This window comes from Pteronotus mesoamericanus, unplaced genomic scaffold (genome assembly GCF_021234165.1).
Source record: "Pteronotus mesoamericanus isolate MK-2021 breed Mesoamerican mustached bat unplaced genomic scaffold, CSHL_Meso_final contig_171, whole genome shotgun sequence".
Lineage (NCBI taxonomy): Eukaryota > Metazoa > Chordata > Mammalia > Chiroptera > Mormoopidae > Pteronotus > Pteronotus mesoamericanus.
Window position 1 is genome coordinate 1365949 of NW_026555070.1, and position 129877 is coordinate 1495825.

At 44.1% G+C, this 129877-nt stretch overlaps 2 protein-coding genes across 7 annotated transcripts; one reads left to right on the top strand and one right to left on the bottom strand.

Annotated features, from left to right (window-relative positions):
* The first annotated feature begins 51127 nt into the window (after positions 1-51127).
* On the top strand, positions 51128-106988 carry CNOT6 (CCR4-NOT transcription complex subunit 6). 6 transcript variants are annotated; one of them, XM_054566292.1, is made up of 13 exons: positions 52787-53157; positions 64704-64896; positions 71512-71625; positions 86753-86939; positions 88837-88922; positions 96950-97054; positions 97136-97204; positions 98207-98364; positions 99619-99773; positions 100611-100765; positions 101684-101914; positions 103740-103942; positions 105941-106988. In XM_054566292.1, exons 3-13 carry the CDS (start codon positions 71514-71516, stop codon positions 106151-106153), a joined length of 1674 nt encoding a protein of 557 aa, XP_054422267.1. In that variant the 5' UTR covers positions 52787-53157; positions 64704-64896; positions 71512-71513; the 3' UTR covers positions 106154-106988. The 6 variants fall into 6 exon arrangements, with proteins under 6 accessions (XP_054422265.1, XP_054422269.1, XP_054422270.1 ...); XM_054566290.1 differs by lacking the exons at positions 52787-53157; positions 64704-64896 and adding an exon at positions 51128-51301; XM_054566294.1 differs by lacking the exons at positions 52787-53157; positions 64704-64896 and adding an exon at positions 51128-51301 and having other exon boundaries at positions 96950-97039.
* A 15182-nt stretch (positions 106989-122170) lies between these two features.
* Positions 122171-123522, bottom strand: SCGB3A1 (secretoglobin family 3A member 1). The gene is made up of 3 exons (XM_054566239.1): positions 123410-123522; positions 122662-122915; positions 122171-122301 (listed from the first exon to the last, which is right to left on the bottom strand). Exons 1-3 carry the CDS (start codon positions 123462-123464, stop codon positions 122278-122280), a joined length of 333 nt encoding a protein of 110 aa, XP_054422214.1. The 5' UTR covers positions 123465-123522; the 3' UTR covers positions 122171-122277.
* Between the last annotated feature and the right edge of the window lie 6355 nt (positions 123523-129877).

Here is a 129877-nt window from a genome sequence, read left to right on the forward strand (position 1 = left end):
ACTGGGCAGTGACCACTGACAAATCAGTGAGCCATGGGGCCTCTGGATTCACAGAAAGGGTGCTAGTTGTCAATGCTGTCTACTCGATACTCTTAGCTCTCCACCTTCTGGGCACATAATAGTCGCACTCCCTGGCCTCCTTGTTTGGGTGGATTTGAATGACTAATGAGTCAGACCAATGAGTTGGAATATTTAATTGCTTATGTGGGACCTGCCCAATTTCTCTTTTCCTCTGCCATTGTGCAATTGTGCCTACTAATGCTTCATATGGTGGCTGCTGGGTCACAGGGACAGAAAATATGGATTGAGCCCATACACAACCCACTACACACACGTACATGGGAAGAAACAAACCTTTGTTGTTATAATTCACTATCAGTTTTGTTATTGCAGAACTCTTTGTTATTGCAGCCTGTCCTCCCCTATCCTGACTCATGTATACTTTTGCCAGAGGGTATAACATTAAGCTGAGTAACATTCACCACTGAGACACTTCCGTAGAGGAGCTCCACAGGTCTCCCAAGCAACCCTCCTCAGAGGACACCGAGGTCCTTCCTGGTTGTAAGTCTTGTCTCCAGCGAGGCCCCTTGTTGCTCTCTCCTGCTCTTCCCTCATCAGATTGCAACGGACTTTTCATCGGTCTGACTGCTGGATGGAGCTCGCTTGGGCCGGATTACCTGCCAATAGCCTGGCTCATCTGAAGCTCTCTTGGTTTCCTAGGACTGCTGCAATTGCCACAAGCTTGGTAGTTTACAGCAGCAGCAATTTATTCTTTCACAGTTCTGGAGGTCAGAAGTCCCAAATCAAAGTATCGGCAGGGCCACACTCCCTCCTGAGTCCTAGAGGAGAGTCTAGCCTTTGCCTCCTCTGATTTGTGGTGGTTGCCACCTTCCCTGGCCTGCGGCCCCCTCACGTCAGCATCTGCCTCCCTGTTCACGTCATCCTCTCTTTTGTGCCTGACCTTTTCTGTGTGTCTCTTAGGTCATTTGTCATTGGATTTAGGGCTTACCCAGATGATCCATAAAGATCTCTTTATCTCATGATCCTTAATCACATCAGCAAAACCCCTTTTTCCCAATAAGGTCGCATTCATGGGTCTGGGGATTAGGGCACAGAAATACCTTTTCGGGGGCACCAATGCAGCACCCTGTGTGTCCCCAAGCCCAAGGAGCTGGGTGAGGGGATGAGATCCCTTGTGAGAGCCCATGACAATGAATCTTTTGTTTGGTTTTTACATTTTTTATCCTAATGGAATGTTTAGGCAAAATAGATAATGAAAAGTAAAAGAAACAAAACCCCAGAGCCCTGTTGCTTGGGCCGCCTTCCGCTCTGGGCCTCTTCCTGCCACCCAAGCAGAGCTGACGTTCCTGGTGGAATGAGGGTGTTCACGTCACCTGCATGCGTTGTGTGAACTTCCCCAGGTCCAAATAGTCCACAACTGTGCCTTAGAAATGATTCTTGCCACTGAGTGTGATTTCACCATGACTGAGTTCATTTCAGAGTGCTTAATGATTTTTTTCTCATTACAGAAGGAACAATCTCATTAGAGAAAAGTTGGAAATGACTGAAAAGTGAACAAGAAACTTCCCCAAATCCTGCCTCTCATAACTGTTAAGATTCTCTTAAATACCTTCTCAGTATTTTCTCCAGCCATATACATATTAATTGCATTTAAACAAATTAAAACAAATTGAGGACATAGGCTCTGCTGAAGGCGGAATATGCCCACTGCCCTCTCTCTCTCTCTCTCTCTCCAAATGCAATCGAACCCCTTGGACAGAGTGTGGAGCAGCTACGCGAGGACTCGAAAACACAGACGAGACGGCCCGACCTGTCAGGGGCTTGGAAGTCATCCCTCCATTGGTTAGAGTCTAAACAAACAGGAAAATCAACAACTCTTCTTAGATCTGTCAGAGAACTGAGGTCATAGGGCAAACTGCTGTCTCCAAAATTGGACAGACAGGTGGATACAGAGGATCACAACTTACCAGAGTAGAAGCCCAGGGTCAGAAACCTCCATGGGAACGAACCAGTGTTGGGGCAGGGACACCCGAGCTGCAGCTGATGAAATGGAAGCTCAGGCTGGACAAGTCCATGAGTTAAAAACTCCAGAAGGACTCAGTCTTAGGGCTGTGCATGCACTTTTGAGAGTTTTACCTCTGGAGCTCTACCAGGTTCTCCCAGCGACTCTCTGGGGGAAATATGTGTCCCCTTATGTGTCTGTTACCAGTGGATGGTCGGTTGGTTGGAACCAGGGGAGGCTCCCCTACCAGCCAGGATGGAGGCAGGGAAGGCTCTTACACTGAGTGCCCAAAACGCTAGCAAGATAACTGGATAGAGGAAAAGCCCCGCCCTCTTCCAGGACAAGATTGGGGGTGGGGCCAGGGAAAGTCAGGTACCTGCACCGTAGAAGTCAGAATGGTGCAGGGGAGGTGCTGGCCCAGAGAAGCCTGTCAGTGCAGGGAAAGGAGGGGCTGGGTGGGAGGTGGGCCCACCGAAAGCGCATGACAGTTTGGGAAGTTGATTGGTCATTTTGAGAAAGTACCTGATCTGTCCCACACCAAGAAAAATATAGTCCCAGGGAAGCAAAGAAAGGTCTCTGGCTCTGTCTGGCCTGGGACCTGCCTGTGCACGGCGCCTTCACCTGTTTTCTCCTCAGGCCACGTGGCCTTCGTGGCCCTGTGGCCTGAGGCCTCCAGGCGGAAGTCTCTCCCTTTCCCTTGCCCACCCGGTGATGCGCTGCCTGGTGTGCTCAGGCGCTCTCGCATCTGGGAATACGCGCAACCTTGCGGCCCTAGCAGCCACATGCCCACGGCTGTGCGGGCTCCGCACGCATGCTCCAGGGGCGGGCAGTGCCTGAAATGAACAGCAGCTGGGAACAAGCTATGCTGCCTGGATGGCGACTAATGACCACTTAACAGCCACCTGCTGGCTCCAAAAGACACTCCTTTAAAGTGGAGCAGGAACTCTGGACACTGGGTTTTGTCTTGGCCTTGCTGCGAAGATGGGCTCTGAGACAGGAGTCGGCCATTCTCCCAGATTGCACGGCACCTGAATAAGACCTCTTCCCTTTTTCACCAGCATCTGCCTCATGAGTTTGGCTTTTATGGCAGCAGGTGGACGAACCTCTGCTTTTTGTTCGGCAGCACTTCCTGCAGGAACAGGGAGAACTAACCATTTGGAAATATGCCAGAGCACCTTGTTCTTCTTAACAAAGGCCTGTCCTTGGAGAAGCTGTTTTCCAGAGCCTGACCTAGTGGCATTTTAGCAGTTTGACTGACCTGGGCCTTTTACACGGGGAAGGGAAATACTCACTCACATTTCCCTCTATCCACCCTCTCCCACCTAAGGAGGTGAAAAATGAGAAGCACTTGGGAAATTCTCCGCTGAAGGGCTGAGGCTCACAGAGGGGATGTGACCATAGGACTGTAGAAAGTTGCCCCCCACCCCGCCTCACCACCATATCAATAAACACCGACTTACTGGAGTTCTTTTTACACAACACACCATGTTGGCTTTCAACAAAAACTTAAATGGCACACTAAAAAGCAAAAAGAACCCACCACAGTTTAAAGAGACAGAGCAAACATCAGACCCATATTCAGACGTGACAGAGATGTTGAAATTATCAAACTGGGAATTTAAAACTCTGATGCTAAGGGCTCTAGTGGAAAAAGTAGACAGTGTGTGAGAACAGATGGGCCATGTAAGCAGAAAGATGGAAATTGTAAGAAAAAAAATCAAAAGGTGTGTTTGAAAATCTCTGTAACATAGATAGGTGAAGAACGCATTTGATGAGCTCTTTGGTAGACTGGACCTGGCTGAGGAAAGAATTTCTAAGCTTGAACATATGTCGCTAGAAACGTCCAAAACAGAAAAACTGTGTGAGAGAAAAAAAAAAAAGACTGAAACAAAGTAACATAAAACCCAAGACAACTACAAAAGTTGAAACATACATGTAATAAGAATGCCAGAAGAAGAGAGAAAAGAAGAGAAGAAATATTTGAAGCAATAATAACTGAGAATTTCCCCCAGATTAATGTCAGAACCAACCACAGAGCCAAGGAGTTCAGATACACCAAGCAGGAAAAATGCCAAACAAAAGAATTATACCTCGGCATATGATATTCACACTGCAGAAAATTAAAGGTAAAGAAAAAATGTTGAAAGAAACCAGAGGGGAAAAACACCTCACCTATAGAAGGGCAAAGATAAGAATTATAATTGACTTCTCAGAAGACATGAAGACAAGAAGATTGGAGTAAAATATATAAAATGTTGAGAGGAAAAAAACCCCCACCAACCTAGAATTCTATATTCTGCAAAACTATCCCTAAAAAGTGCCCTTAAAAAATATAACGACTTTCTTAAACAAACAAAAACTGAGAGAATTTGTTGCCAGTAGACCTTCCTTATAAAAAGTGTTAAAGGAAGTTTTTCAAAGAGTAGAAAAATGATATAGGTCAGAAATTAGGACCAACATAAAGAAAAGAAGAGCATTAGAGAAGAAATAAGTAAAGGTAAAATAGAAACTTTTATTTTCTTTACTCTTAATTGATCTAACATTGTTAATAATAGCAATAATGTATTCAATGATGATAGGTTATGTATAAGAGAAATGAATGACAGCAATAATATAAGGGATGGGAGGGTAGAACTAGAATATTTTAATTTTTTAGAAAGATTTTTATTTATTTATTTTTAGACAGAGGGGAAGGGAGGGAGAAAGAGAAGGAGAAAAACATCAATGTGTGGTTGCATCTTGTGCACCCCCCACTGGGGACCTGGCCTGCAACCCAGGCATGTGCCCTGTCTGGGAATATGAACTGGCGACCCTTTGGTTCGCAGGCTGGTGCTCAATCCACTGAGCCACACCAGCCAGGGCTAGAATATTTCATTTTCATAAGGTACTGTACTACTCATGGAGAAGTACAGTGTTACTTGGAAGGAAACTGGGATAGTTGTAAATGTATACTGCACACTCTAGGATGACCACTAAAATATTTTTGAAAGAAGTATAACTGATAATGCTAAGAATGGAGAAAAATGGAATCATATAAAACACACAATTAAAATGACAAATGAAAGGAAAAGAATGAAGTCCCAAAATAGAAAAAAACAAAACAAGGACAATGAATACAAAACAATAATAAATATGGTAAATGTTAATCTAACTACATGATCACCTTAGGTGTCAGTGGTATAAATACACCAAATAAAGGGCAGAGACAGTCAGAGTGTATAAAAATATGTTGTCTGTAAGAAACTCACTTTAAATATAAAGGCACAAGTAGATAGAGGGATGGAGAAAGATATACCATGCTAATTCTAACCAAAAGAAAGCCAGAGTAGCCATATTAATTTCAGACAGAGAAGATTGCCAAGCAAGGAAAATTATCGTGGATAAGAAGAAGCATTACATGATGGTAAAAGAGTCCATTCTCCAAGAAGATAAAGCCGTCCTTAATACGTATGTGCCTAACAACAGCACAGCAACACATGAGAGGGGAAACAACAGCACAGCAACATATGAGAGGGGAAATCGGACAAAACTGCAAGGAGAAATCGATGAACCCACCAGTGTATTTGGAGACTTCAATCTCCCTAACAGAATTGAACAGACTCAACAGGCAAAAAATCATTAAGGACTTCTTTCAACTGAATAGAACCATCAAACAACTGTGTATAATTGACATCTATAGACTACTTAATCAAACAACAGCAGAATAAACATTCTTCTCAAGTGCACATGGAACACTCCCCAAGGTAGACCATATTTTGGGCAATAAAACACACTTTAACAAATTTAAACAATAAAAGTTGTGCAATGTTTGCTCTCAGATCACAATAGAATTAAACCAGAAATTAATATCAGAAAGATAGGTGGATAATTCCAAAATATTTGTAGAAAATCCTAAAATATTGGTGATAACACATGGATCAAAAAAGAAATCTCAAGAAAAATTTAAATCTATATTGAACTAAATGAAAATGAAAACACAATTTATCAGACTTTGTGGGATGTAGCAAAAGTGGTGCATAGAGTAAAATTTATAGCATTGAGTGCATATATTAGGAAAGGAGAAAGATATAAAATCAAAAATATAAGTTTCAATATTAGAAAACTAGAAAAGGAATAGCAATCATATCCAAAGTAAGCAGAAAAAAAGAAATAATAAAAATTATAGCAAAAAAAAAGTGAAATTGAAAAGAAGATGACAATAAAGAAAATCAACAAAATCAAAAGCTGGTTCTTTGTAAAGATCATTAAGATTGATAAGCCTCCAGTCAGGCTAACTAAGAAAAAAAAGAGAGCAAATATACTAATTACTAATATCAGAAATGAAGGAGGGGACATCGCATTGCCATAGGTCACAGGACATAAAAAGAATAACAGAACATAAGGCACAACTCTATGCAGCAAACTTGATAGCCTAGATGAAGGGGTCCAATTTATGGAAAAGACATAATCTGCCAAAACTCACACAGGGAGAAATAGACAATGTGAATGGGCCTATATCTATTGAAGAAATTGAATCAATAATTAATAACTTTCCAAAACAGAAAGGACCAGACCCAGAAAAGTTCACTGATGAATTCTATCAAACTTTTAACGGAGAAATTATACGAATCCTCTTCAACCCCTTCCAGAAGATAGAAGCAGAGGGAATACTTCCAAACTCATTCTCTGAGGTCAGCATTATGCTATTGGCAAAACCAAAAACATTGCAACAAATAAAAACTACACACCAGTATCTCTCATGAACATAGAGGCGAAAACGCTCAAAAGTGTTAACAAACAGAATCCAACAATTGTAAAAAGAATTATACCATGATCAAGTGGGATTTATCTTAGGAATGAAAAACTAGTTCAGCCCTGGCTGGTGCGGCTCAATGGATTGAGCATCGGTCTGCGAACCAAAAGGTCACCAGTTCAATTACCAGTTAGGACACATGCCTGGGTTGTGGGCCAGGTTCCCAGTAGGGGGTTGCCCAGCAGAGGCAACTGTTTTTCTCTCACACAATGATGTTTCTCTCTCTTTTTCCTTCCCTTCCCCTCTCTCTAAAAATAAGTAAATAAAATATTTTTTAAAAAACTAGTTCAACAAACCAGTTAGTATAATCCATCACATCATAGGTTAAAGAAGAAAAATCACATGGTTGTATCAATGCAATCAAATACCCATTCATGACAAAACCTCTCAGAAAATTATCACTAAAGAGGAACTTTCTCAACTTGCTAAAGAACATATTAAAAATCCCTACAACTAACATCATACTTCATAATGAGAAACCCAAGCCCCAGCTGGGTGGCTCAGTTGATTGGAGCATCATCCCCTACACCAGAGGTTGAGGGTTTCATCCCTAGTTGGGGTGCATATGGGAGGCAACCAAATTGATGTTTCTCTCTCATCGATGTCTCTCTTTCTCTCTCTCTCTCAAAAAACAAAAAACAAAAGAAACAATCAACATATCCTCAGGTGAGGATAATAATAACAAACAACTCTAAGTTTTCCCATTAAGAATAGGAGTAAGTCAAGGATGTGCTGTCTCACCACTGCTTTTCATCATCATACTGGGAGTCCTAGCTAATGCAATATGATAAGAAAAATAAATAAAATGTACAAAGATTGGGAAAGAAGAAATAAAATTGTTTTCCTAAGTGACATGATTATCTATGTAAAAAATCCAAAAGAATTGACCAAAAAAAACCCCACTCCTGGAACTAATAAGCATTATAGCTAGGTGCAGGATAAAATGTTGGTACACAAATTCAGTCACTTTTCTGTATACTACCAATGAACAAGTAAGTAGAATTTGAAATTAAAAACCATAAATTAACAAATAAAATTTGAAACTTTTAATTTAAAACAATCACAAAATGATTTTAATACTATTTACATTAACACCTCCCTGATTTTGTATAATCTAACAAAGTATGTATAAGACATATATGAGGAAAACTACAAAACTCTGGTGAAAGAAATAATAATAAATGGAGAGATAGTTTGTGTTCATGGATATAAAAACAATACTTTTATAAGAATAATTCTTCCCAACTTGAACTATATATTTAATGCAATCCCAATCAAAATCTCAGAAAGTTGTTTGTTTATATCAACAAATTGATTCTATAGTTCATATGAAGAAGCAAAAAGGCCTAGTATAGACAAGACAACATTGGAAGAGACAAACAAAGTTGTAGGACTGACAGTATACAATTTCAAGACTTAAATGAAGCTATAGCGATCAAGACAATGTGGTACTGATTAATGAATTGAGAAATAAATCACTGGAACAGAATAGAGCCCTAAAAGAAACCCACACAAATATAGCCAAATGATCTTTGACAAATGAGAAAAAGCAAAACAATGGAGAAAATACAGTCTGTCTTTTTTTTTTTAATCCTCACCAAAGGATATATTTGTTGATTTTTGAGAGAGAGGAAGGGAGGGAAAGAGAAAGTAAGAGAAACGTTGGTCAGGTGCCTCCTATTTGTGCCCTGACTGGGCATCAAACCTGCAACCTAGGTATGTGCCCTGACCAAGGATTAATGGACATCCACATGCAGGGAGAAAAAAAAAGAAATCTTACACCCTTCACAACAATTAACTCAAAATAAATCACAGACCTAATGTAAACCATAAGACTTTCCCAGAAATTCTTGGAAGATAACATATAAAAAATCTAGATGACTTTGGGTACGGTGATAAATTTTTAGATAGAACATCAGAGACATGATACATGAAAGACATAATCGATCACCTGGACTTCATTAAAATAAAAAACTTTTGATTTGTGAAGGACACCGTCAAGAGAATGAGAAAACAAGACCCAGACTGGGAGAAAATATTTGCAAAAGATATATCTGATCAAGGACTGTTATCCAATATAGCGCAAGAAAAAAAAAACAAAACCTTTTAAGACTCAACAGTAAGAAAATGGACAACTCAATTTAAAAAGTGGCCAAGCCCGTGTGGTTCAGTTAGCAGGTCGTCTTTAATTTCTATGTAATGTTCCCTAGTCTCAGTATACGTTTTATATCTTTTTTTCAAATATCATATTTTAATGCTATTTGTTTTAATTTCAGCATCTTATTTTTCAGTCCTCGTATACAGAACTATAATCAATGTTTGGTGGTTGACTCAGAGTTCTGCATCTTTGCTAAACTCAGACGTGCCAGCAGCTGCTCCGCAGCCTCCTCGGGTTCTCTCCACAGGGAGCCATGCCGGCTGCGGTAAAGTCAGCTTCCTTCTTCTTTCCAGTGTGGATGACTTTTATTTCCTTTTACTGGAACCTCCAGTACAATCTTGAATGGAAGTGAAAGTGAACATTCGTTTCTTTTTTTAATTTTTAAATCATGTTTATTCTACTACAATTGTCTCAATTTTCCCCTTTCCCCCCCTCCACCCATCACACCCCCACCCCCCGCTCCCACAACAAATTCCCACTCTGTTGTCCATGTCCACGGGTCATTCATACATGTCCTTTGTCTAGTCCCTTCCCCTTCTTTCCACCATTGTCCTCCTTCCCCATGCCCTCTGGTCACTTTCAGTCTGCTCCATGTTTCCATGCCTGTGGTTTATTTTGTTCGTTAGTTTATTTTGTTGCATAGATTCCACTTATATGTGAGATCATATGGTATTTGTCTTTCACCAACTGGCTTATTTCACTTTGCATAATATTCTCCACTTCCATCCACGTTGTCGCAAAAGGTAGGAGTTCTTTTTTCCTTCCTTCCTTCCTTCCTTCCTTCCTTCCTTCCTTCCTTCCTTCCTTCCTTCCTTCCTTCCTTCCTTCCTTTCCTTCTTCCTCCCTCCCTCCCTCCCTTCCTTCCTTCCTATTTTAATTTCAGATTGATTTTATTTATTTTTTTACATGTCAAAGTAAATTATAAAAAAATTATTAAAAAATTTAAAACCATTATAAAGTCTCAGCAATTAAAACATGACACCAGCACATAAATAATCAAGTAGACCAATGATATATAATGAGCATTCTAGAAACAAATGTATATATATGTCTAACAATGTAATATATGATTAAATTGATATTTCAAATCAATAGGCAAAACAAGGTTTATTCAACAAATAAGGTGCATGGATCACAATTACTTGAAATAAAACAAATTAGAGCCCTGTTTCACACATTACATAAGAAATATTCAGATGAGTTAAAAATCAATATGTAGAATCTAAGGAGTTTTAGGAGAAAATACAAACTAATATTTTTCTTACCCTGCAGTAAAATGTTCAAACCCAGAAGCTATAATGTAAAATATTGAAATATGACTATATTAAACATTTAAGGCTATATAGTAATATACATATAAAAAAGTTAAAGGACATGTAATAAAATGGAAAAGTATTTGTCATACATCTAAAAAAAGGGTAATAGTTTTGGTTTTTTTAAGGAAAAAATTCTACAAACCTTTAATCAATAAATGGATAAAGAACACCAAAAAGTCATTTAAAGCTTTTAAAAGTAATAGAAATAGGCAAGAAATATACAAAACAGGTTTAGTTTCAACAAATAATAAAGGAACAATTAAACAATAACAATAACACATCATTGTCACGATCAGATTAATACATATTAAAAATATTGGTAATATCAAGTATTGGTGACTGTGAAAGGAACTGGGTATTCATAGACTCTTTTTCTTCATCTTCTTAAAACAGTCCCTTTAGCATATTTTGCAGTGTTGGTTTGGTGGAGGTGTATTCTTTTAGCTTTCTTTTGTCTGGGAAACTCCTTATTTTGCCTTCCATTTGAATTGAGAACCTTGCTGCGTAGAGCAGCCTTAGTTGCAGACCTTTGTTTTTCATTACTTGGACTATTTCCTGCCATTCCCTTCTGGCTTGCAGTGTTTCTGCTGAGAAGTCAGCTGCTAGTCATATCAGGGCCTCTTATGTGTTACTACCTCTTTCTCCCTTGCTGCCTTTAGGAGTCTCTGTTTGTCTTTGATATTTGCCATTTTAATGATGATGTGTCTTGGAGTGGGCCTCATTGGGCTCCTCTTGAATGGGCCCTTGTGTGCTTCCTGGACTTGTGTGACTTTTTCTCTCCTCCAATTAGGGAAGTTTTCCATCATTACTTTTTCCAAACAGGATCTCTATCCCTTCCTCCTCTTCTTCTCCTACTGGTATCCCTGTTATATGGATATTAGTACACTTCAGGTTGTCCTACATTTCCCTCCATGCTTTTTGAGTCTTTTTTCATTTTCTTGCTCTTTCTGAGAGCTTTTTTAGTCTTTTTTCATTTTCTTGCTCTTTCTGAGAGCTTTTTTCTACCTTGTCCTCCAGCTCCCTGATTCGATCCTCTGCTGCATCTAGCCTGCTTTAGATTCCTTCTACTGTGTTCTTCAATTCAGAAATTGTATTCTTCATTTCCTCTTGCCTCTTTTTGGTACTTTCTATGTCCTTTTTCATGCTGATATAGTTTGCAATAAGTTCCTCATAGTTTCCCTGTAGTTTTTTTTTTTTGTAATTCTCTCTGAGCTCACTGAGCTCATTTAGCTTCCTTAGAACCATTGTTTTGAACTCAATATCTGATAGTTTGCTTGCCTCTATTTCATCTAGCTCTCTTTGTGGGGATTCCTCCTTTCCCTTTGACTGGGGTGTATTTCTTTGTCTTCCCATTATTTGTGAGACTCTTCTTTTTTGCTCCTGCTTCTTAAATTGATCTGTCTTGATTTCCTGACTTTGTGGTGTGAACTTCTATAGTAGGAGACCACTGCTTTTACTTTCTGGATCTGCCTCTGATGGTGTCAGATGTTGTCCCTGTCTGACCTTAGGCAGTCTGTTCGAGACTTTCAGGAATCTACTGTCTGTGGCTGTCTCCTTCAGCTGTTAATCTAGTCACTCTGCACTCAGCAGGCCACCTTAGACAGCTCAGGGTGGGACGGAGTCCCTCCTGGGGGTGGGGTTATTGGGTCCTCTCACACTGCTGCCACTCAGGCGAGTGGTCTGCCTGAGAAAGATGGCTGCTGCCATATTAGGGAGGAGCACTGGGATCCCGCCAGCTACTCTCTTTGTTCTCTCCCCAAAGCCTCTGTCCCCAGTCTCTCCTCAAGTGTCTCTAGATCACTCTGCACCTCCTTTAGCCAGGGATCTACTATCTGTGGCTGCCACTCTGCACTCAGCAGGGGGTTTAGACAGCACAGGGAGGGGTGGAATCCCACCTGGGGCAGGGCTATTGGGTACTCTGACCCTGTTGCCGCTCAGGGAAAGTGGTCTCTGCCTGAACAAGATGGCTGCTGCCACATGAGGAAGGAGTCAGCACCAAGATCCTTCCGGCTACTCTCTCAGTTCTCTTCCCAATGCCTCCTTCCCCAGTCTCTCCTCAGGCGTCTCTAGCCCACTCTGCCCCTGTCTTTGCTGGAGATCATGGTAAGTGGCTGCAAATAAAAAATTTATGTGACGGCCCTTTAAAAGACTCTTTGCATCTCAAGCTGCCTGCCTCTGGCAGAGAACAACCCTGCTGCTTTTCACAGCAGGCTGTTAACTGTGTACATTTTGGGCTCTGGTACTGTAGGCTGGAGATCCACCCCCAGTTTTGGTTTAGACCCTGCTCTTCTCAGGGAGATCCACCTGGCCTTTTCAATATCCTTCTGGTGCTGCCTCCCATGGGAACCCTGCCCGCCTTCTTGAGTCTCTACCACACTCCTTACCAGTTAGGTTGCACTAAAGCCGATTCTTCTGTCTCCGAGGTTACAAGGCTCCTCAATCGCTATTGTTCAGTTGTTTGTTCCAGGTGATTTCTCCACAGTTTAGTTGTAATTCCAAACTGGTCCTGGGAGGAGGTCAGTGTGACTTCCACTCATTCCTCCTCCATCTTGACCCTCTGAAAGTGAACATTCTTGTCATGCTCCCGCTCAGGGGCACGCTCAGTCTTTCACTACAGGTGTGATGTCAGCTAGAGCTTCTTCGCCTACACTGTTCGTGGGGTTGAGGAAACTCCCCTCGGTCCCTAGTTTGCAGGGACAGTTCTTATTAGGAATAGATGCTGGATTTTGTCAAATCCTTTTTCTGCATATATTTGGATGATCATATGGGCTTATTTTTTTTTTTCAGTTTTTTAATATAGGGTGCTGGTTCCCCAGGGTTTCTGTAACAAATTACCACAACCTCGGTGGCTTAAAAACGTGGCAAGTATGCGCTCACAGCTGCAGAGTCCCATAGTCTGATGTCAGGGTGGCAGCGTGGCCATGCTCTCTCCACAGGCTACAGGGGAGAATCCTTTCTCATCGCTTCTGGGGGCCCCAGGCCTTCCTCAGGGGATGGCTGCTCACTCCAGTCTCTGCCTCCCTCCCTCTTCACATCACCTTCTTCTCTGTGTGTGTCTCTGTGACGTCTCCTCCTCTCCTTCCAAGGACACCACTCATTGGACTACGGGCCCCCCAACACCAAGGTGCCTTCATCTCTCCCAGTGCCCAGGCAGCCGGGTGGCTACCCACACATCTCACGAGAGGCCTCGCTTGGCCCCGCCCCTGGTCTGCAGAGCTGGGCCTGGCCTTCTCGAAGGACTCCCAGCTCGCAGGCTAGCCTGGCAAGTGAGGCCAGTGCCCTCTGCTCTGAACCCCTTGAACCTCTCTGGGCTCTGTCCTGGTTGCCCTGGGTATCCCCCTGGGGGGCGAGGGGAGTTGAAAGCAGGGTCCCTTCTTAGAGGATTATACCAGCTGGCCGCAGCGATGCCTGCCTGCAGCCCCAAGAAGGTTTTATACATGCCTGGGGGGCGGGGCTCTCTCAGCATCATCGCAACCAAGGGCTCGCTCACACCCTCTGCCTTGTAATTCAACATCTTTTATACCTAAAGCACTTGTTCTGAGAGCCATGGATGATCCAAGACATTGATTTTTAAAAGTCCCCCAGAAAACACCTTGCCAGCCCTGTGCCTTCCTCTGGGCATTTCTCCAGAGCCATCCTCCTGGCTGCGGTGCCGCCTGCACAAGGGAGAGGCTGGGAGCAGGAAGGACAGAGCAGGAATAACCCAGTTGTTCTGCTACAGTGGCCCTGGCGATAATCAGCGTGAAATGGGCTTGAGTAGCACCTTACCTACTTCTTAACCAGGGGACCCTGGCAACGTCCTAACCCTCAGCCACAGCTCGGACAGCCAAGAGCTGAATGCAGCTTGCTGTGAGGAGCCAGAGAGGGTGTGAGTGACACAGCACAGCGTGGCACAGCAGGGGCTCAGCCACAGTGGTGGCACGGTGGCCGGTCAACAGGGGACACACAGCAGGGTCTCAGACACTTAGCAAGTACCAGGGAAGTGAGGCCCATCGCCCGTGCCCCCGAGCCCCGAGCCCAAGCCCAAGCCTGTTTCCTGTCCTAACCTAGGAGCGGGCCATGGGGCCGGACCCCTGGCTGCTGCTGCCACCCCTGGAGGAGGGCATCGCTTGCCACGGTGCAGCCAGCAGAAGCGGCCGGAGCGGGACAGTGCATGCGTCTCCTTGCTCCAGCCTTCTGCTCCTGTCTTGTGTTCCTAGACAGCCAGCATACGAGCAGTTAGACACCACTGGGACCTGCCGGTGGTGAGAGCCGTGCCATTCAGGCCGCAGCAGAGAAGTGCTCCGCACCGAGGGACCGCCCAGGCCAACAGGCTGCCGGGCAGAGCTTCTGCCGCGAGGCCACGAGATCTTGGAGAAGGCCTCCTCCTGCCGTGGGCCTTGGTTCCCTCACTTGTGAACCAGGACGACAACACATAGTTCATGGGCTCGTGCAGATCAAAGGAGGCCAGCGGAGCAGAACACCTGGTGGTGGCGGCAGCATCTCCCTTTCCCTGAGGATGGTGACATCGATAACAATGACCGTGGCGGCGGCGATGACAGTGATGACGGTGGCGATGATGATGGTGATGATGATCATGAGAAGAAGACAATGACTGGCAATGATGAGATGGTGACAATGAGGATGTTGATATGATGATGACAATGATGAAGACGATGACAATGACAATGGTGATGATGATGGTGTTGATGACAATGCCCGTGATGATGTGAGGATGACAAGGGTGATGATGATGACAAGGATTTGATGGGCCAGGGCGAGGGGGTCCTGAGATCTAAGAGGCTGAGCCAGCGGGACCCTGCCTGTCCCGATGTGAGAGCCCCAGGTGGCACAGCCTTGGAAGTCTCTGGGGAAAGGAGGCAAGTAGTCCCGTTGCTTCTCAAAGCCGAGATCTGTGGCTGCCTGGGGCCCCATGGCCAGGCTGGCCGGGGCTCCCCCCTTGGATTTGTCCAGGACACCGTATGTGCCCAGAGGGCGCAGCCTGCCGAGCCCTGGTGTCAGGAGGAGGGACCGGCAGGCCCCAGGGCCAGAGTGGGGCCTGTCACTCTAGGCTGGTGAGTCTGGATCAGACCCCAGGGTGAAGGGGACTACTGTGAACGCTTTTGTATGATGTGTTTGTTATGCATTATAGAAAACATTTTAAACTAAGAGTTCTCTGTAGGCGTTCTGTACTACATGCATGTGCAGCAGATAGAACGGACACACGCGTGTCCTGGGTTTGTCTGCCTGCCCTGTACATCCCCGGAGAGGATCAGAAGCAGCCCCTCACCTGCCCCACGGGCCACAGGGGGCCCTCAGCATGTGGCAGGACCTCCCTGCACTGCTCCAGGTACTTGCTATCAGCACCCTCTGAGGCCACGTTCCCAGTGTCCCTTCTTCCTTCTCCCTCCTCCTCCCCCGCCAGCTTCCACATCTAACCACATGATGGATACCCTCCTTACCTTTCTCTCTGCAGTCATACATCAGGCACACGCCCAGGAGGATGTGTGGTTTGTTTTGTTTTGTTCACTTTACAAACATGGAATGTTGCATTTAGTTCTCTACGTCCTGCTTTTCTCACTGAACAGATAGTTCATTGTAGAAATCCCTCCAAGTGAATTGTCTGGAATTTAATTTTTTTCTAGGCTGCTTAAACTTCCACAAAATAGTTATGCCACAAATTACTCTCTTTCCTACTGAGAGGCAGTCTCTTTTTTTCTGTTTGTGTTACACTCATCGGTGGGGGATGGGAGGGCCCCCAAGATGGTGGAAGGTGCTGGAGGGAGAAGGTGTGTTCGGTGGAGATGGGCGCTGATGCTGACTCTCTCTCTGTGCGCCAGGCGCCGGACTGGGTCAGTTGCACATCCCGTGAGTCATCCAGGATGAGCCCAAACTAGGGTACAGAGCACGCTGTCTGCCGAGTTGCTGGCTAACGGACATGTGCACTTACTTGCATGAATTGCTGTTTTGTATTCATTTGCCCAAGTTGCTGGGGTTACAGAGACCTGGAGCTGGAGCAGGTGGAGAGGAAGGGAGTGGAGGAGGCAGGGCACCCCACTGGGGACTGGTCTCTGGGACTTTGTGGGGAGACGCAGAGGGTGAGTTTTCGAGGGGCATTTTGTGAGTACTAAAGTGCGTTCTTTTCAGGTGACAGATGCCCTGTGAGGCAGGATAGGGGTTGAGATAGCAGACACAAACACCGCGGTCACAGGAGACGGGGGCCCACCGCACCTGCAGGGACTGTGAGCCAGAACTCGGGGAGCAGCGCCACTCAGAGGGCAGAGTCCAGCTCGAGCGGGTGAGGAGCTCCTGCAGACACACAGGAGTGCGGGGCGCCGGGCCGGCTGTCCGGCGCATGGAGGGGTGCTGGGCGGCCGGGGGCGGCCCCCGGAGCGTTGCCAGGCCGAAACGTCAGTTATTCTGTGTGAAGTGTCTAATGACCAATGGACACTCTCCATCTATTTGTAAGACTATCACAACAAGTTTTTACTTCTAAAAGTGTAAAAATAAAGCTATTTACAAAAGTTTTGAGAAGTCCGTGATAAGAAAGTGAAACCAGAACTTTCATTTATTGAAAGTACAAGCACATGGAAAGATAATTTGGCCATAAGCAGCAAGAACCATGAAACGTTCCCATTATGTAGCCCAAGAAATTCACAACGGTGAATTAGTTTTCCCTGATAACTAGTGATGGCGAATGTCCGTTCATGTGCTTATTCGACATCCATGTATTTTCTTTGGTGTAATGACTGATGGAATAGATGAACTTGTGAAAAATCGACATCTTATGTCATAGAATCTTCCTACCCATGAACAGGGTACACCTTTCTACTTGTTTAGGGATCTCCATGCAGCTTATTTTCCCAGTCGCTGTTCTCTGACTGGCCTCGCCGAGTCTTACCCTGAGCATTCCAGCTTGGCACAGGGGTGGACAAAGTAGGTTAATAATAATAATAATGATAATTACAATAATTAATTAAAATAATACTACAGGAATAAACTCTCTTTCACATGCTTACGATGTACGCCTGCTTTCGCCCACCCCCATATTCGGCCAAAGGCTCCAGGGAACCGCTGTGCAGCTCTCTGAGCCGCCTCCTCTGCACAGCTTTGTCCTCGGCTGCTCGTCCCCACAACCCCCAGCGGCTGCCACAGTTCTAAGAGCCAACCCCCATTTCCTCCACCCAATGAAACCACTGACCCCAACTTCAACGACCCTTTGTGGTTTGGAAAGTGTTCCAGGCAGAGAGCCAGGGTAAGTCTTGCTATATGTGCTTCCCTTTCCCCAGAGACCCCTGGAGTATGCTTCCTATACTTTCACAGTTTAATGGTTGTTTGAGGGGCGAAGGTAGACCTAAAGCCTGCTTCTCTGTGATGGCCGGAATCAAAAATTCTCCATGCTGCTTTCTCCCCTGTAAAAGATGAATGGACAGTCAAGTATTACCATACATATGAGAAGATCTTCCCTATAAAGTCAAGAGACCACAACTAACAAGCAAGCAAACAAACAAACAAATTGAAAGAGGAAGAAACCAGGAATGGATGGAAAGAAACAAACCTATGAGACTTCTGGTCAGGATGGCAGTGTAGGCAAATGCAGTGCTTGCCTCCTCCCACAACCACGTCAAAATTACAACTACACTCCATAACAACCGTCATTCAGAGCCAACTGAAACTGAGATGAATGGAAGTCCTACAACTAAGGGTATAAAGAAGAACCACATCGAGACTGGTAGGTGGGGCAAAGACATGGGCTGGGCTGGTCCCACACCCTTGTGTGGTGGATAAAAACCAGGAGGGATATCTTGGTTGCAGAGGTCGCCCCTGAAGAGTGAGGGGTCCTAGTTGTATACCAGGCCCGCAGCCCAGGGTTCCAGTGCTATAAAGAGAGGTCCCCAGAACTGGGGCTGTAAAAACCAGTGGGATTATGGCTGAGTGATGGTGAGGGCTGCTGGGTTCTCAGGTGTTCCCCTTACAGGGCCTGTGCAGGGACTTATTGGACTTGCTCACTCTTAGCTCCAGTGCTGGGGCAGCAGCTCAAAAGGCCCCGGGGACATACAGGGAGGAACTGAAGTGTCCTGCATCGCTTTGGGGGTGGGTGTGAGCTGGGAGCAGCTTCCTCCCAGATGGAAGTGCTGGCGGAAGCCACCGTTCCTTTTCTGAGCCCTCCCCCAACAAAGCAGGCAGGCAGGAGCCAAATCTGAGACTCCATCAACCTGGCTCACACTGTTTGCCTTACCTCGGTGACTCTCCAGACTCCCCTCCCCACCCAAATTTTGGGCCCATCCAAGTTGTTTCCAGTGGCTTTTCCATACGAATGGCCTATCTTGGCTCATTCTTCATACTTTCTTAAAACCTAACCTTGGTATGTCCTGTACTTCTTACTAAGTGACCCCAGGCCCAGCACTAACAGCAGCTGGCCTTGGCTCATGGCTTGGCCTCCCCTGGACACATTCAAGCCCTGCACAAGTAACAGCCACCTGCAGATCTCTTTGTAGCTCATGCCAGGTGGCCCCAGGCAGAACACAGGTGGCATCTGACCTTGGCCTGAACCTCCCAAGAGGCCCCAGAGCCAGCACACCCAGTGGACAGTTTCAGACCACATTGAAGCCTCACTACCCAACCACCTCCACAAACAACACACTCTAGGGGCAGACTCAGCAAACACCAGAGCCTCACTGAAGTGAACCCTGCTCTGTTTGGTGGGTCCCTGCACAGCTGATCCTCCATGGTGGTCAGAGGTTGGTGGTCAGTGGTTGCAGCCAATCCTTGCAGCTGGTCAGCTTTGGGGTAAAACCTTCCCATTGACCTGCCAGCAGCAGTCAAAACAAGCGGAAACTCACCAGTTCAATTCCTAGACAGGGCACATGCCTGAGTTGCTGGCCCAGTCCTTGGTAGGAGCACATGCAAGAGGCAACCAATTGATATTTCTCTCACACATTGATGTTTCTCTCCCTCTCTTTCTATTCCCTTCCTTTCTTTCTAAGAATAAATAATAAATAGAATCTTCCAAAAAAAAATAGGACAGATAAAGAGCTGCCCAGACAAGAAAAAGCTAAAAGAGTTTATCACTACCAAACCCATATTACATGAAATGTTAAAGGATGTTCTTGAAGAAGAAGAAGAAGAAGAAACATTAAAAATATGAACAATAAAATGGCAATAAACACATATCTATCAAAAATTGAACCTGAAAAACAAAATAATCAAGCAGAACAGAAACAGACTCATAGTTACAGAGAACATTTTAATAGTTGCCAAATGGGAGTGAGGTTTGGGGGATGGGAGAAAAGGTAAAGGGGTTAAGAGATACAAATTTATTGTTACAGAATAGTCAGGGGGATGTAAAGTACAGAGTAGGGAGTATAGTCAATAATATTCTAATAACTCTGTGTGGGGTCAGATGGGCACGAGACTTATCATGATGACCACTCATGAAGTTACGGATGTCTAATCACTGGGGTGCACACCCAAAACTAACAGAATAATGTGTGTCAATTATAACTGAAAAAATTAAATAAAGAAACCTATTATTAATATCCCAGGAAGATCCTGCATCCATGATCAAAGAACAGAATTTTCTATTTTAAAAGGGTGGTAAACAATTAAGAGAATAAAACTGCTTTAAAAAAAAGATTTTATTTATTTATTTTTAGAAAGAGGGAAAGGGAGGGAGAAAGAGAGGGAAAGAAACATCAATGTGTTGCTGCCTCTCATGCGCCCTCTGCTGGGGACCTGGCCTGCAGCCCAGGCCTGTGCCCTGACTGGGAATTGAACTAGTGACCCTTTGGTTCACAGGCCAGCACTCAATCCACTGAGTCACACCAGCCAGGGCAGATTAAAACTGCTTTTCGAAAATAAAGATATTTTTAGAAATATAAAGTTTCACAAAGAGAAAATATACAGAAAAAAAATTTAATTTATAATCCAGCCCAAGAAGTCTAACATCTGAATAACAAGAATTTCAGAAAGAGGAAACAGCGGCGATAGAGAAACCAAAGAAATAATTCGAGAAATTTCCCAGAGCTCTGGTTGGGTGGCTCAGTTGGTTGGAGTGTTGTCCTGTACACCAGAAGGCTGAGGGTTTGATCCCCGATCAGGGAACATACCTAGGTTGCAGGTTCCATCCGACTGGGGTGCAGGCAGAAGGCAACCAATCGATGTTTCTCACATTGATGTTTCTCTCTGCCTTCATCTCTCTCTAAAAAATCAATAAACATATCCTTAGGTGAGAACTAAAAAGAGAAAAAAGAGCATTAAAAAAAGAAAGAAAGAAATTTCCCAGAAACACAAGTGTCCAAAGAAAGAACATTTCCCTCAGCAAGCGCTCTGTACAATTGATGAAAACAAACCAACACCAAAGTGCATCACAATGAAATTTTAGCACACAATAAAAAGCACATATTTTTTTAAGCTCCTAGACAGAAAGAAAAAACAGGTTCCATTAAAAAAAAAATGATAGTGAGAATGTTTTAGATGTCTTGGAAGCAGCTCCAGAAGGAAGCAGATTCGTTCAGAAAAGTTGGGGAGAGCGAATACACCTCCAAACTGGCTGCCTGTATCAACAAAGCCACCACTCATGTACACAGCAGACCAGAGACATTTTCAGACACGCAAGATCTCAAAGTAATTACGTCCCATGTTTCTGATTTCTACAAGTTGTTATAGTGCTTATCCTACAAGGAAGAAAATCAGAAAAGAGGAAAATGTAGAATCCAAAACAGAGAGGCCCCAGCCCTGGAGTGAGATGGGGGGCCCAGGAGGACGGCTAGAGAGGCCCCTGGGTGCGAGCCATGCGCCCGGCGCCGGCGCCTGCCCGGGGCGGGGGGTGGGGGGCCAGGCGCCCTGGGAGGGAGGTCCTCAAGAAGCCCAAGCTGCAAAGACCTCTGTGTATGGTTGCACAGTCACAGGGAGGTTTGCCAAACAGGAGGAACGTTTGGGATGACATTAGTGACAGGCACACAGAGAAGCAGATGACAGTCATTACCTCTTGTGCGAGCAAGAAGCAGTGCTAGAAAAGGGAAAGCAATTACGGCACGGCGCGGTTCCGCGGTGGAGAGCTTCGACAGGATGACGCGGCCCGAACGGCGACCGACCTGGAATGACAGCAGCTGCACCCAGTGGGACGGTGAGGGGTTAAAAGTGGGCGTGGGGTTGGGCCCAGCGAGGGAAGGGAAGAGCTCAATTTTCATCGTGGTTGTGGAAACACAGTAAATGAAGCTTACCATCAAACAGTCGAGAAGTAGCAATATAAACATGCCAGTTAGAGATATGGACGCTAACACTTAAAGAATCGCCCAAACTGAACAGGAAGGACTGTGGTTCCTGGTATGACTCTTGCATGTCTCTGATGTCTTTACATGGTGTGTGTGTATAACTTGGATGACCAACAGTAAATGTAAAACAGCTAACTCCGTGATGTGCTCTTCCAGGCAAAATATTTTTTTAATTTTAAGATTACTCCCACAGGGTCGATTCCTGGAAGCGGGAGTGTGGGGGCGATGGTGTACTTTTCGCGTGGCTTTTGCCCCATCCTCCTCTGCAGGGCTGTGTCAGCTCCGTCCTCAGCCGTCTGCTCTGACTTGCACCTACAAGTGCTCCTTGCCGGGTGGCACTGGGCTCTAGGTGAGGCCAGAGGTCGAGCGTCTTTGCCCCAGGGGCCAAGCCGTGGGTGGCAGCAGGCTTCCTGGAGAAGCCGGCCTCAAACTGCATGTTAAGAATAAGGCGAGCTTCCCGGGGAAGGAAGGACTTGTGGCGGGAAGGAAGCTGCTTTGCTGCAGCCTGTGTGCAGGTCTGTCAGGTGCAGCTGCAGAAGAGGCCTAGGAGAGACCCGCGGAAACACAGCATATTGTCCTCATGGGCCCCAGGCACGGGCGGGAGGGCCCCACGGGACAGTCGCCAGCATGGTCAGGAGGCAGAAGACGGGTCAGGGGAAGGTCGCTCCAAAGCCTTCAATGGGCTTCCCTCGGGAAGAGCCGAGCAGGGCCGAGGGAAGAGTTCAGGGCCGGCTGGGTGGGCTCGCAGCCCCAGCGCAGCCGCTCGTGGCCAGGTGGAAGCCAGCCTGCCTGCGACCAGCCGGCGTGCGGGGCGAAGGTCTGCTCTGGGGCGGCCCTTGGTCGTGTCCAAGAATTGGCTCTCCTGCAGGGACAGTCTCTCCAGCCAGGGGGGCATTTCCTTAAAGATGTCAAACCTTCTTAATAAACAGAAAATAAAAATATAAACAGTCCAAAACCAACTCAAATTAAGACGTGCAGGGGCCACCGGCCAGAGGGGCAGCTGGGGCTGCTGGCAGGACGGCACGCGCCCGCCTCCTCTCCCTCTCCAGCCAAGGGCCTGTGGGGCCTGTGGGCTCGTTCCTCCGACCGACCGCGACGGTGACTGGAGCCTCCCTTGGGGGATGGGGCAGCGGCAGCCCGGCTACAGGGAGAGGGGTTTTCTCTTGGCCAGGCGAGAAGCGCCCCTGTTGACCCGGCTTCGGTGAAAAGTACTCCTTTTCACCCAACACACACACACACGCACATGCACACGCACACACACACACACGCATGCGCACACGCACACGCGCACACGCACACAGCAACCACACACACCGCGGAGCTCTGTGACGGGGCTGGGTGCTGCGATCGAGCCCGCAGGCGTCCAGGGCCCCACTCGTGGCTGGCGGTGACTCAAGGGCGCAGCTGAGCACGGGTCCAGGGACAGGCCTTGCCCTGGGCCTCCCGTCTGCCCAGGAGGCTCTTCCCCCTGTGGTATGGCCCCTTCTCACTCTCCCTGCATCTCCGTTCACGTGTCCCCTTCTCCGTGAGGCCTTTCCTGGCCTCCTGTCCCACAGCTGGCGCTCATTGTCCACCGACCTGGCCTTCTGCTTCCCCATGGCACCAGCATCACCATCCGGCTCCACATCTGTCCCTGTGTGCTTGTTCTTGTCCTGTCCCCTGCCACCGTCACCACCAGCAGTAGTGGCTCCATGGGGCCAGAGCCTCGGTCTGGGTTGTTCACCGCTGTCCCCCTCATGCCTGGAGCAGGGCGTGGTGCGCAGTAGGCGGCCAGCAACGTACAGATCGTGTGGGAGAAGCAGCGGGCAGAGAATTTCCTCAGAAGAAGGAGGACAGCACAGGTATGGGGCCACTGCGCAGTGGGAGTGAGGAGACAACCCAAGGGGTGTCTCCCGGGGGGTGCAGGGCCCAGGAAACTACCCCCCCTCCGGCTGGCAGAGCCCTGGGCTGGGCTTTAGGCTGCACCGCGCATCAGAAGGGCTCTTGGCACACTCTGTCCTCTCCCCAACAGGGCTGGGGGGCTCTGGAGGAGAGAGAAGAGCAATAAAGGGAAGAAGGGTGGCCGTGCCTGTGCTGCCTGAGACGTGCCTCTGTCACCGTGGGAAGAAGGCCTGCGGCCCTGGTGGGGATGAGGCCGTGGTGCGGAGGAGGCCGGGGAGCCGCTGAGCAGCTGGGGAGCGGGCCGTGGAGGGGCCACAGGCCAGGCAGGACCAGACAGAGACGCAGGCGGTGCGCCCGCCTCCATCCCACCAGGTCCCGGCAGGGAAGTGGGCTTTCGTTCCTGCTGCTCCAGCGCGGACACAGGGCGGCTCGGTCCACGTAGACCCCTCCCTGGAAGGCTGGCTCTACGGACCAGGGATCTGTCCCTTCGGGTCACAGAGGGGTCCTGAGTGCCCACAGCCGTACCTGACAGGGCGTGGGCCCTTCTTCCCCTTATTATTGTGGGGCCAGGGGGGAATGTCTGCCACTCACTAAGCAACCCACCTGGGGGGACAGTTGAGTCTCCTTTGGGGACTCCAAGGCCACACAGTGGCCAGTGTGCCATCTTCACAGGAGGCCACACGTCAGCAGTGGCCTGCGTGGGAGCAGGCAGAACCGCGCAGCCCAGGCCCTCTTCCTCTTTCCATGCTGGCCCTGGTCCAGTGCGACTGGAGCCCCGCCCCCGCGGCCTCCCCGGGACAGGTAGAGCCTGAGTGTTTGGAACGAGCAGTCCTGCAGACTCTAAGAAAGCTGGTTTAGAGCTGGTTTAGGCCCTGGCTGGGTAGCTCCATGGGTTAGAGCATTGACCCAATACACCAAGGTTGCCGGTTCAATCTCTAGTCACCCAGTCAGGGCACATACAAGAAGCAACCAACAAACATATGAATACGTGGAACAACAAATTGATGCTTCTCTCTCTTTCTCTCCCCACCCCTCTCTCCCTAAAAATCAATAAGTAAAATATTTTTTAAAAGCTGGTTCATTCAGGAAAGCACCAGGGCCATATTCCCACTCTGATTCCACAGCCTGTGCCCCGTCCAGAAGCCACCCCGAGCCGAAGGTCTGGGCAGTGGCGGGAGGAGGGGCCCTGGCAGCCTGCCTCTGGGCGGGGCGCCTGGACCTCCCCAGCACCCTCTCTGGGGTTTCTGGCCCCATCAGCAGCTCCCCTTATTTCTTGTCTCGGGCCCTGCCTCCCCCTGAGCCCCCACCCCCCAACTCCGAGGCCACCCTTCGCCCCGGCCTCCCTTGCAGCCCCTCCCATGAGCTCCCGCAGCTGTGTTCCCCACTCCCTCCAGGGCAGTAGGCCCCGGCCCCAGCCCGCGGGGCTCAGAGCCCTGCTGGGCTCCTCTGGGCCCAGGCAGAGACCCGCACAGATGGGGGCTGAGGACACACGTGGCCTGAGCCAGTGGCAACCCCGTGGGCAGACGGCCCCCCGCGTTGGTGGCGGTGGGCGGGTCCCCGGCCCGGCCCCTGGCCCTCCCTGCCGCCCTGCCGGCTACACTCTAGGGCAGGCCGGGCACTTCGGGCTGCACAAGCCCAGCTTTACAAACCCGCGGGAAACGGCCCCCACGGAAGTCCCCAGACGGTGTCCTCTCGTCCTCGGCTGAGCCCCTGCGCACTCGGAAGCACTGACTTTGGCAGGGGCGCTATTCTCTGAGTCGGTCTGTGGGTCTCAGTCCAGTGCCTGGAGTGGGGGTATTACAAAAGGGGAGGGGCCTCCTCTACTGAGAGAGGGCAGGGGCAATCCTGAAGAGAGACCCTCTAAGACAGGGTGCTGGCGGACAGAAAGGGTAGCTGCTTCACTAAAACACTCCGCATCGGCTGCATGCCCTGTGGCGTCCCTAGCACTCTCCAGGTCCCCACCCGCAACAGGCTGCCCAGGCCGGTCCGGGGGCGGAGCGGGGGGGGGGGGTGGCCTGAAGGTGCTGCGCTTGCCAGTACCTTCCCCAGACTCAGCTCAACAGCCCCGGCCCTTTGCAGAGACCACGGGACCCTCCTCACCTTCCCCAGCTGGAAGGGGTGATGCGGGGCAGCGGACAGGAAGACATGCCTGCCACTTAGCACCCTGGAGAACTCAGTTGCAAACTCTCAGATTTCAAAACGGGAGGCAGTAATTCCTGCTTACCAGCCGGAGCACAGCAAGGACAGCTGCAGGAGGGCGCTTTGCAGGGCAAAGGCACCGTCGAACGCGAGCTGCCAACGGGCCTCCTGAGGAGCTCCCCTCAACGGGCACTGAGCTCGGAGAATGTGCCTGGGACCAGGGTGCAGTCCCAGGTCAGCAGCTCCAGGCTTCACTGGTTCACGCGCAGCAGGTGCTCGCCTGTTCATTTTCCACACGGCCCACGTCGGTCCACTGCAGGCAGCCACCGGAGGACGGGCTGGAGCCGGCCTCGCGCCCCTGGTGGAGCTGGGAGGGCACTGCTTGCCTTGGGCTTCGCAGCTGATCCGCACCCACCCAAGCTTCAATACTAAATTCCAGGCCTGATGCCCGCGCAAGAGAGCAGGACTGGAGGGGCAAGGGTCCCCAGACTGCTCCTTCAGCCGCGCCAGGCTGCGCCTGCGTGTCTCCGATCCTGTCCCGCCAGGAGGAGGGCCTGGCGGCTGCTTGGGCACCATGCATGCCTGGGGGCTGGAGAGGGGCTCACGGGAGCCCCAAGCACCAAGCACTCGGCCAGGGACCAAAGGGAGACCCTGCACCCCACAAAGCACCAAATCGACACATGAAATTCTTCGTAAGGCCCAATGTTATCCCTTCCAAGTGCTGTCTCAAGGGGCACAGACAACTGGAGCCTGTCCTTAGAGGAGGAGAGAGCCCTGGGGCTTGGGATCATCAAGGAGGCTCCCCTGCCGCCAGGCGGAAGCTGGGCCTGGGGCTGAGAGGATGGGAAGCAGCAGACCTGTTTGTGGGCAGCCTGTGATGATATTGGTGGGCAGGGTACAGCAGCGCAGGGCTTCCCAGAAGCCAGACAGCCAGAGTGGAGTGGGCTGTCCCTCCTGTCTCGTTCCTCCTACACAAGCCATAGCCGGGAAGCCCTGGGCAGCACCCATGGGCGCTGGCACACCATGCTTTAGGCAGAGACTGAGGCAGGCTGGGAGGACTGAAGGGGGTGGCCCCAGGGCCTTGGGCCAAAGATTGGCCCTGCCTGCAAGATAAGAAAAGGGAAAGCTGGCGGGAGAGGCCCCAGGCCCCCAGGCCCTTTCTCCACCTGTGGTACAGGACGGAGGGCAGGGCTCTGGTCAGATTTCAGGGCCAGTGGGGACTGTTTTCTGGTCCTGAAGCAGCCCCCACAGGTCCCTGGCCCAGTGGCCTAGAGGATCGGAAGTGGGGAAGATGGAGGAAGCATTTCACAGTCTGGGGCTCAGAGAGAGGACAGCACCCGCAGGCCCGGTCCCTGCTGCTGATCGCTGTCCACTTGCGGGGCAGGGGGTGAGCGGGGACCTGTGGGCCCCTGGTGGGAAAGGGCTAACCTGGGGGCAGGTGTTGAGAGTGACCTGGAGAACGGGAGACCTGGGAGTGAGGGAGGCCAAGCAGAAGTCAGGGCAGGGAAGCCGAGGGGAAGTCAGGCCCAGGCGGAGCACAGGCCTGAGGTGGAGGCGGAGCGGGGCAGGGCGCTGTGGGGGAGATCTGCGGCCGGGGGCGGGCCTGGGGCGGGGGCTGGCGCCCGGTGGGTGGGTCGGGAGGCTCCTGTGCTGAGGACCCAGCGGCAGGTTTAGGTTTAGTTCTAAGAGCGACATGCCTACGTGGACGTGTGTCGTGACAGTTTGGGTTTGGGGAGCTCCTGCTGGCCGCTGGGGGCAGAGTGGGTTGGGGAGGCCAGGACTGGACTCCAGGACACCTCTCGGATTCCTTGGCAGGTGTCAGATTTCAGGTTCTTGTCCTTGGACCGGTAGATGGCATGGGAACAGAAGTGGGTGGGCCTGGGGAGCGGAATGGACAGGACCTGGGGGGAAGGAAGGGGAGTGCCCAGCGCGGCTGTGACCACGGAGGGGACAACCCAGGGCAGAGTGAGCAGGCTGTCCGCTCTGTTGGGACCACAGGCGTGGGGCGCGCTAGTCAGGGATGGGGGGAGATGGCAGGTGTGTAATTGTCACAAGGATCTGCAACTCTAAGGGGTTCCAGGCAGATGATGCGAACTTGAGAGGACCCTTGTCTGAACCACAGGCACGTCCTACCTCTCGCCACAGAATCAGAAGAGCTAAGTTCAGGTCTGCTGGGCCACTGGGACCCATCCACGGCCGCCCGCCCATGCACAGGGGTTCCGTCCGCACCCTACACTTCGGCCACCACAGCTGTGTCCCCAGCTCCCGTACGGGCACCTCCTGCCAAATCCTGCCCACCCGAGTACACACCAAGCCCCTCGCAGACACCGCGCCTGGGTGCCCTCAGGCGCCCACAAACCCTGTCAGCCCGAACGGGACTTCCCTAGCCTCCCGCACCCCGGCCCCCCGAGCCTCCTCCTGTGTCCTCTTCCAGGAGTGATGCCACAACAGCCAGGAGCAAAGCCGGTGTCGTAGGCCAGGGCTTTCCGGCTTGGAGATGCACGTGAACCACCTGGGGTCTTGTTAAAGCGAAGGTTCTGATCCAGCTGGTCTGGAGGCCCTGAGGTCCTGTGTTTCAGACAAGCCCCCAGGTGCCACAGTTGCTGCTGGCTTGTGGAGCCCAGCTGGAAGCCTGTGGGTGTTCCCAGCCTTCCCTCTCCCGGCCCCCCACACCCTGAATCCCCCGCGGCCCTCCACCAGGCCCTGTCCTCTCTAACCTGGATCATTGCAGCCAACAAGGGCACATCGCCCCTTGGTTCCTGTTGCCGAGTGGTATTCCTAGGAGAGGTCGGATGTTCCGCGGTAGGTTTCACTTACTCAGTCAGCTTTCAGCAGGGGGAGGGCAGGTTGCAGGGTCCAAGGCTCCGCACAGACTCTGTACACGGGGCTGGAGGGTAGGCACGTAGCAGCGCCCTGGAGGGACTGGAAGTTCAAAGCCGGGCAGTGGGCTCTAACGAGGTCATCCGGTCAACCACGCGGTCTCGTTCCACAGCGGGCTTAAAGGTCCTGGACCCACGCAACGGAGAGCCAAGGGTGAGGGCCCACCCCCGAGAGGAGGGGCGTGGGCTGGACTCTGCACCCGCAGCTCTCAATCAGTGGGTCTCAGACTGCCGTGGCATGGGCTCAAATCTCTTGTTAAAATACAGATGCCCTAGCCCCAACCTCAGAGACTCTGATGCTGTCTTCCTGGGGAGCCATCATTTTGAAAGAAAAAAACAACAAACAAAAACCTACTCGGGAGATGCAGGTGCCCCCCCAAGTCCCCGTGAGGCTGTGCCTCGTCACCGTGCCAATGGCCCCACCTGGCGGCCTTTGGGTGAGTTACATGCATTCCAAGGGAGGTTACCAGGGCTTCCTCTTCCTGGACATGGGATGAGCTCTCTACACACAGCATCTTTCCTCCTTTCCCCAGCAGCCTCCTGCATGAGAGACCCTCATCCCCATTTCACTGATGGGTAAACTGAGACTGAGACGGTGGAAGTGCGCCTCCAGAATCACACGTATAAGGTAGAGGAGTCAGGGTTAGGCTCCGGGTCCCTCTGGCCCCCGGCCTGGCCACCGTGCCAACAGCTTGTAAACCTGGCTGGTAGCAGTCACCCAGGGCGCTTCTTCAAACTAAAAGTGAGCCTGAGGGATCGGCCTCTCTAGCAAGGGTGACACCCAGTGTAGTCAAAGGCAGGAAGGCTGTGACCATCCAGGGCAGAGGCCGGCCGGGGGCGGGGCTCCGGGGCCCCTCCCTGCTAAGCCAGGCCTTACCGCGTGGCTTGCTGAATTGGAGGGACCTGGGGGCCTCAGGTAAGGAGCTGTGAGGGGCACCTGAGGACTCCGAGCAGCATCTGTTTATCAACCAGGGAAGAAATATTTCAGGGTTTTAACACCTAGTGTGTATATATTTAAACTGACATATGTATTTACATTTACACACACACAGACACACACACACACACATTTTCTTAAAGACAAACCTAAAGCATGGGGAGAGCAGAAGAGGGAACAATAGCCACGCAACTTTGGAAGGTGGAAAGTAGATGCTTGAGTGGCAGCTGACCTAGCCGTGCGCCTTGGCTGGGTGTTTTCCCGACACTGTTAATGTGAGAGTAAAGGAGTAAAAGCCATATGAGACGCTGACACAAAGGAAAGGGGGTGTTCATCAGTGGATGAACAGATAAAATGTGGCAGGTGCACAAAGGAACAGTATTCAGCCTTAGAAAGAGGGGAGCCCTGCCATCCAGGACGGCACGGGTGGACCCCGGGGCGGCTGGCCCAGTGGGGAGGCAGGCGGAGAGGGGCACACGCTGCACGATCCCACTCGCACGTGGAATCTTGCAAACAGAACCAACACCCGAGCTCATAGCCACAGAGCAGACGGGCGGTTGCCAGAGGAGGGGGGTGGGGCGGGCAGAATTGGCGATGGGGGTCAAAAGGTACAAACTTCTACTTATTAAATATGTAAGTCCTGGGGATGTAATGTGTAGCGTAGTGAGTACAGTCAATAATGCTATAGTGCATATTTGCAGGTTGCTGTAAGAGTAGATCTCAAAAGTTCTCATCAAGAGAAAAAATGTTGTGACCATATGTGGTGACATATTAACTGGGTACGTGTGGTTATCATTTTGCAATATATACAGTTATCGAAGTATTATGTTGTACACATGAAACTAATATGTCAATTATACCTGTATTTTATTTTATTATTTTATTTTATTTTATTTTATTTTTAAACATCCTCACCTGAAGATGTGCTTATTGATTTTACAGAGAAGGGAAGGGAGGGAGAGAAACATTGATCGGCTGCCACCCGCATGTGCTCCGACTGGGGACCAAACCCACGACCTGGCATGTGTCCTGACTGGGAATCAAACTTGTGACCTTTGGGTCTACAGGATGACACTCCAACTAACTGAGCCACACTGGCCGACCACTGCTGTCTCAATTCCTTTAGAAAGGGAGTGTTGGCAGTTACAGGCTTCCACAGAGGAGCGGGGAGAGGGTGCATCGGGCTAGGGCAGCACATCCTAGAGCTTCAGGGCCCCCGAGCCCGGGGTGTTCAGGTGGCCTTCCCCGCTGCACGGCGGGGCTCAGCTTGCAGGCTGGCCAAGGCCAGGCACGCCTTCTGCAACCCTGGGCTCCAGGGACGAAGCCAGGCCTGGGATGGTGGCTGCCCGCCAACAAGCCCTGTCTCCAGTATTCCAGTTGTTTCTTCCCTGCACGTGAACAGAAAACCAAGAGCCACGGCTCGGGAAAGCCAACTTCGTAAGGAACCCGAGCCGCAGACACAGGACAATGCCAGGGATGGGAGAGAAACCGCCAAGGAAAACCCTAATTAGAGTCCCCAGAGTGGTTACAGACAATATTGCATATTTTATCCCCACTTAAAAGTTGTCTGCAACTTGCTCTTTTTTCTCAGTGTTGCTATTGAGGTTTATTCATCATAAATAAATCAAGTCGTTAATCTTTTCAAAATTCCTTTGTATGCGTATTCCACAATTATTGAATTAAATTGAGGTTGACTCTGTTCTGCTTTGTTTTGTTTTTGCAATTACAAATAATGCCCTGTGACTTTGGAAAGTTACTTTGAACTTCACTGAGCTTCTGTTTACAACACTTGCTCGGTTTACAGATACTTATCTGTAAAATGGGGTAACTGTAGATCCTAGCACCCAGGTTTGTGATGAGGATTAAATGAATTTGTGAATGTACAACAGCAGTGGGGCTTACTCAAGGGCAACTTTGTATCCAGGGAACATCCTGCAATGTCTGGAGACATTCTGGGCTGTCACAACCTGGGGGAGGAGGCCACAGCTGTAACTGGCGTCTCGCGGGCGTCAGGCGCCAGGGATGCTGCCGCACATCCTGCAACGCTCAGGACAGCCCCGCACGCAAGCAATCACCCAGCCCAAAACGCCTGTGGTGCCAAAGTAGACAACAGGGTACGGCCCAAAATAAGCACTCAGTCAGTATTATTTTTAAAGAGCTGCAATGAAATTCTTCTTATTTTACATATACAGCCATCAGAGTCTTAAGGAAACTATCGCTGCCTTCAAATACTCATGGAGCAGTCACCAAAATTGTTTTACTCAGTCATAAAGAACACCTCAGTAAATTACAAATGTAGAAACTGTGCAGAGAATATACTTACCATGAAGCAGTAATTGAGAAATTAACTATGGCCCGGGCTGGTGTGGCTCAGGGGATTGAGTGCCGGCCTGCAAACCACAGGGTCGCTGGTTCGATTCCCAGTCAGGGCACATGCCTGGGTTGCTGGCCAGGTCCCAAGCAGGGGGTACATGAGATACAATCATACATTGATATTTCTCTCCATCTCTTTGTCCCTTCCTTCCCCTCTCTAAAAATACATAAATAAAATCTTTAAAAAAAATTACAAAAGGAGAGCTTCTTCTTGTCCTACCATATCCTCCCACAGAATTCCAGAGCCATCTAGAATTTTTAAATTTCACAAGTAACTTCCTAAAAAATTTTCACATAAGGACACTTTCTCATTGTTTTTAGAGAGAGTGTAAGGGAGAGAGAAAAACCAATTGGTTACCTCTAGTATATGTCCAGATCCGTGATTGTATGCACCTGGAACAGAGATCGAACCTGCAACCCAGGCCTGGCCCTGACCTGGAATAGAACCCACAACCTTTCAGTCACAGGATAATGCTCAATCAACTGAGCCACACTGGCCAGGGCACAAGTAACTATTTTTTTAAAAGACACACAAAGTGAAATATAATTATAAAGTAACATCAGTGACAATATTATATATTAAAGGCCATTGAATACAGGCAAAGGAAAACTAAAAAGAACCATAGTCTCGTGAAACTCTAGAAAATAAAGACCGTTTTTAAAGATGAGCTAAGCATTCACTCCTAGAAAGAACATAATGAAATAAATGCCCAGAGAGTAGTAGGAGGAAATTAATAAAAATAAAAAATAAATCAACTACATAAGAAAAGAAGTAGCCCCAATTTAAAAAAACAAACTATTTTTAAAATGCCGATAAAATGGGCAAATTCAGACAAAGGTGTACGTAAGAGGAAAAAGCTAAAAACAGAAATAAGCAATAATAGGAGTAATAGACAAGATATGGTCATAATATATATTCCTATATATTAAAGTTGTAAAAATTCTGTTTAAGGTAGAGTACTGACTTCAACCATAGGATTTTACGCCCGTGAAATGCCGTGGGAACCACCACAAAGGGATGAGGAGAGGTAAATGCCCGCACACGACACAAATGGGGTGAACAGGGTGAGGGGAGAGCAATAAAATTCGGAAGCTGGAAAGCAGATATGAGCGTCATAGGTGACTGAGACTTCAGACAACAGGAGCTAAGCCAGGAGTGGGGATCGCTGAGAAAGCACATGAAGGCTCAGCCCCGAGCGCCTGCACCACAGCGCGGGCCACGCGTTCCTGCAGCAGCGGCAGCGGCGCAGTGAAGTTGGGCGCTCCAACTCCCACTCTAGAACCAGGACACCGTGGCGACACTCTCTGCCTGTAGCAGCAGCAGTAGTAAAGGCTTGGGGCGTCCTGGGCCCTGGGCCCTGCTCTACCACCACTAACAATGGCCTCGCTAGCAAAGCAGCAATGTGTCTGTGCCCTGGGCCCAATGGCACGAGGGGACCAGGCCCAGTGGCTGCTGTTCATCCTCCTCCCCTGCAAACAGGTCACGCAGAAAGAGCAGGAAAACCTTGAGAGTGCCTCCTGCCACTGCAGATGGCGCCATGGACACCAGGAGAATAAGGCCAACCAGAGTAGCACAGCAAGGGCTCGGAAAACTAAACTGTGGTCGGAATGAAAGTCTACACCTGATTCTCCAAGATGGCAGCTTAGGTAAACACACCTCGCCTCTGTGCACAACCACAGCAAAATTACAACCGAACTGTAGAACAACCATTGCTCAGAGCCATCAGAAATCAAGTTGAATGGAAGTCTGACAGCTAAGGAATTAAAGAAGAAACCACATCCAACCAGACTGGTAGGAGGGGTGGAGATGCAGAGATGCAGAACAGACTGGTCCACACCCACATGTGACAGGCAAAAATCGGAGGGCTCTCTCAGGAACCAGGGGTCCCAGCCCCACACCATGGCCCCCAGCCCAGGGTTCCAGTGCCAGGAAAATAAGTCTCTATAACTTCTGGCTATAAAAACCAGAGGGGATTGAGTCAGTGAAAGAAACTTTTGTAGTCCCAAGCAGTTCCTCTTAAAGGGCCTGTGCACAGACTTACTCAGACTCACTCACTCCTCTGAGCTCCTGCACTGGGGCTGCAGCTTGAAAGGCACCAGGGGCATATGCTGAAGAACTGAATCTTCTGGCATCAAGGCCAGAGCTGGAGGACAGCTTTCTCCCAGACAGAAAGGCAGGCAGAGGCCATTATTCCTTTTCTGAGCCCTCCCCACCAGAGCTGCAGGCACCATATCTGAGACTCCATCAACCTGGTTTGCACTGTTTGCCCCTCCCTGATGATTCCCTGAGACTCTGTTTGACCCAACTTACAGGTCCATCCTAGCTGTTAAGTGGCTTTCCCATACAAAGGAGTTGTCTTGGCTTATGCTTCTAAATTCTTTCTAAATTCTCTCAAACATTCAGCAGCTGGCCTCAGTGAGTCCCGTATCTCTGGTTAAGTGGTCCCAGATCTGGTACTAGCAGCAGCTGACTTTGCTTCACAGCTTGGCCATGTTTAGGCACCTCCAAACCCAGCACAAGTAGCAGCCATCTGCAGATCACTTTATATTTTATATTAAGTGGACCCAGATAGGACACAGGCAGTGGCTGACCTTGGCTTACACTCCCTGGGAAACCCCAGAGTCTGCACACACAGTGAACAGCTATAGACTGCACTGGAGTACCACCACCCAAGCACCTCCGCAAGTAACACACTCAAGGGCAGGCTCAGTGAGCACCAGAGCCCTGCTGAAGTAAGTTCTGATTTGTGGAGTAGGCCCCGGCTCAACTGATCCACCATGGAGGGCAGAGGTTGGTGGTCAGTGGTCACAACTAGTTCTTGCAGTTGACTGGCCTGGGTAAATCCCTTCCATTGACCTGCCAATGCAATCAAAGTTCAGCTCTAAGAGGAGGGTGTACTCAGCCCATGCAGTACCCAGCTTAGGTGACAGGGGAGGCTGTGCCCCTGGACCTTACAGGACACCTACTATATTAGGCCACGCTATCAAGACGTGGAGTCAAATCAGCTCTACCTAATACATAGAAACAAACACAGGGAGGCTGCCAAGGTGAGGAAACAAAGAAATAGGGCCCAAATGAAAGAACAGAACGCAACTCCAGGAAAAAAATCTAAACCAAATGGAGATAAGTGATCTGTCAGACACAAAGTTCAAAACACTGGTTATAAGGATATTCAAGGAAATAGTGAGGCCCTCAGCAGCATTAAAAAAAAACTCAGTCAGAAATGAAGAATACACTAATTGAAATAAGGAACAATTTACAGGAAAACAACAGTAGAGTGGATGAAGCCAAGAATCAAATCAATAATTTGGAACATAAGGAAGCAAAAATCAACCTATCAAAACAGCAAGAAGAAAAAAGAATCCAAAAAAAAGAACATAATGTAAAGAGCCTCTGGGGCAACTTCAAGTGTTTCAACATTCACATCACAGGGGTGCCAGAAGAAGAGGAAGAGCAAGATATTGGAAATCTATTTGAAGAAATTAAGAAAGAAAACTTCCCTAATTTGGCAAAGGAAATGGACATACAAGTCCAGCAAGCACAGAGTCCCAGAAAATATGGATGCAAAGAGGCCCACTCCAAGATACATCGTAATCAAAATGCCAAAGGTTAAAGATAAAGAGAGAATCTTAAAAGCAGCAGGAGAAAAGCAGTTAGTTACCTACAGGGTAATTCCCACAAGACTGTCAGCTGATTTCTCAAAAGAAACTTTGCAGGCTAGGAGGGATTGGCAAGAAATATTCAAAGTCATGAAAAGCAAGGACCTACATCCAAGATTATCCAGAAAAGCTATCATTTAGAATCGAAGGGCAGACAAACAGCTTCCCAAAGTAAAGATAAAGGAGTTCATCATCACCAAACCATTATTATATGAAATGTATATGAAAAGGGACTTATTTAAGAAAAAGAAGTTGTTCAAAACTATGAACAATAAAATGGCAATAAATACATATCTATCAACAATTGAACCTAAAATACAAACTAAGCAAACAAGCAGAACAGAAAGAGAAGCATAGATACAGAGAACGTTTTGAGGGTTGCCAGAAGGGGTGGGGTTCTGGGGGAATGGGTGAAAATGTGAAGGGATTAGGAAGGACAAATTGGTAGTTACAGAATAGTCATAGGGATACAAAGTACAGAATGGGAAAGGGAATAGCCAAAGAAATTATGCACATGACCCATGGACATGAACAATGGTGTGGGGAGTGCCCGAGGGATTGGGGGGTGCTGTGTGAAGAGAGGCAAAGGAGAAAATATTGGGACAACTGTAATTGCATAATCGATAAAATATAATTTAAGAAAACTAAGGTTCCCCAAAGCGGACAGAACCTGCATGCTGAGCTGGGTGACAGCCTGCTCACATAGACAACTGAAGTGGGGTTAAGGGTCCTTTCGCAGAACAGCTCAAATGGAAAGGTGCCAAAGTAAATTGCTTGTACTACCAAGAACCAAGCAAACCGCAATCTAAGTGAGAGAAGACAATCAACTGACATGAATCAGATGTTGGAACTGATGGAATTACCTGACAAGATTTTAAATAAGTGCATAAAAATGCTTGAACAAACAATTACAAATTCTCTTGAAACAAGAAAAAGAAGTAGGAAATCTCAGCAAAGGAGTTATAAACAAAAGAATCAAATGAAAATTATAGAGCTGAAGAATACTATACCCCAAATTTAACAATTCACTGGATAGTCTCAATAGTAGAGTGGAAATGACAGATGCTAGCATGAGTGAATTTGAAGACAGATTGATAGACTTTACTCAATATGATCATTAGATTAAAAATAAACTGACCAAAAAATAAAAATAAAAAACAGTGAACAGACTCATGGACCTGTGGGTCTATAATAAAGAAATGTCCCTGAAGTCCCAGAAGGAGAGGGAAAATCCATGTGAGACTGAAAGGTATTCAAAGAAATAATGGCTGAAAATTTCTCCAACTTGGTGAAAGATATAAACTTACATATCCAAGAAACAGAGAAAAACCCAAATCCACAGCAACACACAACATAATTAAATTTCTGAAAATTGAAAGCAAAGGGGAAAAGAATCCTAAAAATAGTTACAAAGGAACAGCAATTCAAATGACGGTGGAGCTTTCATTTGACACTATGGAGGCTGGAAGGAAGCGGCACAACGTTTTTCACCTGCTAAAAGAAAAACTGTTAGCTCTGAAGCATGAATCTGCTAAAGGGGAAATAAGGGTATTTTCAAATGAGGGACAACTAAGGGAATTTGTTGCTAGCGAACCTCTCCTTAAGAAGGGCTCAAGGACGCTCTCCGAAAACAAAACGATAATAGGAGGCAGAGCGCCTCAGAAACAAGGAAGGTCAATGAATGGGTAGAAAGAATTAAACGCAACAGGTTATCCTTCACCTCGGGGGTTTCCTTTATCATATTTTCAGGTTGAAGTAAAAGTTATAACACCACCTAATGTGATGTTCAGTGTATGTAGAGAAAATCCTTAAGGAAATTATATTTTACAGGTGGGAGAATAAAAGGATGTAAATTTAGGTAAGTGTTTTACACTTTACTCAATATAGTGAGCCATCCATACCAGGAGGTTATGATGAAGTTACTTACATATGTAATATCTAGAGCAAACTACTAAGAAAACTATACAATGTGATACACTCAAAAATTTTATTAATCAATGAAAATGGAACTCTAAAAAATGTTCAAGTAACTGATAGGCAAGAAAAAAGAAGCAGGGGAGAAAGTGAGGAGACAAGAAGAAAAACAATAAAGCAACACGCTTAGTACCAATATATCAATAATTGCTTTAAATGTAAATAGTCTATCAACTGAGAGTGAATTAAAAAAAATAATAACCCAACTGACTGTATATTATCTATAAAAAATTCACTTCAAACAAAATGACATAGGTAGGTTCAAATTAAAAATATAGAAAAATAGTACTGCTAAGCCAGATAGTTTCACTGGAGTATTTTACCAAACATTCAAAGCATTAATACCAATTTTACACGATCTGTTCCAGAGAATAGGAAAGGAAGGGCACTCCCAAATCATTTTACGCGCCTCTGTTGCTGACACCAAAACCAAACACAGCACAACAAAGAAGACTACAGACCAGTATCCCTTGTGAGCTTTGATGCAAAAATCCTAAAGAAAATGTTAACAAAACAAGTTCAAGAATGTATGGAAAGAATAATAACCAGGACAAAGTGGGATTTACTCCAGGTATGTAAATTCAGTTAGTTCATATTCCAGCTTTGTATTCCACAATATTTGAAAGTGAAAAAGGAAGACCATATGATTATCTCAACTTATGCAGGACAAGCATTTGACTAAATTCAGCAACCAAGCCATTCATGATAAAGATTCTCAGTGCACCTGGAAATAGAGAGGGGTTTCCTTAACCTCGTCAATGGCACACACAAAGCCTGCAGCTAACAGCGGGGTTAATGGCAAAGCCTGCTTTCCCTATCAGATTGAGAACTGGATGTTCTTACCACGTGAACGTGGTGAAAAGACAAGAAAAAGCAAGGACAAAAAGAAGACACATAGATTGGAAAGGAAGAAATTAAAATGCCTCTACTTGTGGACAACATGATTGTCTACACAGAAAATTCCAAGATATGTACTAAAAAAAAATCATTTAGAGCCAGTTAGTGAGTTCAATAGGGTGGCAGGATACAAAATTAGCACGCAAACATCGTTGTATTTCTGTATACTGACAGTGAATGAGTGGGCATCAAAATCAATCAAAACTACCATCTAAAAGCGCTCCAAAGAAATTAAATACTTAAGTGTAAGTCTAAGAAAACATGCACAAGATTTACATGATGAACTTTATAAAATGCTGATGAGAGAAATCAGTGAACTAAATAATTGGAGAGGCATACTGCTCCAAGATTTGAAGGACTCAATATACAAAAGATGTTAATTCTTCCCAAATTGATGGACAGGTTTACCACAAGTCCTACAAAAATTTCATAGATATAGAAAAGCTTATTCAAAAATGTATATGGGAAAGGGAAGGCCCTGCAATAGCCAAAACAATTTTTAAAAAGAAAAATAGAGCAGGAGTAATCGCTCCTCCAGATGTTACAGCTCTACTGATAGCTACGGGAATCAAATGAGTGTGATCCTGCCAGAAGGCAGCCACACAGGCCAGGGAACAGAGAGAGAATGAAGAAATGGTGCTACACAAATATGCTCAATTAATATTTGATGAAGGAACAGAGCAATTCAATGAAGAAGGGTCAGCCTCTTCATTAAATGGTGCTGGAGCAATTGGATACCCGTAGCAGAGTAAAAACCAAAAAACTGAACTAATCCTCCCATCTTGTACAAATTTTAACTCAAACTGGACCATGAGCTTCAATGTAAAACGTAAAGCTATGATACTTCTAGAAAAAATTAAGAGAGACTCTTCAGGACCTAAGATTATATGGAGAGTTCTTTTTAAAAACCAAAAACGTGATGCATAAAAAAAAAAAAAATCAGTTAATTGGACTTCATCAAATTAAAAACATTTCTCAACAATAGACCCTGTTAAAGATATAAAAGCACAAATTACATATGGGCAGAAAATGCTTGTTAATCACACATCTTAACAAAGGATTTGTACCTGGAATATACAAAGAACTTTGAAAACTCAACAATTAAAAAAAAATCCAGTTAGAAGATGGGTAAAATACATGCACAGACATTTCATCAGAGAATATATACAGATGACAAATAAGCAAATGCAAAGGTGCTCAGTATCACTAGCCATTAGAAAAATGCCCATTCAAGCCACAACGAGACATCTCTGCACACCTATCAGAATGGCCCAGGTAAGCAGTACTGATAACAGAAGTGCTAGCGAGGAGTGGAGGAACTGGATCGCTCTCACACTGCTGTGGCAACGTAAAATAATACAGTTTAATATAACATTTCTAAGTGCCGTCCTGACCCCGTTCTGAAGCCTTGGCTAGAGGCTGGTCAGCTCTCCTTCAGCAGCCAGTCAAGCCCATCTCGAAGCCCCTTCGTTACTGGGCGCTCACGCTGCTGCCCACTCTCCACCTGCCCTGATCACCCCAAGGCCGAGCACCGGGCGACCGAAAACAGCCCCGGTGCCCCAGAGCCCACTGAACAGACGAGGCCAGCCCGTCCTACGCTGCCTGCCCTGGCCCGCCGGTTCGTCCTGCGGAAACTGCGGTCGGTAACGGCGCTCACCCAACGGCTCCGCGCCCTCTGCCTCCTGACCCGCCCCGGTGCTTTCTGCGCGCAGTGCTGTGTTCTTCCCACCGAACTCGGAGTAGCAAGGCTATGAAAGTCTTTCCCATTTTTCTCTCTTGACCTCACCCAAGGTATGTATAGTGAAAACATACAGCCACTCTGGAAAATAGTTTGGCAGTTCCTTTTAAAACTAAAAATAAAGTTACCCTATGAACGAACAATTACACTCTTGGGCCTTTATCACAGAGAAATAAAAACTTACATTCATGGACAAGCTTGTACATGAATGTTGCAGCAGCTGTGTTCATAATAGCCCCAAACGAGCCCTGACTAGCGAAGCTCAGTTGGTTGGGCACTGTCCTGCAAAGAGAGGGGCTGCTGGTTTGATTCCTGTCAGGGCACATCCCTGGGTTGTGGGTTTGGTCCCAGGTTGGGGTATGTATGAGAGGCAACCAATCGATGTTTCCCTCTCACATCGATGTTTCTCAAACTCCCTTTCTCTTTCCTTTCCCCTCTCTCTAAAAAATAAATAAGTATATATTTTAAAACTATAATAGCCCCCAACTGGAAATACTCTATAGTCTTCCAGCTGATGAATGGTTAAATAAACTGTGGTATGTCCATACTGTAGAATACTATTCGGTGATAAAAAGGATGGTGTTCCTGAGACATGGAACAGCTCAGATAAGCCCAAGGAAATTATGCTGAGCCAGTCTCCAAGGACACATACTGTGTGATTCCATTTATGCAACATTTGTGAAGGAAATAATTATAGAGACGAGATTAGTGGGCAACCAGGGGCAGGGGAGGATGTGGCTACGAAGGGAGCATAAGCAAATCTTGAGGTGGTGATAGAGTTAACTTTTTTTTTGCCCTTGAAAGCTTTGCAGCTTTTATTTATTTTTTTCTTTTTTTGTATATTTTGATTATGGTATTACAGCTGTCCCTATTTTTCCCCCTTCTTCTCCTCTTCCCAGTACCCCCTTCCCTCCAGCATTCCTCCCTTTTAGATCACGTCCATGGGCATTGTGTGTAAGTTCTTTGGCTTCTCCATTTCTTACGCTATTTTTAACATCCCTCTGTGTATTCTTTACCTACAAATCTGTACTTCTTAATCCCTGTACCTCTCTCCCATTCTCCCCTTTACCCCTCCCAGCTGATAACCCTCCCAGGGTCTCCATATCTATGATTCTGTTCCTGTTCCAGTTGTTTGCTTAGTTTGTTTTGTTTTGTTTTATTTTGTTTTGTTTTAGATTCAGTTGTTGATGGCTGTGAATTTGTTGCCTTTTTAATGTTCATGGTTTTGATCTTCTTTTTCTCAAATAAGTCCCTTTAACATTTCATGTAATAAGGGCTTGGTGATGATGAATTCCTTCAGCTTTAGCTTATCTGGGAAGCACTGTATCTGCCCTTCCAGTCTAAATGATAGCTTTGCTGAGTAGAGTAATCTAGGTTGCAGGTCCTTGCTTTTCATCATTTTGAATACTTCTTGCCAGTCCATTCTTGCCTGCAACATTTCTTTTGGGAAATCAGCTGATAGTCTTACAAGAACTCCTTTGCAGGTAACTCTCTGTTTTTCTCTTGCTGCTTTTAAGATCCCCTTTTTATCTTTAACCTTTGGCATTTTAATTATGATGTGTCTTAGTGTGGTCCTCTTTGGGTCCAACTTGTTGACACTCTCTGCACTTCCTGGACTTGTATGTCTATTTCCTTTGCAAAATTAGGAAAGTTTTCTTTCATCATTTTTTCAAATAAGTTTTCAATTTCTTCCTCTTCCTCTTCTCCTATCATCTCTATGATTTGGATGTTGGCACGTTTCAAGATGTCCCAGAGGTTCCTAAGCCTATTCTCATTTTTAAAAGTTCTTCTTTCTGTTCTGGTTGAATGTTTATTTCTTCCTTATTTTCCAAATCATTGATTTGAATCCCACCTTCCTTCCCTTTACTGATGGTTTCTTGTGGATTTTTATTTATTTCACTTAGTGTAAACTTCATTTTTTTCCTTTATGATTTTGCCATGCTCAATGAGTTCTCTGAGCACCCTGATAACCAGTGTTTTGGACTCTGCATCTGATAGATTGCTCATCTCCATTTCATTTAGTTCTTTTTCTGGGGTGTTGTTCTGTTCTCTCATTTGGGCCATATTTCTTTGTCTCCTCAATTTAGCAGCCTCTTTGTGTTTGTTTCTGTGTATTAGAGCTGCTTTTACTCCTTTTCTCAGGAGCGTGGCCTAAGTAGAAAAGGCACCTGTTCTTTTCTTTGTGTGGGGCGGAGCCTTAGGTGATCTTCAGGGCGGGGCAGCCCACTGCACCTCTTTGCAGCTCTGTGTGTGGGGAGGGCTTGGAGAGAGGACAATGCTGCCTGGAGGCTTGTCTGGCACCTGCCCCATTTCCAGTCACTTCACCCACGTCCTGAAGCTGCTGCCCTGGCGGTGAAACCCAGAGTGGGTGGGTTTGCATACATTCTAAGTCCGTGTGGGGCCTTTAAGTGGCAAAAATCTAGTTGTTGCTTTCACCACCCCGACCTCACTGGTTTCTACAACCTGAGGTAACTGGGAATTTACCTTCCCGGTGCTGGAACCCTGGGCTGTGTGGTCTGGCCTCGGGATGGGGTTGCTCACTCCCAAGAGACCCCTCCTGATTTTTATCCAGGACACGTGATTGTGGGACCCTCTGTTCCGCCCCTGCTGCCACCTCTCTGCCCCACACCACCTTCCCGCCCCCCCCCCCGGGACTCCATTCCTCCTACCTGTCTGGACGAATGTGGCTTCTTTAAGTCCTTGGTTGTTGGACTTCCATACAGCTAGATTTTCTGATGGTTCTGGGTGTTACTAGTTTTGAGATATGATTGTAATTCTTTCTATGGTTGTGCAAAGAGGCAAAAGCTTGTCTACCTATGCCTCCCTCTTGACCGAAAGTTCCGTAGTTAATGCCTTGATTGTGCTAGGGGTTCCATGAAACTATATATGTGACAAAATTGCAGAGCCACACACACACATACATGTACAGTGCATGTATAACTTGTGAGATCTGAGTAAGTTCAACAGTTTGTACCCAATGTCAATTTTCTGATTTTGATATTGTGTTGCAATTATGCAGGAGTGAAGGGTACATAAAACCTCTCTGGACATTTCTTTGCAACTTCATGTGTATCTAAAATTATTTCAAAATGAAAAGTTATTATTTTAAAAAGGGGAAGAGGATTCTTAAGAAGGAAAAAAATGAAAAAAAAAATAACCTCTCAAAAGTCTCAGAAATTGGTATCAGCTACACAACAGCTGAAAACTGTACTTTTCTTTTTTTCTTTTTGAAAGTGTGGGGGAGGATAAAATGACAGGAGAAAGCTCTCTGACAGGAAATGAGACCCCAGATCCTAACCCCTCCACCCCTCTCAGCCAGGTGTCTGCCCTGCCCCAGCCCCCGCCCCCGCCCCAGGAGCTTGTTCTCTGCTGAGAGTACAGCGGAGGGTTTCTAGATGTTTCTTCCTACTCAGCTCGAAGGATGCTGGCAAGTGAAGGGAAATTGGGAGATTTGTTTTTATTCTGGAAGAAGAGTTACTCTGTAGTCCTGGTACAACTTACCCCTTTGGCCTCCTATATAGCTCCGGCCTTCAGGGAGCCTCACAGCTCAGAGGAGCCAGCAGCTCCTAAGGTGGTTTCTGTGGTTCGGTAACCTAGGCAGATACAAATAGCAGAGAAATAGGACAATTGCAGCCAACCAGCAAGCACAATCTACTTTAGAATGTGGGCGGAGGTAGATGTACAACAGCACCAGGCTCTCGCCTGTTTGGTTTTCCAGGAACACTGGGAGCTCCCTTCTCGGGAGGTAGAGTAAGCTATTGGTCAGCCCACCTGACGCCCTTTGTCCACTGGCTTCTATGGCTTTGTCCCTGCCTTTCCTCTCATGCTCACATGGGACTTAGAAATTAGAGCCCCTGCTTCCTCTTGTTGCGGGTTTGGGAGATTGAGTATTGCTTGGGGGGATAAGTAATTGTGGAATTGTAGGCCATGTTGGTGGTCCCTTTGACATTTCCCTCCCAGACCTACTCGGCTTCCGGTGTGTTCTCATCCTGCCGGTTTCAGGTGAAAGTACCCATAGCCAAACATTTTGCCTGGACGTCGTTTTTAAATTGTAATACTTGGGTCATTTGTCTTTGTTGTCTGTTCACTACCCGGTTTCACAAGTTAATGAACCTGAGGCCATTTTTGAAATAATCAGCCTAGTTAGAACAGCAGCCCGCTCAGTCTACGCTCTGCCAGCACGCTTTCAGTTCCTGCATGGCGGCTCACGCGTCTTATGTCCTGCCAAACGGTACCTTCATTCCGGAGGAACTCAGCCCGCAGCTGGCGTGTGCCCCTGTAATGGTGGGGCGGGGTGGGGGGCTCTGGCTGGATCACTGGGCAGAGGGGAGCGGGACCCCAGGAGCAGCACAGGAGGCCGCACAACTCCTCAGATGGGACAGCGGTTGGGAAGCGCCGAGGACCACGCCCGAGCAGCTGCCCCCGTGGCTGAGCAGGGCAGCACGTGTGAGAGAGGGAAACACCCTTCTACTGCTTCTGCCATGCCCAGGATTTGGGGTTAGACTGTATAAAGCAGAGAGCACAGAGTCACGGGGCTCTTAGTTCTCCCGTCTTTCCCAGCCGCTGGCGGGGAGGGGTCTTGAGCTCTTGGGTCCCCCGGGAGGCCGTGTGGCCCCTGGACCGCCTGGCCAGGGACACAGCAGGTGCCGGGCTGGTAGGGAGGAACCCCGGCCGCCTGGCCCTGGAAGCTGCATGGCCAGGTGACGAGGGCCACACTCCTTCCCTGCACGGGAAGCGCGGTCTTGCTGGCGACTGGTGCTGCCCTGCGTGGGTCCTGCCCAGCCAGGCACACAGGCGCGGCCGGAGGGCGGCAGCAGGAGGAAGAGGGCAGCGTGCCATGATTAGGGCGCCGGACGCACAGACTCTGAAAGGTGCCTGAAGCCAGACAGTGACTGGGAACCAGCTGAGCCACCTGTGTTTCCTAAAGGACGGTTGCCTTTGGTGGGAGAAGAGCTTCCTGGCGCAGCCTTGAACTGAGCTGGCAGAGGATGGCGGGGTGGTTTTCTTCGTGTGTCTTAGAGGAAATGGGCTTGGAGGCAGAAACCTGCCATTTTTCAAACTCTGTGGACTTTGAATAAAAAATTCCTTTCCCTTTCACCAAACTCTGCCTCCAGAGTTTTTGCCTGTTGTGGAGAGTGGTAGGGCCCCCACTGGTAGTTTTGTTATAATCTCTGCTCCATGGAGCGCTCAGGAAACAGGCTTCATTCAGTTCCCTCTCCTATTCTGCTATATAAGGCCCCTTTCCCATGGTCCAAATGGCATCACCATGCTTCCGGTCGGAGGGCAGAGGAAGGGCCAGGGTAAAGAAGCAGAGACGGGTGGAGGCCAGGAAGAGGAGGTGCCATCTATTGGGAGAGGTGCACATGAAGGTGCTGGGTAGGCAGAGGGTGGACCAGGGCGGAGATGGTTACCTCTTCAACAAAATTCCTGCTGTTCCTTCCGTTGTATATAGATTTGTTGCTGAGAAGCAGCAGCTCAGGCAGAATTAAGTTATTTACAAGTTTTTGGAACTCTTTGCCAAGCCTTCTTTGCATTTGGAAGGGACGGGTGACTAGCTCTTGCCAATGCAGGGTGAGGAGAAGTGTTAAGGGTGACGTCAGGCCGAGCCAGTTAAGAAGCACTTGTCCTTTCTGCCCATCTCTACCCCCCGCGCTGGGTGGGGAGAGGGCTCTACGGCCCAGCACTGGGGTTCTCGACACTTTCTTATGCCCTGAGCCCTCTCAGCAATCTGGTAAAGCTTATAGACCCCTGCTCCGAATAAAGTTGCTTAAAAGCATAAAATAAAATACACAGGATGACGAAGGAAACTATTTATATTTAAATAGCTACCAAAATATTTTAAGTATTATGATAATAACAATATTTATGCACTTAAATAGCATGTCAAATAATAAGATCTACTAGTGGGTGTAATATCTGACACAGTTTCAAAGTAGTAAATGAGTGATACTTCAGCCTTTTCTCTTAGGCTGAGAAAAATGCCCAGAAGGCAGAGGAGACGCCTGGGGGGAAGGGCATCCGTCCACGGACACTGGACCCTACTTGGGCGTCCTCCAGACAAACACCACCCACTGTGGTTTCCCGGGCGCCTGGAAGGCTCATGGACGATGTCAGTTTCTGAAAACTGTACAGGCCTCATGTTACCCGTCTCAAACAAGAGTCAACTTTCCCTACACTCTTTTTTAGGTCAATTTCCATAAGAAACATCCTTCAGATTCCCCTCCTAGTTAAGTGTCCTGTTCACATTCCAACATCCCCTATCCCATAAAAAGTAGCAAGGTAATAAAGCACTTTTTGCCCACGAGAGGTGATTAATCTGCCCATAGGCCTTAAATCAAACATCCCTAATGGCTACCCTACATTTGTACTTTCAGTCACAGGAGTCAGTCAGGATCCTTATCCACCGAGCATGTCTGCAGGTGTTTGATTTGTTTGTTTGGTTATTTAAAACCAAAGCATCATAGCCCTGGCTGGGTGGTGAGCTCGATTAGAGGGTTGTCCTGGGACTCTAAGGTTGTGGGTTTGATTCCCAGTCAGGACACATACAAGAAGCAACCAATGGATGCGTGGATGGATGGAACAACAAATGATGTTTCTCTCTCTTCCTCCCTTTCTTTCTGAAATCAATAGAGAAAACCCAAACAAACAACGAAGCATTGTAATCAATTCAAATCTTTGAGGGTGTGACTAGGGTGGGGCCAGGGATGACCCCTCCACTTTCTTCTTCATATCTTTCTGCTGTTTATTTTTAATTTTTTAAAGGCCAAAAATTGTTTTTAATTTTTTTCATTTATTGACGAGAGAGAGAGAGAGAGATGTGGATTTGTTGTTCCACTCATTTAGGCTTTCATCAGTGGATTCTGGCGTGTGCCTTGATGAGGGACTGCCCCAGACCAAGCCACACCTGAAGCTCATGGACTTTTTCTGGATTTTTATAGTGAATTGAGCCAACTAATTCCTTCCTTTTCTTTTTTTAAAGCTGTTTGGGATGGTTTTTCTATCAATTGCAGGATAACATAGTGAACCTAGAGACAAAGGACACCCTGGGAAGACCTGGCTAGGACCTGCAACTTCACCTCTTTGTAGAAAAACGGAGGCCTTGAGCCCAGAGAAGGGAAGGCAGATAGCTGGGGTGGGTCCATGTCCTTGGCACTGGGTAGAAGTGAGGGATCTTGGTCACCAGCTCCAGTCCCTGGCCAGCAAATCTGCACCCCAAGAGGAGGTATCAGACTATCAGAGCTGAGGGGCTCCGCAGAGTCCACAGTTGGGGCTCACCGAGCAGCCTGTAGCATGACTTCGCTGCCATGTGCTTTCCTCCTGGGAGACAATGCATGAAACTTCCACTGCAAGCATCCTGGTCATACAATGTCGTTGGGTTTGTCTTGCAAACAAACCTTAGAACCTGCTTCATTTGGCAGCCTCCTGTGCATTTTAGTTATTGTAGTCATTCCGAACAGCCCCACCCATCTCTAGGGACCATAGCAACTCCGGTTGCTGGACCCACACAGTTACATCCTACACTGCCCCTGGGTTTGAATTCTAGTGCCCCAGACATGGCTGAGAAATAGACACCACAGCAACGTTGACAGTCATGGCCACCACTCAGTCGTTAGTCTTCGTTATCCATCCGCCCATCTACTACCCAATACATCTACTGAGCAGCAAATTAGAAGCCCAACTCTGACTGAAGCAAAACTTGAACTTATTGGCTCGTGTAACTGGGATGGTTCACAGGCTAAAATGAAAACCCACTGAAATCAGGACTTTGGCACCTGGCACCAAGCCTTTGTCACCAAGGCAGTTTCTCTTCACCACCTCTCATCTCTCCACATGGTGGGGAAGGTGCACTGACTGCACCGCCTCATCCTGTCCTAGCTTAGCACCCAAGTGGGGCAAGAACTCTCTTCCTACACCTACGTAGCAATCCCAGGTTGGTTACAGGGTGCTCCTGACAGAGAAAGGAGCTGGGAAAGCCTGTGGGTGGAGAACACTCAGAAGCAATCCCAGTTGGCGGCATGGAGGCAACACGACTCAGATTTTAGCAGCTCACAGACTGGCCGGGGAGAGGACTGCAGGATCTGCTAAGTGCCGAGACGGCAGGAAAGGGGATGGGAGGCTGAGGAGACCGTGACCCACTGTGCCAGGGAAGCTTTTGCAGAGGAGGGGTGAGGTGGAATCTGCTTCCCTTCTTCTGCCCACCTTCAAATCTTCCGCTCTCAGTACATCTGGTTTGTGTGGGGCTGACCTCATATGTCGCTGCAGAGGTAGGGACGGGGCTCTGGCCAGGCCAGTGAGAGCTGCCCTGGGTTTTTGCTGCCTGGGATGATCAGGGAAGAAGTACTCTATGCAAGTGGAGAAGCTGGTAGAATCTAAGCCTGCCCGTGGCAGCGGCCATCCCCCCTGCCTGGTCACATAGCCTGTGAGAAGCAGCCAGCAGGGAGACGAGCACAGTAAAGGGTGGAAGAGTGAGATCAGTTCTTTTTATTTTTCAGTTACATTCCACATTATTCTGCATTAGTTTCAGATGGACAGCATAACGGTTAGACAATTACGTACTTTACAGAGTGGTCCCCCGATACGTCAAGCACCCACCTGGTCTCCTGCATAGTTATTATATTATTGACTGTATTCCCTATGCTGTCATTTACATCTCAGTGACTATTCCATAACTACCAATTTGTACTTTTTGATCCCTTCACCTTTTTCACCCAGCTCCCCACCACCTTCCCTTCTGTCAACCATCAGTCTGTTCTCTGTATCCATGAGTCTGTTTCTATTTCCATTGCTTATTTTATTCTTTAAATTCCACATACACATGAAATGATATGGTATTTGTCTCGTGAGATTGGTTCTTCATGGCATCTTATGATGCCCACAGTTTTCAGTTATGTGACATCTGAATACATAACTGACCTCTTTCCGCGTCAAGTCTACTTGAGTTGCGGTTCTATACCTTGCAATAGGAGGTCTTGCATGACATGAGGAGTATGTTGATCTGGATCTGGAAAGCTAGGAGTCATTTGCTGGAATTTTCTTCAGATATTTAGGAAGAACAGGACATGCACAGGCAGGGCCACCATTGGTACCCTCCTTGTGGCCACCCCCAATCTACCCAGATGACCCCAAATCAGCCTGCCCCACACTGAGGTGCATGCAGCTCCTGCATTGCTCCTGTCCTCTCCTCTTGAATCTGGACTCTGCTTTGATGCTATGATTGACAGCCTCTGGAAGTGACATTCTTTGGAAGGCTTGGAAGCTTCTACTTCCTCCCTCATGAAGCCCTGGGTTACCAGGTAAGATGTACAGGATCACCTGCTGGAAGGAGAATCCACAAATAAAAGTGGAGTATGAGATGCGGCACAGAGAGAGGTCTCACAGACACCCAACCGCCAACCGCCATCTCACCAGAGGCATGAGAGACCCCAAACAAGACCAGCAGGACTGTCTAGCTGGGCGCCAGAATCGTAGATGTAGTAAACTTGTTTCATGCCGCTAGGTTTTCTGATATGCAGAGGAACTGCCCCTCTTCCAATTACAAAAAGTAGCTTCTTCTGGGCAGATGAATTACAAAAAGAAACCCCTCTCCAGGCTGGAGCACAGGTTGCCTGGACACCGCACTCCCAAGGGGGCAGAGGCCCAGCTGGAGGTCCAGCACCAGCGATACAGCTCCAGGGCTCAATCGCCTGGGGGCGGGGCATGTGGAGCGGTGCCCACAGGCAGCTGTCAGTCTGTACTTTCTCTGGTCAGCCCCTTATCCCTGCTGGGCTTTCCGTGCTGCCCTGCTCTCACCCAGTGTCCTGTAGCACTGGAGGACTGGGCTGTCGTGTTGATTTTTTGGCAAATGGCAGGCAATGACCATGCTAGGACCATGCTGGGGAGAAACAAGCACTGAACACAGGGAGCTTTGGTCCCTCAATCTTTTCCTTGCCCTTCAAGGCCTCCATGGTGGCAAAAGCCACTCATTTCCCACTAACTCTAGCCCGACAGCCTTCAGTCCGGGGCGGTGTCACTTTATTGCTGTTGTTAATTACTGGAACCGGTTCACTCTCATTTCTTCAGGGTTGACATTTCAGGAAGGAGGCCAGCCTGGTTTGCCATGCAGCTGAGCAGACAGACGGCTACTCCTTCTCCTTTGGGCTGTGCCTGTCCTCAGGTATCTCAAAAGGGTTTCAAATCTGGTGGGTGTTCCTCTTGCCCTAGACTGCGAGCTTGATCGGGGTAGGGTGGGGCTTGATTCATCTCCCAGCCCTGGCCAGAGTCCACTGAGGGACTCGCACCATCATCAGCCAGCCCTTCCTCTGCGCACCTTCAGTCACGCACCTGAGTAGGACACTTGTCACTCTCGCTTGGATCTGCCAAAACTGTCCCTTAATTTATGGGGCCGAATGACTATTAATGGACCGACAGGGGCCAATAAGTAAGTTTTTCTGCATTCCTGAGGCTAGAAGAATCAAGCAACTGTCGACAACTGAATGTCTGGTCTTTAATGCAAATTAAGATACTGTCTAAGGTCAAAAGTCTGAGAGTTGGTCCGCGTTTCCACAGGATTGGCAGGCAAAACGAAGGGGAGGAAAGCCAAGGAAAAAGAGGGAAGAGATGAGGCAAAAGTGAATAGCTGAACACACATAAAAGAGAGCGGGATGCAAAAACAGAGCGTTGAGAAGCGGAGGAAAGAGAAAAGACTGGCAGGACCGGAGCCAGGAAGGCGGGAAGCTGAGCGGAGGGCGGGTCGAGAGCACGCCGGGCCCGCTCACTACCCCAGCGCGGGGGACAGAGGGCGGAGCTTGGGGACGCGGCGTGCGGGGCGCGACCCCCGGCGCCGACTGGTCGCGCCCGGCGGCGGCGACCAATGGGAGGCCGGGATGTTGGAAGGGCGGCGGCGGCGGGGGGAGCGCTAGCTGGCTGGGGGACGGCGGCCGCCGCCATGATGCTTGTTTGCTTTCAATGAAAGCGAGGGGGGCGCGGAGGAGGAGGCGGCGGCGTCGGTGGCGGCGGCGTCGGCGGCGCGGAGGCGAAGGCGGCGGCGGGTGCAGCGAGGGGGGCGAGGCCGGCGGTCGAGAGGGCGGGAGGGCGTAGCGGCGGCCCGCCGGAGCGGCTGAGGCGGGCGACTGAGGAGGTGGCGCTCGGAGGGGGAACAAAGAGCGGCGGCTGAGGCGACGCGGAGCGGCGGCGGCGCTGCAGCAGCGGGCGGGACTGGTATGGTGGTTCCACAGGTCAGACCCCGCTGCACTCACAGGGAGGAGGCGGCAGCGGCGGAGGCGGGCGGCGCACCCCGAGAGGTGAGCGAGCCGGCCCGAGGCCCGCCGGGCTGCTCCCGCACTGGCCGCGCACGGGCCCCACTCGGCCGTGTCCCCGGGGCGCGCGGGGCGAGGGCGGCTTGCGCTTGGCGGGCGGCGGGCCCGCAGCCGGGCCGAGCAGGCGGCTGTTGAGTGGCCCCACGACGCGCCGGGGTCGCCATCCCGCCGCGCCCGCCGGGGAAGGGGGAGGCGCCGGGGGCGGGCTGGGGGGCGCCTTGGGCCTCGGACGCGCCGGGTCACCCGGCGGAGGCGAGTCTGTGTCCGGGACTCGCGGCCGGGACGGGGGTCAGCGTGGAGGCGTGGCTGTGTGGGTTTGCGCGCCGCGGAGTGTGGGACTCGGTAGTCACCGCAAAGCGGGAAACCCACTGTTTACCCCTCCCCCCAAGTGTTTAAAATTCAGTTTAACGCCGATTTTTGGGGGGCGGGGTGGCATGGTAAAAGAAGTGCTTAGCACCGAATGCAGTGGTGTTGCTAAGGCCTCGTCGAGGGTCCTAATTAGTTAAAGCAGTTTTCTCCGGTAACCGGGTCACATCTGTGTTTTCCTGAACGCCAGTCGTTTGTTTTCTCTGGAGGCGCTTCTCCCCGACCCCGGGCCGCCGCCGCCGCCCTGCCGGGGGCCCGCGGGCCGACCCCGGTCGCCGCCTGGTTAACTGCTGGGCAGGCGGCCGCTTCGCGAACGGCGCCTCGCTGGACCCGCCTGGCTTCAGCCCGGCGCTGCGCTGGCGTCGCTTCAATCATCTGCTTGACTTTGAGTTTCCATAGTTACCTGCTTGCCAGGTGGCGGTCCCAGTAGTTGCGGTGCGAACCTCCGTGCTTCCCCTTTTCTGGGAGCCTCGTTTTGGAGCGGCTGAGAGGGAACAGGAGCAAGTGAGAAGGGAAATGGCTTGTCGTGGCACGTCGCGTTCTCCCCAGGCCCCGGACGGGGATTTGCCGTTCCAGTTTTCCAGGCTGTGAGAGCGCGCGAGGCCATTGGTCAAAAGATTTTGAAGATTTTTTTTTTTGTAATTGCTGTCGGCAGTTAGAGTCTTTAGAATGTATGACTTAGAGTAAAAATGGCTTAATATTTTTTGACCAGTGATCTAGTCCAGTTAACTTTGCTTTAAACAAAATATTTGAGCGGCTGCTGGTGAGGAAGCCGAGACCTCGGAAAGGTAAAATGACTCGCCCGAACACGCTGCAGCCAGGAGGGAAGGACCGGGGCGGGGGCGGGGGGCGCCGGGAGCCCTGCGGTGGTTGTGGTTGGCGTTGCCGTTCGGGGCGGGGGGCAGAGAGTGTTTTGGTAGATGGATTGATTGACTGGCTTTAAAGAGAGAAACGTCGATTTGTGGTTCCACTTATTGGTACATTCCTTGGTCGCCTCTTGTGCCCTGACTGGCCACCGAACCTGCTACCTTGGTGTGTGGGGGCAGCGCTCTAACCAACTGAACTACCCGGCCAGGACAAAGGGCATTGTAATGGGTAGAAGTTATTTGAGGTAGTTGACTCTGGTTACATCTCAGTAGATGAACAAGGCACTTAATGAAACGGTCAAAAACAGGGATGGGACAAAAGACAAATTTTCTTACGAAACTCAGAAGATTTGCTCTGAAAGCCAGTGTTTGCACAGTTTCGAGTGTCTAGATCAGTAGTAATGTAGATGATAAAGGTCTTTTGAGGGCCTATTTGATTTGTAAGTGTTTTGGGGTTTCTTGAATTTGGTGGCAAAGGACAATTATTGGGAAATTTCAGACTATTTTCTTTTCCGCAGACATGAAGGTGTTTACAGAACTTGGTCCTGACTACAAATAAAGGCATTGGAAGACTAACTGCTATGCCTGTGGCCTGTAAATCCGCGTTTGGTCAGTGCTAGGACCTGCTCTGCCCATGCTGGCCTTCGCGTAATTAAAGCGTCAACCTTTCCCGGGCCGGGCCGCGGAGAGGGCGGGCGCGCGGCGGCCCCGCGCTGCAGTCTGGGGCTGTGCGGAGGGCGGGGACCAGGAGTTGTTCAGCACACTTGCCACGTTCCCGTGTGCGAGGTTCGCTGGTAGGGAAGCTCTGCCCTGCTCTTACAATGTTTATCACTTTGGGAAAGTCCAAGTAGGTTCCGCTAAGCACATATTTTAGTGGAGGGAAGACTTGGATTTGTGGATATGTAATGCTACTATTTACACTTTTGTGATTGGAACTTAATGCTGGAAAAATGTTCCAATTTTAATTTTCAAATCCTTAGCTTCCATGAATTCTTTTACTGATGTACTGTTTTATTTAACCTGCCACTCACTTTAGGAGGGTAGCCATTTTATGACAAAGTGTGATTAGTAAAACACTATGTGAAATTTAAAAATGCTAAATGAATTAAACTGTAAAACTTACTGTATGCATAGCCTGTGTGCATTAGAGTACAATGGAATGCACTGCATTTTGGTATTTTAATCAGAGGAGGAGGATATTTGCAGCCAAGATGGGGACTCATTGAGGCTCCCTTAACTTTGCCCTTCTCTGGGCTTCACCTCTCCCTAATAATACCTTTTTATCTTCGTGATAAGTTACATAGGAAGGAATAGTTTAGGCAGGACTGATACTCAGGTTTTTTTGCCTTGCAATTTATAGGCCTAGTAGGTGTACAAAGTTCTGTAGGAGAGGAATGAATGATTAAATTTGTGGAAGGTGTACAAGCAGTTTACAGAAAATGACACAGAAAAAATATTTGTCAAACTGGGGAGGGGAGGCCATTTCAAGCAGAAGGAATGGTGAGTGCACAGAGGCGCCACGCGTTGGGGTGAGGCCAGTCAGTGGTCAGGTGTTGCTAGAGTGTGGAGAGAGGCTAGAGATGAACCTGCAAAGGTGTGTCCAACCTAGATTTTGAAGGGCCTTACTGGCTAAGCTAACAGTAAGGTTTATATCTTTATCCTATAGCACAGGAGGGAGCCAAAATATTTTTATTAGGGGAATAAGGTGATTTAGAGGTCACTTTGGCATTAGTATGGAGGATCGTGTGGAGGCCCTACATATAAAAACTCACATTTGAGATAGTATGGAGTTAATGACTCTGAATCTGTTTTTAACTTGGGTGTAGTGTCTTGTGGTCCCTCTTATCGTAGGCTTCTATCCAGTTGCTCTGTGATACAGAGGAATTTAAAATAAAAATGCCAGGATGTTTTGGAAGAAGTTAAAAGCAGTCAAAGCAGTGACACCCATGGAATGGTACACATGCAGGTTCAGGTGTTGAGACCTTTTCTTCTGAGTTAGGCTTAGGCAGGCTGTTGCCTTAAGGTGGAAAAAAATCAACCCTCTGCTCACCAGGAGGGAGAGCTACCAAGCTTAAATGTTATGATTACGCCCATAGTCTGTTGGGATATGGGCTGTAAACATTTTGTGAAATCGGGGGTGGGGCAGGGCAGATTTTTCTTTCCAGTAAATTACTGGAATTAAAATACCAAAACTTCCTTAAAGCCCAAGAACTCTGTATGGTCAAATTTGCTTTAAAGCAACATAGGTTCCTAAATACCATTACGGTATGCAAAACTTCAGTAAAAACTACAGGTCTTATGAGGGAAAATGGGATTGGGGCCCAGCACTCCCAACAACTTCGTCAGTGACTTATTTTCAAAAAGGGAACCTAATAAAAATGGTAGCACAGTGTCACATGTTAAATAGTTAAACAGTATATAAATACTGCAATAAATGTGGCACTTTCCCTTGGAAAAGACCTGGTTTGCTTGTGGAAATGGTCATAAGAATGGTTGCTGCTTATGAGTTACTGCAAAGTGGTAGAAGTTTACCTGACTTCAGATGGAATGTTGTATCAACAGATATGGGTAAGCATGTCTCATAACACATACATGCACAAAAACACAGTGAACTGATATAGTTTGTAGGTGTTTGAGGTCTCTGTTTTGTGTGCAACCACAGCCAAGTTCTTTGGGTTCACAGACAAGTAATTGGGAGCTCTGTGCAGATTCCCTGATTTTATCAATCACGTTGGAACAAATTCACAGTTTCAGAACAAGCAGTATAGCAGACCTGACTTGGAATACAGCATTTTAAAACAGTATGGTAAAACTCAGTTCCAAAAATACTCACACTCATGCGTCAGGCATGATGTATAGATTTGCTACCCTTATGGAGCTTATGTTCTTTCCCAAGTGGGTTGGTTAATGATGGTTGTAGAGAAAAAGACAAATGAACCGATAAAGCCTTCATCAGGTTATATAGTAATGAGGAAGATACAAAGTGGGGCAGGCTAAGGAAAGCAACTAACTTCTGATTGGGGAGCTTGCAGGAGTTGTCTCAGGTCTTTGAGCTGAGTTTTGGTGGGTGAATAGGCTTGTCAGGCTGGGTACCGCGTTTCAGGTAAAAGGAACAGCATGTGCAAAGTCATGTCACATACAGCTTAGGTTGTGGAACACAGGATGCAAGGATATGGGACAGGATTGGGTTAGAAACAGTTTGTAAATACACTCAGGCCTTTTGTTAATGTGTTGGGATGGAGATAGATACATATCTATATATATAGATACATATGCAGTCTGTTTAAAGTTTAGATGGATAGGGATGGGGAAATTGTGCTTGTGACCCACTTTTTTTAGGAGACAATAAAAATGTGGAGGCTAGATGGAAGGGGTCAAGGTACTGTGGTCATAGAATTCACTTAAGTCTTTTGAGAGGTCAAGACCATCAGCATAAGAGCTAGAAAAGCATAGGATAAATAAGAAGGGTACCAGAATTGGGCGGATAAGCAGTGAGCTGATGGACTAGGAAGGGGTTGATACGATTCAGAAGGCCTTTAGCTTAGGGAACTATTTGTATGATTTCACTTGGGAAAGAGTGTACCAAGAGCAGATTTGGCAAGGAAAGGGGAGTAGTTTGATTTTGATTTTAAGTTTGACATGTCTGTTGGATATTTACAAGGCTATGTCTGATAGGTATCTGGACCAGAGGTGGTTGGGAATTTATAGATTTGGTCGTTGAGTAATTGGCATTGGAAGTTAGGAGGTCATTCAGAAAGAATGTATGAACAAATGCTTTTTACAGTTTTGGGGGAGTTAGGGTCCCCAATTGAGAATCATTTGAGAATTCTGGACCCTGCTGAAGAGAATGAAATGTATACACAGAAATGCAAAACTTAACTCATGGTTAATAGGTGAATATAGGAAGAGGAGAGACCTGAGGGAGCCCTTAGGCATATTATACAGTAAAGGGGTTAAAGAGGTAGGAGAACAGGAGAGGGGACGTAACAGAGATGCTAACAGAGATGCTAACAGCGGTAGAGTGCTGAGCAGGAGGGACTTGTCAGTGGTGCCCAATTTAGGGTAGGATGAGCTCTGAGAATGGATCGATAGGATTTGGCAGTTAGGTGAATATAAGCACAGCAAATTTTTCTGGGACCAGAGAATTAGAAATCAGATCACAGGTTGGGCTGGGAGCAGCTGGGATGTATTTTGAAATGCTGGCAGCGGAAGAGAAGGAAAAAAGGGTAATAGTTTACAGAGGAGACAGGCGTGAAAGAAGGTAGACGCCTATGTTAGTTTCCAGTCTCCTGTTTCCTTCACATCCAAAACTTAAGAAAATAAATTTCTAATAAATACTATTTGTATATTTCAGACTTTCCTCTGATTCTCTCTCTCTCTCTCTCTCTGAAATGATTGACTTTTTTTGGTCACATAAACTTACTATGTGGGATTTTGTTATTTTAGAAACAGTAAAGGGAATTCTTCTGATTGGAGGTGGAGATTATCTGATGTAAAGTAATATGATTAGAACTGTCAGCCTTCAGTTGCTAGAGGAGTAAAATTTGCTTTTCATATTCCCTGTGCTAGGTTTGTACTTGCCCTGTGTGTAATAGCCCCAAAAGTTCAGGTAAATACTTGGTGCACTTTAAAATGTAAAGTAGTAGCAAAAAGTAATTTTCCTTCAAATATATATGAGTATATATTTGTAGCAAAGGTAATGTGTGATCTAACAAAAGAAAAATTAGGCAGTGGTCTTTGTATCTAGAAAGAGAATCACTGGTAATTCTTTAGATACTTCAAGAAGTTGGATATAGATTTTTTTTTTTAATTAGGCAGATTTTGATTCAGGGATATTGCAAGTCCCTGCTAAGACCAAACAGAAATGAAGATTTATTAAAATAAAGCCAAACATATATTTGCACTTAGGTTCCTGGGGAGCAAAATTTTTTTCTTCCCTAAGATTGTGCATAGTTGTATATAAACACCACAGTGTCATTAAGCAGTATCTGAGGAAGCTTACTGCCTTGTTTCAACCAATAACTTCATGTCTTTCCATTTAAAATTGTTGAAAATGAAACCACAGTTTATTTGGTTTCACCTAATAAAACCCTAAAAAACTTAAAAAATCATTTGGTTTCTAATTTTAGGGAAATAGGGGTTTGTAGTCACAGAAAGAAAATATAACTGTCAAATGCTAGTGATGGAGTAGGCATTGTGTATTACATGTGCTGTCTCATTTAATCATTGCGCCAAAATTGTGAGCTAGATATTTTATAAATGAGAAGACCTTAGCCTTAAAGATGAAAACACATGCTTGCAGAGCTGGGACTTTATATAGATCTGTTTGGCTCTAGTTTGTGTGTTTTTCAGTCCTCACCCGAGGACATTTTTCCATTGCTTTGAGAGAGAGAGAGAGACAGACATCCATCCATCCATCCATCCATCCATCCATCCATCCATCCATCCATCCATCCATCCATCTACTTGTTGTCTCTTGTAGGCTCCCCAATCAGGGATTCAACCCGCAGCCTAGGTTTTGCCCTGACTGAGAATCAAACCTGCAACCTTTCAGTTTACGGACAGTGCTCCAGTCAGCTGAGCCACACCAGCCAGGGCTCTGGTGTTTGTGTTCTCAGAGACATTGTGCTGTGCTCTTCCCTCCTGCCGTGGACCTTTGATAGAGGTGTGGTAATGTACTGAGACCCAGTTACTGCCACATATTTGTAAGCACATCAGTAGCTGATCATGTTGATGTGGAACTAATGGGTGGAGTATTTAATACTTTTGATTCTCTTTTTGGTTGTGGATCAAAAATCTCATGAGAGTTCATGTAAGAATACTATTTGCTGATCAAAAATCCAGTTTTAAAGCATTTCACTATGTCAGGGAGAGGTGGTCACTTATACATGTCAAAAAGCAGTGTACAACAGAACTCCATTTGAGCAATACATTTGGTTTAGGTTTTTCCCCTGAATCTTCTGTGACATCCGTAAGCGGCTGTTATATTGATATTCCAGTGTTATCACAGGCTTTGTTTTTTAAAAAATTGTAAGGTCATCATTTCATGAATAATTTTCTTAGTTTTTTTGGGGGGGAGGGAGGACGAGTGGGTAAAATGATTGTATATGTGAATTAGAAGCTGGAATAAATGTCGACTCCCGCAAAAGGCCAAAATTCCCATTACATGTTTCTTGTTTTTTATCCTCACCTGAGGACATATTTTTTAATTCGAGGGAGGGAGAGAGAGAGAGGAAGACAGAAAGAGCAGTGATTGGTTGCCTCCCTCCTGTTGGTGCCCTGACTGGGGATCGAATGTGAAACCCGGTTTCCGGGATGATACTCCAACCAGCCGAGCCACACCGGCCAGGGCTGTGTTGGTGAGCTTTTACCACACAAATCATAGTGGGCAGCCAGTATTTGTCGATTAGTTAACAAATTCTGTATTAGTGTTTTTTTGCTCTATGCTTTATATTTGACTTAAAATACAAAAATTAACATTTCTAAGCTAACAAATATTTGTATTTAGTTTGAGTTGGAATTTGTGGATGACCTATGGTTGTATTTGAATTAATTTACTGGGTTTAGTGAAATTGTTAGTTTTGACCAGTTTTGACCCTCAAAAGTGCACCCTGTGCTTCCTCTGACTGCATTCATACTCGCTCATGTTATTGGGTCCATGCACATGGGTAGAACTGCATTTTAACAATAGTCTGGTGAACGGATGCTGGCCGGGCGTGGTGGGTGCAGATGCCAGCTTGTCCTGTTCGAGCGTGTTATTGCCCACGATACTTGTTCTTTTAGCTCTATGTTTGGAAGAATAGTTTCCCATAATCTAAAAATCTGTTTTCACAGAGGTCTCAGTTAAACCAATTTGGTCTGAAATTTATTTTTGTACTACTTAAAAGGATTTAAGGAAATCTGTATGAGATATTTTGGGGGCAGGTAAGGTTTTGGGTATTATATATACACTCCTTTTAAGGAACCTTAAGTTCTTGGACATATTAATTACTAAGATGTTATTTGCCTTTTTCATTTTCATTCTCTTATGAGTGTATGGGTGGAGTTTTCCAGAGGCAAACAAAATGTGAAGTGTCCAATCAGATTGAATTCAGAACAGATAAGTGAATCCAGCTGTCTTACAGTCTTTGGTGTATTAGATTTGCAAAAATGTAAGACAGTGTCATTCTGTTTACAAACTTTTGCTTTCTTTTTGCAAATATTACTTTTAAAAATGTTTATTAACATTTATATTTACTGAGTTAACAAATAATTTAAAGTTTCTTGTTCTGATTTCTACTGTGGTAAATATTGATAGATATAACTCCCCTAAATGAAAGCTCTTTGAGGTACTCATTAATTTTTAAGAATGTGTAAGGGTTCTGAGATGAGAGAGTTTGAGCTCTCCTATCTTAGAGTATTAGGCAGATTCGGGAGAGTATAAGAGTAGCTTGGAAAAGATGATACATCTGAGAAGGAAACTAGAGGGCTCGTGGTCTCAGCAACGTAACGTTTGGAGACTGAACATGAAATTTTGGTTTTATCAGAGACAGATTACTAGAGAGGTGTGTGAGGCAGTGATATGTAATGTGTAATAGGCTCTAACTTTGCAGCTAAATTAACCCAGGTTCAGATCCCAGCTCTGCTACTTAACCAAGTGTGACCTTGAGCAAGTTATTTAAACCCTAGGTCTCAGTTCCTTCAACTGAAATAAAATGAGGATAGCATCTACCTCAGCAGGTTACTATGAAAATTAAATTGAGATAATCAGGTAAACTACTGCTCTGTGAGTGAAAGCACAGACTTTTGGATTGGTCTTGGTTGAAAAATACAGTTACGGCACTAGTATATCTGACCTCAGGCGAGTTACTCATTCTCTGGACCTCTTTCTTTATGTAAGGAGAATGCTATTTGGTTGGCCAAAAAGTTTGTTTGATTTTACATAAAAAGGCACATTTTTCATTTCCACCAATAACTATTGAATAATGTATTGTTTTGTTTCACTGCCATCTTTCAGTCAACTTCATAATTCCATCTTCTCAAAAGTTTTTATCTTTTTGAGCAAAAAACTGTTCTAGGTGCTTTCTGTAGTCTTCAGGGGATTGAAATTTTTTCCATTAAGGGAATTTTATAGAGACTGAAATCAATGGAAATCCGAAGGTGCATTGCCTGGGAATATGGTGGAAGAATCAGAACTTCCCAGCCACGCTGTCACATTTTTTCCTGGTCATCCAAAAACGTGGATCTTGCGTTATCCTGATGGACGATTATGCGTTTTCTGTTGACTAATTCTGGATGCTTTTCGTTGAGTGTTGCTTTCAGGTGAGCTAATTGGGAGCAGTAGTTGTTGGAATTAATCATCTGGTTTTCCAGAAGCAGCTCATCATAGAAGACTCCCTTTTGATCCTGCCATATACACCACATCACCTTCTTCCGGTGAAGACCAGCTTTTGATGTGGTTGGACGTGGTTCATTTCGCTTGCCCCACCATCTCTTTGTTCCACATTATTGCAAAGTGTCACCACTTTTCATCGCCCATCACAATTTGTTTTAAAAACGAAATGTTTTTGTTACATTTAAGTAGCAAGTTGCATGTAGAAATACAGTTAAGGGTTTCTTTTGCTTATGTGGAACCCAAATATCAAAGCAATTAACATAGTCAAGGTGTAGTAAGTGATTTTCAACACTTGATTTGGTTATTTTGAATATGTCCTGCATGGTATATAACATTGATTGTTCTCAATGTCTGAATTTGATTGCTATCAGTTTTAGCTGGTCCACCGCACCGTGGAGCATTGTCCAGCGAGAAATCTCCAGCATGAAACTTTGCAGACCACCTTTGACACATTTGATCAGTCATAGCACCTTCTCCACACGCTGCACAAATCTTTTTTTCTGTGTTTCAGTTGTGTTTTTACCTTTCTTGAAATAAAGCATAATATGCCGAAAAAATTGCTTATTCCATCTTCAATACTAAAATGGCTACACAGAAATTTACCAATTTTGATCTTTTTTTTTAAATGCACGCTGATACTACAACTGTCAATACAGTCTAACAAAGTTGTTTCAAATGACGTTAAAGACAACTGAAGCACTCCTAGAGCCACCTTACAAGAAAAAACAAAGGAACTTTTTGGCCAACCCAGTAGTAATTGCTTGTGGAATCCAGAGGATTAACATGAGATGAGGCACATGAGGGGCCTGCCGAGCCTGCCGGGCCTGCGGGGTGGTGAGTGCGCAAATGTTAGGGCGCAGCGGGCAGTAGGCACTCTAGGCACTCGGCACAGTTTCGCCGTCACCCTCGTCTGTTTGAGGTTTGTGCTCTTGTCATAGCGTGTCACTCAGATGACTTTTACAGAGTTTGACCTTTAGGTTTGTCCCCTTGTTTCTTATCCCAGGCTGTCCTAGAACCAAGATTCTCAGCCTTTGGTCACTGAGAGCCTTCTTTTTGGGTTCTCTAGATTTTGCTTGGTAGAACAGGTTTGTTGTTACACAAACTTTTTTAGTGTACCTGTGACTGAATTGTCACTTGGATTATATTCAAAGAGGGAGTAATTTTATTTTTCACTTGTGGTTTTAGAGTTTTGTGGCATTAGAGTAGTGGCTTGGTATTTTCGTAATAATGGGAATTAGTTATTTTTAATTCGTGTTTACAATTTGATTTTCTTTGGATATTTCCTTTTCTGTTTTAAGATAATCACCATTTTCATACTTACCTTTTCATCAAAAGGATGATGCAGAACTAATCTCTTGAAATTTGTAGACTTTTTTCATTGAGTTATCAGTGTGTCTTCACTGTAAGGTCTGAAATAATGGGCTGTAATAAACTTGGTGTCAGGTTATTGGAAATATGAATTAGGTGGTATTTTTAGTCCACTGAAAGCTGTGGAGTTTAGATTGGCATTTGAAGAAGGGCACGGAATGAACTATTACTTTTCGTCTAGTCTTAGTTTATGAAAGGTGGTACTGGTCCGAGTGCTGTGGGAAACAGCCTGTGAGCAGTTCATGTATGACCCACTGTGGAGGCCTTCGCGGGGGCCGGTAGCGGGTAGTATTTGGGCTTAGCTTTGAAGTATGGGTAGAATTTGGGTGTGAGAATGGCATGGAGACAGGGAAACCTGGAACATATGTGAAGGATGACAGTTCATGTGCCAGTTGCACCAAAAAGATACACAGAAAAGTATTGGACAATAGTCTAGAAAGGTAGAATATTTTGAATTTCTAAACTAGAAGTTCAGACTTGTTTTCTAAGCAGTAGTAAGGTGGGTGGGGGAGAGAGGATGTCATAGATTCATAGTTTTAAAGCTGGTATAGGACCAGAAGTAACTCAGAGAAGCTTTTCAGTTCTTCTGAAGTCTGCTCAACAAAGGATTTTTTCCCCCCTGAATTTTGCAAAGTAATTAGAAGTTGGTTTTATGAAGAATAATTTGAGAGTGGTATGTAGGTTAGTTTTATGTAATCTTAAAGCATACATACCAATTTATAAGAGGCTATTGTAATAGTTGAAAAAACGGGAACTAAAGTCCTAAATTAGCGCTGGCCACTGCGTCTGAGTTGGTTGGAGTGTTGTCCCATAACCAGGTTCAATTTCCAGTCAGGGTTTATGCCTAGGTTGCGGGTTTGGTCCCTGGCCAAGATGCGTACCATCCCCAGTTTGGGTGCATACAGTATCTGGTCTGGGCATGTATGGGAGACAACAGATCGTCGTTTATCTCTCGCATCACGTTTCTCTCTCTCCTGAAAAGATGTCCTTGGGTGAAGATTCTTAAAAAATTAAAAAACAAAAGTCCTAAATTAGAATGATGCCTGCCAAAATAAGTAAGGTTTGTAGTGTGAGTGTATGGTTGTGAGATTTTTTTTTTCTTTGCTTCCCTAGTAGATTGAGATCTAGGATCATGAATTTATTTATTCATTATTCCTAGCACCTTGGCAGAGTGCTTGGCACGTAGAAAGTGCTTAGTAAATATTTGTTGAATTAATGATTCTATAAAGAAAACTACCTTAAAAGGTTCAGGTGTATTGAATTGCTTTTGGGTTTTTCTTGCTTTTTCTTCTATGGAAACCTGATTCTGGGTCATGAAGGAAAGACTGTTTTGACCACTTCATTGGTGTAATGTGCTAGGCCTTACACAGGTCGCTGGGAGATACGAACTGCTTGGGAATGAGATGCTGTAGTAAATGAATGAATGATGTGCAGAGGAAAGAGCAGTGAGCTTGGGTTGTGCCTCTGTTGAGAAGGGCTTCCAGGGCTCTCACATGTGACCTGAGTGGGCTTGGAGGGTGGGTGGGCGGTGAGGGTGAAGGTCCTCCTTGGTGAAGGGATTAGCATATATTGAAACACTGTGTCTTAGCAGTAGGTTTGGTCTAATTAACTTAGGACTTAATAGGGTGGTATGTAAGGGGCTGAAGCTGAGTGAGAAAATTGTTGGCTAAGTCTAGGTTATAAAGGACTTTGAAGTTTGGACATTAGGTAGGTGGACAGGAAGGGCTACTGTAGGCTACTAAGCAGGAAAGGACATGAGCATCTGTCAGGAAGATGGATGTAGAGGAAGTCGTTTTAAATTTAAGGCTGAGAAGTGAGGAGGGTCTAAATTAAGTAGCTTTGAGAATGGAGAAAATGGGTTAAAAACCCTGAAGATGTAAAAAGTCAGTCATATTTAACGAAAAATTGGTAAGACCTATTGAAAAATTGCATTGGGAAAAGCAAATTGGAACCAAGGTTAATGTCACTACCTTTTCATACATACCCTGACTCGTAGGGTCTTTTTGCACATGAGTTTTGCTTCCCTTTTTCCGCTGCCCCTAATGTTTGGGAAAGAAATACAGCACAAAGAATGGAGGAGAAGATTTTAAAAGCATGTAAAGGAAAAGAGATATTAAATTGAGCATTTTATTTTGTTAGTTGAGATTGGTTTTAACTCAACCTCATTTTCCTTTGGAAAAAATCTGGGTAATATAATTAAAATAGATTATTTAACCTCAGAATGCCTTTCAACAAACACATTTTTGTACATAGCCTAAATAACATGACTGCACAATCATTAATATTGTCAGTAGGAGCTAACTATGAAATGTTTCTCTAACTCCACAAAATGTCCTTTATTGCTGATATGTGGATCTCATATAGGGGTTATTCATTACATCTGATGATATCTCTTGATTTTTTTCAAATCTAGAATAGTCCTGGCACTAGCTTGTTCAAGTCAGCAGACCAGTTATCCTGCAGAAAGTCCCGCAATCCCATTTTGTCATACCACTTCTTTGGTGTCATCGTAAGCATTGTTGATGTGTACTTCATATTCCCTCACATCAAGAGATAGCAGTATCTGGATCTCCCCCCAGTAGCTGTTGCAAAGATTGTTGAAGAAGGTAACTATTTCTCCCTTGAACGTTTTCTACCTTATGATCAGAAAACAGTCTGGGTGGTGGTGTTACCCCAGTGATACCCCAGTGATTTCGTCTTACAGTTTAAACCCAGTGTATAGTCCTTGCTTTAAGAAGAGTCCCTAGGAATTACAAAATGATGTTGCTTTTTTAAAAAAATTCTTACATTCTTCATTTATTAGCTGTCATTCCTTTATAAGAATGTCATTCTTTTATAAGTAAAGTCATTCTTTTCCTTCAACTGAGGCTATTTGATTGCTCTGAAATGCAGTACCTGCTGAAAGAATAAACACATCTTTCTTAAGTTATCGATCGTCTTAGTTTAATAGCTGCCACAGTTTTGGTGGCTGATTTGTGCTTACAGCCTTTCCTTCGCTCCTGTCCCTCCCCACTCTGGCTTTCTCCTTGCCTTGATTACTGCATGTGTCTTCTGCTGCTCATACATCTTTTGCTTCACTGCCAGCCGTTGTCTGCAACACAGGTACTGAATTAGTGTTTTTAATTATGTTATAATTACAATTCTTTTTGCTCAAATTGTCACGACTTTGGCCAGTGAGAGCCCCTTCTAGCTGGCTTCTATGTCCTGTTGACATGACATGATGACCCCATTATACTTACCTCTTTGGCACTAAAGGAAGTCCCAGGCTCATTTTATAAAATTCCTGCCCCAAGCTTATAATTGGCCGTTTTGCAAGGAAATTACTTTGCTTTCTTAATATTAGAGATCAAAATCAAGGATTAGGAGTGCTATTGTTCTAGAGGTAACATTGCTTCTAGAACATTTCCCTGGCTACCTAGAAACAAAAAGTCATGAGTTTATGTTTATATTCTCAAGTCAGTGTTAGTATTGGTGTTATCATTTAATTTTATTTATTTATAAATGTTCCCTTACCCTGAAAATCGTGGTTCCTAACATTATTTACTCGCTCATTCCTACAACGTGAAGTAATTCAATGTAATACCAATTGTTTACTGAACATCCTTCTTTCACAGCTGCATGATTTTCCATAGTATGGCTGTACAGTAACTGATTTCACCACATGTTCTCACTGATGGTGATCGAGAGTCTTTGCAATTTTTGTCATAAACAGTGTTTATTTACAAAAAGTGCATGGGCTGTTTGTTTTCTTAGTAATTGCTTGTCTGAAAATGCCCTTTTGTTTGTCTTCACACTTGACCAAGTTTTTGAGTATAGAATATTTCTTACTTGAGATAAAATATACATGAAATGTATCATTTCAAATGTACAGTTTGAGTTTTGACGACTATATAGACCAATTTAAACCACACCTCAGTTAAGATATTGAATATTTTCATCACTCCCCATAAGGACACTCACTGTTGTCACTACAAATTCGTGTAAATGAAATATCTTTTGGGTCCCTTCCATTCAGTATAATATTTGAGATTCTCATATATGTGTGTTATATCAACAGTTCTTGCTTATTGCTAAGCAGTACTGAGTTATGTGGCTGTATCACAGTCTGATCACCCTTTCACTGCTGGTGGACATGGGGAGTTTTCAGTTTTTAGCAATATGAATAAAGGTGTTGCGGATGACATTTATATAAACGTCTTTTTGGCCAGACGTTATTATTTCTTTTGGGTAAATACTTAAGGGTAGATTCGCAGAGTTACTGGGTAGGTGATTACTAGCATAGTGTTACGGTAATCTTTTTTTTTTTTTTTTTTTTTTTTTTGCTCTTTTGTCTTTTTTGCCTTTTATGTTAGTAGGAAATATGGTTATGTATTCTGTGAATTGCCATTTATTTTGGTCTCAATCTTGTTTTAGAGATTCTAATATTCAGATACTTATATTTTTCCTGTTAGGTTTACACTCTACCTTTTTATCTCAATTTGTCTTGTCTCATATTACTTTATTGGTTGTTTTTGTTTATGAGTTTTGTGTTCTTTAGTACAATAAGCACTTTGTGTGTGGAATATTTTTCTGTTTCTGTGGTATTTTGTTTTTGTGGTAGTGATTTTTGTATAGTCATTATGCTGTGACTGCTCTGTGTTGATTTGCTTTTTATTCAGTTTTGGTGTGGACGGGTTCTTAGGGACCTCGTTTTGAAGGTTAAATGTAGATGGGGTGGGTGAGAGGCAGGCTGCGCGGACCTGTTGGCTGTGGGCAGTTACGATGGGTGATTTCAGCTCTGGTTTTTGTCATTGAGTATCGTATTCCCATGGGGAACATTGAAATATTTGTCCCCAATTTTGATTGAACATAAGTTTGATTCCTGACAGAAATACAGACCAGAGGCTGTTACCCGCTTTCCGTATGCTGCTGCCTCCCGCAGCTGTTCCTTTCCTCTTCCTCCTAGCCAGAGGATGGTTAAAACAGGTTTAATTTAAGGGCTGTGACGAGGGAACTATTCATCTGTTTAGGGCCTTTATGATGGAGGTCTTCATTCCAGTCTGCTTCCTTAATTGTTCCTGTCTTACTCCTTTTCTCTTTACCTGAGAGTCTGATAAATTCCCCATAACCCCACCCGCCTGTGAATCCTGCCCCAGCCCTTCACTGCGGTGTACCTGGGTGCGTGTGCTTGCGCGCCCCCCACCCCGCCCCATTTCTGGAACGGTGAGCAGAGACTGTGGGTTCCTGACATTCTTCCCTGTTGTAGAGGATGCTCTTTTCCGAGTTTATGGTATGCAGTTAGTCCACCCTCAGTTTAAATACTCCATGATAGTCCTTTATTTGTTGTGTTATGATTTGCAAATCATCTTTGCAACACTAACTTTCCCAGAGTAATTCTGTATGTTTAAGCCATTTCATAAAATATTTAATTATGAAACATATCTTTCTGTGCTGGTAAATACTGTCCTGTGTTTCGTCAAGATAAGTAATTGTTCTAGTAATGACTTTCTCTGAGACCTGGAAGGGGATGGTTCCCTGCTGCCAGGATCAGTGGTGTTCTCTGGCGCTGGATCAGAGGAGGAGGAGGCTGACTAGTCAGGTGCTGTACACCTGCTGGCTCTGGCCTAGCTATTTTTAAAAAGTCTTTTGTAATTCTTGACCGTTTTTGGAAAACTTTTATTCTTTTTTTTAGATGATAATGTACAGTGACACACTGTAGTTTTTAGAAAGTAAGATCTGCTTTGTTGATTTCAAAACCTTGGGGGGAAATCTCAAATTATGTGTATTCTTTTTGCAAGCCGGTGCTCAGTCCACTGAGCCACACGAGCCAGGGCAAATTATGTGTATTCTTACATCCTTTTCTCTACCTAGTCTCCTGTGCTGTGGTTTTTCAGACTCCCAGAAAAATGAGTGGGGTTGTGCTTCTTGTACTGCCCCTCAAAAGAGCTTGACTGTCCAGTTTGTTGCCATTACTTTTATTCTAACGCATTTCCCCCCTCCCCCTTCCTAATCTCCACTCTCAGGGATTTGGGAAACAGAAAAAATCTCACTGCTTTCGAGTTTAGAGTAATGGCCCATCTCTTAAATGTTAAGACCACCCATCTCCTGTTACGAAAAACAAAGGAAGGGAGTGATTGGCTGCTGAGGCGGAAATCATGTCTCTAATGGAATGACTTCAGGTCCCGGGCCTGGTTTTCAGGTTTCTTAGTTCGGTGACGCTTTTTCTGATTCTCAGAGCTGTGATCACACTCTGGATATTGGTTCACACTAAGCTCACATGATGTTGGTAAATCAGACTTGGGAACTTTCAATAAGAAGTCAAATTGATTAACGATAGGACCTAAATACCTCAGCTGGACAGAGTAATTTCTTCATTATTAAATTCTATTTGGAGAAGCCAATAAAGAGCAAATGGTTGTTTTGTAATTAGAATCTAATCAGAATAATGGCATTTGGGTGATCTTAAGGAATGTTATCAAATTCTGGTAGCCTTGCACAGTATTTTATATTTTCTGGGTTATTACTGGTGTAGTCCTATCATTCAGAAAGGGCACTTGATTCAGCCAGTTGCCCTCTAGACTGAATGGGAACATTTCTTGACTGTGTAGTTCTCCATGTTAGGTGTTTTCTACCAGTCTGTAAATTCAGTTGTTGTAATTCTATTCTAAAGGAATTAACATAAGAAGACAGTTTCTAACAAAACAAAAACTAGTGCTATTTCTTGTGCATATGATTCTTCTCACCATTTATAGTCTTTTTTCAAGCAGCTTTTTAGGATGGCTTTCCTCCTGCATTTTGACTTCATGGTCAAAGTCCATTTCTGTGTTTGAAAAATAGCACTGTCTCCCACCAGTAGGGCATAGCATAGCATAAAGATAGTAACTAACTTTTTTTCCAATTATTTTTATTGTGGGAAAATACATAACATAAAATTTAGTATCTTAGTATTTTTAAGTGTGATGTCAGTGTTAATACATTCATAATGTTGTGCAACCATTACCATCTTTATAACTTTTCTTGTAAAACTGAAACTCTATACCCAGTTGACAATAACTTCCCCCCTCTCCGAGTCCCTGGCAACAACCTCCATTCTACTTCCTGTCTGATTTTGACTATTCTGGTACCTCCTTTAAGTGAAGTCATGCAATAGTTGTCTTTTTGTGATTGGCTTATTTCACTTACAAAGTAGCTTTAGCTTTTTAATCAGACACATTTGAAGCCTGATTCTGCTACATCCCAGTCTTGTAATCCTGCTAAAATTGCTTAAACGTTTTTGGGCTTCAGGTTTCTCTTGGTTTAATGTAGTTAATTCCAACTCTGCAGAAAGAAGTAGCAAAAGGACTGACTCTAGAGAGATCAGGAGAAAAGATATCCTGGAAACCAAGTGAACTAAATGTTTCTAGGAGGGAGCAATCATCTACATCAAGTACTGATCATCAGATAAGTAAAAGGCGGTCGGAGAAATGAACTTTGGCTCTAACAGCGATTTTCAACTGGTGTGCCTCAAGGATGTTTAAAACATGCAACACCTGACTATTTAGTCAGGGACACTGACCTCATTTTCCTTAGATTATTAAAAAAAAAAAAATGACAATAGCCAACACAATAGCCATCAGGTGTGACTAAATCAAAATTATAACCTTTTTTTTTTGGTCAGATAGGCAAAAAGTATAGCATGTATTTTGGTGTGCTGCAGAACTTAATAATTAGTGACATGAGTGTCATGAGATGAAAAAGGTTGAAAATCACAGGGATAGCCCTGGCGGGATCGCTCAGTTGGTTGGTATGTTGTCCTGATGTGCCAAGGTCACAGGTTCAATCCCCAGTCAGGGCACATACAAGAATCAATCAGTGAATGTATAAACAAGTGGAACAACAAATTGATGTCTATCTCTGTCTCCCCCTCCCTCCCTCCCTCCCCTCCCTACCTCTTTCTAACAAAAATTTTTTTTAATTCTCTGGGATATAACAGTGTGAGGTAACTGGTTTTCTTCTTGACACTTTTGGTGTAATGTTAAGAGCATGTGCTGATGTGAATGGGTTTAACTGGGGGAAGAGGACTAGGAGACAGTGAGTATGCACGGCTGTTGAGGAATTTTTTGCTTATAAAGAGAATGAGAGAAAAAAGTGCTGTAACTGGAGGGAGAAATGGGGTTAAGACTTTTTTATTTTTAAATAGAGGAAGTAATACCATGTATGTGAAGAGAAGTAAAAAGTTCAGCATGGAGGGAAAATTTGGTGTTGGAGAAAACTGCTGAGCAATGTCCTTGAACAGGCAAGAGGCGATGGCGTGGGATTATGTGTCAAGAGGGCAGGCACTTTGTCCCGAGTAAGACAGCATAGATGGGCGTAGGTCGGAGTTCATACGAAGGCCTCTTCTGGTTTTCTGTTTAATGAGAAAATGGAAGAGCCGGAAGATGGAGGAATGGGTGCTGGAGACTTGGAGAAGACATACAGGACAAGGGGCTGGGAGAATTTATAGGATAACTTCTGTTCAGTTTTAAAGAATCCTTTTGAGGGAAATGATCGCTGATTGGCTCTCTTTAAATTCACATGGTGGTAGGTTTTTCTCCAGCTGTGTTTAACTGTGTAGGTACTCAGGTAGGTGGAGAGTTGGCTAAGGTGGGTTATCAGTCATCCAAATGAATATGGTGAAATAAGACTGAGCAAGGAGTTTGGGGGAATATGGAAGAGAATGAAGTTTCATTCCACCTAAATATTTCAGAATGTGTCTATAACAGATAAGGATCTTTTTAAAAAGCCAACTAGTGAAATGAACAGTAGTCCTCTACTATCAACTTACATTTAGTTTTTCAGATTTGTCTGATTTTTCAGAGATGTTTTTAATGGTTACTTTGTTTAATCCTTCATTTCTCCAAGAAGCTCCTAATGGTTAGTGGTATTTAGAGATCATAATACGAGTGTCTACTTTTTCTTTTTCTTTTTCTTTTTCTCTTTTTTAAAGACTTTATTTATTTTCAGAGAGCATGGAAGGGAGGGAAAAAGAAACGGGGTGGGGTGAGGGGAGAAACGTCAGTGTGTGGTTGCCTCTCACGCGGCCCTGGCTGGGGGCCCGGACCGCAGCCCAGGCCTGTGCCCTGACTGGGAATTGGTTTGCAGGCCAGCACTCAGTCCGCGGAGCCACACCAGCCAGGAGGAGTGTCTGCTTTTAAAAAGATCTTTTTATTTTTAGTTACTTGATTCTTCATAATACTTACTGGTTTCTTTTCTTAATTTAACAGGCATGCCCAAAGAAAAATACGAGCCCCCTGACCCTCGGAGGATGTACACAATTATGTCCTCTGAGGAGGCAGCAAATGGAAAGAAGTCACACTGGGCAGAGCTTGAAATAAGTGGTAAGACATGGAAACATAAATTTATGGCATGGAAATTGAGACATGGTAGAAAATTAAGTTTTTAATGTCAGTACACAAAAGAAGCAATGTTATATTTTACTAGTGCTTATTTATCTTAGAGGCAGGGAGGTCCAGTTGGAAGAAGATGGTTTGATTCAAAGTTCAAAATCCATTCATTGCTTATTCTCTCAGTATCAGTGTCCTTTTATAAAATCAGAATAATAGTATCAAGGATGAAGTGAAAATAACTCATATGAAATACCTCGTGAGCAAAGGTTTGTTCTGATAATTAGTTCCCTGATAGAGTAGGATTGAGCTTTTGCATTTCCAAATTACAGATTTCTATTGGGTAAGAACTACTTGTTCCAGCGTAAGTTCTGAGATAGATTTGTTTCTCCTCACTTTCTTCATTTGCTTTTTTTAATCTGAGTCTTTGAAGACAGCCCTATTCAGAAGCAAAATCTCAAGGCACATCTCAAAGTTCCCCTCTCCCTTTCGTGCTTCCTAGACATTTTCTGAGAAATATATGAGTCCCTAGAGCCACAGAATATCCTGCGCATCCCTGCCAAGGGGCATGCAGCCCTTTTTTAGTTTTTAGTACTTCAGAGGTGGTAAAGGGACATTACTTCTGGAGCAACCAGTGCTAAACGGGTTTTGTGTTACTGTTGGCTTAATATGGCTCCCCATATTTCTCTGAAATATTACAGAGCGAGTTTTCTCTTTCTGTCTTTGATTTTCTTTTTTTAATGTAAGGCAACAAACATCTACTATGTGTAAAACATTTTCTCCAGGTGTCATACTAGGCATATGGAAGATACATAAATGAAAAAAACAGTTCTTGTCATTCTGGAGCTTATGGCATATTAAGGAGTGAGAAGAGGGGAGTGTACTAGTATAAATAACTAACCGACAAAATAAAACTGCCAGGTCGAGGTAGAAGAGTGCTGTACAGAAAGCAAAAAGGAAGTAATGATAACAATATTCTTCCCTTGCCAGCTCAAAATTTCCGGTTAACCAGTGAGTGAGTAAACCCAAAGTCCCTCCCCTGCAGCCATAGAGGTTGGTACCCACGTGGTCTCCCGGTTTCTCCTGATTCTTAGACCGCTGGCCTTAATTAAGCTGGCCTCAGTTTCATAAAGTAAGGGTGGTGGAGAGTGACACTTCTCTCTTCTTTCCCTCCTCCTGTCATATTTGACTTTCTGGTTTTGGGGAACCCTAAGAGAAATATACTCTCTCATTTACCAGTTACCTTCAAATCATAGGCAGACACACTCCCGCTTTGCCCTTTTAATTTCTGCAGGACCAGATTTAACCTTATGTTTCTCTTTTTCTCAGCCTTATTAGCACCTTTTGAATTGCAAGTTCTTTGCATGTAGTATCGTTTCCCCTTAAAACATCAGGATAAGCTAGAGAAATAGGTGATTTTGACATCAGTGTTCTCTGTTTACTCTGAACTTTGGAAAGTAATCTTTATACAGGATGGGAAGGAAGAGGAGCGAGTCCTCTAAACCAAATAGCCTTATCTTTACCAAGTGTAATAGAGGATAAACTATGGGTTGAGTAAGTGTGAAACAGGACCTTGTAGTTCATAAAGCCACTATCGAGGAAGGTTACTTTATAGTGTTTTTAAAAAAGTTTTTATTAAATTTATTGGTGTGATATTGGTCAATATATTTATATGGGTTTCAGGTGTACCGTTCTCTAATCCATCATATGGGTATGGTAGTGTGAGTTCACCACCCCAGGTCAGGTCTCCTTCCATCACCGTTTATCCCCCACTTTACCCTCTTCTGCCCTCTTTTCCCTCTGGTAATCACCATACTATTTGTGTCTATGAGGGTTTGTTTTGTTTTGTTTTTGCTTAATTCCTTCACCTTTTTCACCCAGCCTTTCGCCTCACTCCCTTCTGGCAGCTGTCGGTGTCTATAAGTCTATTTCTATTTTGTTAGTTTATTTTGTTCATTAGATTCCACAGAAGATTATAATCATAAGGTATTTGTCTTTTCCTGGCTGGCTTATTTCACTTAGCATAGTATTCTTTGGGTTCATCCATGCTGTCACAAAAGGTAAGGTTTACCTTTTTTTTTTTTTTTTTTTTTAATGGCTGAGCAATATTCCATTGTATAAATGTACCACAGCTCTTTTATCTACTCATTTACTCATGGGCACTTAGGCTGTTTCCAAATCTTGGCTATTGTAAATACCACTGCAATGGGTACATGCATCTCATATATTCTTTTGAATTTGTGTTTTGGGTTCCTTGGGATATATTCCCAGAAGTTTCACCGCTGGGTCATAAGGCAGTTCCATTTTTAATTTTTTGAGGTACCTCCATACTGCTTTCCACAGTGGCTGCACCAGCCTGCATTCCCACCAACAGTGCACAACGGTTCTCGTACAGTCTTAGTCCATAAAAGCTCCTGTGTGTAGCAGTTGTCAAGACTGAATTCATTTCATGCTAATAAGACAGTTAATTTATATGTGTGCAGTAGCATCAGTTCCTTGAGATCTTGTAATATGAAGTTCTAGGAGTCTGCGGCCATTGACCCTGGACCTGAAATTATCTCATAGGCTTCTTTGGTTCCGGGGGAATGAATGGTTGGTTCTTTGTGCCATTTGGAGGTAACCAGCTAAGCCAAGTGACTGTTAATCATTCACTTTTAAGGGAGCCTTTTTTATTGTAAAACGAGACACAGAGAAAGGAAACCACACAAAATATATTAATGAATTATTATAAGGCCAGGAGCCTCGTAACTACTACCCAGGTCAAGAATTAGTTTTCCTCCCAACCTCAGAATCCCCTCTGAATGCCACAGCCCGCCACAGCCCCTCCCTGCTCCCACCAGTAACCATTATCCTGACTTTTATAGTAACTACAGCAAATGTTGGACACGTACGCATTATGTTTTAGTGCCCACCCCCTTTTTTATTTGGTATGTCTTAATTTGCAGGTTCCCCCTCTATCCTTTTCCTTAAAAAATATCTGTGAGCCTGGGAGGTTTGCCTTGTTGATTCCTGCAGTCGGTATCTAGCTAACTGAGGATACTCACGTAGTTCACCATGTTTCTCATCTTCAGCGTTTCCTGCAAATAAGTAGCTGGATGTAGAGGCTTGATCAGGCTCAGGTGGGAGCCCTTTGGCAGGCAGGACTGAAGGTGGTGGTGTGTAGGAGTGAAGGAGGTGTTGTGCCTTTTCCCCCCCTTCTTTTAGGAAGTTTGTGAATGCCTGCTTTTCTACTGATAATTCACTGCCTAGAGCCATTAATTCCTTGAGGATTGCGAAATAATGATATTCTAATTGTGCGATTTCTTTTTATTAGGAAGGCTGCATCTGTAAAGAGAAGCTTTCCCCTATTAGTGCTCTTAAACATTTGGGCTTCAAACACTTGTTGTGAATTGTAATTACTCTTATTTTAATATTTAAATTGTCCTGTTTTTGGCTAACAGGAGAGCTGCTGAAAAATGATTTCTGAGTTCTTTGACACACCCTCGCTGTCTTTGGTAGTTTTCTTGCTGTCTGGTATAGCAGGATTTTCTTGGTTCACCTTGGCTCATTTCCTGCTTCAAAATGATTATCTTTTGTTTCCAAGAAACCTTTCTTTTTTTTAAGTTGGGAAATGCTATTTCAAGATCATATCTGTTGCTGGGGATAATTGTTGCTACTGGGTTGGTCATTTTTTTTTCTATTTTTTCATTCTGTTCACTGAACAGAGCTAGGATATATGGCATTTTTTTGGCATGTAGATGTCCAGTTCTGAAACCATTTGTTGTAAGACTTTTCCCCATTGTATTGCCTTTGCTCCTTTGTCAAAGATAAGGTGACCAGCCCTGACCAGTGTGGGTCAGTTGGTTGGCATCCTACCACAAAGTAAAGGGTTGCCGGTTCAATCCCGAGTCAGGGTGCATGCCTGGGCTGCATGTTCAGTCCTGGTCGGGGCACGTATGAGAGACAACCAATCAGTGTTTCTCTCCTGCGTTGGTGTTTCCCTCCCTCTCCTCCTCCCCCTCTTCCCCTCTAAAAATAATAAAATCTCTTTAAAAAAAAGATCAGATGACTATATTTGTGTGGGTTTATTTCAGTACTTTCTACTCTGATCCAGTGATCTATTTAACAGTTCATTCATTAGTAACACACTGTCTTGATTGCTGTAGCTTTAGGTAAGTCTTGAAATGGATACTGTTAGTCCTCCAACTTTGTTTTTCTTCAGTTTTGTGTTGGTTATTTTGTGTCTATTGCCTCCCTCTATAAACTCAGAATTAGTTTGTTGATAGCTCCAAAATAATTTGCTGGGCTTTTAGTTGATACTGTATTGAATCTGTAATTAAACTGAGAATTGACACGAGTGCTTTTATCCATGAACATGGAGTATTTTTCCATTTACTCAGTTCTTGAGTTCTTTTCATCAGTTTCACGAATTTCCTCATGTTGATCATGTGCATAATTTGTCATTTATACCTCAGTATCTCATTTATGAGTTGTTAATGACATTGTGCTTTTAGTGTCAGATTTCAGTTGCTTGATGCTGCTACACAAGAAAGTGATTTTGAATCGTTTTTTTTTATTTATTTGTGATTTTAAAAAGTTTCCTCCAACTTTTCTAAAAATATTTCCTTTTGCAGTTATTCATTATGAAGTTGTTTGTAGTTTGATTTTCCTTTACTGAGTTTTTCTAAATCTTATGTTCTTTTAGTGCTTTTATCATTTTCTTACTATATTTTATCTTACTTTGGAAATGTATGTAATAGCTTTCTGGGTGTGTTGTAGGTCTGCTTTTGTTTGTAGGGAGTTATTCCGGTCTTCATTCTTTTTTCTTAAAATAACTTCTTAAAATGTATAACTTCTATGAAATTTGACCTTATAACTTTCCTGTTTTTGTTTTTTTTTTTTTAATTTAGTTTTCTGAACTAGAAGGTATGATCAGGAAAGTTTTCTAACTACTTTAGCTTTCTCTTTGTTTCTTCTCCTTTTTTTCATTATATGAGACTTTCTGGTTTTGTTCCCTTCTCTCATTTTTACCTGGACCTTTTTTCTCTCATCTCTTTTATTCCTGTCCTACTCAATTTTAATTCTATTTTTTGGAATTTTGTCCAGTGTGGGGCCTTGGCTGGTCAGTTTGTGGAGTTCCTAGGGCCTAGACTGCTCTCACACTTACTGTGGACACTTGGCACTTGTTACTGAATTGGACTAAACTCCCAGTTGCAATATTCTCAGGTGGGTGCTTTCTAGTGGATACTAGTTGCTTTCTATATTTTCGGTTCCTTTCGATAGATTTATATTTAATGCTGTTGTTGATACGGCTGGGTTTAAGTGTGCTGTCACATGATTTAGAGTTAACCCTTGAACATATACTGTTGAAATGTGTGGGTCCATTTATACACAGAATTTTTTTTTTTTTTTTAACTTTACTGTCAGTGCCTTATTACAAAGGATACATCTCAGGAACAGCCATATAAAAGAGATGCATAGACCGAGACATGGGAAAGGAGTGTACAGTCTGGGTACCCTCTGTGGGCATGCCAGCATATTAGTGTCTATATACAGATTTTTTGAAATAAGTAAATATCTGTACTGTTTTCAGTCTCTAGTTGGGAGTGTGAGAATGTGGAGGGTTGACTATCTGTTGATCTAAACCACTTTGTATAAGGGAGTTGAGCATCTGCCAGTTTTGGTGCCTGGAACCATCCCCAACCCCTCTGGATGCTAGGGGCCACCTAAATTTTGGGGGAATCAAAAGTTATATTCAGTTTTCAGCCCTGACTGGTATGGCTCAGCTGGTGTGCGTCGTGCCACAAAGTGGAAGGTTGCGGGTCTGATTCCCGGTCAGGGCACATAGCTTGAGTCGCAGGTTAGGTCCCAGTTGGAGTGTGTACGAGAGGCAACCAGTAGGATTTTTCTTTCTTGCATTCATGTTTTTCTTACTCTCTTTCTCCCTTCTTTACCCTCTCTCTAAAAATAAGTAAGTGAAATCTTTCAAAAAGAAAGGTTTATGCAATTTTCAACTGTGTTGAGGCGGTTTGCAACCCTAACCCCTACATGTTTAAGGGTCAACTGTATTTTCTATTTCTTTTTTTTTCTTTTTTGCCTTTTTTCTCCTGTTTTTTTATAAAATTGCATTTTATCTCCTTTGTTGACTAATTAGTTTTATGTACTCCGTAATAATGATTGCTTTAGGGTTTATAATATAGGACATCAGTAATATTATACTGTTTCATGTACAGTGTGAGCCTTAACAATATACTTCCGTTTCTCTTCTCCTGGACTTTGTGCTGTTGCTGTCATATATTTTACTTCTACATATGTTATAAATCTCACAAAATATTGTTATTTTTCCTTTAAACAGTCATATAGTAGGAAAAGATTTTTTATCCATGTACTTCATTCCTTTGTGTATGAGCAGGTTTCTTTCTGTTATTTTTCTTCTGATTGAAAGATTTTCTTTAATATTTCTTGTAATGAAGGTATGCTGGTGATTTTTATATAATTCAAATTTTATATCTGAAAACATCTTTATTTTGCCTTTGGTTTTTTGCAAGCGACTTTTGCTAGACATAGAATTCTTGGTATGTCTACCTTTTCAGTACTTTAAAGATCCTGCTCCAGGCTTTCTAACCTGCCTTGTTTCTGATGAGAAGTCTGCCGTCATTCCTATCCTTGTTTCTAATATGTATGTTTTCTCTGGTTGCTTTCAGATATTTTCTTTTCTCACTGCTTTAGCAGTGTAATTATGATATGCTTTGATGTAGTTTTTTCTTTTTTTCCTTGTTTCTTTAGCTTAGGTTTTTGTTCAGCTTCTTGGATCTGTAAATTTATAGTTTTCATGAAATTTAAAGTTTAGACCACTTCAAACAATTTTTTTGTGCTCTTCAATCCTCAGTTCTTTGGGGGAATACAATTGTTTGTCTTGAAGTCCCTTAGCTCCCTAATTGTTTGTTTGTTTGTTTCTCTTACCCCTCCCTCCCACCCCCATGCCTGATTAGTTTTTTATTGGACACATGACATTGTGAATTTTACCTTTTTTGATGCTGGATATTTTTGTATTCTATAAATACTCTTGAGCTTTGTTCTAGGATACAGTTAAATTATTTAGAAACAGTTTGATTCTCTCAAGGCTTGCTTTTAAGTAATACCTCTCTGAGGTCACTGCAAGTTTTGAGATTTTCCCCTTTGGTGGGAACACAAACTCTTCCTGGCCCTGTGTCATCCCAAGTATTGTCCCCTCTGGCCATCTCAGTTTGCTACCACTCCCCCACCCCAGGTCGTGGGTGGTTCCTCACAGGTGTTTGCTGATTAGTACTCAGCTAAACACTCAAGGGGGCGTCCTCTTCAGATCTCCAGAGCTTTTCATCTCTGTAGCTCTTTCATTTTTGACACTGTGGTGTAACCTGTTGCCACGTTGGCATCTCTGGACTCTCACCTTCATCTCCAGCCACACTCCGCCTGGGTTTCGCCCGACTCCCTGCGCTCTGGAAGCTGTCTCGGCAGCAGACTTGAACAGTCCTGAGGGCTCACCTTGTTTGTTTCCCATCTATCAGTGATCCCTGTCTTGTGCTGCCTGGTGTCCAATGTCTGAAACCCAACTTTCCATAGACAATATTTGACTGTTTCTTTAATTGTTTAGGGTAGGAGGGTAAATTGCATCCATGCCACTCTGTATTGCTGAAAGTGTTCTATCATGGTTTTTAAAAGGATTGTGTATGGTAACTACAATATCTGAATCTCCTGATGGTTCTGTTGTTTCTCTCTTTCTCCGATTTTTAGTTCTTTAGAATTTTTATTGAGCGCTAGCAATTATATATGAAATGCTAGATTAAGTTGATGGTCTAGATGGTGTTCCCTTCCTTAGGAGTGAATTTGCTTTCTGTGTTTGCCAGGCAAGGGTGACCTTGATGTCATCAGGGAGTCCTCTCACTGAAGCCTGGTGATCAATGGTTGTGAGGGCTGGCTGACTCCAGGGTCACCTCGGTTCCGTTCGCAGTTTCCAAGTGGGATCTCGGAGGTTTAACAGGATCTCCTCTGGTGGTTCCTGCATTCCTGTTGTGCCTTCCCAGCTGTGTACGAGGGTTTGCCACCGTGCTCCACGCCTCAGCCACTCGGCTGCAGTTGCCCCTCCAGCTCTGCCTCCCTGCTTGGGATTGCGCGTGTTCTTCAGAGGTGGTCTCGTGGGTGTGGGCTGCTGTCACCCTCTCTGTGCTTCCCTTCACCAAGCTCTCTTTTGGTCATGTCTGTGCCATTTTTATAGTTCTCCAGGTCTTCCACACTCATTTTTGTGGGTTCCCCTCTATTTTCATCTACTTTTCTTCTTCCAGTGGGATGATTGGTCAACGACAAATTATTGTTACAGGAAGCTAAAATTCGTATGTGTACAGATTGTGAGATTCTGCTTAAAACTCTGCAGATAACAGACAACTCTCATTTTCAACTTGTTCTTGCCCCCTTTGTGTGGGGCAGCACTGCGGCTGCCTGTTTTGATGCGCATCTGTAGCCCAGATAACCCCTTGTCCTAGGCCTTTGAGGTGGCAGTGTAGGCCGGGCAGAGATGTGCTAACCAGAGTCACACTCAGGAGCTTCCCGTGAAACAGGCTGGAATCTGGACTCCCTGGTAGTCATTAAATGACTTGAATCAGGTACCTTGGCTACAGCCTTTTCTACTTTGTGATATTTTTCAGCATTTTGAACACTTTAGTGTCAAAGTAAATTCTGTTCAGACTTACTACTTTTCCATGGAAAATGATAAACCATGTTGCTCAAATTCTTCTCTCTCTCTTTTTTTTTTTTAGGACTGATATTATTTAGCTCTTTTTGATAATCATGATATAACTTGAGTCAAGCAACTTTTAATCATGTTACCAGTTTGTAGAGCTGCCCGCCCTCTAGGTAACCCTGGTGTCTGCTTTATGGAAGTTCAGAGTTGGGGACAGGTAACCAGGAGAAAAGGGAAGCTCAAGAACAGTAGTTCTGAGGCCATCACTTATCCCTGGAAAACATTTACATGTCTCATTTACATACTCATTCATTCTGAAACTTCTGATATGGTAGGTGATAGGACAAGTTTTCAGGATCCTTTTAGGCTGTAAGAAGTAAAGAAGGTAAAAACTGTTATAAGTTCTGGGCAGAACACTTGAACTACTGTCTTTTCTTTGAGACTGTCTTAACCAGCTTGGTGGGGTCAGGAATCACACCTAGAATAGCTAACTACCCAGTTAATGGTATTAGCAGAGGGAAGGTGGGGTTAAGGACACCTCAGGAAGAGGGGACACGTGAGAGTATAAATAAGCACACGGTGCGCGTCTCCTCCAACCCCCCGGTTACATCTCCCAGCATGCACGTGCGCTGGACATGCACCCACAGGTTTACCTGTTCCTTTTGTATCTCTCTGGAGTCCTTCTATGCGTATACAAACAAATACAGATTCTTACTTCTCCTTTTGTATCTCTCTGGAGTCCTTCTATGCGTATACAAACAAATACAGATTCTTACTTCACAGCTTATTTTTAATTGAAAAGATATGCTTTTCCTTCATGTAATATTGTATTTTAGAGAGATTTCTAAAGTATGTAGGTAGATGTCTTGTACTTTTAAGCTCCATAATAATTCTATCCCATGTGTACTGTAATTAAGTGGTAGTATATTGATGGTTAGTCTGCGACAAACAGTGCTACAGTGAATAACCTTGTAGGTTATTTTGCATCTCTGTTAATGTATCTGTAGGTCAAAAGGTAGATGCATTTGTAATTTTGACATGATATTTAGCTATTTTTTAATAATGAAATTCAGAATCCGCTTATCTAGTTCTGACATTTTAAAAATAATCATGTTATTTTATAAATTGGGATAATTTATGTCTTTCTATTTGTTATTTTTTGTTTTCTTAAGTCTAGTATACTTACTGCGTTCATTCCGAGGTATTTTACCTTCAGGTTCTTATTACAAATAGGATCTTGTCTTCTATTCTTCCATCTGATTATCTTATACATGCAAAATATTGTTTTCCATGTTAATTGTGTTATTCTGTTATGCTAAAACTTATTTTTTACATAACAGGTTTATTGAGAAATAATTTACATACCATACAGTTCACCCACTAAAGTGTACAATTCAGTGGGTTTTATATTCAGAGTTGTGCAACCATTACCACTTTGCTTCTAAAACATTTTTATCACCCCAAAAGAAATCCTACATTCCTTAGCAGTCATTCCCTATTTCCTCCTAGCTCCCTAGCTCTAGGTGAGCTGTAGTTTACTTTTTACATTTAAAGATTTGCCTGTTCTAAACCAAAGTTTCCACATCATTTTACATTCTAACCAGCAGTGTATATTGAGAGTTCCAATTTCTCCACTCCTTGACAGCACTTTTTGATTTAGCCATCCGAGTGGGTGTGAAGAACTATTTTATTGTGGTTTGATTTGTGTTTCCTTTATGGTTCATGACATTAAGTATCTTTGTATGTCTTTTCTGGCCATTTATTTATCTTCCTTGGAGATGATAACACTTCTGAATGTAACGAGTGGGTAGGAGGAAGTGTAAAATGATCTCTTTCTTTTCCATTGTAGGGAGGTAAGTTTAAGAGTGAAACATGCAGTTAAAACTATAAAAACTCTAACCTTTCATGTTTTCTAGAATCTCTTACTCTTAGAAGGGTTTTGGAAAATCTGTCAAAAAGGAAAATGAGTTTTAATACACAAGTCCTGCACCTTCTTCTTCTTTTTTTTTTTTTCTTTTTGTCAAATTTGCCCCAAGTAGTTTGATAATTTGATGGCATTATAAACGTTGCCATTTTGGAATTTTAATTTCTGATTTTTCATGGCTGGTATATAGAAATATAATAGATATATTTGTACATTGATCTATCCCTGTGACCTTTCTAAACTCACTTACGGGTAGTATTTTTATAGATTTCATAGGATTTTTACTGGATGAATGTACTATTTGCAAATAAAGATAGCTTTACTTCTTTCACCTTTTCAGTTTTCAGTTTCTCTTTTCACTGCACGGGCTGGAATCTCCAGTATGATGTTGGGTGGGAGTGGTACGAGCGCATATTCTTGCTCTGTTTCCCATCTGAGGGGGAGCAGCCATTCCTTTACCACTGAGCTTTTTGTAGATACCCTTTATCAAGATGGAGGAAGGTCTCTTATATTCTTTTCTTACCGAGAGGGTGTTTTTTTGTTGTTTTTCTTTTTAAATCTGGAATGGGTATTGATATTTGCCAAATGCCCTTTCTGCATTTAGTTAGATGATTTCCTTTTCAAAGAAAATAATTTTTGAATGATTTTTTTTTTTTTAATGTTCAAAGAACCTTGAATTTCCTGGCATATCTTTTTTTGTTTTGTTTGTTTGTTTTAGATTTTATTTATTTTTAGAGAGAGGGGAAGGGAAGGAGAAAGAGAGGGAGAGAAACATTGATCGGTTTTGTCCTGGCACAAATCTTACTTGGTAGTTACCCTCTTAATATATTGTTGGATTTGATTTATGAGGACTTCGTTAAATTTTGTATTTGTGTTTATGAGGAATGTTGAGTTGTAGGTTTCTTGTACTGGTTTTGGTAATAGGGTGATGTTGACCTCGTAGAAGGAGTTGGAAAGTATCTTCCTGTCTTCAGTTTTCTGGGTGAATTTTTAGAAAATTGATATTAGTTCTTCTTAAATATTTGGTTGTATTTACCAATGAACCCAGCTGGTTCTAGAATTTTGTTTGTGGGAAGGTTTTTATCAAAAACGTTCATAGTGTTGTACAACCATGGCTACACATTTATCTTTGTAGATTTTTGTCATCTTGTAACTTGCCTTCATTTTTAAAAGATATTTTTTTTTGGGGGGGGTATCTTAAAGACTTTGCTTATTGTCTTCTCTCTTACATTCGTGACAACTAGAAATCTGCATTTTATCTTTGTTTTTCTGTGTGAAATGTAATTGTATTTTCTCTGGCTGCTTTTAAGATTTTGTCATTTGTCTTAAGTCATTCGTTTAAGAAGTATCTTTATGTAGTTTTTATTCTTTCTGGAGCTTTTATGTGCTTGGGGTTCTTTGAATTTTTTGTGTCTGTTGATTTGTAGATTTCATTAAGTGTGGAAATTTTTCTACCTTTGTTTTTTGGTAACAGCTTGAGATATAATTCACACAATTCCCTGTAAAATGCATATTCAGCGGTTTTTGTATATTGACAGTTTTATACATGTGAGCAGTCATTTCCCATTTCCTCTCAAGCAGCCAGCCCTTAGTAACCATTAGTCTCATTTCTATCTCAATAGATGTTTGACGCTTTTGGATATTTCACATAATTGGAGTCATATGATACATGGTCATGAGCTTCTTTCAGTGTTCACCCAATGTTGTAGCAGTATCAGTACTTCACATAATATTCTGTTGTAGGAATATACCACATCTTATTTACTAATCAGTTGATGAGCATGTAGATTGTTTTCACTTATAGAATCCTAAGAATAATTCTGCCATGACATTCATGTATAAGTTTTTGTGTGGACATGTTTTTGTCTCATTTGGGTACATGCCTAGGAGTGAATTGCTGGCTCTGTGGTAACTGTGTTTATTAACCCTTTTGAGGAACTGCTATACTGTATTCCCAAGTGGCTGCGTCACTGCATTACCTCCAGCCACCTATGAGGGTTCCAGTTTCTCTACACCTTCCCAATACTTGTTATCATCTGTCGTTTTGATTACAGCCATGCTGGTGGATGTGACGTAGTATGTCGTTGTGGTTTTGATTTGCATTTCCCTAGTGCCTGATGATATGGAGCATTTTTTCATGGCCTTATTGGCCGTTTGTGTATCTTTGAAGAACTCTGTAAGATCTTTGCCTATTTTTAAATTGGTTTGTCTTTTTCCTACTAAATTATAAGTGTTCTTTATACATTCTGGATACGAACGTCTTACCAGATTTGTGATTTTCAAATATGTTTTCCCTTTCTTTGCTTGTCTGTTTACTTTATTAATGGAGTCCCTTGAGGCACAAGGGGTTTTAATTTTCAAGTACAATTTATCTGTTCTATCCTTGGTTGCTCATGTTATCAGTGGTATCTCTAACAAACCATTGCATAATCCTGAGTCACAAAGATTTATGTCTGTGATTTCTTGTTTTCTTCTCTGGGCGTGTGCGCCTCTTTCCTTCCAAGAGCTTTTGAGGTAACTTTTGTACATGGTGTGAGGTAGGTGTACATCCTCATTCTTTTGCATGTAGATACCAGTGGACTCTTGCCTTTGTTTCCTAAGGTTTTTTTTTTTTTTTTGGTCCCTAACCCATCCCTGTTTTGGGGACTCCAGTTACACATACATATATTAGACTCTTTAAAGTTGTTCAAGAGTTCACTGATACAATCTTCTCAGTGTGCTTTCTTTGTTTCATCTGGGATAGGTCTGTTGCTATAGCCTCGTTTTAGACATGATGTTCAAGTCTAGAATTTCAGTTTAGCTGTTTATGCTGTCCTGTTTCTCGACTTAAATGTTTAGTCTTCTAGCTTCTGACCATGTGGAATACAGTTAAAGTAACTTTTAAGGTCTGCTACTTTTATGACCATCTCTTCTGGACCTGTTTTGATTGATATTTCTCTTCATTATGAATGTTATCCTCCTTTGTCTTTGCATGCCTGGTAATTTTTTTACTGGGTTCCACATAGTGTGCATTTTTACCTTTGTGGGATGAAGCATATTTTTGTATCCCTGGATTAGTATTGAGCTTTGTTTTGGGATGCAGTTACTTGGAAACAGTTTGATTCTTTTTGAGACTTGCTCTTAAACATTCTTAGGGGCGACTAGAGTAACTTTTAGTCTAGAGCTGGTTTTTGTTCCACTAAATACCTTTTGAGTTACAAGACTGTCCCTTCGGTGTTTGCAACACCAGCTAGCCTCAGTCCTGTATGAGCCTGGGGATTGTTGCCTGTACTCCTTTTGGGTGTTTCTTTCTTTCTGGCTCAGGACGTTTCTCACATACATATGCTGATAAATACTCAGTTGAAAACTTGTCACCTGACACCTCTGTCTTTTTATCTGTCCTCTCTGGTACTCTGTCTTTGTAAACTTGACCCTGTCTCCTGAGCTTGGTGGTTGTGGAGTGGGGGAGGAGGGTACTCTTTGGGTTTCCCTTGAGACCCCTTGCCTGTGCTGCTGTCAGGAAGTAAGCTGAGACCCTTGTAGGACCCACCTTGTTTCCCTTCCCTTCAGGGGGATCATGCTCTTGCATTGGTTGATGTCTGGTATCTGAGATTTGTTAATTCTTGTATATTGCCTGATTTTGTAGTTAGGTGGGATGGTAAATTTGGTCCCCGTTACTTCATCCTGATTAAAAGTAGAAGTCTCAAGGTTGCTTTTCAGCCAATAGGAAATTAGTTCCAAAACTGGTATATTTTCATTACTTCTGTTTCTTTTTCTTTCAAACTAGGTCCTAGACCATTAACAAGATTATGGGGAAAGTTCCTAGATAGACTGTAGAAATGACTGGCATTTTATCACGAAGTGTCAAAGTATAGATTTAATATTTCATTGATAGAAATTATTCTGTTCTCAGTCATTGACTTCTGTGTCTACTACTATTTGATTATGTAGCTATGACTTAATATCTGAAATGTTTCTGGGAAAGTATTTTTACCCTTAATTATTTTAGCTACACTATTGATGATACAGTTATCACTTGGGTAATCAGGTCTTAAAATGCAAGGCTGAGAATATCCCGTTGACTGACATAATTGCTGTTCCGGAGTATGCAGACGAACAGCCTTGGAGATACAGGATTTGATTTGGTTTCTTTTTTGCCTAAATCCAAATCAACCATGTTGAAATAGTGGATTTATCATTAGTAATAAATTTCATACTTTTATGTCATAGCTGAAGCCACTTTGAAGGATAAAGTCTTAGCTATTGTGCTCTTAAATATAATGGTATAATCTAAATATTGATATGTTGCCTCAGATGCATTTTTCATTCTGCTAAGCGTAGGTTATAACTTTATCATAGTGGTGAATTGTCCTAGATTAGGTTAGGTTTCTCCTGTTAAACCTTTTCTCACAGTTTTTTGTATGGTAAATCATTACTTATCACCACACCCAAATGTTCTTTGATCCGGGGATCAAATTATAGAGAATACTATAATCCTTGCCCTGTTTTTTCATTTTTTACAGGAAGAGTAAGAAGCTTAAGCTCATCTTTGTGGTCATTAACTCACCTGACAGCTTTGCATTTGAGTGACAATTTCCTGTCCCGCATCCCTTCAGATATTGCCAAGCTTCACAATCTGGTGTATCTGGACCTGTCTTCAAATAAAATCCGGAGTTTACCAGCAGAACTCGGAAACATGGTATCACTCAGGTATGCAGATTCAACTTAATGTCTAACTGTAGACCCCCAAAATTAAATAGAGCATTCACGTTGTTAGGTAGCAACACTGTCAGTTTGATAGTATTTGACCAAAAGCAAACATAACTGTAACCTTTATATAAAGTTTTCTTAAAAAGTTGAATTGCAGTTAACAGATAATATATCAAGTAGATCCATTGCCTAAAATTTGTTTTATTGCTGTGTTTGTGTAACGTACTTTTCTTGAATCAAAATTTTTGGAGAAAGTGGACGTAAACAATTAGAAATCACCCGTGTTAACCCCAAATGTGCACTCACCTGTGGTGGACCGTTGTGGTGCCTTCCCCTGCTAAGTTCTGGGCGCCGTGCCATCCTTGACACAGGGGCCTGGACCCCATTGCCAGTTAGTGAAACATTTTGGGGCCTTCCAGGGCTTATATGCAGGACAGTAGTAAAGTTTGGACTCGAAAAATGCTAGGATTAGTCATTGAGTTGGGGACTGTCTTGTGGAGCGCAGGAGGTGAACAGGATGTGGCGGCCCGCCGGGGTCAGACTGGAATCCTGACTTTACCGCTTACAAGTAAGTATGATTTGGGCAAGATTCTTAACCTCGCTGACTGTTTCCTCATCTGTAGAGGTGTTATAATACCTACCCTCTCAAGGCTGAGATGAAAGATATTTGAGGTAATGACTTCAAACCAACTAGCAGTCTGACTGGCACACACTGTATTTAATAAACGGAATCACTGTTGTTTTTATTACCTCTGTTTTATAAGTAGGTGAAATCTACTCAAGTTGAATATAAAGCCAATTTCTGGCAATTACGTTAATCCCAGTAGAAAGTCTTGCCCTGTTTCATGTTACCCATCTGTGCTCTGTGGTCCCACTGGCTTTTTGCTGTATGGTAAAAAGAAGGAAGGACCGTGTGAGAGTTTCCTTACTACTGTTGCTCTCCCTAGTCCAGCCTTTTGACTTTTTTTAGTCTTAAATATTGAGTATGTATTAGGACCATTTCTCCTCAACCAAATTTACTTAAGTAAACAGGAACCAATAAGATCGTTTTTCTTATTCGTTTTACAGCCTTACTACCAACATCTGTTTACTCACTAGTAACCAAGGCTTATTTAAATTCCAAGAACCAGGGATTATAAAAATAGTTCTTACTCACATATAAAAGTTGATAAATAAAACTTCTTGAAAGAAATTGCCAATATCTCAGTGTTGGAGCTTTGTGGGGGTTTTTTCCCTCCTCCTATTAAAGAGTCTTTTGATATTTATATTATGGTTATCTGTTCAAAACAAATCATTAAAATCACTATTAGTAGTTAATGTAGCTGCCATTATTTCAAAAGTGAAACTTCAGTAAATTTGAAGTGTCAACCATAAGTTTACTGTGTAGCTATCAGTGACTCTTTTGAGTTGGTCATTACATGACTGTTTCCATTCTCTTAACAATTCACATGTTAGGCTGGTTTGTCACTTTCACTTTCTTAAATGCGCCTGGTGGCAGAGCCCACATGGGCTAGAGCAGTGCTCTCGGGAGGGTCTGGGCTGCCCGTGTGCCAACTGCTACACAGCATGTGAGAGAGATTTTGTGTCTGTTGAATCTAATACTCTTAACAAATTAAGGCTTGTATTTTGTTCTTTTTTTCCCCCTCATTTCATTTTTCTACCAGTTCATCATTTCCCTGTATTTTACAAACGTATTGTTTTATGGAAGTTTGGGAGGGGCAGTTTGTTGTGTGTTTTTATCACATACTATTTGAGAAGCACTGTGCTAGACATTGGAATGTACTGTAAAATTTCGTAAATTTTTGGAGTTTATATTCCCAGGAATTATATTCTTGACTTTAGCTGTTAGTTAAAGGTTAATGTGTCTTCTGACTTTCTGGAATTTTTACATCAACAGGGAACTCCATTTAAATAACAACCTGTTACGAGTTCTACCTTTTGAGCTGGGGAAACTGTTTCAGTTGCAGACTTTAGGCCTGAAAGGTATGATTTCCCATATTTGTGCTCCTTTTGCTTTCTATGTATGTCTTTGAGTCTAAAGAAGCCATAAGAGGGAATTCTTCTGCCTGGGGATTTGTGGGCTGAGTCTTCCCCAAACTTCATTAATTTCTTAGGTACATTGAGTTGTTTTCTCTCCTGTCTACCTGTGAACTGTCTACTGTCCGTGTTCTGTTTTATTCCTAGTCCAGCATTGCTGTTCTAGCCTTTGTTTCAATTGCCTCTGTTCTGGTGATGCATTTCCTGAGGTTATGCTTTACTTATATCATCATGCAGCATTTTTTATGTTCAAATCTCAAAAAATGGGGACTCTTACAAAGTGTAGAAAACAGCAAGTTGAAAATTTGGACCTGTTAATAAAGTTCAGTGTTTGAGCATTTTTTCAAAAACCTGATTTATTAGGACTTATTTAATATATTAGAATTTGATCCAGTAAGAACTGTTGGGAAATATATTTTTTTAAACCATCAAGATTAAAACTCACATTTTAATATGTCAATACCTACACATGTTTTATCACATTAACTGGTTTCTTCACCAGTCGTGTAGCTTACTTTATGATTGATTACTTTTAAAAGTCACGTAATGAAGTCTTCACAAATTGTACTCTTTATTTCTTAAAAAATACAGTTTAAAGTGAGGTTTTTTTCCAGTAAGTTTATTTTATGTCATATAAATAATGATATTGTTCACAAAAACAAATGAAATGGAAAAATGCAAATAATACATTTACAAATATATGTAAAACCATATGGAACAAATGTTAGCTTTATAAATGGCTCTTTGGAAAGTGTTTTCTGTGTGGGCTGGACTTGCTGAGGCTTCTGAAAGTAGGGGTCAGGGAAAGGGGCGCTGTGAGTGTGCCCCTTTCTAATACCTGTCCCCTGGTGAGCCCAGCCTTTTGATTTTCTGTTTTTAAATCTGATAAACAGAAATATAAAATGGACCAAAGTATATCTGTGTCCTGACCCCCAGAATTAACTTGAATATTTCATCCGTTTTTTACTGCAAAAGAGGTGGAACATTATAGAATTACATAGGAAATTTCAAAAAGTTTTAGGAGCTCTGTGCCAGCAACATTGGAGGAAGATCAAATAGGGGTAAAATTTGTTTACAGTTGTTGGTATGGAAAATACTACAATAATTAATTAATAGATAGTAATACAACAATGAAGTCCCTTTCGTGCGCTCCCAACTCTGAATCACCCCCCCGCCCCCCATATCCCTTGGCAAGAATTGCAGTGAAGGCCAGTTTATCAGTTTTTCCTTTTATGGATCCTGCTTTGGGTGTCAAGTCTGACAACTGTTTGAAGAGCTCTAGATCCCAAAGATCCTATGTTTTGCATTAAGTTTTACAGTTTTTGTGCCTTGCTTTAAAGTCTGTAATCCATTTTGAGTTAAAAGGAGCAAGGTTTAGGTCAAGGTTCTTTTTCCCTCCAGTCTATGGATGGATGTCCAATTGCTTCAGCACCATTTGTTGAAAACTCTGTCCTCAATTGAATTGGTTTTGGTTTTGCAGCTTTTTGAAAAATCAGTTGGACACATCTGTGGATCTATTTCTGGATTCTCTGTTCTGCTCCATTGAGCTATGTGTCTATCACTAAGCAAATGAATGCTTCATAGTTACTTGAAACTTGAAATAGGGTATTAAGTCTTGAAATAATGTTTTGATACAGAATAGGCCGCTTCTGCTGCTGCTATCAGGCACCACATAATGATGTTTCAGTTGATGATGGAACACATCATCATATACAACCGTGGTTTACCATACGCCTTGGTTTGTAATTGGCTATACTGTCTAGGTTTGTGTGAGAAGTGCACTCGATGTTCGCACAATGACAAAATCATCTAGAGACATGTTTCTCAGAACAGATCTTGTCATTATGTGGTACATGACTGTACAGTCTTTTTTTTTTCAAAATGATTTTAGCTATTCTAGTTCTTTTGACTTTCAATATATAATTTTTGTCTATGGCTACAGAAACATCCCTGGGATTATGATTGGAATTATATTAAACCTGCCTCTCAAATTGTAGAGAATGGACATTTTTACTGTGTTGTCTTCCAATTCATGAACATGCTATGTCTCTCCATATATTTAGCTCTTGCTTTTTTTCATTATTGTATAGTTTTGGTATATAAGTCCTGTAAAATATTTTGTTATATTTATAGCTGAGTTTTTCTGTGGATTGTTTTTTTCTTTTTTTTTTAGTGATTGTAAATGATAAAGTATTTTAAACTTTATTGTCTGTGTGTTCATCTGAATTTATAGAAATGCAATGACTTTACATTTTTATCTAGTATTTTACCTTTTTGAACTTGTGGTTCTGGGAGTTGCTTTGAATTTTTTTATAGGTTTTCTTGGTAAATTTTGGGGGATTTTTCTATGTAGAAAATGACGTCATCTGCAGGTAGGGACAGCTTTATTTGTTCCTTTATAAGTATGGATTCTTTTTCTTGCCTTATTGCACTGACTAAAACTTCTAGCTCTCTGTTGACTGAGAGTTGCGACAGCAGACCTCCCTTCTTTGTCCCAAACTTATAAACTATTGTCTTTACTAGTAAGTATAATGTTAGCAGTAGGTATTTTGTAGATGATCTCTTAACTTTAGAAAGTTTCCTCTATTCCTTTTTTTTTTCTGAGAGTTTTTAATCGTGAATGGTCGTTTTATTTTGTTAAGTGCTTATAATGTATTAGATGATATGATCACATGATTTTTCTTCTTTAGTCTGATAATTGATTTTCAAATATTGAACCAGTCTTGCATTCCTAGAATAAGCCCTACTTAGTCATGGTGTATAAAATTCATTTTATTCATTGCTGACTTTTGTATGCTAATATTAGCTTTATGAAATGAGTTTGTAAATGTTCCCTCATCATCTTACTGGAAGAGATTCTGTAGAATTGGAGTTAATAATTCTTTAAATGTTTGGTGGAATTTTCCAATGTAATAATCTGTGCCTGGAGATTTCTGATAGTTTTAAAATTACAGATTTTTTCTTAAAGGTAAAGGACTATAGAATTATCTCGTTGGGTGAGTTGTGACAGTTTGTGTTTTTCAGGGAAGTGGCCCATTTTCTGTGTTGTTAAATTTATTTGTGTAGAGTTGTTCATTGTATTCCTTCATTTGTTTGATTTCAGTAGGGTCTATAGTGATACCCTCTTTCGTTTTTGGTATTAGTAAATTTTGTCTCCCTTTTTTTCCTTGTCACTCTTGGTAGAGATTTGTCAGTTTTATTGATCTTTTCAAAGAAATGTCTTAAATTTTTTTTCTCCGTTTTCTGTTTTCAATATCATTAATTTCTGCTCTTTTAGTGTTTCTTATCCTTTTTGTTTTGGGTTTATTTTGCTTCCCCCCCCCCCGGTTCTTAGGATGGGAGTTTGGATTATTGAATTGGGACTTTTTTCCTTCTAATATATGCATTTTACTGCTATATGTTTCCCTCTTAGCACTGTTTTAGCTGTATGCAGCCACAAATTTTGATATATTTTTATTTTCACTAGCTCAGTGCATTTTAAAATTTCCCATGAGAATGTCTCTTTGATCCATGGATTATTTAAAATTTTCAAGGTGTTTGCAGATTTTCCTATTGTCTTTTGGTTATTGATTTTTAGTGTGATTCTGTTGTGGTTGAAGAATATGTCACCTATATAATTTCAGTTTTGTTAAATTTATAGCCCAGAATATGGTCTATCCTAGTGTTTGTCCCTTGAGCATTGGACAAGAATATGTATTTGCCTCTTGATGGGTAGAATGGTGTTGTGGACTTTTTTGTTTAGTTCTATCAATTGCTCAGAGAGGGGTTTCCTTTTATGGGGTTTCCTATATCAACATCTGTCAGTTTTTGCCTAAAATACTTTGCAGCTCTGCTGTTTGGTGAATATGCTTTTATCGTTACTATGTCTTCTTTTAACATTACACAATGGCCCTTGTCACTGGTGGTTTTACTTCCTCTGAAATCCGTTTTATTTGATGGTAACGTAGCCACTTCTGGCTTTATTAATATTTATATGACTTATACCTTCTTTTTTTGTTGTTGATTTATATTTTTTTTCCTTTCAGCTCGCTTATATTGTTTATATTTGAAGTAAGTTTCTTATGGACAGCGTATAGTTCGGATATGTTTTTAAATACGTTCTGCCAGTCTTTGTTTTTTAATTAGTGTATTTAGACAATTTACACTTAATTGATTGTTGGTACGTTAGGACTTTTGTCTGCACTGTATATATTGTTTTCTAGTTGTTCTCCCTTTTTTGTTGTTCTGTTTTGTTTTTTTGCCTTCCTGTGGATTATTTAAACATCCTTTACGTTTCCATTTTGTTTGTCTATAGTGTGTTTCAATTATCTATTTGTACCTTTTTTTTAGTAGTTGCTGTAGGTATAGTTTTATGTGTGTATATGACTTATTACAGTCTTCTGGAGTTATTGCCAGCTTGAAGTATAGAAACCTTAACTGTCTTTATGACCTTCTATAATCTTTTCCTTCTATTGATGATACAATTGTCTTAAATGTTTTCTCTGCATACATTTAAAAACAAATGTGTTATGAAAAAAATTTAAACTACCAAAGATGATTTAGAAAATTTAAAATAAATAAAGCCTATTTGCCACCCTGCCCCTTTTTTTACCATATTCTTGTATCTTTCTTCCTAATGATTCAAGATTCCTTCTTTTATCATTTCCTTTCTATTTAGAGAATTTCCATTAATGATTCTTTTAGGGTAGATCTACTGGCAACAGATTCTCTTGGTTTTATTGTCATCTGAGAATGTCTTTATTTTTCCTTCATTCCTAAAGGATATTTTCACTGGGTACAGGATTCTGGGTTGACAGTTCTTTTCCTTCTGCACTTGAAAAATACTGTGCTGCTTTCTTCTAGCCACCGTAGGTTGTGGTGACAAATCAGCTGTTTCTCAAATTGGTTTTCCCCTACCCGTAAGGTCTCTTTATTTTTCTCTGTCTTCAAAATTTTTCATTTGTCTGTCTTTTTAAGAAGTGTAATTATGATGTGACTTGGTGTGGATTCCTTTGGGTTTGCCCTGTTTTGGTATATTTGAGGAGTTTTCAGCCATCATTCCTTTGAGTACTTCTTCAGTCCTGTGTTCTTTGTCATTGCTTCCATGACCTTGAAGTTTTTATTTCATTTTTTCTATTTTTTCAGTTTTAATACTTTCATTTTTTTAAATGTTTGTCAAATTTTTCTTTTTCTTTGCTGAGGCTTTCTAGTTTTTCATTTTTCTTAGCATGCTTGTAATTTCTTACTGAAGCATTTTTACCATGCTTGCTCTGATTTGATTGGGTTGTTCTAATGTTTCTGTCATTTCAGTGTTGGAATTTTTTACCTTGTTTTCATTTGGTTTGAAATCACCCTGGTTCTTGGGTTGAGTGATTTTCACTTGAAACTGGATATAATCATACTATGTTATGTTATTTAAGTCTTCTGGTTTTGCTGACTTTCTCTAACACTGCACTGGCAGGGAAAGTTGGGGGCACTGTCTCCTTACTGCCAAGGAAGGTAGGAGTTCAGATTCCCCTTTGCCTCTACGGAGGGTCAGCTGGGTGAGGGTGGCAGTTTTGGCTGTCTGTGTGGTCTCCACAGTGACTGCATGGAGGTGGCCTCATTACTGCTGGGAGGTGGTAGAAGTCTTGTGTCTCCTTGGCCTCCTCTGACATCATTCCCAGAAGGGATGTGGAGAGCCGCCTCCTTAACTGAGGGTGGGGGTAGAAGTCGAGGCTCCCCTCATGGTGTCTGCTGACGCCTCAGGATGGGGAAGGAGGAGGTCCTACTGCCCAGAGCGGGTAAAGCTCCAGCTGCCTACTTGACCTTCGCTGGTACTACCCCACCAGAGATGCCGGGCACCTCCTTACTTCCTCACAAGGGGGGAAATCTAGGTTCCCTGATTCATTAGCCTTTGCTGACAAAGAAATGTATGTTTCTTCAGTGTTTAGCTGGAGCAGAGCTGTTATTATCTAAAAGTTTTGTCTTCTTAGGCTGTCTTTTGGCTTTTGTGGGCATTTTTCCTGTGCCCATTGGTATTTCCGTGTTGCTGGCTTTCTCGGCGCCATGTCTGGGATATATGAGGCAAAAATTAAACCAAAGGAGCTCAGCACTACAGTGCTCCTCAGGGCTTGGGGTCTCTAGCTATTCTGCCTTCTCACCACATTTCAGAGTCTTAATGTTTGTTTATATGTAAGGTACAGGGATTTTGGTTGTGTTTAGCTGGAGGAATATGGGAAATACGGTTATTCCATCTTTTCAGAAACAACTTCTGTTACGCACTTCAAGATCATGTTTTAATTTCAGAAATGTGGTGGTGGTGTTCTTAACGTAACCCTGTCTACATGGGTGTGCAAAAGTAGGTTTAGAGTTGCATGAAAGTTTATATAAATCTTACATTATTATTTATTAATTATTGTATTTGTATTTATTTGTGTTGCAACTCTAAACCTACTTTTGCCTAGCCCTGTATTTTATTTATCCAGGCAGTGAAGAGCATATTAATTTTAAATTTAAAGGAATCCAAAAAGCAAGCAGACATTGGGGGCAATACGCTGTTTGGCTTCAGCTGTATTTGTTAGAGCTATAAATAGATGCTTGTGTTGGGGGATAGTTTTTAATATATAAAGAAAGATCTTGGAAGGGAGGGTACCATAGTCATAAGTAGTCAGTGGTCACCTCTAAATAGTTTTACACTAGAAAGTAGTAAAAAGATAACATTAATAGAGGACTGGTTAGAATGGGCTGCTTACCTGGTACTGGGAAGTGTGTGGCTGACTTCATTTTCTCAAGCTCTCTTCAATAAGCGGTCCTGTTAACGCTCAGGCTGCTGCTGTGCCCGCCTCACGGGACGGTGACTATAGACAGGTCTTCAGGGCTTTATTATCTGTCAGGAGCTGTGCACATGTGAGGAATGATACTTTTATAATTGTCCTCCTGCAGGGACATGCTCTGTCCTTACAGGAGCACATTTGTGCCTTTATAATTCTTAGAAACTTCTTTCCTTCCATGTAATTCAGCTGTTAGGAAGGCTACTCCGCTCCCTCGCAGAGCAGGGCACTTCATCTTAAATAGTTCTGATGTCTGCCAGCCGCCTCTGTTCTGAGCTGGCTTTCTCTTAGGTCCTTTCCCTTGGTTCTCATTCTGCCATTTGGGTCTACTCTTTCACAAGAGACTAGAAGATAAAAACCTTTTCTCTCTGGGCTGTGATCATTCTTATAGTCCATATCCTTTTGTTGTTGTTGTTTTCATTCAGTATGGTTAAGATGTTACCTCATTTCCGCTGCCTTCAATCTGTAGAATATATTAGTCTTTAAGAGGAACTAAGGCACCATTTGTGTGGCGTGAATAGAAGCTGTTAAAAACAGTACACTGCACTGTTTTTTCTCAAGTGTATAAGACGTTCTTCTGAGAGGATTGGGGCTCATACACATAAATCATTTCTTTTACTTTCATTTTTGGCACATAAGAAACAGTTACTGAATTTACAGATGGCTCACAGCCCTGGGGTTTTTCCCTTTTCTTTAGTGACTTAATCTTAAACCAAGTCTGCCCTATCTTGTTCGTTTTATTCAATAGATTTTTTAAAAATCTAGGTGCTTGGTTACATTTGTTATTTGGGAAGTTTTCTTGCTAGCTTTGTTGTGTTCCTAAACTTAGATTCTCTGATTTGTTCTGCTGGCTGTTGCCTTTCTCTTGCCCCGCCCTCCTCTCCGCACTTCCCCAGCCCGTTTTCCCGCGCTTGGGACCGTGGCGGACGCGTTGCTGCAAGGTGCTGCGGGGTGTCTCCTACACCGGCACCGTCCTCCACCGATCACGTTGGGATGCTCTGTGGGACATAGTGTAGGTCATTTTCACCCTTCACAGCAAAAGCAGGAAAACATATTTAGTATGTTACTAGTAACTTACATGCATTGTTATGAATGATCTGATAATTTTGGTATATTTTTCAGTTTTGAAATATTTTAGTGCTTGTCTTGATTTCATTGTACCTATTTTAAAAATATTTCCAGGAAATCCACTTACCCAGGATATACTGAACCTCTATCTGGAACCAGATGGAACCAAAAGGCTATTAAACTATTTGCTTGATAATTTGGCAGGTACTGCAAAAAGAAGTAAGTGGTCACTTGTTTAATAGATGTTTTTAGGAAGACACGTAAGAATATTGCTTAATTTTGTGTTTTGTTTTCAACTAGTTTCAACAGAACAGCCACCTCCAAGATCTTGGATTATGTTACAAGAACCAGACAGAACAAGGCCAACTGGTTGGTAGCCTTATTTTTTTAACTTTTTTACTTGATCGTTATAAATCTAACAGTATTGTTGGCCTGCCTTAGATTATGGTCAGTGTTACAGTAAGATGCTTTCAATTGATCTGTTGGGGAGATAATAATAAAGACTTCATTTTTGTTCACCTGGTCTCTCAACTGTGCTATTGAAAGTGTGCTGTAAAGAGGTGCTTCTTAGCCAGAGGTGACTGTGTCCCCCAGGGGACAGTTGGCAATACCTGGAAACATTTTTTGATTGTCACAACTGGGGAAGCGCCGCTGGCATCTCAGAGACGCTGCTCAGCACCCTGCTGCGCACAACACGACGCCCCGCAGTGCGTAGTGTGCCCGCCCACGGTGCCGGTGGCGCGGCGGTGAGGGGACCCTGCTATAAAATGTTGGTCAAATTCAGTTACAATGGATACACAAAAATCTTTTTATATTGGGAGTTTCTAAATCCTAGTAGATCCCCCATGTATTTGATACTACAGAATTGTTGGAGAGCCACAACACTTAATTGAGAGTGAAATTGAATTAATGACATCTAATCTCCTTTTAATTTAAATAGTATGAAAATAGTTTGGGAACGTCTGTCATAGGTGTAACAAGATTTGGCCTATGATACCCTAACACTTTATCTGTTGAGAAAAATACCAGTCAGATTTCCATATTCTTCATCAATGGTGAGTGGAGTGGTGGGCTGGGCACAGAAATGAGGGCCCGGGTCTCAGAGGCTAAGGGCTCAAGATCTCAGTCTCTTAGCTTCTGAACTTCTTGTACGTACCTCTGGCAGGTAACATACCATTTCATAATTTATTCATGTATCCTTCCTTGTTCGACTTTATTTGTGTACACTCTGTCTGGCATATAGTAGTTTTTCAATGACTATATGGTGAATGAATAAAGTCAAACTTAGCATTTAAGTGAAGATTATTGAAAATGATTGTGTGCTTTTATTTCCTGCCACACATTGAATAAATGAAGTTATCTTTCCTACAGCTTTGTTTTCTGTCATGTGCTATAATGTTCTTTGTGATAAATATGCGACCCGGCAGTTATATGGCTACTGTCCCTCATGGGCACTGAATTGGGATTACAGGAAAAAGGCCATTATTCAAGAAATCTTGAGCTGCAATGCTGATATCGTAAGTCTTCAGGTGAGCCGACGTGAGAGTATTTGTGTCAATTGCACAAATGCCCCAACGTTTATTAAAGCAAGGAGCAGCGTGGGATTGCGTTGCGTTGACACATCTGAAACCCTACCTTTAGCAAGTCTCTTTCTTTTATCTTTTATAAAAGAGTTTTATTTATTTATTTTTCCATTTTTAGAAAAAGATTTTATTTGCTTTTAGAGAGAGGGAGAGGAGCATCGGTGTGCGAGAGCTTCGACAGTCTGTCGCCTCTCGCAGCTGGGGCCCGGCCTGTGACCTGGGCCCGCGCCCTGACCGGGGACCATCTGGTCAGCGACCTTAGGGCGCGCCGGCCGGCGCTCGGTCCGCTCAGCCACACCGGTGGGGGTGAAAAGGTTTTATCTTTGAGAGAGGGGGAAGGGAGGGGGAAAGAGAGGGAGGACAAGAAACGTCCGTGTGTGGCTGCCTCTTGCACGCCCCCAACAGGGGGGACCTGTCCCACAGCCCAGGCCTGTGCCCTGATGGGAATCAGATGGGCACCCCTTGGGTTTGCAGGCTGGTGCTCAGTTCTCTGAGCCTCACCAACCAGGACAGCAGTGCTTAAAATAGTAGCTTTTTCTGTTCTCAGTGAATCCTGGGGGCGTTCTCTACCTGCTTTGTCCTGCAGCACTATGCTGCCAAACCAAGCAGATGAGTTAAGCTTGGTGTTAAGTGTTTGTTATGGCAGCTAAGTACTTACCTTTCCCTCCCTAATGCCCCTGCGCACTGTTTTTGAATTGGGTGGCAATGTTACTGAAATTGTGACATTGTGAGAGTATGATTTTGCTTTATCACCAGTGATAATAGAATAATTAGGGCATAGTGGAAAGAGCATTCAAACTGGGTGCACAGTGACTTTGCGTTCTTAGTTCATCTCCTAACTGGCATGATCTTGAGCAAGTCGCTCTCTCCCTGTGGCCTAGAATTAATATCTGTGAAGTTCCTTCTACTTCTGATTCTTGCCCTACATTAGTTCTAAAATACAAGGAAATATACATACATAAAGATGTGTGTCTTATCAATCTTCCTAAACAACAAAGATTTGACCTTGTCAACTGGTGTCTGTCAAATGGACAAGTAGGTGTTCTGATTGGTTTCAGATAAATTAAATTGAAAAAATATTACTTCATTCTTTATTCTACAGGTCAGTATTTTGAAATGATTTTAAGTCTCAAACTGTAAAGTTAATGCATGTGACTGATTTTGTCTTATGAAATAACTTTGCTATTTACAATTTTTCAGGAGGTTGAAACAGAACAGTATTATAGTTTTTTTTTGGTAGAACTGAAAGAACGTGGCTATAATGGATTCTTCAGTCCTAAATCTAGAGCTAGGACAATGTCAGAACAAGAAAGAAAGCATGTTGATGGCTGTGCAATATTCTTCAAGACAGAAAAGTAAGTCATTTTAATTTTTAAAACAAAATTTTCTCTGCTTGCCAGATGGGGACCGAAAGTATGGAAATTAGTTGGAAAATAAGAGAAGGAAGCATCGTATTATTACTTAAGAAAACAATACCTTTGACTTAGACAATACATTTTATTCTGAATCATGAGACATAATCTTGTTTTGGAGACATATTGGAAGTACTGCTGTTTCTTCAGGTGTTTAGTAGGATTTAACTCCAATTGTTAATTGAAACACCTCAATTGACTTTCCCTCCAGGATGGTAGAGAGATTCTTAAACCCATCCTTTGAAAAAGAATGTTTAAAAATTATAAGATGAAATATTCCAACACAAGACATAAACAGAAGATGACTGCATTAAGTTGTAAAAGTTGAAATCAAGATGTTTTTTGTATCAATAACAGACTGAGAACAACTTAACACATTGTGGACCGCTCATGAGTTTTCTCGTTTTTCACGCGCCATCTCTTAGGGACTTTAGATGTCAACACACTGTCTTGTCCACATTGAATGAAGCGATCTCATTGGTGGAAACCGTGCAGGTCAATCTACAAAAAACTATATAATTGCATGAACCCATAAAGCACTGCAGTTACATTGTATTTTGGTCATTCGACCCTGGCGTATGTCTTAGAGATTTCTGTGCGGTACACAATGTATTAAAATGGGTGTGGAAGGTCGGTTTTAGGTGTGGAATTTTCCATAATGTGATTTACATGCCATTGTATCTGTTAGGAAAGTTTGAGAAAACTGCATTTCTCACAAAGCTAATACCCTGGTATTCCCAATTTCATGTTTGTGTGTGTGTGCGTGTGTTTTTGTTTTAGATTTACTTTGGTTCAGAAACACACTGTTGAATTTAATCAGCTAGCAATGGCAAATTCAGAAGGGTCCGAAGCTATGCTGAACAGAGTCATGACAAAAGATAACATTGGAGTTGCAGTGCTACTAGAACTTCGAAAGGAATTGATTGAAATGTCATGTGAGTGACCTTTTCACTTCCTGTAAAATTGACCTCCAGAATTTAATAGGAAAAAATAATAGTCCTTGTTGTGTAATAATGGTCTTGTCTAATACCTGAAGAAACTCAATGAGAATTTAAATCTTTTCTGAAATATCATAGTTTTCTCTACCAAAAAGCTTAAGATGAGAAAGCATTGCCAAGAAAAGTACTTCAGACCTTGAAAGGCATAAAACCAAAGGGAAAAAATTCTTTTTGCTCCCAAGAATTTTTCACATAAAAGAAAGGGTGAAGTAATAATTTGTTAGAATAACTGCTCAGGGAGAAGAATTCCATGCACTTTCTATAATTTCTTGGTAGCAAGGATATTCTGTAAGCTAGCTTTTCTTCCTGACCTACTTGTAATCATTATTTTAAAGGTTTCAAGTTTTAGAGAAATCAACCACTTACTTCAAATGAAAAAGTATTATTTAGAGTGATCATCATGCTGAGAACTGAAATTTCTGTCACCCGAGGAACAGTCGGAACTGGGGCCATTTAACCCGAAGGTAGAAAAGGTGAAAGGAAGAACTCACTGGCTGCCTTAGGTGTAGCTAAGGGAGCGAGTGTAGATTCGATTTTGCAAGGGTCTGTTTACTCTGCCTAAGCTAAGGTCGGAAGTTTGAAGGAGACACAGCCGTGGCTGTTCCAAATAGAATGAGCTGTTTCTGATTAAGTAATGAATACCCAGTGCTGGACGTACACAAGCTGAGGATTAAATGTCTATTTCTCAGGTTTGTTGTAAGGTAGATTCAACCATCAGGTGGGAGATTTGTTAAGTAAATGTTAGGGTCCTTTTTTATTCCTAAGACACTGAGATGCTACTTGCTTTCGGGCTTCTAAGAATATGTGGGCGCATAGACAGGTTTTGTCTGTCTGTTTTCTTTTTATCTACCATAGCTGGAAAGCCACATCTTGGAACAGAAAAACAACTTATTCTTGTGGCTAATGCTCATATGCATTGGGACCCAGAATACTCTGATGTCAAGTTAGTTCAAACGATGATGTTTCTCTCAGAAGTGAAAAATATCATTGATAAAGCCTCACGAAGCCTCCAGTCCAGTGTATTGGGAGAATTTGGAAATATTCCATTAGTGTTGTGTGCAGATCTTAATTCTTTGCCAGACTCTGGTAAGAAAAGAATATTATTTTTATTTTTTAAAGATTTTATTTATTGGGGGGAGGGAGGAGAAGAGCGAGTGAAACATTAACATAAGAAAGGACGGACCTCTTGTACCTGGGACCAAACCAACAACCTTTCACTTTGTGGGGTGATGCCCAACCAACTGAACCACCCTGGTCAGGGCAGAATGTTAGTTTATGTGGAATGCTTTTGGACTTGAAATGTTTTTGCAATGTATTGATTCTGATAATTCCAAAGTTAGTGAAAACAGTTTCAGTGTGTAGTGGCAGCTATGAATCGGGTTTAAAACTGTTGAGCAGGGAGTGCATTTTGAAAATGAAAGGGTGTTGTGAAAAACTCAGGAGGAAGAACATTAACCATCTTTAACTAACACATAGATAATAACTTGAAATAACTCATTAAAGAACATATAATTAGGTTTCATTATGCCCATGTTATATAAGGGTTGGCAGAAGTAGGTTTGCATTTGCTCATAAAGTAATATAATAATTAATAAATTACACAAGAATAAACTGTGTTGCATGTACTCACAATTATAAACTTACCTTTGCCGACCCCTGTATATGTGTGTACTCCAGACTGAAAGGGTTTTAGGACAGCTTCTTCAGTGTTCCAAGGTGTGATACCCAATTTAAATTTAACCATATATTACAGAATTTCAAATTTTGATGGTCTTGATTAGAAAAATCCACCTCAGGTGGGAATTGAAATCCTTCATTTACCCAGATCAGGCAAGAGATTTTTTTTAAAAAAGAACAGATTTTTATTTTTATCACAAAGTAGAATACAGAAAGCTTTATTCTTAAATATTTTTCCATAGATGGTACCTTGAATAAACCATAACCCTTGTAACATTGAATTCAAGTATTTCCTCTTTTTTGTATTTCAGCTCCTTGTTCATAGTCTGTCCTATACACACAAATGATTTTCCTTGGACTTGCATGCATGCATGCATGCACGCACACATTTAGGGCGGTTAGATTCAGTAGTAGATGGGGGCCATTCTTAAGGTAGAAATTCTGTTAAAATTTGTTTTCAGGGAAAACAGAGGTATCTGAGACTCACAATTCTTTTATCTCATCAAGCTTTTGGGGATTGCTGCACTGGCTTTCCACCCTCTGTTTTGCTACACAGTATCCGAGCAGCAAAGAGAGGCTTGTCAAATCATATAGATCTTAAAAACTACTTCACTGTTGAAAAACACTATTGTGATAGCAAACCCAAAGGAAAATGTCCAGCCTTGCTCACGAATTAAATGAAAACTAAAACAGGTATTTGTAGAGCCTATCTCATATTCAGGAAATTGAGAAAATAGTGTCCAGGAATGTGAACTTGCTCTGTTGCTGACGGGTGGCGTTCTCTTCCATGGTTGCCTTTATGTGATGGGGGAGTGAATCCTGATCTTGGTGTTGTACCAGGCAAATAATTTAGCATAAGTTAGAAACCTACATACTAAGATGTTGATTGTGGTATTAACTCTTTTTTAAAAAGTAGAAACAGCCTGAGTGTTTTTGTTTTTGTTTTAAAGAAAATGAGAAAGCGGTTTAACAAATGTTATACACCAGCCCTGCCTGTTATATTGTGCAACCATTTTAAAAAGGTAATTGGACATCTAAGTTCATGTGAAACAGTAAAGCAGAGCATAAAATATTCAGTATACTGTTACTAAAACAATGTAAAATGGATTTAGACAAGTTCTGGCAAATTTAAAAAATCTTTTTAGAAAGTGGAAATATTTTACACATAGTTATGTTTTTTTGTATATTGTGTGTTATACTTGACAATGGAAAAGTCCATTTATTTTCATTCTAGGTGTTGTAGAATATTTGAGCACTGGTGGAGTAGAAACAAATCATAAGGACTTTAAGGAACTGAGATATAATGAAAGTCTTACAAACTTCAGCTGTAATGGGAAAAATGGGACACCCAATGGAAGGATCACTCATGGTTTCAAGTTAAAGAGTGCCTACGAGAGCGGCCTGATGCCTTACACAAATTACACGTTTGATTTCAAGGTGAGTGTTTGACATTGCCAAACTTTTAAAATCTCCATTGTTTTAAAGAGAGTCTTGCTACTTTGTCATGTCTTGAACATGTGAATACATGTTCAGATGAGGCCATCTTGAGTTAGTATGTGTTAGAATCATTTCCAGGGTAAGAAATCAGGTGAAATAATCATATAAACCCTGAGTTAACTGTCTCACTTTTGGGGCGCAGGCATGTTTCCCACAGCCTTGGTACTGACAGCTGCATTTGCAGTGCCCCCTGCAGCAGGTCCCACATGGTGTCCGTCCTTTCGGCATCGTCTCATTATAATGCCGATAAGATGCCACGGGAGCGTAACTCTTGTTTATATCAACTAGCCTATATTAAAGTTGGTTTCACCATATGTCGTTTCGCCTCAAGCTGCAGAACCTGTTGAGCTGTCAAGCATGGGCTTACTTTCTCTAAGTTGGTGTCAGTTGGGGTGAGGTGTTCAGTCTCTCATGGAAATTTAACTGCAACTTCCTTGAGTGTGAAAATTTGATTTAATGGCCATTTTTAAGTTGCTAAAATATATTTATAGGCCTCCTTACAGTTAACAGCTTACAGTGTGGAGCCTTTCATTAGTGAGTCTTCTCATTTTTGGTGTCAGCAGTTGTTTAGCACTTAATGTTTAATTGTCCTTTTTAGCCACTTTTGTATTCCTGCTTTCCTCAACCCTAGTTTTTCTACTTCTAACCTGTTGGAACCAGAATCGTTTGGGTTAGATTGTCCTACTAGACTGCAAATAACTAGTGTTGGCTGGTTAATTTTGGAGGGGAGGGCTTTTTAGACTCTCTAAAGAAACTTAAAAACTGACGGTTTTTTAATTTGACTTTGGGGTCCCCCAGTACTATAGATAGTGATTGAATCCTGGGAACAGGTGGGCATGTCAAGGCGAAGAGGGGCTGGAGTAGACGCAGGAAAACTGACATGTGAATGACAGTAACCAAAGAGGAGCAAAATCAGGACTGTAGGAGCGTAACTGCCAAGGAAATATGGCCTTTCTTGGAAAGAGGAGTGAGGGGTAAGCTTCAGAAAGATGTTGGGAGAGGTTTTCCTGGAGAGCTAGGCAGAAAGACGAGCATGTGGGAGCTGAAAAATAACTGAGTGATGAGGTAGTAACGACCAACTTGGAGATTCTTAAGAGGTGAGAGTGATAACCAAAAGGTGGGAGAGACTGGGAATTTTTTTCTTCTTTTTCCTGTTGATGATGTAGAGATAGGAAGGAGACATTTAAATGTGCTTAAATACTTTGGGCCAAGAACATGTAACATGTAGTGGAGTTGCAAGTTACAGGGAGGACAGGGCAAGCAAGAGGTGCTTTGTTGTGTGCCTGGTGCTGCTGAGGACGTGGAGGGCAAGGACAGCCCTGTCTCAGCCACATAAATGAGTGTGTAGTGGGGTGCACATTAGCAAGGGAAGAGAATTGGAGGTGGTAGGAGGTATTAAGTGGGTGACAAAGGTCTTTGGGAAGGGATTGAGCTTGGCATTTGATGGTTGAGAAGGAATTAAGCAGGTCACAAATAGAACAAGTATTTCAAATAGGCAGGGGTGCACCATGTGTAAAAGCCCTGGGCAGGAAGGAGCCTAGTGCATGCGAAGACTGTGCCCCAGTTCATACCTTCCGTCCCCCTGACCCCCAAAAGGACTAGTGCGGCAAAAGGGTAGTGAGCAAGGGAAAGTGGCATCAATTAAGTGAGCAAAAAGAAGCAGAGGCCTTATCATGAAAGATCCTTTAGGTCTCATTAAAAATTCTGGAAGGATCCAGACAGGAGGAAGGCGGCCCAGTTACCATGCCTAAACTGTCTTGGTGCTGCGGGATTTGACGTTGGGGGGACCGTTGGTGTTAGGGAGCGCTGCCTCTCCCACACACTGGTACGGTTCCTTGTTTACCAAACATGACTGTAAGGGTGTGTCTTGAGAGCCTTCAGTATTTCAGAGTTATCTTATGTGGAGTCTTGTCTTTTTTATTTCCTTCTGATTTTCAGGGTATAATTGACTACATCTTCTATTCTAAGCCTCAGCTGAACACATTAGGCATCCTGGGACCTCTGGACCACCACTGGCTAGTTGAGAACAATATCAGCGGCTGCCCACACCCACTCATCCCCTCCGACCACTTCTCACTTTTTGCACAACTGGAGCTCTTACTGCCTTTCCTGCCCCAAGTTAACGGCATTCACCTTCCTGGCAGGAGGTAGTCAAGTACCTTCAGAAGATGACCTCAATTTCACTTTTAAACTTATAAAAAATCTGAATATAGGGGAGTGAGGTATGGCCACTAGGGATTTTTTTCTTAATGATGATTTGAGTTCTCAATCTGCATATTTCATAAGGATATAGTATGAAAGCCAGGTGCTAGCAATGGACAAATTCTGAGCCCAATATGCTTTATATACTGTTAGACAGGGATTGGTGTGTTTGCACCTATCTTTAATTTGTTACAAGTAATTTTCCTGTTTCTTCTATCCAGTATAATATTTTCATGCCTTGAAATAGGAAAATGTTTGAACAGCATATCCTCTTTGCACAGAAATCTGTAGCACTACTTTTCTGAGGCCAGTAATAACATCCAGAGACCATTCTTCCATACTTGACTCCCTCCTTTTTCAGACATGTTTGTAAAGTACAGAATTTGAATTTAGCCTTTATGATTGTATATGATCCACAGAAGACCTGATTTATGAAATTTTGTACTAAAAAAAATCAGATTTGGAAATGATTGTATTGTAAACTAAGGCTAAGTTTTTGGGGTTTTTTTTTTTGTTGTTGTTGTTGTTGTTGGGTTTTTGTTGTTTTTTTTTTAACCTGTTCCATGTATTTTAAAGGCCAGCTTGTAAAAGAAGTTGCAACAGACTTTCTCTGCTGATGATTTGCACTGTTGGGGTTTTCTTGGCCCTTTTGTACTACTTTGTTTTTAAATGGAGAACATTGCTTTTTAAACCTGTTTAAAGTTTAGGACATTTTTTTGGACCAGAGGTAACCTTATTTGTAAATTCCTGGGTTTTTACAAAAACTATCTACCAGGACAGATAAGCTGAGACACCTCCTGTCTATCTCCACTGTGCCTGCCTAAATTGTTCTCACCAAACACTGCCTGTGCATGCAGAGAAAATCTGTGCATCCTCTTTTATAGTTTTTAAATACTGTTTAACATTTGTGGGAATTTTATGAAAATGCTTTTTGTATGAGCTGTGACTTTCTTCCCATTGAGAAGCATTGAAGATCACATTTTGGAACATGTTCACAGGGCGCACCCCTGGGTCTTTGCTCCGCAGGCCCACGTGCTGCGTCTTGGTGTCACTGCGCAGTGCTGTCACCCAGAACACTGCTGTCATGTGAGTCCTTCTTGTTGTCCATGCAGTCCCTTGGTCTCCATGTTTCATTTTTAATCATTCCTTTTTTTTTCTTAAGTAATTTTCCGTTTATGAAGCAGTATAAATGAAATGTATTTTCAAAACAGGTCCTTAAGGCAATTCTTCAGATCGTTTTTTAAGTGACTAAGTCATTTTACTATGTCAACCAAGATAAAACTTATATTGTACCCTGTGTATTTTGCTCATAGTGCCATTAGTAGATTAGAGATTGAATCCAGCTCTAATTTTGCAAAGTTAACTTGTATATATCCTGGTCTCATTCATTTATTTTTATCTCAAAAGTCAAATGAATTCAGAGGGAAGTTGGTCCACCTGCTTTTGTTTCAGCTGCCGGCAAGGGAGCAGCAAAAGGACACCATGTGAGCATTAGGGAAAAATTGTTGAATGTTAATTAACAATTTTTACAAGAGAAGGAGTCATTTTGGATAATGACTTAAAATTTTATGAAAAAAATGTTCAGCACTTAAATGTGCTTATTCTGTTTTTAAGAGAAAATAAAATTTACATACTGTTTAAATAAATGATTTTTTTTCTCTTTAAAAAAAATTCTAAAACTGTTGATCTTGAATCTTTGTCTGGGACCTGATTTCTCCTTTAAGGTTTTTTAAAGATTTTGTTGTGGTGGATTTTTTTTTTCCTTTTTTCTTTTTTCTTTTTGTTTAAGTTGTGCTGACACCAAACATGTCCAGTTTATAATCAGTACATTGAATAGTTGGTATTATTGATGTAAAACCAATGCATAACTTTTTATGGGTTTTTGTTTTATTTTTTTATAAAGTGTGAATAAAGGTGTGTTTACTCATTTTTCCTAAACACTGTGTTGGTAATGTGCATCATGACAATGTCCAGCAAAGGCAAGCTGGAGCTGGTTGGACTGAAGAAACAAAGAAAACTGCTTTTCCTCTGATCTGCATTATGTGATAACAGGTCCAGAGAGCTTTATGGAGGGGCGGGGAGTGGCACTTACTCATTGTATTTGTTCATGGAGGATGTATTCTTTTCATAGATGCTGGAACTAGAGTGCACTTGTTAGATGCTAAAGGTTTGAGCTTTACAGAAAATGTTTTCACCTGTATTGTTATTGTCTCCAATATATTTGAATGGGGGGACAGGATGGTAAGATACAATGGCCTGTTATGTCTTGAAAATATTTGTTGTTGCCTCTTCTAGGCACACTGCGTTCTGGGGGTCAGTCTGGACAGCGTCTCCACCTTACTGAGATAGTGATGCATTGAACCAAGAGTGCGTAGATTTACGACTATAACCTTCAGAAGAGAAAAATATTTTGGGTCTGTAGGGAATAAACAGTAACACCAAAATAGATTGTGATACTTTTGTTAAGCAAAGTTTTGTGTTTTAAATATTTCTGTGTCCTGAATAATTTCCAATAATCCATACTCCCTAAAATGCAATGAAAACTAGTATGCTGTCACAGTATAGATTTTTTCAAAGATTCTGTAACAAATACATTTATGTGGTGTTGCCATAATGTAATTTCATTGTTCTTGCTGGATAAATCCATCTTATGAATGTTTTACAGAAAACTTGAGCTGTGTTTTCTGTTTTAATGATCAGAAATTTGGAGGCACTCAGTTCCTTGTTGTAAATCTCTTGAAGTACAGTTTACCTTATTAGTGGTAATTATTTATACTTTTGAGAATTTAAATTATGTTCATCAAAATTAATTTATGGCATAATTTAAACTAAAGTTGTAGATATAAAATGTTGATTGCAACTTTAATCATCCTCTAGAAGATAGGCAAGGAACATCTCCAAGAAATGTGTTTTTATTTTTACCTGATTTGGTGACAGCCAGGAAAACTTATTTTGAGTTAGCACTTTGAAACCTAAGGACATTATTAATAGGGCAGATGCACTTCTAAATGTTGAAATTAAAATTTCAAAGCTCTTCTAATATGCAGGTTTTCACTAATAAATTTCAGTTTTAGTATTCCATTTTTTTACTATTTAAACTCATGGAATTTGTTTCCATAGTGATTTTTAAGGTTTTGGGGTCATGTCTTATAAGGACAAAGCCAACCTAGGCAAAGCAGTTATAGCAGTTTGTTCTTTTAATGAACCAGTCAGAATGCCCAGAACAAATGCTGCAGATAATTCAAAGAACACCCTTAGCAAGTGTCGTCCCCCCGCCCCGCCGCCCCACTCATAAACAGTATTTCAAGATGTTCACTTTGCTCTTCTCGTTGGTTACATAAATTTTAATAACCAGTATGTTGAAGTAGTATCTAAAGTAGAGTATCTAGTTTTTACTCACAGTACATTATGTTGTGTAATGCACTGGACTAATTTTTGTTTACCATTCATGTAACAAAACCCAGCACGTTATCTGCACTAAGCTCAAAGAATGTCGCATTTGCCTAGGCAGCTCTTTGATAAGGGTAATGGGAAACTGAATATGTACCTATGGACTGGAGGTAACAAGGGCTTTTACTGTTCTTTTCAGTGGAACCTTCTTGGTCGAACTGTAACTAGCTAGTATTATATTTATATACAGGGTCTCTTTTCTTTACCGATGTATTTTCCTACTCATAGCCGACCAATAAATTCAATATCTGTTTCAAATACTTTAAAAGTGTAATTTGTATAGCTGTAGTACTGAGGTTTGAGAAGAGGGAATGTTCCTCAGCAGACCAGCTATGGAAAATGCTGAGTCTTCTGGGACCGGGGTGTAACTCACCCCTGGAAAGGGAGGAGTGATTGGGGTCAGGCCATGATATTGTAGAAGTGGCATAAACGTAAAGATTCCCTTAATGGCTGTGTTATTCTGTGTTAACACTCATATCTTTGCCAAAGTTCAGCTTTATATTTAGGCAACTGATGGTCCTTTTGCATTTAGGATTGTTGTTGTTATCATATACCTCATAATGAGCTCGTATGTCTTCCATCTTTTTGGAAGGGGGTTGACATATTTTAAATAAATGCTTTTAAATATAGTAGCAAACATTGTGTTGGTGGGGTTATACTAATACATTAAATGTTTTACTTGTTACATGTATGTTTTGTTGTATATATAAACTTTTAAAATGTGTGACTTCCCAGCTTCAGGATATTAACTCCATTTGCTTTATAGAAACTACTTCTATAACAAATAAATGTAAATTTTTATGTAGAGGCTGGAAAAATTATTTCAAATCAGAAGACAATTTAGATAAAATTAATGTTTACTGAGATGTACAATTTTTAAGGTAGGCATTTTCTACCTATATCTTAAACATATCATTTTACCTCGACTATAACGGAAGTCTTGTTCCTCCTTATATATCTGTCAAAAAAATACGTTTAAGAAAGCTAATGAAATATGTCCATATTACTTTATAAATTCCTAGTTAATGTTCTTTAGAGGGACAAGTAACCTAAGGAAACAGTAACTGGGATATATTTAGAATAAAGTTTTCAGATTTTAGGTAACAAGTGTTATATATACTGAGAAGTCCCTTTTTGGAATATTAGGTATTCAAATCTAAAATGATTATTAAAATAATTTCACAAATACTCTAAAGACCATTTTAGTATCCAAGTTATGTATTAGAAGAATCTAGAATTTCACAAGAATTTGAGGAATAGTCCTATAAGTTAACTTCCTCCAAATAATAAAATGCAAAATGTTCTAAGTGTATTGTTCCCCAGATGACTAACCAGCCTAGAGCTGGGAACTGGGAAAGCTGCTGGACTGCATGGTGCCTTGAAGACCAGTTTCTACAGTTTCCCTAGCAGCATTAACACTTAATCAAATGAGTAAGGAGGTACCAGTTTTCTCATTTTCTTTGAACTGCAAACTTAAAGCCACTCTAATCTCGATAGCGCATGACGTTATCCCAGGCCTGCAGGAGGACCTTGGCTCGTGCCCTCGCCCGCCCAGCGCACACGGGGAGGCCGGCCTGCGGGGCCTGAGGCTGCCTCCCTAGTCAGTGGCTTTCCCCCGCCAGCCCACGGCCCGTCTGACTGCAGCGTCTCCCCTTCAGAGCAGTCCCGCTGGTGCTCTTGTTTTCCAAAGTTGACGTGATCCTTGAAAACCCAGTCTGTGAAATACACCATAAATGGGAATGGCGGTGTGACCAACTCCAGGCAGAAGAAATCTGCAGAACTCAGGACTTGCTTTCCGTTTAATATTCACCGTGAGGCAGGTGGCCGACTTTCCAGCAGTGGTGCAGGTGAGGGATACAGGAAACGTGTGCACCTGTGAATAGAGTGCTGCTCTGGTGGGGAGTCACTAGAGTGACTGGGGCACAGTGGGCAATGCCTTTAAACCTTGAACCACATGCTGAAGTTGGAACTTCGTCCTGTAGAGGGCGGTGAAGAGCCACACTGGGTTTTAAATGCAAGTAGCATTACCAGGTGTGCCTTCTCGGTCTCTCTCTGCAGCCTCCCTATGGAGGATGGATGAAAAGCGTAAGACTAGTGACCTGGGTTCTGACGTGTTTCTGTTGAGAGAAGATAAGCTGAAGACAGCTTGCAGGGCAGTAGAAAGGAAGGGAGTTTGAAATATGTAGGAAATAAAATCAGTATGAACCTTGATTCCTGCCTCTCACACTGGTTTGAGAAAAGACAGGAACGCGGGCACTGTATTAGGCAGACCCTGACTCACCATTTCATGTCTTTACCAGTAAGGCTTTTAATATTTCCTTTCCTGAGCTGCCGAAAACATTTGATCAAAGAATTTTGTTTCTCAAGGTGCATTTTAACTTTATTTCCCAGTATTTTTCATTCAGATTTTAGTCTGCAAAACAGATCCAGTGTGCCTCTACTAAGCAGTGGAGTAAATCCAGAAAACAAAAGATAGCATTTGATGCTAATTTTTTTAGCCTGCTTCCTGTATACTTTATATTCTTAAAAATGATTTAAGTGTAAAAAGATTGCCCTTCAGAGGTTACTAGGTAAGACTAGGTGTTTACAAGTTACTTTAATAAAGCAACACACAACAAATGGAAAAGACTCACGAATTCCAAAACCAGTTAAGCTTCCCCTCATGCGACAGATTAGATTGTGGTGTTCAGCATGGTAGCCTTCAGCTACATGTAGATTTTGAGTACTTGAAATACAGGTAGTGTGATGGGAACTGTTAAATATTTTTCTGTTAAATGAAACATTTTGATAGGACCATATTTCTCTTTATCAGTTGTATTGTGGAGCCAGTGTATTGCTTGTTTGTATTACACGTAAACATCACCAGTTGATGTCAAATAACTGATTCCATTCTAACAACATTTTACTTGCCAAAGTAATATTACGATGTGTTAGTTGAATATTTTATCCAAGCAGCATGAGTTAACTATACCTATGTAAGATAAGTATGGGCAAGTAACTAAATTGAAAGTCAGTTCTGATAAAGAACTGAACCAGTACCACCACTGGAAAAGACTGGAAGGTATATTACAAATTTCATGATGAATCACAATTGCAATTTGCTGCACCAGAGCAAAAGAAGAAAATGAATCTTTCTTCAAAAGAGAATTGATGAAATTAGTCACCTGAAATGTCCAACAAAGTTTTTAAACAATTTATAGCAGGATATGAGCGTGTATGTTTGGCTTGTATTCTTTTACAGAAAAAAATTTAATGGAGGTGCTTTTCTTTTTTAAGTATTATGGGAATTTTGTTAAAAAATTATGAGGAAAAGACTAAATTTCTTCAGTTAAGCTAACAGCTGAAAGTACTTCTTAGCTGTAGGTGAGCTCTGTGATATAGAAGGCATTGTCCTGTTAGTACTTGGCATATCCTTTTTCTTAAAGGACTTCCAATTTTATAAAGAAATGTGAATTCTGACCCTAAAATAATTTACCTAAGAGATTTTACATATTTCACATCTGCCAAAGAATTTCTGCTGGATATGGAAAAAAATTATCTCACTGCAGATAGTACTCCATCTATGTTAGGTAAAAAAAAAAAACAAAACATCTGACTGGAATGTTTAAAGGAGACTGGATTCCCTCCCCACTTTTTTTTAAACCTTATGATTTAAAATATTGAAAATAGTTGCACTCAGTTTTCTGAAACAGGCTTTGAAAAGTGTCACAGTTATTAACATTGTGTTCAGTATGTGTAGGTTTAAATCAAGGACCATCACCAGTTTGTGGAAACTGCTGAGAGGAATAGAAATGAAAGACAAATGATTTTGTCCTTTTTACTAATGCTCATGAATTATGAAGGAATTTAAACAATGGCTCACTGTTTTGTTGATGTAAGAAACATCCGAACCAGTTGAGAATTTTTTAGTTTATTTGAGCCAAACTGATGACAGCAGGAAGCAAAATCTCAATGTATTGAGAAGATACTCCCAAGAATGACAGTTTTGCTCCTTATTTTACCCATTAGAATAAGAGGAGGAAACCTAAAGGTGAAGTTAATGAATCCTTTGGTGGTAGATTAAGGAGGCAGGAGAAAGCAAAATGGGGAACTCTGAGTATTGGATAAAAGGTAAAAATGGGGAAACACATACTTCATTTGTGAGTATAGGATAGTTATATTTACAGCACATAGTGATGATATGCAGGGGGCAGATATGAGGGGTCTGAAAAGGAGATTACTCTTAACATTTTCAAAGTGTGTTAGATAGAAAAAGACAATAGTTTCACTTCAGGTAAAGATTGACCTTTGTCGAGGAAGTCACAGGCTGAGGACATGACTGACTTGCTTTGCTCTGAGTTTATAAAATCGCCACACAGGCCTCTCCTGAGCTTTATAGGTTTAGGGTGTGGCCCTCTTCGTGTTCACAATTCCAAGTTAAGATTATCTTGAAACAAAAGGAATGCTTGCCAAATACTGGTAATCAAAAGCAAAACTTTTCAGTGGGATAACACATTTTCGCACTAACATCACACTACATAGGAACTAAAATTGAGGCTCCAAAGAACAGAAAAGCTTATTCATCACTTTCATAGAAGAATTTATGTTGAAACTTCATAATACAAATCACAAATACTGATTTTTGCACAATTTCTAACATTTTAACAGCAGCATCTTGTAAGTTGACTGCAAAGTGTACAAGAAAAGTTTGAAGAACACTTGAAAAGTTTAGAGTTGCTTTTAAATTTTATGTTAATACCCCCTTTGCATTTGATATTAATCTAGAGTTGACAGAATCAGTTCTTGGATAGAAGCATTCTTAATTTGGAGAGAAATTGATGTTTTTGTTACAAAGTTAAGTAGATTAAACAAAAAACAAATTTTATTGATGTGGATCCCCCAAAAATTTTAATGATTTTTGAGGATTTAATTCCATTATAGGAAAATTTGAGTATATTTGGAACAGTTAGGGTATATGAATTACTTTTTCAAAGATATTTTATTAAAGAGTGTGAAAAATTATAAAGAAATTAAAATGTTACACTAGGGCCTATTAATGCAAAGAAGAGTAGTAAAGGAGGAATAGAGACACAAAAACAGCCGTGACATTGAAACAAGTAAAATGGCAGATATAAATCTAATAACATTAAATGCGAGTAGGTTAATAATCCAATAAAAAGGCCAGAATGAATAAAAAGCAGTCTAACTATATGCTGTATGCAGGAAACTCTTGATTCATAGATAAAAATAGGTTAACAGGAAAAGGAGGGAAGGTTTCATGCAAACTTACGAAGTTTGAGTGACTATACTAATAGACAAAATTGACTTGAAAACAAAAAATGTTACTACAGTTAAAGGAACATTTTATAATGACCAAAGCTAAACAATGATAAGCAACCCCCAACTACATGAATTAAGAAACTGACATAATGAAGAAATGGACAACTGGGCAAAAAATTGAGGAAATAGACTTGAACAACACTATAAACCAACTAGACCTAACAGGCATGTAGAAAACACTACCTTAACAACAGAATACACATTCTTCTCAAGTGCTTATGGAATGTGTCCCAGCAGTTATGAGCTATGCCGTAAGAGAAGCTTCAGTAGGGTTAACAATTGAAATTGTGCAAAGTATGTTCTCCAGTTATAAGGAAGTAAAAATAGAAGGGAAGTTGGAAATACATGGAAATCATACTACACACTCTTGAATAACCAGTGAATGAAAGGGGGGGCGGGGAGAGAAATTAGAAAATACTTTGAAATAAGTGAAGACACAACATACCAAAACTTAATGACATTCAGTGAAAGCAATGATTAGAAATTTTATAGCTATGAATACCTGCATTAAAAAATGAATCCATATCGTAACTTTAAGATACTGGAAAATAAAGCACAAGGTAAATTCAAGCAGAAGAAGGAAAATGAAGGATTAGTTAGAGGATCAAATAATGAAAGAATATAAAAATAGTAAACCAACAAAAGTTGTCTTTGGAAAGATCAGCAAAAGTGAGGAGCCTTTATATGGAATGACAACAAAAAAGAGATTACTAAAATCAGGAAGGAAAGTGGGATATTACCAACCTTACAAAGTAAATACGGAGTACTATGGACAACTTGTATGCTAATGAATTAGATTACACTGATGAAATAGACATTTCTAGAAAGAAACTACCAAAACTGATTCAAGAAAAAGTAGGAAATTAATATATTTATAATGAGATTGAATTAGGAATGAAAAAAGACTATATGGAAAGAAAATTACAGGCCCAAATGGCGTCATTGGTGAGTTCTACCAAATATGTAAAAATAAATTTTAACTCTAAACAAACTTCCAAACATTAGAAGAAGAAATACTCCTTAACTCTATGAGGCCGATATTACCCTGATACCTTAACCAAAGATATCACAAGGAAAGAAAAATACATGCTAATAATCACCTATGAATATGGATGTGTAAAGTCCTCAACACAATACTAGCAAAACTGAATCCAGCAATATGTAAAAAAGGATTCTACACTGTAACAAGTGAGATTTATCCCAGGATCCAAGGTTGGCTCAGTTTCACCACTTAATGTCATATACTTTAGCAATAGCATAAAGGACAAAATGACAAGATTGACCCATTAGACACAGAAAAGGTGTTTGACAAGATTCTAGAATCCTTCATTTAAAAATAAAAACACCACACTAGGAATGAAAGAACTTCCTCAACCTTAGAAAGGCCATTTACAAATAACCCACAGGTAACAATCTCTTTAATGGTGAAAGACTGAAAGCCATAAGATCAGACAACAGACAACATGACCACTCTTGCCACTTCTATTCAACATTGTACTGAGAAGTTGTAGCCAGGGAAATAAGGCCAGAAAGTGAAATAAAAGGTATCCAGCTTGGGAAGGAAGAAGCAAAACTATTTGCAGATGACATTACCTTGTACCTAGAAAATTCTAAGTAATCCACCAGAAACACGTATTAGAATTAATAGTTCAGCAAGTTTAGAGGACACAAGATTGATAAAAATCAATCATTCACTAGCAGTGAACAAATGAAAAAATTATGAAAATTTTATTCATAGTAACAGTAAGTACTTGGAAATAAATTTAATAAAAGAAAACAAAACTTGCACCCTGAAAAGTATAGAACATCGCAAGATGTAACTAAATAAAGGGAAGAAATTTCATGTTCATGGATTGAAATACTTAATACTATTAAGATTGTGATATGGCCCAAATTGATCTACAGATTCAATGTAATACCTATCAGAGGCCCAGCTGGTCTTTTGCTTGTTACAGAAATTGACAAACTGCTGTTAAAATTCATGTGGAAACTCAAAGCCCCTCCCCCAAGAAGCCAGATATTTTAAAAAGAGGACTTAAACTTTTTGGTTTTAAAATGTATTAAAAAGCTACAGTGTTCTATGACAGTGTGATATTGTTATAAGGATGTCATATGGGTCAATGGCATTGAAGTGAGAGCCCAGAAATAAACCTTCATATTTATGGACACTTGATTTGTGACAAAGGTACCAAGACACTTCAATAGGGGAAAGAGTATTGTCTTCAACAAATGGTGTTGGACAACTGAAATCTACAAACAAAAGAATGAAGTTGGACCCATACCTCACACCATATATAAAAATGAATTAAAAAATCTAAATAGAAGCTAAAACAAATCCTTAGGGAAATACATAGATATAAATTTTCATAAACTTGGTTTAGGCAATAGTTTCTTAGGTAAGGCATCTTAAAGCAATAAGCAACCAAATAAAAAGGCTAGATTAATTAGGCATTATTAAAAGAGATTGAAAAAGACACTATGAAATGGAAAGATATTCTGTGTTTATGGATTGGAAGAATCAACACAGTTAAAATGGCCATATTATCCAAAACAAAATACAGATTTAATGCAATTCCCATCAAAATCCCAATGTCAGTCTTTGAAGAAATAGAAAAAAAAATCATCAGATTTGAATGGAACCACAAAAGATCCTGAATAGCCAAAGCAATCGTGAGGAAAAAAGACCAAAGCTGGAGGTATCACACTACTTCAAATTAGATCACAGACCTACAAAAATCAAAACAACATGGTATTGGCAGAAAAGGCACAGAACAATGGAACAGAATTCAGATTCCAGAAAATAGAATCACATGCATATGGACAAATACCTTTTGACAGAGGAGATAGAAATGCACAACGGAAAAAGGAAAGCCTCTTCCATAAATCGTGCTGGGGAAATTGGAAAGCCACATGCAAAAGAATGAAACTAGATTACAGTTTGTCCCCATGTGCAAAAGTTAATTAGAAATGGATCAAAGACCTCAATCTTCAGACCTGAAACAAACTACATAGAAGGGAACAGGTACTAAACTCATGAACCTTAGTCATAGAGAACTTTTTATGAATTTGACCCCAAAGGCAAAGAAAGTAAAGGCAAAAATAAATGAATGGGACTATCTCAGATAAAAGTTTCTGCACAGCACAAGAAACTGAAGGGGAGATGGTGTTTGCAAACAAGAGCTCCAACAGAAGGGTTAATATCTAAAGTATGTAAAGAACTTAAACAAGTCTACACCAAGCAATCCAATTAACAAATGATCAGAGGACCTGAACAGACACTTCTCCCAAGAAGACATACAAATGGCCAACAGATAGATAACATGAAAAGATGTTCAACTTCACTAGCTATTAGGGAGATGGAAATGAGATACCACCTCATACCTGTTAGAATGGCTGTTACTGACAACACAGGTACTAACAATGTTGGAAAGGTTGTGGAGAAAAAAGGAACCCTTATTTTCACTGCTGGTAAGAATGTAGACTGGTGCAGCCACTATGGAAGACACTATGGCAAGTTTCTCAAAAAATTAACACTAGAGTTACCATATGACCCAACAATCCCTCTCCTGGGTATCTACCCAAAAAACTAAAAAACATGTACTCACAAAGATTTATGCACTCCTATGTTCGTTGCAGCATTACTCATGGTGGCCAAGACATGGAGGCAACCAACGTGTCCTTTGATAAAGAGGGCAACCAACGTGTTGGATAAAGAAGATGTGGCACATATACACAATGGAATCCTACTCATCCATAAGAAAAGATGAAATACTACCATTTGAAACAGCATGGATGGATCTTGAGAACATTATCCTAAGTGAAGTAAAGCCAGTCAGAAAAAGCTAAGAACCATTATGGTTTCACTCACATGTGGGATATAAAACTGAAACTCAAAGACACAGACAACAGTATGGTGGTTACCAGAGGGAAGGGGCAGTGGGCAGTAAAGGATAAAGGGGGCCAAATACATGTGACGGAAGATGATGTGACTTTGGGTGGTGGGCGCACGACGCAACATACAGGTCGTTTATCATAGAAATGGACACTTGAAATCTATACGGTCCTATTAACCAATGTCACCCCGATAAATTTAATAGAAAACTGAAAACTTGTGCTTCAAAGGTGAAAGTAAAATAACAACTCATAGAAATGGGAGAAAATATTTGCAAATCATATATCTGATAAGCCTAGCCTCCAGAATACATAAGGAACTCTTATAATTCAACAATGAAGAGACAAGTACCCAGTTTAAAAAATGTGTAAAGGATTTGAATTCTTCAAAGAAGAGTGACTTCTAAATGAGTATGGAATTTTCTGAGGTGATAAAAAAATGTTCTTAAATTAGTGGTGATGGTTGTTGTACAGCACTGAATAGTCTAAAAACCTCAATTCAATTTGAATAGGTGAATTTTAATTGTGTATGAAGTATCAAAAAACAAATGAAGTCTTGTGTATCATTTTTGTGGGGGACTTGATTTGGTCAGTATGTTGAGAGTCATTCATGTAAATGCATGCAGTTGTAATTGCTGTAATTAATTTATTTTCACTCTAGTGTGATATTGCATTGTATGAATTTTCCAAAATACATCTAGCCATTCTTTCTGCAAGTATTTCTGAGTTGTTTGTAGTTTTCTTCCTCCTCCCCCACCCCCTTACACACGATTCTGCTCGGAACATTCTGGTAGGTGCGGGTGTGAGAGCTTCTCTGGAGTATGAACCAGAGGGCGGGGCTTGCCGGGCGGTGGGGCTCGCACAAGGCCCTATATTGGATTGCTTTACCCCGTCCAAAGTGTGCGTTGCCCTTACTCTTCCCCTAGCAGTTCATGGGACTTTTTTTTCATCGTTCCACAACTTTGCCAATGCTTGTTTTTGGCCGACTTAAGTTCTGGTAATCTGGTGGGTATAATGGTATTTCATTATGATTTCAATTTATATTCCCCTTATTAATAAAAGACACCTTTTTTTTCTTTTTGCTCTTTCACGTTCTCATGATTTTATGCCTCTTGAGGGTTTTACTTTTTTCCGGTTTACTCAATTCTTTACATTCGCAGGCTACTTACCCCTTATCACCTATGTCTGTGTTTTCTTCTAATCTCTCTTTAAACGCCACATTTTGAAGTGTCTCTTGACACACACCTAGTGCAGAGAACGACTTAATGGTGATTCCCTGTCCCCAAGCTTCTGTTCCCATCAAGTGGCCCTCTTGATTCACCCAGCCCTCTGTGATGATCACTCTGGGCTATGGTGAAGCAAAGTCCAGACGTCATATCATTTCATCAGTAAATATTTCAGTGTATATTTCGAAGTGCTAAGCATTCTTTTAAAAAAGTGTTTACCAACTTTCAAAATAATGGGTTGATTCCTTTTGTCCTCCAAAAATTACAACATACAGATTTTTCCCTGTATTAAGAACATGGATTTAATAATACTTGGTGAACTAAGGGGAAAGGATTTGCTTTATTATGTCCAAATTACCCTGTCACTGGCCAGTGGGAGCTTGATTCAAACTGGTCCCGGCATCTTTTTGGCACAGAATAGAAGGCCTTCTATTCTGTTGTGAAGAGATGTCCCAGGTTTATCTTCTACATTTGGCTGCACCAGACCTGGAACTGGCCATTGCTTTAAAATTTTTAATTTGGTCTTTTATATCATGTATAACCTTTGCATGGTTACAAAGTGAAATTGGCAAAATAAGATGTTTCTCTTTAATTCTAACCCGGGAACTTTCTAAAAAATTGATTAGAGAGAGAAACATTAATCAGTTGCCTCACACACACACACACACACACACACACACACACACACCCCAAACTGGGGATCGAACCTGCAACCTTTTGGTGCACAGGACGAGGTTTCAGCCACCTGAGTCACCAGAGCAGGGTGGCAAAACACGATCTTTGTATAGCTTTCTCTCCCCCATATCTCCCCTTCCCTATGATCATGGTTGGTCTCTCAGGAATCTGCAGATGGTGAGGAGCTCGCCTTGGAGCCTCAAATGATACTCCTGGTCTTGCTCTTCTAGGCAGGGAGATTTCCCCTCTAGGGATTTCCTCAGAAGGTTCCCCAGGTGGGTGGTAGCTGGGCCGCCCCAGGCTGGGACTTTCATCTAGGTCCCAAGCCCACCAGCAGTCCCAACAACTCCTCTAGCAGGCAATGTGCGTCAGTGATGTTCCTCTTTTAAGCCACTGCACTAACTGTGGAACTTGCACCAAACGACCCGCCGCGAGCCTGGGTGTGTCGCGTTGGCAGCGGTGGGCCAGCCGTGCTGCCCTGCTGCCTGCTTCCCCAGAGGTGCGCGGTGACCGCTTGACACTGCCTCGCCTTTGTCCGGGCAAGACCTTCGCACAGACTCCGGACCCTTGTGAGTCTCAGGGCAATGCATGACAGTTATTTTATTCTGAGATTGAAATTTAATCTGGATCGAAGTGGCCTCACTGTTGTAGTTTGACTATGAATATATCGAAATGGCCAAAAATTAAGTCCCTGAATTTCTTTGTTAAAATAACAAAAAGGCCAGACCCATGTGTTAATATAAAATAGAGGAAAATGCATTTAATCTGTCCTCAGGTGTTGATAAGCAAAACATGAAGCAGAGGTATGCTTCTTACAGGGCTGTCGTTGGGCAGTGACGCAGGCGTTGGCTGGGACGTGCTCCCCGGCCGGGCCAGGCAGCCCCTGGCAGGGCAGAGGGGCCGCAGCCAGGGGCTGTTTCCCTGACCCGCAGGGCTTGCTCCCCTCCGTAGCCTTCCCGCGGCCCTCGGTCCTGCCCCTTCCGGGGAGAAATCAGGAGGGAGGGAGGAACACGCGCCCTTTCAAACAGTAGCAACAAATGGCTTTGTTGGGAGAGTTCTTGCCACTCTTCAAAAGTTAGATAATTCCCATGCTTCATAAACAAATACAGACCCTAACGGCAAAAAAATTCCCGATTTCGTTTTTAGATGCAGTTTAACTTGATACTAGCCCAATCCGTCACCTCCAGTTGCTGGCTCTGACCTGACCAATGTCAGTCATCTCCCCTCTCCGCCCCGCCCCCCAACACGCATGCACACAGAGTTGGGGCTTGTGGCCCTCCTGAGGGCTAGGGACCGTCTCTGCCCCTCCCCAGTCCGAGCCCAGGCCCCTCCTCCTGCGACCTCCGTTGCCCACAGAAGGGGCGGAACTGGCATTAAGGCGAGAAGACATCAGCCCAGAGCTGCTCTTAAGCGTTTATTGAGAGGAGGGAAGGGTGCAGGGTGGGGGCCAGCGCGGGGGCCGGCCCGAAGGTGGCAGCATCCCGTCCCCAGGCAGGGATCCTCAGCTGCTTCTCAGCCCAAGAATGTCAGGACTCCCTAGAAGGAGAAGCCAAGGGTGAGTGCGTCCTCGGGGCGGGGGGCGGGGGGCCCGCGCAGCCCGACGCTGTGGGGGAGGGCACGGCTGACGCTCTCGCCGGGTTTCTGCGGCTCAGGCTGCCTGCTCTGCTGGGACAGGCATGGGTGGTGTCCCCTTGACAGGTGCGTTCCCACCTAACCCCTCAGGCCCTCTGCAGAGCCACATTATTCAGATACAGTTGGTCTGCTCGGGTCCCACGGAGGCCACGGGGCACCCGGGGGTGGGAAACAAGGCGGCCCCGTTGTGGGTTAAGAGGAGTGGGGGGTGTGCCTCTACAGGGCAGGGCGGAGCGCACAGGGAGGCGGCAGGTGCCCCTTTACCAGCAGTGACTGCAGGGCCCCCACAGTCTCGGGGCCCAACTCGGCCACACACTTCCTGGAGCCCTCCACCAGGTGGTGCACCGGGATGCCCAGGCTGGTCAGCAAGAGCTTCAGGAGCACGAGGGGGTTGAAGCTCAGGCCAGGGGTGGGCAGGTCCCCTGGCAGGGCCGCGGCCCCGGCCGCCACAGCAGGGGTGAGGACGGGTACCTCTGGGACCTCGGGCTTGACCCTCGAGCCCATGAAGAAGGCTGCAGCTGCAAACACAACAGAGAAGAATCTCCCACCTGCGCCCAGGCCCCCAGGAGAACTGCCGAGGGCCCCTGTCCTCCAGGAGACGACTGGGGCCTTTGAGACCTGCCAGCACCCCTGGCCACCTGCTCCCTCGCTCGATGACTGCGGGGAGCCGGGGCCCAGCAAGGAGCTGGCTGGACTCGAGGTCAGAGGAGGCCCCCGCGGGGGCCGGGCCTATGCCGGGAGGACGACGGGGAGGGCGGCCAGTGTTCCCGCCCAGGCCAGCGCCCACCGCAGCCCAGGGCTGGGAGAGGCTGCTTGTGCGGGGGAGATGGGCGGGCAGGGTGCGAGAGGAGGCCTGAGGGCGCAGCGGGGGGGCCCCACAGGACCGGCCTGAGGGGCCTGGTGCCCCGGTGCAGAGGCAGCAGGGTCGGGACGGGCTGGACTCGGGGCTGGGGGCCAGGCAGAGCCACTGCTGGGCCACGGTGAGCAGGGACCGAGGCCGGAGGACACTCACTGTACTGGCCGAGCAGGGCCACGCAGAGCACCAGGAAGGCGGCGGTGAGCTTCATGGCGGCGGGGCTCCGGGGACACTCCTGGAACCGAAGGCGTGCTGCCCTGAGCCTGGCGCTGTGGGCATCTTATACCCCATCCTCACCCCTCCCCAGGGCTGGGCCTCTGGAGAAAGGTTCTGTTTGCTCAGCTAATAGGCAAAGCCCTGGCCAACTTCCTGCTCAGCCTGGTGGGCCCTGAGACGTTTGCGCCCCCACCTGCCCATGGCTCGGGACTTCCCCTAGGCCAGGCCCTCTGTGAGTGCAGCAACCAGCTGGGCTTTGTCTGCACCGGCCCACCCTGGCCCGTGAGCTTCCTGGCCTGACCCCGCCTGGCCTCCACAGCCTGAGGGCCGGTGGGTGGGTGAGGAGGGGCAGGCCTGTGACCCCAGGCCTTCCCTGTTCCCAGGGCCTGGAAAGGTCAAGCAGTGGGGCCTCCTGGCTCCTGCTGGGCCTGGGGAGGCTGTGCAGGTGGGGGGTCAGGGCTCCCTCCTGGCCGCTTCCCTGATGGGGCCACAGGCAGCTATCACTGCCAACAGAAAGAACTGGGACATTTTTACATCTTTGAAATTAGTCTTTTTTTAAAAAAAAATTTTTGCTTGATTGATTTTTGAGAGAGAGAGAGAGAGATCGATTTGTTATTCTACTTATTTGTGCACCCACTGGTTGTTTCTTATATGTGCCCTGACTAGGGATCGAACACACAGCCTTGGCATATTGGGATGACGCTGTAACCAACTAAGCTGCCTAGCCAGGGCTGAAGTCAGCCTTGACATGAGTTTCACGCATCTGTCACCTACAGAGCATGACCATGGAGGACAAGCAAAACAAACTTAACCCTTGACACAGGTTCACCAGGGGCCATGACTTTTCAGGGATAGTCCTGGAATACCCCCAACCAGGGTTACCAGGGGTCTCCAACAGCCGCCTTCCCCCCGGCCCCCGCCAAGCCCCTGAGGCCACACCCACCTCTGAGGGCTCCCTGCTGTCCGGCCTGCCGAGCACGTGTGGCTGGTCAGCGGCCATGATCGCACGCGTGCATGTGCACATGCATGTGGTCTCCACTCGTCGCATCTGTTTTTCCTTGACTGGTTTGGGAGGTTTGCATTATACAGATGTGTTTTGTTGGCTATTGTGGAAGTAATTTTAATAGGACGCACATTTCAACTTGTGAAAATTTACCTCCCGAGGGATTTTGTAGAGGGAAGCCTGCTCATCAGGCCGGCCCAGGACGTGGCTGTGGTGCTGCGGGTTGGGGCGCCGCCGCCTGGCGGCCTCACCCGCGTGGCCTCATCCTCTCCGGGGGCGCCTGCTGGAGGCACGGCTCTGGCCAGCCCCCTCCGGAAAAGCCTGGGCCAGCCTGGCGGGCGGGCTAGCTGCTCCCAGTAGTCAGGTCACGCTGCCTCCCCCACAAGGCAGGGGGTCCTGGAGCCTGGGGAAGGCTGGAGGGGTTTCACGCGGCCCCGCGGGGGTGGCGGGGCCCCCAGGATGGAGGCTGGTCCGGGGTGACTAGACGTCAGCGCAGGCGGGAGGATGCATGGGCTCGCGAGCAGCCGCTCCCGACCGGCACCCAGCAGGCCGCATCTGCGCCTGCCCGCCCCGCAGCAGCACAGGCCTCTGAGCGTCCTCAGGCCAGCCCAGGGCTGTGGTGGCCCTGCTCTGCTGTCCCTTCCGGAGCTTCGCCTCTGCTTGGTGGGGACACGTGCTCTCAGGAGAAGCTGCTGGTGCAGTTGGGAATGGCCAGTAAATTTCCTAAGTGGGTGTGTTGGGGGGGAGGTGCCAGAATGTTCTCATTCATCCTCTTGTCCCTTTGAAATTTGGGGACAGGGGTCTTTGCAAGAGCTGGTGTGGTCCATGCCAGTGTGAGTGTGAAGTTGGGGGAAGCGCGGGCGGCTCCCAGGGCTGCCGCTGATGGACCTCAGACACCTGGGGTCTCCATTCAATGTGGGGACCAGAGCCATCCACCCTTCAGTGAACCGTAGCAAGGGGTGCCGGGTGGGGCTGCTCTCCTCCGACTGAGCCCGGCCTGGGAGCGAGCCCCTGCGATCAGCGGGGCCCACGCGATCGGCGGAGGAGGGTGTTGGGAGCCGACCTGGGGCCCCTCCCCCCGAGCCGACAGGACCAGAGCGGGCTGCAGCCTGAGGCCAGGGGGTGGTGGACGCCGCGGGCTGCAGCGTGCTCCCAGCAGTGCTGGCTTCCTGGACGCGGGCGTCCAGCAGTCCCCCGCGTCCCCTTCCTGGCGCTCTCTATCTTTAAAATACCCCCTGCCCCCCACGCTGGCCCACGGTGGTCAGAGGGGCCTGCCGCCGCTTCCCATGAACCTGCGCAGGGATGGGAGGCCTCCTCACGCACACCCCACAGTTTCTAATTCCGCAGGTGCGTCGCCATGGTTACCCAGCATAGTGCCTCCCATCGTGGCCCTGTTTCTCCACTGAGGAGATTCGCCTGCGGCTCCTGAGCCCCGGCTGGCCCAGCCCTCCGCCTGCTGCGGACCTTGGCTCTGCCCCTCCTGCCACGACGGGGACACCTCTGTATCCGTTTCCTGGGGGCAACTAACAACTCACCGCGCACTTGGGGCTGAGAACAACACCCACTTCCTTGCTCGCAGTTCTGGAGCCAGAGGCCAGCGTCACGGGCCAAAGCCAAGGTGCAGTCAGCACGGCCCCTCCGAGGCTCTGGGCCTCCGGCTTGTGGCGGCCCAGCTCTGCCTCCCTGGCTGCGTCGCTGCAGCCTCTGCCTCTGAGGTCCCAGGGCGCCCTCTCTCCCGCTGCCCCTGAAATCCCTCTCAGCCTCTCTGTGGTCACATGTGATTGCATTCAGGACTCAGACAGTCGAGACTGTGCTCGTGTCTCAAGAGGATTTACCGCATTGCCTCTGCCGAGAGTCTTTGTCCATGCTGGGGGACCCCCAAAGGTTCAGGGGCTCGGTCCTGGCGAGCTGTGGGGTGCTCCTGAGCCTGCCCCACCCCTCGCTCAGTGCACCCCCCGCCCCCATTCCAGGCCAGGGGCGGCTGTCAGAACCAGCCACACGGGGTGGGGGCGGGGGGGGGTGGCCAGTGCAGGAAGGGCAGTGGCCGGCGGCGTCGGCGGAGCCCCGCCCCCGCTGCACACCTCCCTCTGGCAGGCAGCGGCAGGGCTGCCCCGGAGGGGCCCTCGTGCAGCCCCCGGCCAGCCGGCCCCCGGCCGCGTTTGCAGGGCCTCCCTGGTGCCAAAGCAAACCTTGGCTCCTGGCCTGCTCCTCGGGAACGAGGTGCTGGAGGGAGACGGGGACTTGGGTGGCCCCAGGGCATGGGCCCAGCACCAGGGCTGAGCTGTGCAAGGACTGCGGGGCTCGCCGGGCCTGGGAGCCGGCGCTCGGTGGGGGTGCGACCAAGGGCCGCAGCCTGTGCCTCCCTTGTGGTTCTGACGTCAGCAAACACTTCAGAGGGTGTGTGGCAGTTGTCCCCGCTCTGTGACACAGGCAGCAGGCCAGCAAACCCTTCACACCTGGCTGGGGCCACCAGGCACGGGGCCCCCCAGGTCCCAGGAGCTCCCTTGCCTCTTCCCTCTCTCTGTCAGGCCTGCGCCAGCACTCCCGGGTGCTGTCTGAGGCCAGGGACCCTGGGCCCCTCTCGGGGTCTGTCCCTGCTCTGGGCCACACCTGTGGGCCCCCTGCTCCAGGCGAGTAGCTTGGTTACTGAGCATCATTGGAGTTCTCTCGGGGGCCTGGGAGACCCACCGCCTGTCTTTTCTGTGGCTCGTCGCTGTGTGGCCTCCTCGCGGTCCCTGTGGTTGGGGGCCGGCTGGCGAGCCCTGCACAGCGCAGCGAGGCGGGGCGGAGGGCGTGTCTGCCGTGTCGCTCAAGTATGAACCGCTCCTATTTCATTTTGCGCAGCCTGAGCACACGCAGGCCTGGAAACAGCCCCCCATGTGCCGCCATGGCCGGGAGGGTGGGGGCAGGCCGCCTCTAGGGAGCCCCCACAGTAGCTCGGTCTCGGAGAGCCTCGGCCACACAGCCATCCTGCCACCCTCCCAGGGAAGTCCTTCTGGGCCAGGACCACACCAGCCAAAGGAGATCCCATCCTCCTGCCACACGCTGTCACTGTGAGGACAGGTGAGCATGTGGGCATGTCCGGGCTCTGCTGGGCGCTGAGAGGAGGCCGAGTCCGTGGCGCCTTGACACGGCTTTGAGAGGAGCGGGCCGGGGCCGGGGCCAGGGTGGGAGGGCGGCCAGGCTCCCCTGCCAGGGGCAGAGCTGGGTGTCTGCCCAGGGGCCCCACCGTGACTGCCCGCACCCACCTCAGCTCCTTCCTCTTCCTCGTAGCCCGGTCACCCGGGCCCTGGGGCTCTGGACAAGTGTCTCCAGTGTGTGCTCTTCCTGCCTCTGTGGGCACCTTCACTTGGGTCAATATTGACCTGGCTCCAAGGAGCACTTCCTTCTGCCCCTTCCCTGACCAGCGCCCTGCCTTGGGAGGGGGCAGGGTCCCCTGACGTTCCATGTGGCTTTGCCGTGTGGGACCCGGGCGAATGTGGGTAGGGAGCTGCCCTGCACAGCGGCAGTGAGGGCTGAAAGCCTATGTTTTCAAAAAGCTGTCTTTCTTGGCGACAAACCGTGCAGGTTTGGGCTCAGGGGAACAGGCTGCTGTCCTCCGGGCCCTCCCGTGGGATTTCACTGGGTCTCCTACCCTGAGCGGCTGTGCTGACCAAGCCCCTGTGGCCAAGCCACATCCTGTGCCGTTAGGTCCAGTTTACGCGTGTGTGTCAGCCTGGGCTTGAGTGGCCCCCCAGGACCGGCGGTTTGGTGGCGCCGGCTCCCTGCCTGCAGTGGGACTGGGGACGGGGTCGTACCGCCCTCCCAGTCAGAAGGAAAGTAGTTCAGAACATCGGTGACCTGCCCAAGGTCCCCTGGGTCTCTTCCCAGGCCTGGTGGCGCTCAGGACTGGAAGACACCTGGGCTGGGAGAAGCCACCCGCAAGGCGGGTGGCGGGATGTCCCAGCCCAGGCTCCAGTCAACAGAGATGTACGCATGGCGGCCCCACAGTGAGGCCTGCTCAAAGCTGACTCAGCACGTTAAACCCAAGGGTTTAGCAGCAACCTGTCCTGTCACTTGCACCTCTTAGGGGCCGCAGGAGGGCCTGGGTCCCTGGCTGTACCCAAGGGGGCCAGGCCCTCTGTTCTTAGGAAGAAGAGCAGACCTTTCCAAGGGGACCGTGCTCGGCAGCCCAGCTGCACAGAACTCAGCTCGGATGCGGGGCTGACAGTGACCGCGGACAGAATGCTGAAATCAAGCTTCAGAGAGAGCCGGGACTTACTGAGACCACACTCCTTGTAACTCGAAGACTGGCATCAAATTTATTATTATTGTTTGTTAAATATCTCAGAGCTTTTCGGAGCACGTGGAGTACAGGGGCATGGGAGGCTTTCTTCCCAGTGCATTTTTATGTGCGCGGCAGCACTGGTGGCTGTGTCACACGTGTGGCTCCTCTGCCTGAGACCCAAGTCTCGCGGTCAGGTGACATCAAGGAGCGGGCCCAGTGGGGGCTGAGGGTCGGTCCCGCGGGTGCTGTGCCACCCTAGGAAACCATACACAGTGGGGGGTGTCTGTGGGCAGCCCCCGCTCGCTGCACGGCGCCTGTCCTGCAAGCAGCTCGTGAGCCGGGCCGGGGTCAGCCCCTGCGGTGCTGACTGGGAGGGCAGTCTTTCTCCTCCTGAGGGTCGGGGCGGCTGGGCAGTGTGAGCTGGGGCTGAGCAGGGTGGCTCCGGCCTCCAGAGGACCCTGGGCTGCTCCTCTGTGACGACAGAGGCTTCACGGGCCGGGCGCCGTGGTCGGGCAGAGGCCGGGGGCGGAAGACAGGGCCCCCGGGGCCACAGGGACCCCACGGAGCAGTGCCGGGGGCCCGCGGGTGAGCGTGGAAGCCTCCTTGGTGGGACCCTGGTGTTCACCTCTCAGAAGGACCTTCACAGCTTGGGAGGTGGCTCGGGCACAGGCCCAGGCCCGGGCCCCAGAAGGAAGAACCCAGTGACCCCTCCCTCGGGGCGGCTCTAGACCGTCTGCGGCTGCCCCCTTCCCGGGCCAGGCTGGCGGGCGGGGCTGGACCCTTCCTTGGAGGAGGCCGTGCGAACCATCTAGGTTCAGAAAGCGCCTCCCTGGGTTTCCTTCAGATGGACGCCTTGACAAGCGAGTTCTTCACAGCAGCTCAGTTTCTGAAGTTGTAATGAAAACAATCCGTAGCATTGTCCTCACATTCAGGGAGGGTGCACTGTAACGGAGCTGCTTGCGGGCTCAGGAGAGGAGCCCCCCGACAACCCCTCATTTGTGCTTTGAGATGGGGCACGGCACCCTTGCTGCAGCCCTGCAGAGGCGAGGGAAGAAGGGCCTTCCCCAGAGACGGGGCAGCTCAGAGCCACGGGCGCTGGGAGGCCGCAGCCCGCGACCGGCTCCCCCCGCATCCTCTG

Bases quoted from the DNA above. Each gene is read 5' to 3' on its own strand.
- CNOT6 (XM_054566290.1), top strand. From the start codon at position 71,514: ATGCCCAAAGAAAAATACGAGCCCCCTGACCCTCGGAGGATGTACACA. The intron at 97,055-97,135 runs GTAAGTGGTCAC...GTTTTCAACTAG, and splicing joins GGCAGGTACTGCAAAAAGAA to TTTCAACAGAACAGCCACCT. The intron at 98,365-99,618 runs GTGAGCCGACGT...ACAATTTTTCAG, and splicing joins CTGATATCGTAAGTCTTCAG to GAGGTTGAAACAGAACAGTA.
- SCGB3A1 (XM_054566239.1), bottom strand. From the start codon at position 123,464: ATGAAGCTCACCGCCGCCTTCCTGGTGCTCTGCGTGGCCCTGCTCGGC. The intron at 122,916-123,409 runs GTGAGTGTCCTC...TTGTGTTTGCAG, and splicing joins GGCCCTGCTCGGCCAGTACA to CTGCAGCCTTCTTCATGGGC. The intron at 122,302-122,661 runs GTAAAGGGGCAC...TTCTCCTTCTAG, and splicing joins GGGCCCTGCAGTCACTGCTG to GGAGTCCTGACATTCTTGGG.